Raw genomic sequence first — 144179 nt, 5'->3', positions numbered from 1 at the left:
GTTTTGCGGCGAGGTGTCAGACATCCTGGGACAGGTACGCACAGCTGAACACGGCTCGTATGTTCTGTTAGGGGAAAAGGGGCCTGTGCTATTCTGTCATCAATGGTAAAGACAAGAGACAAGTGCTGCCTGGAGGTGTCTCGCATATGGGGGCTGCGCCTTGGAGTTCCGTGAGGTCGGTATAACCGTGAGTGTATACTCAGAAATCGAGGCAATTTTCACCTGTGTCCGGCAGTGGCTCGTGGCTGCGCTCGCCCCCAATCCGTCAGCACTTGTGTCTAGGTGAACATGTATTTGGATAGGAAAGTCTCTGGTGTCAAGTATGAAAGGGATGTCGCTGCCTCATGTCTGAGGGCACCTGTGTGTAGCTTGACAGCTGACGGCCACGTCACTTTGCCTCAAACCTCCTGTGCACTCTCCTGGACAGGGAACGGTGGACAGAGTCTGTGCACATTGATTCGGTGTGTGTTGCATTATTTTGTGAGCAGGTCTGTGAGCTGCAATGTGCGTTATTTCGATAGTTTACGAGTACTAAGCGTGTCTACACATCTCAGCATTATTTAGGAAGAGTCTGCATGTCTGTACTGAAATTATTTCGGTAAATTAGGAGTTGTTTGCGTGTCTGGGGAGCGTTATTTAAGAGTAGTTTACAGATCTGTGGGCTGTGTGGCGTGGCCCCAGGCATGTCAGAGCATGTGTTTTGTATCAGTGTGATAAATATACTCCATCCCTAAATAAAATGTTCGAAATTAAATATAGTACACTCCTTCCTTACTCTCTTCAGCAGCCCAGCGCAGGCTGAGTCATTTTCGCGCTATTTTCCCTCTACAGACAATCATCTTGGATATCATCACAGGAGGGATGACAGCACCCTTTGCTGGCAATATTGTGTCAGTTGGACTCCAGAACTCGTGGTGGAGAGAATGCCTACAAAATAGGCAGAGTTGTTTTCCCGCCATTTTCGCCCCACCATCTTGGATTACGTCAAAGCAGGGATGACAGCACCCTATGGTGGCATTATTGTGTTCTACGTCAGTTGGAGTCTCGATCTTGTGGTGGAGACACTGACTGCAAAATAAAAACTCATGTTCAGCACAGGCAGAGTTATTTTCACATCATTTACCCTCGCCATATTGAGTTGCATCAAGTAACGGACGACAGCGCTCTCTGGTGGTGGTACTGAGTACTAGGTCCAGACCTTGTGGTGAACACACTGTTTGACATCATCTTCAATAACGGCACTTGCGTCATCACCTGACGTCATGGCCGACATCTGGACGACAGCACCCTCTGGTGGTGGTGCTGTGTACTAGGTCAGTTGGAGTGCAGACCTCATGGCGAACACACTGGATGGTGATGCTGATTCTAATTGTTTAAATAAAGACTGGTGCACGATTTTGACAGTTGACAATCAGCAAGCATGTTTGCAGAGTATTTTAGATTGGTTATTATTTTGACCATTTAACGAGTTGTTTGGCTCTCTGGACGTAAATGTTTTGCATAATTTATGAGTGGTTTGCATGTTTGTAGGCTGTGCAGTGCGTTATTTTTGACAGTTTACAATTAGTAAGCATGTGTGTAGAGCATTATACATGAGTTATGTAGGAGTAGTTTGCAGATCTGTATGCTGTGGGACATGTCAGAGCGTGCGTTCTGTATCACTGTGATAAATATACTCCATCCTTAAATAAATTGCTCCAAAATAAATAAGGTACACTCCTTCCTCTCTTCATCAGCCTAGCACAGGCTGAGTCCTTTTGCCGACGACCCCTAGGAAGAGGTGGCAGCCAAGTGACTTAAGTTAGTGGCGGTGAGCGTTGTTTCCTGCAATTTTCTTATATTGGTGGCGAAACCCCAAGTGACCTTTCTTTACTGCCAAAATTCAAACTTGGCACCGGTTCCTAGGAGGAGGTGGCGGTTGGGTGACTGAGGTTAGTCCAAGTGTCCTTTCTATCGCGCCATTTTCTTAGTAGAGATACGCAAATTGACCATTGTTTACAGCCAAATTTCAAGCTTGGCACCAATTCATAGAAAGAAGTGGCGGTCAGGTGACTTAGGTTAGTGTGGGTAGCCCAAGTGAACTATCTTCCGGTCATTTTCTTTGGTTAGTGTAGATAACTGTAGTGTGATGCATTATCATGTTGGAATTTGAACTTCCCGCCATTTTTCTGAGGGAGGGGGGCGTGGCACTTTCCCACCAAAAGCCGCCTTCTTGGATAACGGTATTTGCATCATCAACTGATGTCATGGCCGCCATCTTGGAAGACGTCATTCGCTGTTGCCAAGTCTGCACACTGCCATCTTGTGCAATATTCCATAGGCATGCAGATTGGTTAGAAAACGCTTGTGAGGATCGGTGTCGAAAGCCTCATGAAGATCTAAAAATGTGGAATCAATCTGACATCCTCTGTCGATAGCATTCATTACTTCATAAGTATAAAGAGCTAGTAGTGTTTCACAAGAAGGATAGTTTCTGAATCTGTGCTGACTGAGTGTCAATAAATCGTTTTCTTTGAGGTAATTCATAGTCTATATCTACATCCATACTCCGCTAGCAACCTTGCGATATGTGGCGGAGGGTACTTTGAGTACCTCTATCGGTTCTCCCTTCTATTCCAGTCTCGTATTGTCCGTCGAAAGAAAGATTGTCGGTATGCCTCTGTGTGGACTCTAATCTCTCTGATTTTATCCTCGTGGTCTCTTCGCGAGATATACGTAGGAGGGAACAACATACTGCTTGAGTCCTCGGTGAAGGTATGGTCTCGAAACTTCAACAAAAGCACGTACCGAGCTACTGAGCGTCTCTCCTGCAGAGTCTTCCACTGGAGTTTATCTATCATCTCCGTAACGCTTTCGCGATTACTAAATGATCCTGTAACGAAGCGCGCTGTTCTCCGTTGGATCTTCTCTATCTCTTCTATCAACCCTATCTGGTACAGATCCCACACCGGTGAGCAGTATTCAAGCAGTGGGCGAACAAGTGTACTGTTACCTACTTCCTTTGTTTTCGGATTGCATTTCCTTAGGATTCTTCCAATGAATCTCAGTCTGGCATCTGCTTTAAAGACGATTAATTTTGTATGGTCATTCCATTTTAAATTACTTCTAATGTCTACTCCCAGATAATTTATGGAATTAACTGCTTCCAGCTGCTGACCTCCTATACTGGAGCTAAATGATGAAGGATCTATCTTTCTATGTATTTTCACCACAGCTATGAGTATTCATTTTGGGTATTAATAACCACTTCAACTGTATTTGGTCTTTATCACTGTACCAACTCTGGTTTCGTGGCGCTAAAAGCCACATCTTCAGGTGGCATATGATTAAAACATTAGAGCGGAAAAGCTCAGAATCTTTTTCCCCAATATTCGTTGTCTCAAAACAAAACACCGCTAAAAGACAGTATGTCATGGATTAAAAACCGCCAGATTCCACTATATTGGATGGGTCCAAAACAAATCGTATCATAGTATCGCTTCTCCGATCCGTGTACAGGGGACGCGTCCGCGTGCTACGATTTATTTTGGATCAATTTTCAATCTTGGAATCTGGCATTTTTTAATCCATGACATGCCGTCTTTTAGCGGTGTTTTGTTTTGCGGACAACTAATGTTGGGAAAAAAGATACCGAGCTTTTCCGTTCTAATGTTTTATCACATGTAGCGTGAAGATGTGCTTTTTGCCACGGACCAATTACAGCTGAAGCGGTTATTAATACCTAAGAAGAGTTCAGGTAGGCTGTGGAAGAGACTGGAATTCGACACCACCATTTTCCAAGCGACTAATCCCGCCTTAAGTGATTTTTTTTTTTTTCATTAGAGTTGGACTCATAGTAGAAACTTCGCGACACTCCTCACATCTGACTGTTATGCCGGCTGATGGGAAAAGAGGATGTGTAGGAAAAGTTGAGTGGGCGGGTTTAACACTGTCCGTGGTCCATAATGAGAACAGATTTTGATGTAAGTTGGAGAACGTTATATCAGATGTATTACTGCCTAACGATTGTTAGCTTTTAACACACTGACATACTTGACACAAGGATTAGGAGTTGCATCTGGAAACTCGTTGTTTGACAAATTATTTGTGAGGCTGTGTTAAAATTTAATAATCCGCCAGTTAAATTATTTAGGAAAATCACGTAAAATGTAGATCTACGTTGCCGGAAGCTTATTTGGACTGTAGTCGTTACAAACACCAGTCGAAGGCCTTAAATAGCGTGCACTCCTTGATCGGTACGCACGTTGAGTATCCCGTGTTCTTACCGCTAAATCACTGTACAAAACTACTGCAAGTAACCCAGCGGTCCTGTAAGCTGCATGCACCAACCGCGCTTAATAACTAATTACATGTTTCGGATTAGGGCATCGGCTTTGTTTCGATGAGGAAAGAAGTGATGCTTTAGTCAACTTGGCAACGGGGTGTCAACGCATTATTTCTAGGAAAAAGAAGGCAAAGGCAACAGCTACAAGGCGTTATTCAACCAATACTCAACTCCTAGGCAACTCTTTCGAATAAAAGTGAGAATAGTGTAACATAAATCGGAGACCTGAACCATGTGAGTTACCTTTCTGCAGACAGCACGACAGTCACAAAGAAAAGCTATTGAACCATTTAGTAAAATCTGCGAAACAGCTACCAACTACTTCACACTATCTGCAGTACGTGAACGACAGAAGGGAGTGTACAATTCCAGCTGAATTATTCTTTCAGTATTTTTTAAACTAAATTACAATACAACAATGAAAATAAAATCTTGTAATATATTCGTATGAAGAAACGTTGTAAAGTTTAGATAGCTGGATCGTCACCGTTACCAAATCGCAAAATAACTAAATACGAAATAAGTGGGCACCATTTTCTGGACGATTTCTCACGTAAAGTAACAGAAATATTGGAAGGAGGCAAAATAAGAGAGCTACAGGCTGTTCCTTCAGTTGTTATAGACGACATTTACCACCAGTAGAGCGGCAAGAAGTTTTGCATACAACATCCGAGGAGTAAGATGCACACAGCTGACTTATATTTGCTGCTAGGAACTGAAGCAAACAGAAAGGCATCGCTGTCCCCACTATTGTCTACTTCTCCTCGCTATCGTTGTCATTGCTCTACTGTTGCCACTGCTCTCTTCAGAATGCAAGAAGCGCTTACATCTACAGTGTACCGTAAGTCAATGGACGACTGTGCACTTTACAAACGTTTCTTAACGCAGGAAAACAATATTGATTTTTAACAAAAAAGTTAATTTCAGTCAATGATGAAAATACTGTTTAATGGTTTCAACGGTTTCAACTGGCTATTAGTTGTCAACGGCTCATTAGCACTTCTTAGCCATTAAACAGTTAATGTGAGAACAGAGTGAAGAAATTTAATAGTTAAAATAATCATCACACTGGTGCTCTTTGCCAATAATGTGGCTAACATGAAGGTATTTGATTTGGTGAGATCCTGTAACATACTAAAAGGCATACCACCGGACGTATCAATGTAGCCTTATTATACACTGTTCAGCCACATTAATTTGAAATGACCGCTCACAGAAGGTAGGTATCAGCCCTAGCAGTGCGGGATATCCAAACTGTGTCTGGGGGACGCGGAAAACACTGCAGTCGTTGTCGTAATGCAGAAACGGAGTGATTTATCTGACGATCAAAAGGACATGATCATTTGCTTTCGAGCCAAGAGTGGAAGAATTTCCGAAACGGCTAAGTGTGTAAAGCGTTCACATGCCGCCATGGTTAAATTATACCGTCACGGCAAAGTGGGGCCATCCACTGGCCATTGTTAAAAGGGGTGAACAACGGCTGCGGGAACGTGAATACGCAAATAGACGTGAAACTTTTGAGCAACTGACCGTCTAGATGCACCAAGGGGCTACGAACACTGTTCACACAATGGACTTTCAGCGAACGTTGCTGCGCATGAACCTCTGTACCCATGCTGACTGCTGTTCATCAGCGACGTGTGCTGAAATTTTCATAACAGAACCACTGTGTGGCAACAAGTGGTCTTTCCAGATGAATCACGTTTTATTCTCCATCGAACAGACAGTCACTGGTGCGTGGGGCATGAAACGTCTGTTAGCAAACACCACGCAAAATCGTCGGAAGGGTACAAGCCGGAAGACGGAGCGTTATTGTCTGGAGAATGCTTTCGTCTCATTCCCTGTGTGAGCTCGTCATTCTGGAAGGCACGTTTGAGCAACACAAGTATTCACGTATCCACACCTACATGCAGTTTGTTTTTCCTCTGCACGACAACGAAACGTGGCACAATGCTCGCCGTTTAAGTTCGTAGTTCTCAGACCACCACAGAAGGTTTACAGCATTCCTCTGACCCCAAAATCTCCGGATTAAACCCAATCGAGAATCTGTGGGACTATCTCGATCGGGATGTACGCGTCGTCGATAGTGAACCGTAAAACCTGGTCACGGCTCTGGACTGGCTTGGCTCCACATCCGTGTCTGTCCGTCAAGATCGAAGTTTCGCAGCGGTCCGCGTCGCAAAACGTGGCTTTTAATGCTTTTGACAAGATCTGGACAGTGTATATTATGTGGTATATCTTCAGATGGACTCGTAGATCTCCAGCTTCTCCATTTAGAACGTTGATTATACAGGTTACTAAAGATGACATAATTGATAATTATATACGCTCTGAAGTAATTCCTTGTGATGGGGTTAACGATGAAGTCTCTGTTAAGTCGCATATATATCTCACCGAAAAGGTATTCGGCGCTGCAACCTGTATCATTTGCAGGATCAAGTTATACAATTAGCATTGTAAGGAAGAACATAAGTTTAGGGTTTCACTTTTCGTCGGCAACGTGGTCATTAGCGACGGAGAACAAGTGCGGATTGTTTCGTGGATGGAGCCTGGAGCGATTTAGGGACATCATGGGAAACCTAAATCTCAATGGCTGGACGGAATTTGGAATGGTGGTCTTTCCGAATGCGAGTTCAGTATGCTAACCACTGCACCACCTCGCTCGGTAATTAGCGTTAGTGCAGAATTTCAATGCACTTTTACCGAAGTTCTATCGAAAGAGTAACAAAATAGTGTCGTGATGCTTATATGTAGCGTAAGATAAGTTATCGATCAACTGACGCCGAACAATGAAAGCGCTGCTATGAACAGTTTCAAACAGAAACAATGACTGAGGTTCAAGTTCATCTTATGAAAGCGAGACAAAAGTGAAGCATTCCAGATGGTGGCCGTGAAAGAGATACATTGTTCAGCCAGAACGTTATGACCATTGAGTGCTGTCGATATGAAACCTTCCAGGGGATAGCAGCATCTCCGGACAAGGAATGGCTGCAAGTCACGCACATGCACGTTGCTTGTAGTGTCAGTGAGCGTGCTGTCCGTGTGTTGAAAGGGAAGGCGCGAGATCTGAGTTTGGCTGAGAGCGGGCTGTGATGGCACGGAGGCTTGGCACGAGCGTTTCGGAAACTGGACGACTTGTCGGGTGTTCGAGGAGTGCTATGGTGAATGCTTTCAACATATAGCGATACCAAGGTGAAACCACGTCCAGACGTCGTGGGCTTGGATGACTACCCCTCATTACAGATGTCGGACGTCATAGGGTGTGAAGACTGGTAAAACAGAACAGGTGGCGAACTGTGGCGGAACTAACATCACATTTTAAAGCTGGGAAGAGTACAAGTGTGAATACACAGTGCACCGAACACTCCTAACGATAGTCCTCCGCAGCCGACGACCCGTGCATGCGTCATTGTTAACACCACGACATCGGCAAGTACGGCTGAAATGAGGACGTGACCATCCGCACTGGACGTTGGCGCAGTGGCAGAGCGTTGCATGGTCTGATGATAAACTGTTCATCATGCCGATGGGAGGGCGCGAATCCGTCGTCTTCCAGTGGAACAGCTCCTTGCACCTCTACTGCAGGACAGAGACAAGGTGGCGGCGGCCACATTATGCTCTGGGGAACATTCACGTGGGCAATCACGAGTCTATTGGAGCTCTTGCAAGGAACCATGATGGCCAAGACGTATCGTACACTGGTTCCAGACCGCGTATACCCCTTCATGACGATCACGGTCCCCGACGGCAGTTCTATTTTTCATCAAGGTAAAGCGCCATGTCACAAGGCCAGGAGAGTGATGGAGTGGTTCGAGGAAGACAGTGGCGAAACCCAATTGATTTGCTGGCCCCCCAACGTGCCAGATCTGAACTCGATCGTACGCATCTGGGCTGTGATTGAATGTGGCGTTAGAGCTCGTCGCCCGCTTCCCGGAATTTACGGTAATTAGGTGTCTTATGAGTGTAGATGTGGTGCCGGTTACCTCCAGCGACCTACCAAGGCTTCATTGCTTCCGTACCACGACGTGTCACGATGTTATCCGGACCAAATATGATCATACCGGCTATTAGTTAGGCGTTCATAATGTTCTGGTTGATCACTGTAAATAAGGCAGAGGAGGGGGGAGGGAGTTACAAAGGTAAAGCTTATAAACCTCTTAGCTCTAGGGCAATAGCTGTGAAGATCATTTTCGTATAGATTATCTGCAGTGTCCCTAAATCGCATTATTTCCTAGATGGCTTATATTTGCTCACAGAACGAAAGATCAGACCTTGACACTACAAAGTAATTTGCATTGAATCTACTACCAAATACGCTACATCTTCAAACGAAATACAACTCACATTAACTGTCTTAAAGAAGTCATACAACTTGGGTTGTAGGGCATGACCGCTATGTTTATTCTGATTTTTCTTGTATTTCTTATTTATGTCAGTCAGCGAAATTAGCGCCCGTGGTCTGTGGGTAGCTTCTCCGAGTAATATTCAAAACGTCATTAGTCCCTGGTTCAAAGCCCGCTATTCCTTAAATTTTGAATAAAAACTGTGAGCAATAGCGTCGACGACTGCCGGGATAAGTCACCCTCGCTCTGCCAACGTCTTTGTCAAAGAGGGCGGAAGAACGAACAGCGGTTCCGAACAGTATCTTATCTTTGAGTGAGAAACTGCCCCTGAAAGGCGGAAGAATCAGCAGTGAGCAACGGCAAGAGGATCTAGAAAGCAATGGAAACCACTGCGTTAAATACAATGTGTCTCTACAGGCCATGTGGCCCGTAATTGAAAAAGTGTCATAATGATCTCTCCACCGGCAAAATATTCCGAACTGTTCCACCATTCGGATCTGCGGAAGGGATGGCCAATGGGGAGGTCACAATGAGAAAAAGATTAAACAACGGATAAAAGGATAACGTTCTACTAGTTGGGGCGTGCAATATCAGAAGATTGATCGCGTTAGGGAAGCTAGAAAATCTGGAAAGGAAAAGGCTAAGGCTCAATCTAGATATAGTGGGGATCAGTGAAGTGAAGTAGAAATAAGACAAGGACTGCTTGCTGGTCACATGATTGTAAAGTGATATCAACAGCAGCAGAAAATGGTAAAAGGGGAGTAAGTTTCGTTAGGACAGGATGGTAGGGTGGAGAATGTGTTGCTGTGAACTTTTCAGTGATAGGGATTTTCTCATCAGCACTGAGAGCAAGCCAACACCGGCAACAATAGTTCAGGTGTACATGTCGACTTCACAAGAACAAGACTGAGACTGAATCGAGTACTGGAAAATAAAACTTACACAAGAATACGAAGGCTGGAAATTTGGGAATAAAAATCGAAATGACAAAATACTTGAAGACTGAAGGTACACCTCATGAGTTGACACGAGGGATATGAAAAATTAACAAAGCTGAAAAATGTAAATATGGCGGAAAGTGTACCTAAACGTGCGAAAAACGTGCACGTCATAATCAACACTTTTTGGCAGCTAATATCTGGAGTCCTTCTTTTGTTAAGGCTGTTTTTTTAATTACTCGTTTCGGATAAGGTAGAAGTGGTTTCTGTCGTAATTTTAATAGGAACCAGATGACACGACACTCTCTTCATAATTTACTTTATTTCAATCCCTTTTTACTTTCAGTACCGCCACTCGGCGCTTCACTAACAAGTTTCGTTCTCACGTCAATCTACTGTGCAGCCCACTCGTATCAGCATATGCGTTGTTTAGAGTGGTGTTCTTTACCACTAATCTATTTTCGCACCACATATTACCATGGTTTATGGATGTATTTTTTCGGTCGTAATCCTGCACTCTCCCAAATTTTATTTCTTACTGAACTTGTAATTCTACGCTTTTAATCAGAGATTTTCACTTGTCATTTCAGGCTTTCCTATGTTTATATCTTTGCCATCATATCAACGATCTTAAATATCGACATAAAAGTTTTCTGTGTTTAGTACCGCGTCATAATGTAAAAACTACTGCTGCTATAGAAAAACCAACGTTTCGTCCACGATTGCAGCGGCCTTCTTCTGGGTTTTTCTATAGCAGCAGTAGTTATTATATTATGACGCGGTACCAAACCCAGAAAACTTTTATGTCGACTGACTCTGCCCGCGGAAGCCTACGCAATGATCTTAAATATGACTAATGCGGTATCAGCTGTTCAAGACAAGCGAATCACTTTACTTCTCACTTTTAGCTTATCTATCTTATTGATAGGTGCCCGACGGGTTCGGAAATAAACTGTTTTGTAACAAGATCGTTATTACAAATTACAGATAATCTGGAGATTCACTAACCACGTGAAAAGCGTAGTTTTTAATAAAGCACTTGCAACAGAGGCTGTTTTTTATTTTCAGAATTATCAGTTTCACTGGAAATCATATACTCAGAAACACAGATGTGTGGGGTCTTTATCAAGATGACGGACACGCTATGGTCATTCATGTGATGTCCCAATTTGTGTGCCTCTAATCAGACACTGTGCAGGTTTCATTTACGTATATATACAGGGAGCAGCGCCCCGTCCTTGCTCAGTGGTGAAGATGCGTCCAACCTCGCTGCTAGTGCTGGCCGTCGTCGTGTCTGCGAGTGCCGTTTCGGCCTCAGTGATCCGGCCCCAGACTCGCCAGGTACAGGCCGCAGTGCGTGCTCTGCACTCTGTACATTAGCCTGTCTGTGACCTGCTCTCTGGTTTTGGTAGCCTTTTCTAATTAAATGTTTATATCCATATCTGTTTTCATGTTTTCATGTAGCCAAAAAATGGTTCAAATGGCTCTGAGCACTATGGGACTCAACTGCTGAGGTCATTAGTCCCCTAGAACTTAGAACTAGTTAAACCTAACTAACCTAAGGACATCACAAACATCCACGCCCGAGGCAGGATTCGAACCTGCGACCGTAGCGGTCCTGCGGTTCCAGACTGCAGCGCCTTTAACCGCACGGCCACTTCGGCCGGCCATGTAGCCAACACGCTACGGTCGCAGATTCGGATCCTGCCTCGGGCATGGATGTGTGTGATGTCCTTAGGTTAGTAAGGTTTAATTAGTTCTAAGTTCTAGGGGACTGATGACCTCAAAAGTTAAGTCGCATAATGCTCAGAGCCATTTGAACCATTTGTAGCCAACATTAGCATTCCTTTGATATAGTGCTCCTTTGTCGCAAAGAGATCTGTTTGGAATCAAAGAAATTTGCCTAGTCAAATTGAAGTACGTGGTATATTTTGAAGAATACTTTTTTGTTCCCAACTGTCTTGTTCGCATTCGATGGACTTCGAATAGTTTACCAGTTTAGACTCTTGTGAGGCATCATCAGAGGCAATAACTAGACATTAAGTGACATAAATGGACGTTAGGTGACTAGTCGCCGTGTTACTTTTTTAACAAAGTACTTGTTATGATGATTACAGACGAGTCGAAACAATGAAATGTTGTTAGTACACATGTCCACCCCACACCACAAAACAAATCTGAATAAAAACCAGCCGGCCGCGGTGGTCTCGCGGTTCTAGGCGCGCAGTCCGGAACCGCGCGACTGCTACGGTCGCAGGTTCGAATCCTGCCTCGGGCATGGATGTGTGTGATGTCCTTAGGTTAGTTAGGTTTAAGTAGTTCTAAGTTCTAGGGGACTGATGACCACAGCTGTTAAGTCCCATAGTGCTCGGAGCCATTTGAGCCATTTTTTTTTGTTGAATAAAAACCTCTTTTCACTCTCAATAATATTAGCGTAACATGAGTAGTCGTCCACCAATTCGCTTTTTATATGATTTTTTGAAACATATATTTTCAGTGTAAATAATCAAAAAACTTCCGAAGGCTACTATTGTTGTGACTCCTAGGGATGGATAGTAACATTTCTGTATCTTTAATGCAGTTAATAACAGCCGTAGTTATTTAATAAATGTATTTTATAACCAACAAACTTAAGCTGCTTACACATAATTTATTGATAATAGATTACATATTGTCTTGAGACATGCTGCAGCTACATAATTTTCAAAATGTATTGGTTTTGTCACAGTTACAATTTGTCACACCTGGTAACTAGTTTGGGGAGCTTCTGTAAAGTTTGGAAGGTAGGAGACGAGGTACTGGCAGAAGTAAAGCTGTGAGGACAGGGCGTGAGTCGTGTTTGGGTAGCTCAGATGGTAGAGCGCTTGCCCGCGAAAGGCAAAGGTCCCGAGTTCGAGTCTCGGTCCGGCACACAGTTTTAATCTGTCAGGAAGTTTCATAGTTTGGATTAGTTTAATCAGAAGTGAAGATGGTCATTAACTGATCGAAAGTAATTATCGTCCATGACAAATTGTAACTGAGCCTATCACAACAAATATTTTAAAAATTATTTGCTACTAGCGAACCCAGTAATGCTTCGTAATTGCTAAAAAATGTATGAGAATTGCATATACGTCCTTAATTTCTTGCCCCTCCTTCTCTCTGCCCACATTTTCTTTCCTCCTCCAAATCCGTACTTCCCCTCCTCCCCCCCCCCCCCCCCCCCACAATCCATCTATTCATCCTTTTCCGTCTGAACGTTCAGTAGCTGCGTACATCTCCTCCTGCCTCCCCCCATCCCCCCACCTTCCCCATAACCTCCTGCCCAGTCTCTCTTCCTCAGCACTCTCTGTGTCCATTTCTATCTGAATGTTCAGTAGAGTATAGCGTAAAAATTTGAAGTAAATGCATCAAGATCTTTTTGAGATTATTGGTAACAATGTTTTCCCTTGATATATTACACATACACTTATAAATGTAATTTGTTACAAAAATATATAGAGTATCTGCCTATGTCCGTCCGAGTAATAGAGTATCGCCTATAAAATTGAAATAAATCGGTCAAGAACTTTTCGAGGTTTGTTGTAACTGCTCTACGTTTATATATTACATGTACAGGTCTACATTACATATTTTAAAAGTATAGCATATATCCGTCCGAGTGTTCATTAGAGTATCGAGTAATAATTTGAAATAATCGGTCAAGAGCTTTACGTGGATTCTGGTAACTGTGCTTCCATTATTATTACATACATATGTATATATTATATATATTACAAAAGTGTATAGCCTATGTCGTTCCGAACGCTCAGTAAAGTGTTGTGTAAAAATTTGTAGCAAATCGGTCAAAATTTATCGAGATTTTCGGTAGCAACGTTTCCGCTTTATATATTTATACACTGAAGAGCCAAACAAAGTGGTACACCTCCCTGCCTCTTCTGAACAGCACGTTGCAAGACTTCCCAGATATACATAATAATGTTCATGCCGGGGAGTTGGGTGGCCATCGGAAGTGGTTAAACTCGGAAGAAAGTTTCTGGAGCCACTCTGTAGCAATTCTAGATGTGTGGAGTGTTGCATTGTCCTGCTGGAATTGCCCAAGTACGTCGGAATGCGCAATGGACATGATTGGATGCAGGTGATCAGACAGGATACTTCGTACGTGTCACCTGTCGGAGTCGTATCTAGGTGTATCAGGGGTCCCACACCATTACAGAGCCTTCACCAGCGTAAACAGTCCCCTGCTGACATGCAGGGTACATGGGTTCATGAGGTTGTCTCCATACCCGTACACGTCCATCCCCCGGATACAATTTGAAACGAGACTCGTCCGACCAGGCAACATGTTTCCAGTCATCAACAGTCTAATGTGGTGTTGACAGGTCCGGGCGAGGCGTAAATCTTTGTGTCGTGCAGTCATCAAGATACACGAGTGGGCCTTCGGCTCCGAAAGCCTATAGGGATGACATTTCGTTGAATGGTTCGTACGCTGGCACTTGGTGATGTCCCAGCATTGAAATCTGCAGCAATTTGCAGAAGGGTTGCACTTATGTTGAACGATTTTCTTCAGTCGTCGTTGGTCCCTTTATTGGAGGATCTTTTCCCGGCCGCAGCGATATCGGAGATTTGATGTTTTACCGGATTCGTGATATTCATGGTACACTCGTGAAATGGTCGTATGAGAAAATCCCCCCTTATCGCTACCTCGGAGATGCTGTGCACTATCACTTGTACGACGACTATAACACGACGTTCAAACATACTTAAATCTTGACAACCTGCGATTGTAGCAGCAACAGCCGATCAAACAACTGCGCCAGACAGTAGTTGACATTAGGCGTTGCCGACCGCTGCGCCATCTTCTGCATGTTTACATATCTCTGTATTAGAATACGCATGCCTATACCAGTTTGTCTTGCGCTTCAGTGTAGACGGAGCACGAGAAAAGGCTGGGATGTTGGTTTTTTACATCTTCTGGTTCGTATTGCAAATGTATTTAGTGGAGGATCCAGTCTCTTGCCGTAAACATACAGCTCCAATCAACTCTAGAATTTGAGTCTTACGAACAGAACGAACATGGAAATATACAAGATTCATTGTTCTACAGAAAAATGAACACGTAAAAAACAAGGTGGCGCAATGTAAGACATGAGTACCATCCCACTTTGTTTAGAAGTTCTATTAGTACTCATTTCTTTAAGTTGTCGTATACCTAATCTGTAGCGGAAGTTCATTTCCATAATATATCTGCTTCTCAGTGCCGCAGTTCCACTGTGTATGCAGTACCATTTCAGTGTAGTGATGCTGTATTCGCGTTGGAGGTGCAGATGAAGCTGCTCTATGCCATCTGTCCGCGGTCTTAGATTCTACTCCATGCTTCTGAAAGAGTTTGCTGTCAATTACAGTCTGGTTTTGGGGCCTGTTTCATTATTTTCCTGTTTGGTTTATCACGTAAGCGTCGAGTAGTGTGATCACCATATTTCTTCCAGATTTTTGAATAGCCCCCACTGGTTTACTCTTCATACATTTTAGTTCCAAGGTGCTGATCATAACTCTTGTTGCAGTTAGAGTATGCGGTCGCTACAACTGAGAACGGAGTCGTGCGAGGTGAGGTAGTGACCTCGCTCAACGGGACGCCCTACAAGCGGTTCCTCGGCATCCCATACGCCACACCGCCGACTGGGGACCTCCGCTTCAAGGTGAGTGCCGCGATGCGGTCTTGCAGCAGACACCAGTGGATAGATCCATAGCGCTTAACTACTTTTATCGTGTTTCAGTGCTTACCAGATTATTTATCCTTTGGCCACATATATATATTACTCCAAATCTCTAATTTTTGATGCACTTTCTTCAGTGGGACTTGCAGTAAATGATTATGAAGTGAATGATTCAATCAGGTATTTGATCACATGCAACGGTTCTACAAAGATTCTCCCCTACTCAGGAATTTAAATTAAAATGTATAAACATATGTCCTACTGCTAAAAATGTTCAGTTGGAATTAAGACTGTCCACAGGAGATTCCTTCTTCCTTTCGTTAGCTCCAACGATGAAACAGGTAACTAATAAAATTTCTACCTGAAAATGACCATGACTACGTAAATATTTCGTTGAAAGAGTCATTCAGATAATACATAACAGGTCAAAAAGACATAGAACTGTCATAATGATGACGAATCCTGATTCACAAGTACTGTAATACGTACAAGAAGCTATTAATGCGCTCTATGGCTGATTCAGTATTCCTTGCTTATTCTACTAATCATCGAGTAGATACTATAGACACTTGACATGTTTCAATATATACACACACTGAAGCATGGGAAAGTATACACATGCATATAAAGGTAGACAGAGATATCAAGAAGCTGAGTGTTATGCTAATACTGCAAGAAATTATCAGGAAGTAAATGGCGTAAGAAAGATAGTATGTTATTAAATGTAATCATTTCTCTTATTTACCATTAGTGTCAAAAACAGTTTTATTACATGCGTAGCTTCTACGGCTGAGAATTTGTTTCAAGTGTTTTAAAGGGTCGTAGAACAAACTACACGTGAATTAGGATATAAAAATGGGAAGTCATACAATTGCTGGAAACGGACAATGCATGAAAGAAATTTGTATCCTAACAAATTAAGAGAGAGAGAGAGAGAGAGAGAGAGAGAGAGAGAGAGAGAGAAGAGACAACCATTTTATAAGTGAGGTTTTAAAAAATAACTGCAACCAGTCGCCTATTGCGTTGGTTAAATTTTTATCGCTCTCCCGGCCCTTGTTACCTTTCGAGGCGGTAGGCGCTACTTCTCAATAAAGTGGCTCCTCAGTTGGCTTCACAAGGGCCGAGTGCAGCCTGCTTGCCAGTAGAGCTCTGCAGACCCAGACGGCTACTCATCCAAATGCTGAGCCAAGCGCGACAGGGCTTAACTTGGTTATCTGACAGGAACCAATGATACCACTGAGACAGGCCGTTGGCCTACCTGTCACAGTGAAATGAAAACTGAATACCTCAAAAGGCGACTGGTCGCGGTTATTTCTGAAAACTATTAATTATCGCACTCACTGTGTTCTACATCCATCACGGATAAAAATTTCAATTTATAACCATGGTAGTGGTATTCAATGTATGTCACGCAACAGTCGTAGCCGCTGTGGCGTTGTTCTAAGCCAACGGTATCCAGTGGCTACCTTTTCACTCTGTACTGTAAACGTAGCTATCTTCTTGAAAGTTTTCGTTTCAAGACGCGGAAATAATGTTTGCAATTTTGGGGTAGGTTACAGATATCACTCTTTACGGTGAGGAACTAATGTGCTCTGTGCGATTCTAAACTGTTTACAAATACCATCTAAAGCTCATGCGCGCCATTAAACTTTTCAGTTTGATGTCTGTGTACCATTCGAAAGCGAAAACACTTCACATAAGAAGGCGTTTATTTTGCAAGTGGCATGTGTTTTTTTTTATACCAAAAATGAGTCCAGCTGCCAGTGGAGAATTTGCAAACAGCGTGTAATAGACACCATGATAAATAGTTCATTTGAAAACCTGTTCTGGTTTGTAATAGGAACCAACATGTAAAACACCTACATGAGCCCGATTCATACTTCGTTGCACAGCAGGACAATTCATACGGAAAAAAGAAAACATTCTTAGAACAGCTTGACTGCCGTACGTGGCTCTTCTTACGTTAATTCAGGGGACGCTTCTAATAAGAGGGCAAATCATAAGTAAACGCTCAAACACCACGGTTCATTGTCCCACGGTAAACCGTCCACTTAAGTAGGGTGCTTGATTTTACAGTTTGTTCATAGAATTTCACGTAATAATTCAAAAAAGATATGTTTATGATAGAACATACTAAAGTAACCGATCCCTTTTCATTCCATGTTTCGTGTACAACTAACAAGACATTCATTACACTGTTACGATTCCTGCGCTGTGCTGTGTTTATTCCCGACAACACTGCAGTACCCAGACTGTTTCGTAACCACCTCAGATAGCGACCTATCGATATGTCACAATGCTGACTATTACGTAAATCATAACTACTTCAATTTTTAACACAGATGTACAGTTTTATGGTCATATAAATATTTTTCACAAAAGTACCAACATGTCATACTCCGCTGCAGAATGAAAATGTCATTCTGGAAACATCCCCCAGGCTGTGGCTAAGCCATGTCTCCGCAATATCCTTTCTTTCAGGAGTGCTAGTTCTGCAAGGTTCGCAGGAGAGCTTCTGTAAAGTTTGGAAGGAGGAGACGAGGTACTGGCAGTAGTAAAGCTGTGAGGACGGGGCGTGAGTCGTGCTTGGTAGCTCAGTTGGTAGAGCACTTACCCGCGAAAGGCAAAGGTCCTGAGTTCGAGTCTCGGTCCGGCACACAGTTTTAATCTGCCAGGAAGTTTCATATCAGCGCACACTCCGCAGCAGAGTGAAAATGTAATTCTGGAAACATCCCCCAGGCTGTGGCTAAGCCATGTCTCCGTAATATCCTTTCTTTCAGGAGTGCTAGTTCTGCAAGGTTCGCAGGAGAGCTTCTGTAAAGTTTGGAAGGAGGAGATGAGGTACTGGCAGTAGTAAAGCTGTGAGGACGGGGCGTGATTCGTGCTTGGGTAGCTCAGTTGGTAGAGCACTTGCCCGCGAAAGGCAAAGGTCCTGAGTTCGAGTCTCGGTCCACACACAGTTTTAATCTGCCAGGAAGTTTCATATCAGTGCACACTCCGCAGCAGAGTGAAAATATCATTCTGAAAACATCCCCCAGGCTGTGGCTAAGCCATGTATCCGCAATATCCTTTCCTTCAGGAGTGCTAGTTCTGCAAGTTTCGCAGGAGAGCTTCTGTAAAATTTGGAAGGTAGGAGACGAGGTACTGGCAGTAGTAAAGCTGTGAGGACGGGGCGTGAGTCGTGCTTGGGTAGCTCAGTTGGTAGAGCACTTGCCCGCGAAAGGCAAAGGTCCTGAGTTCTAGTCTCGGTCCACACATAGTTTTAATCTGCCAGGAAGTTTCATGTCATACGAAGCACACTGCAGCACAAAATGAAAAATAATAATTCCACAAACTGCAGTTAAAACATATCGAAGCCACACAGAAATGAGTGTGAAACGAAATGAAAAAAGAAATAAAAATAAAGAAATTTAAATCGTATTTCGGCACCCGAAAAGCACTGCCTTCAGTTAGTACAAAAATATCGCCAGATCAAGAAAATCTGCAAGTCAGTATACAGTATTTCGAGTTCAAATTTATCTTAATAAGAAACAGGAATTTATTCGAGTGTTTTAGAAATGCAGACAGTACTGATTAACATACCAGAGGAAGAGGTGATGTGCACTTAGGCCCCTGGATTTGTATCGATAAATTTTGTTTCACTCGTTCAGTTGTATTTTTTTCCAAACCGTAAGTGGCGTAATGAAATGAATACAACGTTTTTTTAAAAATGTTTTCGTTGTTTTTATGACAGTTTATGACGATGGCAGTCTGCCAGAACTCGTTGCAACAGTCGGTGTGGAAAAATAAAAAGTCATGTAAACAAGTCGTTCATTACACAATGATTCAGGTCCATCTTCGGAACTAATGGCTATGGGAAGCAGATGATAGACAGCACCATGTCGACAAGGGAGAAGACTAATAGGGAAGAGGAGAAGGAGGCACAGAGCATTGCTGTGTTACCATATGTACAAGGGGTCACCGAACGTATTGGCAAAATTCTACGAAAAGCCGACATCAAACCAATTTTCCGAAGCAGAAACAAAATATCAGACATGCTCGGTTCTACCAAGGATGCAGTTGACAAACTACACACAGCTGGCGTGTATGAAATTGGTTGTGCGTGTGGAATAGTCTACATAGGTGAGACGGGACAAGGCTCTCGGAACATGAAAGATATATCCGCCTGAAACAACACACTAAGTCAGCAGTGGCGGAACACCGAGACCAGTGCGGGAAACCAATATTTTTTCAAGAAGCCCGCGTCCTGGCGAAACAGCCTCTCACTTTCAAAAGAAAGATTAGAGAGGCGATAGAAATAGCCAAAAGACCCGCCAACATGAATAGAGAGGACGGGTACAAGCTTCCGAGGTCTTGGCTGCCTGCAATAGCAGGGCTACGGAGCGGCGGCAGAGCCGTCGCGGCCCATGCAGTCACGCGGAGAGCCGCAGTAGTGGTCGCGAGCACACAGAGCAATGGCACGCCGCAGCCGGCTTCTGGACAGCATGGAAACAGTGTGACGTCACAGCCATCACCTGTTCGCTATTCGTCCGTCTCCTCCAATGGGGTGGATTAATATAAAGACCAATAGAAAACAGCTATTTCAGCCAATGACAGATAATTAAGGAAACACCAATAAAGCATACCTTTCACCCCTCCTCCTCATCCCTTTACAGCCAATCAAGTAACGACACGGTTTTCTCGTGCAGCTATTTAAGGAATCAAGTGTGTTCATTTAGCAGTTAACGTAAGGCCCTGATGAAGGCTAGCTGTAACGCTGGCCGAAACGTTGGCGCATTTTAAATTTTGACGATGCGGTCTGATACCCTGAAGAATTTTATTGAAGAAGACAACGGCCGCGGAAGCCTACGCTTACAAAAAAAATGATTCATTCAGTCACAACAACGAGAATAACTCAGTCACACGCTTTTGGGATAGCCAGGCAAAGTTCCCATGGCGGGCAAAGATACCATTGAAGTCCTGGAGGCTATAAGTTGCTGGCACAGGGCGGGAATTGCTTCAGTGTTTTCTACCTGTAGCGACAAGTCACCCAGTGAAATCTAACGTGTCTGCTGTGCTGCTCCTCAGAGTTTCAATAATTTCCGTGGATTTTAGTTATTCTGATGTAAGGGTAAGTGGTCAGTTAATTTATCTATTATGGAGGGGGAATATTGGTTTCTTCTTTTTAGGTGTCATACTTTGACTACGTAATCCTTCTCTAGTTATTGAAAGTTCGGTCATGTTATTAGAAGGTATACAGCATTTGTACAATGGCGTCACTGCTGCAAATCGTCCATCTGGGCGGCGGCTTCTGGCCACTTTGTGTGGGAGCAAAACGTAAAATCAGTGGCTGATAAAGGACTCGACGGCGTCACAGTAACTTCTTATAAAGAGTACCCAGAAGCGGGAAATATGGAAAGGTAGGAAAAAGGAAAAACTGAAATCAGGCGAAGAAAGGAAAGGCAGTAAATAGAAAATGCGGACGTCCCGAAACCCAAACCTAAAAGAGCTCTTTTTGATGACAATGATGAATTGAGACAATGCCGTGATGAAATATTTTCAAATTCAAGAGCAGAAGAGCAGTGGATTTACTGCTAATTGTGCTGACTCTGGGCCCACGACCTCTGTACAGGAGGAGCACAATTTGACTGTTATTTGTGAAAAATGTAAATAATTTAATTCGAATAATGTTTTACAATAAAAGACATTTAGTTCTTTGTTAAAATAGGTTTTAATCCCTTATTTCTGAGTTTCAAATTAAGGGCCACTTTCCCCACTCAAGTCGATCCTTAGACTATTCGATATTGTCCTTCTATAGTTGCAGATTACAGTTAATTATTTCTATGCGTTTCCGTCTATCGCTCATCACCTTAAAAATAGGAATACCTTAGACTACACAGTTTTCCTGAGTTTTCCCTACAGACAGTCACGCGTGTGGGTCTTTCAACTGAAATGCCCTAATTTGTAGAAATAACAAAAAAAAAAAAGCTGTATGTAGGTTGCTGAGGGCAGCTATCAGTGTTAAAATGTTTCATAAAATGCAAGTAGTCACGCGACTATGTTTAGCTATTTGTGTAACACGCCCCCGTCACCTCCGTTTGCTGCAAGCCGCCGGTGTGTGCAGGCTCCGCTGCCGGCAGCCAACTGGACTGGAGTCAGGGACGCCCTCACCTTCGGCCCCAGGTGCTCACAGTCTGGCCGGGGCTCTGAGGACTGCCTCCACATCAACATCTTCGTACCCCAGACGGACGACGTCTCTCCACTGCCTGTAATGTTCTACATCTACGGCGGAGGCTTCACTGCTGGCACGTCCAACGGAAAGGCACCAGACTACTTCGTGGAGAACGGTATCCTCCTAGTGACTTTCAACTACCGCCTGGGTCCTCAGGGTGAGTACCTAATCACGGCATCGCCCCCATTCTCAATCCCAAACCTCACCAAAACAAACCAGACAAAAAAATGATCTCTTAAAATTTTAAAAAATAATTTCTTAATAATTATTTAGGTCCTGTACATTCAAATGTGGTAAATAGTTTCAGTTAACTAGGCAACCATATTTAGATCTGAGAACAAGTAAACAAGAGAAAATTGCCTGAAGTTAAGTTTTAACAGCTCAACCATGACCTTACAAAAAATTTTGAAATTGAGGAAATAAATCAGATTTATAGCACTCATGATGAAATTGTTTGTTTTCAGATCTGAAGATGATTGCTTAGTCAACTAGAACTAGTCATCACACTTTAATATTTTACATCGTACGTGATCTAGACAATATTATAGACGGTCCACCCTCATTAATGTGATCACCGCCTATTTTAGACATCAACGTGCAGGGGGAGGGGGAGGGGGAGAGGGGGAGGGGGTCGCAGAGAACAGTAAAGGCCTGGGGGTAGCGCAGAAAGGGAGTGATTTGTCTGGCGTCCTAAAGGGCATGATGATTGTTTTCCTTCCAAGACCGGAATCATTTACGAAAAGGCTCTGATTGTAAACTGTTCATGTGCAGTGGTCTGCGGTATAAAAGGTTCTGGCTTCGGACAGGGGGTGACATTAATGTGACTGCTAATGTATAAAGGTGTTACACCAGTTACAGATGTGTAATAATCCGAAAAGTGTCTTGGCTGGTTGCTGTATTTCTTTAAGTTATAAGAAATCCAATGAGAAGTCACGTTTCGTTCCACCAACAAATCAGCCAACTTCGTGTTGTGTTCGTGAGCACGTCCAAACGAAATAGCTCCTTTTTACAGTTCGTCACATCCCCACATCCAGTCATCTTACTGAACCTATTAATATTACTTTTTTGTGAGTCATCAGTGTTTTGACTGGTCTCATGCAGCCCGCCACCAATTCCTCTCCTGCGCCAACCTCTTCATCTAAGAGTAGCTTTTGCACACTGCGTCGTCAATTATTAGGTGGATGTATTCAGATCTCAGTTTTTGCTCTCCACAGCTCCCTCTAGTACCATGGAGCTTATTTCCTGATTTCATGACACATATCCCATTTTGCTGCCCATTCTTCTTGTCCATGTTTTCCATATGTTCCTTTCTTCGCCGATTCTGAGAAAAACCTCCATCACAGAAATTTCTTCCTCAAAATTAATACTTATTTTTGGTACCAGTAGACTTCTCTTGGCCAGGAATGCCCTCTTTTTCTATGCTAGTCTGATTTTTATATTCTCCTTGGTTCGTCCATCATGGGTTATTTGGCTGACTAGGTACCAGAAGTCCTCAACTTCGTTTACTTCGTGTTCAACTTCCATGTTAAGTTAATCGTTATTCTCATTTCTGCTATATCCCGTTACCTTTGATTTGATCCCAATTCATATTCTGTGCTCATTATATTGTTCATTCCATTCAGCAGATCCTGTGATACTCCACACTCAACGGGGAAAGCAATGTTATTAGGGAATCTTATCACTGATATTCTTTCACTTTTAATTTTAATCCCACTCTTGAACCTCTCTTTAATTTCCATCATCGCTTCCTCGGTATACAGATTGAACGGTAGGGGCAAAAGACTACATCCCTTTCTTAAACCATTTTAATCCGAGGCCTTTGTTCTGGACTTCCAATCTTATTGTTCCCTCTTGGTTCTAGCACATACTGTACCCGTCTTTACTTAGAGCTTACTCCTATTTTTCTTAGAATTTCGAACATCTTGCACTATTTAGCACTGCTGAACGCTTCTTGACGAATCCTTTAAGCATGATTTTCTTCAACCTTGCTTCCATTATCAAGCGCAACATGAGAACTACCTGTCTGGTGCCTTTACATTTTTAAAGCAAAACTGATGGTTACCTAACGGAACCACAGTTATGTTTCCCTTTCTTCTGTATTTTATTCTTGTCAGCAGCTTGGGTGCAAGAGTTATTAAACTGATTGCGCGTTAGTTTACGAACTTACCTGACCTCGCTATCTTCAGAATTGTGTGGATGATAGTTTTCCGGAAGTCTGGTGGTACGTTGTCAGTCTTATCGATTCTACACACTAGCTTAAATAGTCGTTTGGTTGCCACTTCACCCAAAGAATTTAGAAATCTCGATAGAATGTTAGCTATCCCTTCTTTCTTACTTAATCTCAAGTTTTCCATGTCGACTCGAATTTCGTCTTCTATCACGTTGTCAGACAAGTCCTAGACGTCATAGAGCTTCTTATCAATTGAGTAATGAAACTCTAATGCTCAAAAAAACGGAGATATACTTACTGCTTTTTCATAACTTGTTTTTGTTGTTATGGTCTTCAGTCCAGAGACTGGTTTGATCCAGCTCTCTATGTTGCTCTATCCTGTGCAAGCTTTCACATTTCCAAGTAACTACTGCTTCCTACATCCTTCTCAATCAGCTTAGTGTATTCATCTCTTGGTCTGCCTCTACGATTTTTACCCTCCTGGCTGCCCTCCAATACTAAAGTGGTGATCGCGAAATACCTCACAACATGTCATACCAATCAATCCCTTCTTCTAGTCAAGTTGTGCCACAAATTCCTCTTCTATTCAGTACCTCCTCATTACTCACGTGATCTAGCCATCTAATTTTCATCATTCTTCTTTAGCACCATATTTCGAAAGCTTCTACTCTCTTCTTATCTAAACTATTTATTGTCCACATTTCACATCGATACATGGCTGTACTCCATACAAATACTTTGAGAAAAGACTTCCTGAACTTAAAGTTAAAGTCGAAGTTAACAAATTTCTCTTCTTCAGAAACGCTTTTCTTGCCATTGCCAGTCTACATTTTATATCCTCCCTACTTCGCCCATCATCAGTTATTTTGATCCCCAAATAGCAAAACTCTTCTACTACTTTAAGTGTCTCATTTCCTAAACTAATTCCCTCAGCATTAACCGATTTAATTCGATTACATTCCATTAGCCTCGTTTTCCTTTTGTTGATATTCATCATATAGTCTCCTTTCTAAACACTGTCCATTCCGTTCAACTGCTCTTCCAGCTATTTCGCTGTCTCTGACAGAATTGCAATGTCATTGGCAAACCTCTTTTCCATGAATTTTAATGACGACTCCAAAATTTTTCTTTGGTTTCGTTTAATTGAATAACGTCGGGGTTAGGTTACAACCCTCACTCCCTCCCAACGACTGCTTCCCTTTCATGCTCCTTGACTCTTATAACTGCCGTATAGTTTCTGTACAAATTCTAAATAGCCTTTAGCTCCCTGTTTTTGACCCCTGACACCGTCAGAATTTGAAAGAGATTATTCCAGTCAACATTGTCAAAAACTTTCTATAGCTTTTCAAATGCTACAAATGTGGGTTTGCCCTTTCTTAATCTATCATCTAATTCGTAGGGTCAGTATTGCTTCACGGGTTTCAACATTTATACGGAAACCAAACTGATCTTCCACAAGATCGGCTTCAACCAGTTTCTCCATTCGTCTGTAAAGAATTGGTATCAGTATTTTGCATCCGCGACTTATTAAACCGATAGTTCGGTAATTTTCACACCTACCTTCACCTCCTTTCTTTGGAATTGGATTTATTATATTGATTTTGAAGTCTGAGGGTATTTCGCCTGTCTCATACATCTTGCTCATCAGATGGTAGATTTTTATCAGGGCTGGCTCTCCCAAGGCTATCAGTAGTTGTAATGGAGTGTTGTCCGCTCCTGGGGCCTTGTTTCGACTTTGGTGTTCCTGTGATCTGTCAAATTCTTCACGCAGTATCATATCTCCCATTTCATCTTCACTTACTTCCTCTTCCATTTCCGTATCATTGAACCCAAGTACATCGCACTTGTATAGACCCTCTACATACTCCTTCCACCTTTCTGCCTTTCCTTCTTTGCTTAGAACTGGGTTTCCTCCTGACCTCTTGATGTTCATGCAAGTGGTTCTCTTTTCTCCAAAGGTGTGTCTAATTTTCCTGTAGGCAGTATCTATCTTAACCCTAGTGATATATGCCTCTACATCCTTATATTTGCCCTCGACACATCCCTGCTTAACCATTTTGCGCTTCATGTTGATCTCATGTATGAGACGTTTGTATTCCTTTTTTCCTGCTTCATTTACTGCATTCTTATATTTTCTCCTTTCATCAATTAAAATCAGTATCTCTTCTGGTACAAAAGGATTTCTACTAGCCGTCGCCTTCTTACCTACTTGATCCTCTGCTGCCTTCACTATTTCGTCTTTCAAAACTACCCATTGTTCTTCTACTGTATTTCTTTTCCCCGTTGTCGCCAATGTTCCCTAATGCTCTCTCTGAAACTCTCTGCAACCTCTGGTTCTTTCAGTTTATCCAGGTCCCATCTCCTTAAATTCCCACCTTTTTACAGTTTCTTCAGTTTTAATCTACAGTTCGTAATCAATAGATTGTGGTCAGAATCCACATCTTCCCCTGGAAATGTGTTACATTTTAAAACCTGGTTCCTAAATCTCTTTTTTACCATTATATAATCTATTTGAAACCTTCCAGTGACTCCATGCCTCTTCCACATACACAACCTTCTTTCATGATTCTTAAACCAGGTGTTTGCTATGATTAAGTTATGCTCTGTGTAAAATTCTATCAGGCGGCTTCCTCCTTCATTCATTACCCCCATTCCATACTCAGCTACTACTGTTCCTTCTCTTCCTTTTTCTACTATCGAATTCCAGTCCCCGATGACTACTAAATTTTCGTCTCCCTTCACTCTCTAAATAATTTCTCTTATCTCATCATACATTTCTTCAATCTCTTCCTTTTATTCATAATTTAAACACGGTCCTTCATGCTCCAGGATAGTCGTAGGCATCTGAGGCGAAGTACAGGTTATTGGTCGGAGCTGAATACACCTTCGCAACTGCAGTTCTGGATTGGAGTCAGGGATCCAGATACTTGATGAACACCTTCGAATAAGAGTGTCTCTTGATGTTCGAATATCTGGCTTTACAGCATGAGGTCCCAGGAAAGTCGAATATTTAGCTGTGCACAATGATGTGCAAAGGCGGTGCAGCGGCGCGGTTCTTTCCGTCCCTTTACGACGAACCTGCACCTACCTGTGAACATTGTCTCAGCATACCATGAATATGGAAGCCGAGCGAAACCTACTGTACTTCGACGTGAACCAGGCTGCAATTAAAGTCACTAATCCACTTTTCGGGAGAAAGTTTTCACACTAAATGAAAGGTTGGAAAGTTTGTCCTCAATTAATATATTCTGAAACGTAGGTGAACAAGTATCACTGCCAAGCCCGTGCTAGTCTTAACACGGTCACTCACAACCCCTTTCATTCACGTTAGCAAGTTTATGGTGTTACGTTTCCCGAAAACATAATAGCTAAAAAAATATTGGTTGTTTTTGATTGAGAATGCTCGCCAAATATTAAGTCTGTCGCTACCAAATGCAGTCACAGTTTTTAGCCACCGACCTGCTAAATACGCCACGCGGAATATATGTCTTCTATCGTCACAAAATTCACTTAAATATTCCAAAATTTCTACATGCCCATCAGAATAATTATGCCGTCACTTTACCACACTTTTGATGTATGAAACACTGCTAGATCCGGCAACTTATCATTTCAATCGGAACTACTACTACATATGTCGGAACTGTTTCATGACTAGCCTCCGACTCCTGTCTAGAATACTCTAAGTCTTCTCTACCAGCAGAGAAAGGCGCGCGAAGAATATTGCTTCACTATTGGTCAGTCTACTCAACAGCCAATAGCAAAGCAACATTCTACCGCGTCAATCCGTGCTTTTCATCAATAACCAATCGCAACATAGTAAACCTAACGAGTGCACTTTTTAGCGACGTAATTATCTAATATGCTGAAGTTTTGCTTATGCATAAAGTTATTTACTATTGTTATTTATACCTGAATTAACTTTCCCTTTACCATAAACTTACTTTACAAATTTATTCTACAAAAATCCCCTTTCTCCATATCCATACTTCTTCGAAAAGTTCCCACACTAAATCGTACTACGTAAATCGTTAAACAATTATCTTCATATTAACGTTACACCACACTCACGCATCATGCATACTGCTAAAACACATTTATAACATTTCTCATCCACAAAAAGACATAATAACACTTTATGAAAATACTAGAGCAGTTTATGAAAAACATTCTATTACTTTAGTGCACTCTAGTGGGCACAATCGAAACTAAAATGACAGTCCCCCCTATCCAATATTGTCCTCTATAGGCTGATACATAAACTACGTGCGCGTCCAGTCTCGCGTCACCATCTGTCACTACCCAGCTCTGAGACACATCTCCCACTTAACTGCCTCCAAGGCAGGATCGGTATACGGCGCTACGCCTCAGTTGGTGGATGTTCAGCACTTGTATTGCACCCGGAATCTACTTTAAACGTCTCTAATGGAGGGGTCTGAACCGCCCTCAGTATTGAATGAGTGCGTAGTATTCAGTTTTGCCACACCAAGCCTTTGTCTGGTAGGCTCATTGTGGACACACTGGGAACCATCTGGAGGGGGGAGGGTAAAGTTCATCGTCGCTTTGAACGACAGGAGATCATTTTGTCCACCTGTCGCAGGGTTCCTGAGCCTGCAGAACGTCGACATCCCGGGGAACGCGGGCCTCAAGGACCAGCTGCTGGCGCTGCAGTGGGTACAGAGGAACATCGCGGCCTTTGGTGGTGACCCCACCGAGGTCACCATTTTCGGAGAGAGCGCTGGCGGTGCCTCATCGTCATTCCTGTTCCTCTCGCGGAAAGCCGAGGGTAAGAATGTTAAGATAAAATGTACAGGTATTTAGGGCTTGAAAACACGTCTCTCGCCTTACGAAACTGCATCTATAAAGGCACATTTGCATGCCGAGCGTGAGTTTCCTCGGAAACGCGAGATATTAATTAAATAAATAATCAGTGACAAATAAATAAAGCCTATGGCACACAACTGCAGCGCTGTGTCGCTGATAAAACAAAAGTACATTTACGTTACTCGTATGTTTGATTAAAAAAAAGGAAGAGCCCTGGTTGAAGTGGTGCGAGAAGCACGTATTTTAGTTTATTGTCTGGCACACCGCCATATTTCATGATATAGAAAATTACTGCGAGTTGCAACCATACTAGGCACTCGATTCTGAAAAGAATTTATATTTATAAAAGTAAGTAGGATTGTGAACTGTAGGCTTATTCATTGAATATATCTGATTTAACTAACTGTGTAATTTTTTTGTTTAGTAGACAGTCACCTCTGTACGACGTATTGACATGGCTGGCAAATTATTCTAATATTGAGATTTAGATTTGAGTCCGCACCTACCGCAGCAGTCTTTGGAAACGATTTAAATACGAAGTCCGATTATTTGAGTCTTATTTCACGGTCAACTACGAATAACATTATATTTACGAAAAAGCCATTGTCAAGCGTCTGATACCGAATAATCAAAACCTGACGACTCATAGGAGAGCCAATCATACAGATAAAAATAATTAATATTTTATTTTATTTTATTTTATTTTATATTGGCGACTGCGTGTCGGACTTGTTATTTTGTCATTTGTTACATTGTTCTCTTTGTTTCATGTGAAAAATTAACTTTCTGGACCTGGACGTGAATGTATGAGAAATAACAAAGATCTGAAGATATTTTCCAATTCTAAAATTTTGCGGGAAGACGCAATGAAGCTTCCAGCAAAATAAGGTAAGACGCAGCATCTTTGCATTGGCAGGCTTGACCAGACGCATAATTCAGTGTATTAGCTCTTCAGTAGATTCTGTAGTATTTCTTTCGCGCGTAGCAGTTTTCAGTGATAAATTTCATTCTCAGTACTTTTCCTTAAACAATAACTTCTGCAACAATACCAATACACGAGTGTACAATATGGCCGACTTCCGTACGATACGTTGTAACATGGACAGCAGCCATTAACAATAATCCCATATTCAGTTTACATTTTTAAATTAACAAATAGCCATTGTTGCTACGAGCGATTCATGCTCAACTGCATTTTATTTTAAAACCAGTGTCAAACATTAATTTCTTGAAATATATATCACGTGTGGCATGGTCATAACTAGAAAACAATACGCAAAGATGGAACAGCAAAGACATACTATTCAGACGCAATCCGACTCGGACGAGAGACAAGTGTTAGAAAATGACTTTACGACAGCAACCGGTAGTGACGATTCATCAAATATTGACGCAAGTGTTAACGGAAGTTTTGACAATAGGCCGTCCACCACAAAAATTTCAAAGTCTCAGTCAGAGCACATGTTAATGCATGACGTCACGTCTAATGACGCGGCGGGGGCAGAGACCTTGCAAACAGTAAACATTGCCAACATGTTACAAATGCTAATGAAGCAAAACGCCGAAAACATGGCAACCTTAAAGACACAAAATGACGAAATTAAATCTGACCTCATAGCAATCAAGGCATGTAATGACACTTTATGTAAACGTGTGGAACTTATAGACGCCACACTGACCAAACAGATGACTGAACTCAGTACGAAATTTTCCAAGCTTAATACGAGACAAGAAAAGACTACAACTGACGTAGCACTTTTACAGACACAATTAAAAAACCTTAATGTCACGTGTGAAGCTCTTAGTGAACAAATTCAAACATATCCTTCAGTACACGACAACCTTGAAAAACGAATTACTGACGTGCAGAATAAATTTGACGATGTTGAACAACACCTGACTGACATCTTACAATCTGATGCCACAGCTCATTTTCAAAATATTAATAAAGAATTTCATGATTGGGTAGAGAACAAAGACAAACATTTTGATAGATGCATACGTGAAAATTTACCAACAATTGTGCACGACTCCGTAGTGGAATACATCACTAATAACAAACAGCTGATTAGTGATGCAGTACAATCCGTCACTGCACCCATGAGACAATTCACCGATCAACCACAGTCTGAATGTAACGAAAATATCAGTCAAAATGTACAGTTCAGAAACCAATATACATACGAGTGTGACGCACACATACCGCACACAACATACACACAAGAACAAAACACACCACGACAACAACACATAACACAACGTGCAAACACAAACACAAGCTATTATCATGGTAAACTACAGCAACATTATCGTAATTACTCGCCAGCTGAGCATTGCAGTAATTACAGTGGTACAAATCCATATCATAATGCAAAGGAAGAAGAAAGCTTAATGAAACACAGGCAATTTCAGATTTTTATCCCAGAAAAACGAACCATTCATCCGGTGATTTTTCTCAAATCTTTTAGTAACGCATTTCCACGCACTTGGAGTGACCGGAAAAAGATTTCATATATTGTCGGTTACATCCAAGGCGATGCAGCTGTCTGGGCATACAGTCAAGCTGACGTATGTACCACGTACAGTGAGTTTGAGCGTGCTTTTCTGAACAAATTCTGGTCGCAATCCGTCCAGGAGCGACTCAGAAGACAAATTTTAGAACCTGAAACTTTTAACAGTAAAAATGGTAACTTACGCAGATATTTTGAAAAATACTTGAACATGAGACATTTTTTAGACGAACCAGTCGCAACACGTGATATACTCCGAGCGTTGAAGGCCAAATTGCCTTTCAACATTAAGGAAAAACTTCTACATATCCCGGATGACGATTCAGATTATTTTTTAACAGCTTTAGATTCGGTTGACATGTTACTTGAAGATCAGCGCTTCGCGCGGCAAAACAGCAGCCACAATGTTTACACTAGTGGTATGCAAAACATGCAGGCTTGCCAACACAATTCTGGCGCGCCCACAGTTGGATACGCGGTACAGCAAAAACAGCAAACTCACATGCAGTCTCAATACGGAAATCAAAATCAACACGCGTATTCCAATACAAACAACAATTACAACAGTAATAACACTTCATGCGGCAATCCATACAAAAGGCACCGCGGTAATAACAACAACGGTAACAACGGATACAAATGTAACAACAAAAACACAAACAGAAATAGAAATAATAATAACTACGAGCCAAGACAGCATCAAGGCTGGACTCGTAGCGATCAATACTTTCATTCAAATACTGCTTTACCACAGCAGCCACCAGGACAAAATTGGAGCATACCTTACGACCGACAGGTAAGTTATAATGCGCAACAGCAACAACAACCGCAAAAGTTTGGAGATCATAATAGGCAATATCCGAATGTGAATATAATAGAAATGACACCTGATGCACAACCCCAATCTGTGTCAGTACCTAGTACAAATGCTAATCCAACAAACTAGAAACAGTCACTACTTTGCCCCAGGTCGTGGCTGAAGAATTCTTGGGGGGCGACTTCAATGTTAATCAGTTATTTGACACCGCAATTGAACAACAAAATATTGATGTGCCTAATAATTCTAAACAAAAGCTACCTGTTTTATTTATAAGATACAACCACAATGACAATATATCAGATGAACTTTTACAAGACAGTACACAATGTCGTTTAAACACAAATGAAATTGTTTTAGCATCTACTACTGGTGTAGTAGGTGGGATTCCAACTACTATTATCTTAGATACAGGTGCAGCTGTGAGCGTTTTGTCTTTTAATTTCTATAAAAAGATGTGTGAATTGGAGCCTGTGCCTGAGTTTCCTGCCCAAAACTGTAAAATAACTACCGCTCTAGGTAATAAGTCATGTAGGGTTACAAAGCAAGTTTTTGTAAACGTTAAAATAGGTAATGGAACCGTACAATGGCCATTCCTGGTTGTACAAAACCTTGTGACAGATTGCATATTAGGAATAGATATTATGAGCGAGAAGGACTGCATTATAGACTTCTCCAAAGGTAAATGTATTTTAAATGATAAAGGCAGTGTAATTATTATTGATTTGGACAGGAGAACTCTAAAGCATGACAAACACTGTATAGGGTACAAGGTTCAGTTAGTACTTGACAAAGACATTCAAGACATGCAAACACACTCATCTGACACAGAGCTAATGGACTTGAAAACATTGCTTGATCATAAGATAAGTGAAGCTACAGCTCTCAGTGTACATGAACGTATAAAACTACAGGAAGTGTTATCCAAATATTTACAAGTTTTTACCAAACGATTAGGTGTTATCAACACGTATGTGTACAAGATTGAAGTTAAGCCTCACAAGATCTTCTACCATAAGACATATAACGTACCGTTATCTCAACGACCTGCTGTGTGGCAAGAACTAAAACAAATTACAACACAGATAATAAGTAGTATAGAAATTTTCATTTCAGCGGTTCCAGTGACGCAGTTGAAGACAGAAGAACTTTTCTTTCAACGCCGCGGCACCACCGAGAAGACTGAATATTAAAGTAAAATTTATGATTACGTAACAGTGAATGATATATAAATTTTTCACGGAACATTTGTGACTGTAGGTACCACTGACTTGGTATGACACCTGACGAACCGACAGACGTCATCTGTGAAGCGATCTTTTACTTCGAGAAATAGATTAGACGCACATCTCTCAGCACGAAAAGCATCTATCAGTAGTCAAGGCCACACAGACACTCTACACACACGCACAAAACGCGAGGAATCGAACATTTTCTCTCTTACTATTTTGAATATTTATTGAGTAGCGAAAACGCCTGGTCTTGCCTACTGATGTAATGAATGTTGTGTCTAACCTATCTTAATTTCAGATGACATCACAAAAAACATCGATAATATCCCAGCAAAACCGCTAAAGAGGATGTAAATATCTGCAATTCATGTAATCAAATGTGACACAATGTAATAACCTATAGCTATGTAATGATGATGTAAACATGTTTATGTGCAACTGTATTATGTTTATGCTAAGAAAATATGTGACGTGTGTATGTATTATTACTTATTTTTTTTAACTGATGTATCATGTAAAAATTTGAACAAAACGAGTGCCAAAAAGACATTGCATAGTGAACCTCTGTTCACGGACATTAACGAACATTTAGGTGAGCTATATTCAGCAAAAAACTGAAAATGTGAAGTGAATAATTCGTGCATCGTCTAGTGACATTACTACAGTACCCAACTTCAAGATCTTAACTGGATTAAATGGACACAAAGTGCCTGTCCAGAAAACAACACGACGGGTGGAAGAATTTTGGTTGGAACTTCAGGGAATGAAATGTTCTCGAAATGTGACGGACACTCTTACCTGGACTGTCCATGGATCGACGCCAGCTATGTGCCGTCCGAGGTTCTGCAACCAAGCTTCCACGGAATGTAAAAAAAAAAACGAACTGCACGTGGACCAATTACTCGACGGGTCACGTCTGATCTGTAATAAACAATGCTTTTTGTCACAACGAACTGCATCACAACGACTATAATGGAAATAGGAAATGGACATGCTTATGTATCAATCACGTTGTTATACAGCGATGTTACTGTGATCAAGAAAACTTTACCACGACGACACTAACCTGTGAAACTGTACTGTGCAGTAGATGAATATAAACTGCAATAACGACGCGATGTGTATAGGTCAACGCACCTGAAACAACAGAACATTTTTCGTTGAAGCATTTCATTGCAATGCTATGTAACTAAAAACATTCAACAATCTAAAGTTGTATTGTGTTATAACAAATATTGTAATTTTAAAACTAAGTTACCTGTCATAGAATGTAGTCTTCATATGTAATCTTGGTGGAATATTTTCTTTGTGCAACGACTAAGAAATGCGCGCGCACACGAACAATATGAACTGCAATACTGTGCCGCGTGATCTAAATTTACGAAATAACGGCAGTGCCGTAGTTACACAGACGCTTCTGCGCATGCGCGCACTCTATCTGCCAACATAAGAACTTTTCGGCGCACGCGCGTCATTCAAATTTTGTATATAATATACAGTATAATGTAAGTCATGTAAATAGTTGTACATAACTTAGATTTTCTTGTGCCTTTAGGTGAATTGCTCGCCTGCAGGTGTGTCCTTTCGCCTCGCAATTCAGGAGGCAATATAAAGGCACATTTGCATGCCGAGCGTGAGTTTCCTCGGAAACGCGAGATATTAATTAAATAAATAATCAGTGACAAATAAATAAAGCCTATGGCACACAACTGCAGCGCTGTGTCGCTGATAAAACAAAAGTACATTTACGTTACTCGTATGTTTGATTAAAAAAAAGGAAGAGCCCTGGTTGAAGTGGTGCGAGAAGCACGTATTTTAGTTTATTGTCTGGCACACCGCCATATTTCATGATATAGAAAATTACTGCGAGTTGCAACCATACTAGGCACTCGATTCTGAAAAGAATTTATATTTATAAAAGTAAGTAGGATTGTGAACTGTAGGCTTATTCATTGAATATATCTGATTTAACTAACTGTGTAATTTTTTTGTTTAGTAGACAGTCACCTCTGTACGACGTATTGACATGGCTGGCAAATTATTCTAATATTGAGATTTAGATTTGAGTCCGCACCTACCGCAGCAGTCTTTGGAAACGATTTAAATACGAAGTCCGATTATTTGAGTCTTATTTCACGGTCAACTACGAATAACATTACATTTACGAAAAAGCCATTGTCAAGCGTCTGATACCGAATAATTAAACGTCACGTAAATATTAATTACAACCAATCACTATCATACAATAATACATAATTAATATTTTATTTTATTTTATTTTATTTATTTTATACATCGCAAGTGAGAGAATAGCGTAGAAACGCGATACTTAGAGTATCGCTGTACTAGGGTATCAGTTTTATAGTGTTAGATCGAGGGGGAAGATTAGAGGGGCGATAGAAATAGCCAACAGAAAAGAGGGGACGTGTACCGACTTGGCTGCCGCCAGTAACAGCACTACGGAACTACAGCTCAACAGAGGCAACACACACACACACACACACACACACACACACACACACACACACACACACACAGTCGCGGGAGACCACAGCGGGCCGGCCGCGGTAGCCGTGCGGTTCTAGGCGCTTCAGTCCCGAACCGCGAGGCTGCTACGGTCGCAGGTTCGAATCCTGCCTTTGGCATGGATGTGTGTGATGTCCTTAGGTTAGTTAGGTTTAAGTAGTTCTAAGTTCTAGGGGATTGATGACCTCAGAAGTTAAGTCCCGTAGTGCTCAGAGCCATTTGAACCAGACCACAGCGGCCCCGGGTACACAGAGTACTGGTACACCTCAGCCAGGCACTAGGCAGCAAGCAAACAGCGCTGACACCTAAACCTTCAAATGTCAGACACAGGGATCGGTACCGAACGTTGCATCTCGATAGAATACAGTTCGTGCAAAGTGCTGCCGTCCAGGAGGATGTGAGAAAGCGGTAAGTAGTAAGTACCACATGACCTACGTAGCACAAATAAAGCGCAGTTGTGAGCGTTTGCTGTGTGGAGCTCATGCGGGGAAGTCGTAAGAGCGTTATTTCGTCGTACGAAGGATCCCTCGCTAGTTTTTGTACTGTAGTAAGCTTGAAACCATTATATGGCACAATATGTTCCTGACACGTAAAAGGACTGTTCGGAATTTGTAGCTTTCGCTTCATTTATTTGAAAGTATCAAACCTATAGGGTACATTTTAGTTTCGCAGAATAAACACTGAGAATCGGAACAGAAGAATGAAGCAACAATTGCATCACACTTGTGAAAGTATTAATAGGAATAAAAATAACAAAGACATCAAGAAGAACAGTAATTGAATGCTAGATGGCAGCACCGCTGTACATCCATAAATTCCGTACAGTCCTTTTACAAGTGAGGAACATGTTGTGCTATATAATAGTTTTACACGTGCTGCAGTTCAAAAACTGGGGTGACCATTGGTTGATCCCAGTACTCTTGGTACGATGAACTAACGCTCTACCGATTTCACCACTCGAGCTCCTCACGACAGACGCTCACAGATATTTTTTCCTGTGCTCTATAGGTCATGTCATTACTTACCGTTGACGCAGCTTCGCCTGGACGACAGCGTATACCACAAACTATATCGGTGTTTTGGTTGATACTCTATCGATGTACCAATGTTTGGTACCGTTATGATTGTCTGACGTCTAGAGGCTTGGGTGTGACTCACTGCTGCCGCCCGTTTACCATTGGCTTAACTCCATCAGTGGCTAGCAATAAAGTAAACTCCAATCAAGAACGTCTATTTCCACCAGTGACAAGAAACAATGAAAACACCAGTAAAGAGAATGCATTAAATGAATTCTTAATTGCGAATGAGGACAGCCATCAGCTGTAGAATGATATGACAACAATGAAAATTTCTGCCGGATCGGACTCGAACCCGGATCTCCCGCTCGTCGCGAGCGATCGCCTTACCATTTTTTTTAAGTATGTCAAGTTGGTTTATTTGTCATCGTAGAGTGCAAAATGATGTCGCGTGTTATAAAAGTTTCAGTACTGCATCGTGGCCAGAAATAAGGAATTACAGTATTAATATTCAATCATTCACATATTACTCATTTTGTCTCTATGAGTAATCATAATCGTGTCATGGCACGTCAAGGCTTCGGGCTCTTCCTTACGATGATGACCGTCGCCCGGGTGAAGATTCAGTCCGGTGAAGGACAACCGTCAGCTCATGTGTCAATTGTCCTTCCGAGCTACAGCTATAAAAATGTTTCCTCCGGGCCGGGTTCCAACCAGCGATCTACGGATTTCTGCTTACAGAACCTCTACTGTCCACGTAAATTCAAGTCCTTAGTTCGAGTTTTAATTTCTCTCTGAGTAGTTTGTCATTTTCGTTCGTAATTTCTTGCAGTAAGATAAATGAAAAGGTAAGTCGAACGCTCCCGATGAGCGGGAAAACCGGGTTCGAGTCGCATTCCGGCACAAATTTTCATTGTCATCATTCCATTCTCAGCTGATGGTTGTCTTTATTCGCAATTGCGAATTTAGTTAGTTTATTTCGTAACGACTGTAGTCGCCGCAGTGCCTTTGCATCGTAATCAGAATAACACAGGCAATGCAATATCGTATCGCATAGTATAATAAAAACAAGCGCCACCTCATCCTCGCCGGCCGCTAGTGCCGAGCGCTTCTAGTGAGAAAGCGCAGGTCGTTCCCATTTTCAAGAAGGGTCATAAATCAGATGCGAATAATTATAGGCCTATTTCGCTTACGTCAATCTGTTGTAGAATAATGGAACATGTTTTGTGTTCTCGTATTATGACGTTCTTAGATAATACAAATCTCCTTCATCATAGCCAACATGGATTCCGCAAACAGAGATCATGTGAAACTCAGCTCGCCCTATTTGCCCAAGAAATTCACAGTGCCGTAGACACTGGCGAGCAGATTGATGCCGTATTCCTGGACTTCAGGAAGGCATTTGATACGGTTCCGCACTTACGTTTAGTGAAAAAAATACGAGCTTACGGAATATCGGACCAGGTTTGCGATTGGATTCAGGATTTCCTAGAAGAAAGAACACAACATGTCATTCTTAACGGTTCAAAATCTGCAGATGTAGAGGTAATTTCGGGAGTACCGCAGGGAAGCGTGATAGGACCTTTATTGTTTACAATATACATAAATGACTTAGTCGACAACATCGGTAGCTCCGTGAGGCTATTTGCAGATGACACGGTTGTCTACAAGAAAGTAGCAACATCAGAAGACTCGTACGTACTCCAGGAGGACCTGCAGAGGATTAATGCATGGTGCGACAGCTGGCAGCTTTCACTAAACGTAGATAAATGTAATATAATGCGCATACATAGGGGCAGAAATCCATTCCAGTACGATTATACCACAGGTGGTAAATCATTGGAAGCGGTAACGACCGTAAAATACTTAGGAGTTACTATCCGGAGCGATCTGAAGTGGAATGATCACATAAAACAAATAGTGGGAAAAGCAGGCGCCAGGTTGAGATTCATAGGAAGAATTCTAAGAAAATGTGACTCATCGACGAAAGAAGTAGCTTACAAAACGCTTGTTCGTCCGATTCTTGAGTATTGCTCATCAGTATGGGACCCTTACCAGGTTGGATTAATAGAAGAGATAGACATGATCCAGCGAAAAGCAGCGCGATCCGTCATGGGGACATTTAGTCAGCGCGAGAGCGTTACGGAGATGCTGAACAAGCTCCAGTGGCGGACACTTCAAGAAAGGCGTTACGCAATACGGAGAGGTTTATTATCGAAATTACGAGAGAGCACATTCCGGGAAGAGATGGGCAACATATTACTACCGCCCACATATATCTCGCGTAATGATCACAACGAAAAGATCCGAGAAATTAGAGCAAATACGGAGACTTACAAGCAGTCGTTCTTCCCACGCACAATTCGTGAATGGAACAGGGAAGGGGGGATCAGATAGTGGTACAATAAGCACCCTCCGCCACACACCGTAAGGTGGCTCGCGGAGTATAGATGTAGATGTAGATGTAGATGTAGGCGCTTCACTCTGGAACCGCGCGACCGCTACGGTCGCAGGTTCGAATCCTGCCTCGGGCATGGATGTGTGTGATGTCCTTAGGTTAGTTAGGTTTAAGTAGTTCTAAGTTGTAGGGGACTGATGACCTCAGATGTTAAGTCCCATAGTGCTCAGAGCCATATGAACCTCATCCTCAATAGCCTACCAGAATTCGATGATAGCTTCTTCCGCCAGCATACGAGTATAAAAACCAAACTTTTCTCATTCAGCAGTTAGAGAAAAAAATACCGTGAGGAAGGCAAGCTGCAATAGTGACGAAAAATTGGAAGTTTTACACAATGACAAATGGGTCACAGACCCAGAAGAATTTTATGGTTTATATCAAGGCGTTCACGGTGCAGCACTTGCCACTAGCGTAATTAATTTGGCAACTAACCGTTTAGAAAGGAAAGAAAGAAAATTCTTCATATTGTTCTAGACGTAGATAAGATTGCGTCGTCTCCCCTTAGAGTCCTCCCGTGTGTAAACAGCCTGGTGGTGTTGAGACTGGGGTGATGACCAGCGGACGCGTCTGTGCCTGCAGGCCTGTTCCGGGCAGCGGTGATGGAGAGCGGCGTCGCCTCCACCCCGTGGGCGCTGCAGCCCAGCCCGCGCGACGTCGCCTACCGGCTGGGCGCCGCCCTGGGCTTCCAGCAGCAGGGGGACAACGCCACACTGGACGACGAACGCCTCGCAGCCTTCCTGAGGGCGGCCGACCCAGAGGACCTGTCGACGGCCCAGATCGTAAGTCTCTGCTCAGAAAGAACCTTGCGGCTTTAACGCAGCCCTAGCTCTCTCAAAATTAATTCGAGCAATTAGTTCACGAGCCCACTCTAATAGCAAACGGTTGTCTAAGCACACTTATACTCTTAGCAGTAATAATCCTGAGAGACAGGACTGTTGTAGCAAGACTGAATACCGTAATCCTCACATACTCCAAACATAAACGAAAAATATATCTGTTCAAAAAAGCAGATGAAAATTCACTTGACGCCTTCCTCAGAGATAGTCTGGATTTCTTCCAAAATAACAATATAAGTGTTGGCCAAATGTACCTTGAATTAAAAGCAATAGTATCGACAGCAACTGAGACATTCATGCCAAATAAATTAACAAACGACAGAGCTGGTCCCCCATGGTACAAAAACAGGTCAGAACACTGTTGAAGAAACAATGAAAAAAAATCACTTCAAATTTTAACCAACGCGAAATCCCCAACATTGGCGATCCCTTACAGTAAATCGAAATTTTGCGCGTACTTCAATGCGAGATGCTTATAATAGTTTTACCAATGAAACTTTGTCTCGAAACCTGGCAGAAAAACCTAGGAGATTCTGATCGTATGTAATCTGCTAGCGGCAAGACAGAATCAATGACGTCACTGCTCGATAACGGCAGAAATACTGTCCATGGCAGTGCTGCTAAAACAGAGTCATTAAACAGTCTTCCGAAATTCCTTCACCGAAGAAGACGAAGTAAATGTTCCAGGATTCTAATCAAAGATAACTGCCAACATGAGTAACGTAGAACTCGATATCCTCAGAAAAGTGGAGCAACTTAAATCATTTAAGCAAGTCTACCTGTTCAGACTGTATACCTATTAGGTTCCTTCCAGAGTATGCTAATGCTATAGCTCCACACTTAACAATCATATACATCCGCGCGCTCGATGAAAGATCCGTACTTTAAAGACTGGAAAGTTGCACACGTCTCACCATTATTCAAGAAAGGCAATAGAAGTAAGCCACTGAATTATAGGCCAATATGATTATAGTCGATATGCAGCAGGATTTCGCAACATACTGTATATTGTATTGGAACATTGTGACTTACTTCGTAGAGGTTTCTTAAAAATCTTCACCCCCTGTTTCACCCCAAAGGGGTTGAATTTCCAGAAACAGTGAAACACGTATTTCTTTCGTTCCTAATTGAAAAACCAAGTACCGATTTTAGCTTTAAAATGCTTTCTTTCACAGTGAAATGTTTTCATGAAACATTTCACTGCCTGTTTCACTATATTACGGATTGAGTTTTCACAATAGTGGAATGTATATTTCTCTATTTCTAACAAAGAAGCCAAATACAAATTTTCATAGACTTCGCTTTAAAAATACTTGCGTAATGAAATATTTCCTCGAAGGTTTTCATCTCTTATTTCACCCCCATAGGGGATGAATTTCCAACAAGTGACACACGTATTTTTTATTTCTAACGGAGAAGCAAATGCAAATTTTCATACATTTAGCTTTGAAAATATGGTCGTAATGAAATATTTCGTAAAACATTTCAACTTTTTTCACCCTCTTAGGGACTGCATTTCCAAAATCACTGAATTGGTAACCGAAAAATAAAACACTAATTTTCATAGATGTAGCTTTAAAAATACTTTAGTAGTCTTCAGTTATGATTTATTTTCAAAAAAAGTTTCACCCCCAATGGGGGTTAAATTTCCAAAAATGCTGAAAAAAAATTTCTTTATTTCTGACAGAGAAACCAAAGACCAATTACCGGAAGTCAGATTTCAAAATTCCTTCATCAGCAACATATTTTTAAAAAACAAAAGAATAGTTCAAATGGATCTGAGCACTACGGGACTTAACATCTGAGGTCATCAGTCAATTAGAACTTAGAACTACTTAAACCTAACTAACCTAAGGATATCACACACATCCATGCCCGATGCAGGATTCGAACCTGCGGCCGTAGCGGTCGCGCGGCTCCAGACTGAAGCGCCTAGAACCGTTCAGCCACAGCAGCCGGCTTTCAAAAAACATTTCATCCCCTATTTCACCCCCTTACGAGTGAACTTTCGAAAAATCCCTTCTTAAACCACACCCTCTCCAAATTTCAACTTTCTGTCCTTAGTAGTTTCGGACTGATGACCACAGTAGTTGAGTCCCATAGTACGCAGAGCCAACCTTAGCAGTTTCGGCTGGGCGAGTCTGGACATTGCCTTTTATATACAGAGATTAAACGGTGAGACGTATCATATATTGTTCAGTGAGTCAAAGCCCTATCAGTATGCTATTTGTTTGCAATTACCTCATGAAGCCTACTGGAAAAGAATATAACAAAAAACACTAATATCACTGAACTTCGACAAATATCCGCCTCTTTTGCGGACGTTCACACATACAAATCTAATGAAACATAACTGGTTGTTAAAACAACTTTAAAAAAGCAAAGTACAGCTACAAATTAAACTTACAAGCACCATCTTTACAGGGGTCTAAAAACATATATTATTTATATAACAGACTATAAATGAGATTAAAACTGACATATATTCATATAAATTAAACATACAATTCAGACATTCTGTCACGATTCCTCTTACATCTATTAGAGTGATATACAGGATGTCCCATTTACGTTGACCACCCTAAATAAGTGTTTGTCCAGAAGCAAATTACAAAATTTTTCAAGGAAATGTTCTTTAGCCGTCAGGGGGACATCAATCAGCATGATTGCCTTCATTGTAGCTTTGTTTTTTACAAAGATATGAACAGCGGTACTACTTTTTTAAATGACACCCTATATTTTTTATTCGGTAATTCATTTTCTCTCTTAAAGACCTATTCAAAAATGTATCACAGTGTACCATTCACTGAAACACAACGTTATTAATTACATAACACAACAGTGACTTTGAGCCTGGGATCAGAAACTCGTCCACTTGCTGGAGTAGTCAGAAAACGAATGAAAACCAAGTAAAAACGTAACACAAATTTGACTTTGACTCTCCTGTACCACTGCCCAGAAGCAGAACTTCAAAGGTGCTCAAAGTGGTGACCTTGGACTCCGAAACACTGGTGCACTCGTTGAATGAAAGAATTATTTACTGCTTTCCGTGTTGCCTGTTGAAGAGAGTTACACGCAAGCACGATACGTTCCTGCATGTCCTCTGGAGTTGTTTGAATATCGCGGTAGACAACGTCTTTAATGCACCCGCAGAGAAAAAGGTCCAGAGGATTTAAAACAAGAGACCCAGTAGGCCAAGAAATTGTTCCTCCTTGACCAATCCATCTGGCAGGATACCTTCGGTTCAGAACACGACGTGCTCGCCAGGCATTATGTGCTGGACATCCATCGTGTTGATACCACATAAGCATTCTGGTTCTTAGCGGCACTACAACCAGAAGAGGAAGAAGAACTCGTTTGATGAAGTTGGCATACGCTGTGCCATTTAGACTACCATTGATGAAATAAGGACCAATAATTGTAGTACCGAGCATCCCACACCAGACGTTAACTCTCCACTGACGCTGTTGTTCCACCTGTCTAAACAGTCGTGGATTGTCGCTGAACCAATAATGCATGTTCCTTGTATTTACCTGTCCTTTGTTTGAGAACGAACATTTATCGGTAAATAGAACATTGGAGGAGAAGTTCGGGTTCGCGATGATTTGCTGCTGTACTCACTGACAGAACTGCAGATTACCCTGGAAGTCATTCCCATGGAATTCTTGATGTAGGTGTACATGGTAAGGATGGAACCAGTGCTGTGTAAGAATACGATGTACACTGGTTTTAGGAATGCAAATCTCGTGTTCAAGCTGTCGTGTGCACACATGTGGATTCATAGCAACAGAAGCGAGAACAGTAACTTCGGCAGTTTCGTCAGTGCGAGTGCTACGAAGATTGCGATGTCGTGGGTTGAAACTTCCCGTGTTCTGAAGCGTCGCAACAAGACGAGAAGACATCCGTCGGGAAGGTGGGTTCTTGTCACGATGTCGCTATGTGTACAATTCCGCTGCCCGCGTAGCATTTCGCCTACCTTCAACAATAATAAAAGAAACGTTATGTCGATGCAGTTTATAGGAAGGACTGTATGCCTCGGTCCCTAAACTTACACACTACTTAAACTAAGTTATGCTGAGAACAACACACACACACCCATGCCCGAGGGAGGACTCGAACCTCCGTGAGTAGCATTTCTACCTTCTCTTTGGTGGTGTACATTCTACTGACACAACTCTTCAACTGACGATGATGGACGCAATGACAGGTGTGCATTCTACTTGTTTGCATTTGTCCTCTGTCAACGTCAGCGCATTGATGTGTTCCATTACCCCGAGTACTTGCAATAAGCGCTGGGAGCGTCAGCGTCAATGTTGTGTTATGTAATTAATAACGTCGTGTTTCATTGAATGGAACACTGTGACACATCTTTAAATAGGTCTTTAGAAGAGGAAATGAATTACCGAATAAAACATACAGGGTGCCGTTTAAAAAAAAGTCATACCGCTGTTCATATCTTTGTAGAAAACAAAGCTACAACGAAAGCAATTATGCGGATTGATGTCCCCCTGACGGCTAAAGAACATTTGCTTGAAAAATTTTGTAGTTTGCTTCTGGACAAACAGTTATTTAGGGTGGTCAAGACAAATGAGACACCCTGTACAGGGAGAGGAGGGTATTTATAACATACATATTTATTTGCAACGCACATATTTTCTAGATATATCTATTTGCGTATACTCACGAAAGTAACAAATTTCAAATTTCATGGAATTTTCGGATTTAAACTATACGGAATCTAAGCAGATCATTCAAACTGACTCTGCTGACGTCATGAACAGGGTAAAGAGTCACCACTTTCACGGTTTTCAGCACATTTCCGAAATTCGTAACTGGTTATAAATACCTTTTAAATGAACATAAAAAGATTAAAATTGCCGTTTTTTCAGACGTTGACATACGTATGTCGTATTTGTAGATGCTCATTATAATCGTTAGGAACCAACTACAACTAAATGTGTACAACTGCATAAGTCTCGTTTAACTGGAGCCCACAGCTGCACTTTAATTATAACCACCCGGCTCAACTAACACAATTTACAACGTCACTGGTTGGCATTTTGTTATTTTGTGCTGCTGTGATATTGCAGGAATATAATTCAATCTACGTCTCAATTACTTTATGTTTTCTCGGTTTATTGGTGTTTTTATGGTTCATCCAGAATTGGCAGAGAGCTTGGTAGATTCTTCACACTCACTAATAGCTCACAAGGGAACCTCCCCATCGCACCCCCCTCAGATTTAGTTATAAGGTGGCACAGTGGACAGGCCTTGAAAAACTGAACACAGATCAGTCGAGAAAACAAGAAGAAGTTGTGTGGAACTATGAAAAAAATAAGCAAAATATACAAACTGAGTAGTCCATCCGCAAGATAGGCAACATCAAGGATAATGTGAGCTCAGGAGCGTCGTGGTTCCGTGGTTAGCGTGAGCAGCTGCGGAACGAGAGGTCCTTGGTTCAAGTCTTCCCTCGAGTGAAAAGATTACTTTCTTTATTTTCGCAAAGTTATGACCTGTCCGTTCGTTCATTGACGTCTGTGTTCACTGCAATAAGTTAGTGTCTGTGTTTTGCGACCGCAACGCAAAACCGTGCGATAAGTAGACGAAAGGCCGTGCCTCTCCGATGGGAACCGAAAACATTTGATCGTAAGGTCATAGGTCAACCGATTCCTCCACAGGAAAACACATCTGATATATTCTATACGACACTGGTGACGGCATGTGCATATGTTGTCGACCCACCTAACTTGCACACTTGGCGAATGGCTAACAAGATTCTTCTACCTTGCCCGATTTAGGTTTTCTTGTGGATGTGATAATCACTCCCAAAAAAGTGATGAAAACGTAAGAGTTTGTCACATAAGCTGCAACAAATGAATGCAACAGTTTCACAGTCGCACAGTTTTCCCTGTGCTATCCAAACATATATTGTGGATGTGCATATGTTGTCGACCCACCTAACTTGCACACTTGGCGAATGGCTAACAAGATTCTTCTACCTTGCCCGATTTAGGTCTTCTTGTGGATGTGGTAATCACTCCCAAAAAAGTGATGAAAACGTAAGAGTTTGTCACATAAACTGCAACAAATGAATGCAACAGTTTCACAGTCGCACAGTTTTCCCTGTGCTGTCCAAACATATATTATTAACGTTTTCAAATTTTTCCGTGTGTAGACCGTCAAATCCTGTACATGTCCAAGAAAATCTGAACATGTCCTGGAATTTTGGAGAGCGAAGTTGATTATGTGTGAGTGCCTGAACTTTGATAATTGTCTGAAAATAAAAAATCCAACTTTTCACTTGAGGGACGACTTGAACCAAGGACCTCTCGTTGCGCAGCTGCTCACGCCAACCACGGGACCAGGGCGCTCCTAAGGTCACACTGTCCTTCATGTTGCCTATCTTGCGCATGGACTACTCAGTTTGTGTATTTTGCTTATTTTTTCATAGTTCCTCACAACTTCTTCCTGTTTTCTCGATTGATCTGTGTTCAGTTTTTCAAGGCCTACCCACTGTGCCAACTTATTACTAAATCTGAGGGGAGTGCGATGGGAAGGTTCCCTTGTCAGTAACACACTGAAAATTCAAATGTGTTAAATTAAAAATTTCGGATTACTAATGGTGCACACTTCGGATCTTCTGCAGGATGGGTCTCCTGGTATAATAGCCTTCGCTCCAGTGGTAGAGGCACCGTCCGACTCTGCGGTGATCACCGAGCTTCCTGAGGTCAGCCTGAGTGAGGGCCGCTACAATAGGGTGCCCTTCATGGTCGGCGTCACATCGGGGGAAGCCAGTTTGTTCGCCTTACGTAAGTATTTCTTGCCTTTTTATTTTCCAGATCTTCCGATATATAGCTGTTCCAGCCACAACTCCAAGTTTGAAGTGTAAGGAGTTCTCAAGTGGGTCTCAGTCCTAAAGAACAAGTAAATATACCTTGATGACTGTATAAATCAAGAAATTTTTTGTATCACAATGTCAACTTGTCCCCATTTACATAATCGGCTTTTGCGAAAATATATTTGACAGTGTTCACGTATGACTGACAGGAAGAAAAATTTGGCAAACCTGTCGGTTCCGAGGTAAAATGTGAAAATGTAACACCGATTAGTGAGGGAAAAGTTTACAACAAGTTATCTCTGAGAACGAATTGTTCTGCCAACTCTACTTCCTGTTAAATGTAGTTTAGTTGTCAAAAACTGTGCAGTCATTCACGTAATGTTCCAACGAAAAGGCGCACCGTGTTACTCGGGACATAAAACAAATACTTTACTAATACTTTTGGAATAAACGAAGAAGACGGTCGGCAGCCTAAGTGGAGCTTGTCTGTTCACTAAATAATTAAAATTGCGGACAGTAATGAGTAAGGAATACTTTGAATACATGCGGCAACGGAAGAATACACACGCGTTTGCAGTACCAAAAGTCACGAAATAATAAGGAGAAAAATTTCAGTTATTACTACAATCTTTATTAAACACACAATGAAATGAATCAGGAATAAATAACTCTCATATTGACTAACTGGAGGCTGTTGCGCAACCTTACAGCAGCGTTCACTCACGTTTGCTGACTTGGGAAGTGGCGATGGAACACGAAGGGAAATTTCAATTGGCTTTAGAATTACTTAAATAAAGGAGCTACCACTGAGTACCAACACAATTGCAACGCCGAAATACGAGCCAGGCCAACCCACAAAAAATATCACACGTTTACGTAAAATTAGCAAGTATGAATAATTGCTTTCTTAAATAACATCTTCAGTTTGAAGTGATAGGAATTAATTTACTTTCACATAAATGAATGTACTTTTCATCTGCAAGAACAAATTTGCTTTTAAACAATATTTATCTCTAGAGTGAAGCGCACTGAAAAACACTTTTACTACTGTTTTCAAAATTATTAAAAATATATGTAAAACAACTGGCACTAAAATTAATTCTGATATATTTGTTTCTTTTCGAACAATCGACGCTCGGGTTGTTTCAATAACAGGAATGAACATGGGACCTAATTGGTGACAATGACTTGGGCTCGGCGGTAAGGCGGGGGAGGGGGGGGGGGCAGGATCTTGATGTGAATGGAGCTGAATGCCGCTGATTTAAACTTCTCCCCACACTGACTAAGCACGCAACTCCCGCTTCTGATGGCGTCAGAGTCCGCAGACAATTGCTTGTGCAGCTCGCGGGTTCTGACGTCACATCACTCGCGTCAAGAAACGCCGGCACAGTGCGTTTTTTACTCCGATGGGTACCCCTAACATTTCCATAACCAGCACTGACACAGTATAAATTGTAGTTATTTGCATTATTATCTACACAGATCAATAAGCTTTCTTTGCACATATGAATATTTTTTAAGGTTTACGAGAAAATCAAATAAAGTATTTATAGTATATGAAGGAAATAGTTTTAAATACATATATGTGTATTATAATGTTACAACCTACAGAAATTTCGACTGGAAATTAAAGTGATTACTTTCGAATATCCTGCGCGCCATGGAGACGAAGACTGAGCCATGAGCTCTAAAACTGCGCATGGCATTGGCGATGTCTGGGACACTCTAGCGTCGGATTCCCTTCCATGTCACACAGCATGCCTTCTTCGAAGTCGAGAAACCGGCACGTCCTTGGAACACCACGGTAAACCGACTCGTTGTGAGAGTGCCAGTTTCTCGCAGCCGTTGTTGTGAACGGAAGAAAGTGGCATGTGATCTCATAATTACAGTCCAGACTGACGACGACACCGTCTTCTCTTCCTTTATAATAAATATCAGCACGTGATATAAATATGGCGCTGAATACAATAAGTCTTCTTTGCACTTGATTTGTTTGTTGTTGCGTTTATTACAGTGGCGGGATTTATGAACGAGTCAGAAGCTTCTGAGACCTTCGTGCAGTCGGTGGCCGACCAAATTCCTCTTCCCACAGAGGAGGAACGGATTGAGGCTGCCAAACGTGTCGAAGAGTTTTACTTCGGATCCGAAGGGTACAGTGTGAACAAGACACAAGCAATCAGTGACGTAAGTGTTCCCTGCAATAATCACATTTTTTTCATAAAACATTCTTATACTATAGGCGTCCTTTAGAATGGTATTTTTTAAATGCCGCTATTAAGGCAGACCTACGAAAATTGGTTTTGGGTTTCTTGGTCGAAAATAAAGAAGTATGTGTTTCAGGATTTTTGCAAATTTAACCTATGGGGGTGAAATAGTGGGTAAAAGCTTTTTTTAAAAAATATCGCTATTAAAGAATTATAAAAGTATTTTTAAAGATGCTTGTTTGAAAGTTAGTATTTTGCTTCTTGCTTACAAACAAAAACTCCGGCTACCAGAATTGCTTTTTCGTCAGAAGTACATTTGGAAAAGAGCATGTTTATATGGCCTTAATTAGCGCCAAAAGCTTAGAAGGTGTTGCAATTTGTGGACATCATAAAAATTCGCTTAAATAAAAACAAAACAAAAAATCTCTGCAGGCCGTACAGTCTACTCGAGCGGCCGATATCCTGTATATCACATTTTGTCTCACTTCTCAGTTATGTTTAAGTTTTGGGCGGTAGTAAGAAAGAAAGGAGAACTGGGTCATTAGAGACGGAGCTCAAGCTAGTATCCGCACGGCATTAGCCGAGCGGTCTTGGGGCGCTGCAGTCAAGGATTGTGCGGCTGGTCGCGGCGGAGGTTCGAGTCCTCCCTCGGGCAAGGATGTGTGTGTTTGTCCTTAGAATAATTTAGGTTAAGTAGTGTTTAAGCTCAGGGACTCGTGACCTTAGCAGTTACGTCCCATAAGATTTCACACATTTCAAGCTAGTACTGCGGGGGAGAGGGAAGGTGGTTGGTCGTCTCTTTAGCGATGAAATTAAATCGCCATTCTCCAGTATATCAATCCGGTTCCACTCCACTACACCACCCCGCCCTGTTTGCATCCCGCCGGACGGGGCGGCCACGCTGTTAGAGGCGCCATGCCCCGGATTGCGCGGCTCCTCCCGCCGAAGGTTAGATCCTCCATCGAGCATGGGTGTGGGCGTTGTTCTTAGCATTAGTTAGTTCAAGTAGTGTGTAAATGTGGGGACTAATGACCTCAGCAGTTTGGTCCCTTAGGAATTCAAACACTTTTGAACATTTGAGTTTGGATCCCATACGGACCATCGTAGCTGTTGAATTCTTCTGCTGAGCACCGATGCACGGTGTGCGTCAGACTTGCATGATGGGATTGGATGAAAGTTCACGGCAGCTTGTCTGAATATTAAGGGAGAGAAAGTATACCTTCTTATTCTTCTGTCTGGTTTGATGCGGCCCACCACATCTTTGCTTCTGTGCCGGCATCTTCATATGAAAGAAGCGCTTGCAGCCGTTGTCCTTAATTATTTGTTTGATATATTCCAGTCTCTGTTTTTCCTTAAATCTACAAACCTACCTAGCTCCCTCTGGTATCATGGAAGTTATTCTGTGATGTCTCAACACCTGTCCCATTATCTCTTTCTTTCTTCTATATCTCTTTCCTTGCCGATTCTGCGGAGAAGCTCCTCTTTCCTTATCTCTAAGGCACCACGTCTCAAACGCTTCGATTATCTTTGATCTGGTTTTTCCACAATACAAGAATCACTTTCATACAATGCATTGCTCGAGATGGATATTCTCTCTTCCTCAAATTAAACCGTTGTTTGATACTCATAGAATTTCTTACGTCAAAAATGCTCTTTTGCCTGACCTAGTTTGCCTTTGATCTATTCCTTGCTCTGTCTGTCTGATTTCGCTTCCTACTTATATGTCACCAATTTCGCTATGTAAATTACCATGCATCCTCATTAGTTTCGTCTTTCATCCGTTTACTCGCAGTCCATATTTTGTGCCTTTTATACCATTCCTCTGAACAGGTCCCGAAAATTCGTCCTCATTTTCAGCGAGGATAGCAAAGTATTATCGAATCTTATCACTCACGTCCCTTGACCTCGAATTTTAATCCCCACTCTTGGACCTTTCTTGTACAAGGGAAGTTCAATAAGTAATTCAACACTTCTTTTCTCGGGAAATATCGGTTGAAAAGTGTTGAATTTACTGTTGGACGTCCTAGAATATTCCCGCTTCAGCCTCTAGAGTTTCCGATAGGTGGCGTCGCTATATGTAGGCTTCAAAATACCTTCCGTAACGCAGGTGCGTTCCAAGCAGAGAGCTGTTACTGTGTTTCTTTCGGTGGAAAACCAGAGCATCGCAAATATTAATAGGCCCATGCAGAATGTCTACGGAGACCTGGCGGTGAACAACATCACAATGAATCGTTGGACGAGGGGTCTGTCATCGCCGCAGCAAGGCCTCTCAAGCCTGTCCGATCTCCTGCACGCCGGTCGGCCACACACAGCTGTGACTGCTTCAACGTTGGAACGTGCGGCCACTCTCATACGACGTGGTGGACGGATCACAACGAAACACCTCGCTGCTCAACTAGACGTCTCTGTTGGCTCCGAGGTTGACGGGTAGAGAGGTACCATGCGGGAATACAGGCCCTCCCAGTTAAGCGGCGTAAAGGCATCGCAGTGATCGGAAATTTGATTCTGTTCAAAAATAGAGGTCCGTAGCCAGTAGAGCTGGGAACAATAAGGTGTATTGAAATCAAGAATAAAACCAATAAGCTTTCAGAAAAAAGTACTGCATCGCTTACTAAGTACCACGTATTTCGATCATTGATTCTTCGATGTATAGACTGTACCACTCTTCGGATCGTACATAATTTCTAACTATCTAGTTACTCCTAGTTCCCCTGGGTTTGATTGTATTTTCACCACTCTCAACAGAGTGGCTCTTGAAATGAGGAAATTTCCTCGTACTACAGCCAATTCATTAGATTCAACGAGGAGAGTGTGGATCAGCAATTCCTTATCTTTCAAACTTAGTATCTTCAATTCTTGCTGTTCGGTTCTCCTTTAGTATCATCCATTCATTCTCGTCTCTTTCGACACCACTCCTGCCCCTTTACAGTTTCCTCAAGGCAGATGAAGCAATAATGCTTGTGTATTACGCAGCTGCTTGTTGTCATTCGCTTTTCAGCTTCATTTTGTTATGTTCTCATTTCCACACTATGTGGTTCTTTATTGAATACAGGAGCGAGGAACAGATGCCGTGCGTGAACAGAGTTTTCAGATATTAAATTAGTCTGCATACAATATCAAGCAGTAAAAATAATACGTAAGTTGGTTGCTGTAATAGCAGCGTCAGTTGCTAGCAGTAGCTTTGAATGTTGAAACATATACAGATACAAAAAAATTATAAATCTGTGACTGTCCAAAACAATGCCTACTCGGATGTAGAGCCCTCGCCACTATGAAAGTATGTAAATGTTATTCAACTGGCAAACACAAAAAATGTGCTCTCTGCACGAGAGTTCGAACTTAAGTAGACCCGCCGCTGGAGCTCCGGAGAGGAGATGCTTACATCTCATTGGCAGCGGCGTAATCGTTCGTGGCGGCCCCCACGTGCCGCGTTGGCGGCTGTAGGAAACGCAGAGGCGTAACTGGCAGCTCGCGAATTTGAAAGTGAGGCCGACTGGATGGCGGCTGACACTGCACATTTTAAGTACCCCCTTGTAGCCAGTTCTTTTTCCCATGATAATTTCTCCTCCCGCTTGGCTTTTCTGGGGGAAGCGTTTAAGCAACAAACTTCAGCACCCAATCTTCGTAGCCCTCACCACGGCAGTTGTCTACCACCGTCCTTCGAACACAGTCACGTATGTTTACCAGTATATTCCACGGTGTCAGTGGATGCGTCCCTGATTTCGTCTGCAGTGCTTTATGGACACCCGCAGTGCTGCCGCGCAACGTCGAGAGGCAGGTACTTTTGTCAGAAATGTCGTCAACACACTGGCAAGTTGACGAGACAAAAAGAAAGAAAATTAATTGGATTGTCACCCCCTGAGAATCTTTACTTGCACGTCCTACTTCATTAACTTCCTAGAATCAATTGTCTTCCAAAACTTCTCTTACTGAAAGTACGTTACGTCTCACGTGGTACTTTGGATACGGTAAATTTCAAAAAAACCTTTTCCTAATCCCACCTGTCCTATTAATAACATCGAGGACTAGTTGAAATTAGGAGTAACTGCTTCATACCTTTCCTACTGAGCAATTAGACATCGTGGTTTTCCTATATTATATTACATGTGTTGAATCTAAAGACCAACTCATAGATACTTTAGAAAACTTACTGAAAACAACTGAAAAGTGTCTGAAATAACCGTAAAGGGCTTTGATTAAATATACGAAATTTAGGAAAATAAAATACTATTTATAGGTGATAATAGCACATGTAGACATATGACACATATTTATACCAAATCAACTAATTACAGAAACCTAAATAAAAGTCAGCTGTCGAGAGAAAAAAGAGCAAACTACCTTCTTTAGCAGCTTGAAAAAAGCTTGCACTATTATCCCGTAAGTTTCTTTTTACTTGGTGGTAGTTTCCTTGATTCGATCACCATTACTTGTCGAGATATCCTCAGAATTTTTGTCTTATTTCTTAGAATCATCCAAGTCTTCCAGCTTCTTCTGAGGTAACTTCTGAATAAGACATTCTCTCCCACTATCCTCCTGCTAGTTCGTATAAATGTCTTTAACATCACCTCTTCCAGATATTAGGCACATGGCGGTGGGCAGTATTATACACATTGCTCAGTTGCTGTAAACACCATAAAAATTTTAATTGAAAGAAACACAGATTTTTCCCGAAATATTATATGGATGTGTGATGTGTGATTTCACTACCTCAGCAAAGAGGCGTCAAAAGAAGGGTTGAAATGTGGGTAACAGGGTGTGTGATGACGTTTGCATCGTGTGACACGTTCACGATGGCTTTGGCCAGAACTGTAGTGAAGTTAGATTTGGTGACAATGTGACACCATTAATCCTATATATATATATATATATATATATATATATATATATATATATATATATATATATATATATATATTGTGTGTTATCTTTTGTTTCGGACGTGTCCGGAAAAACATTTTGATCCAGCAGTGACCATGAATTAAGACACAAGGGAATTAAAGACAGTGGCTCGGAGAGGGAATTTAATTAAATCAATGAGGAAAGTTGAAAATTTGTGCTGGCGCATGATTCGAAGCTGGGTCTCCTCCTTACTAGGCAGACGCTCTGACCACTAAGCCACTCGGACATAGTGGTCATCGACGCTGCACGAACTACCCTACCACGCCTCCCATCGAAACCAAATTCTCAACTTATCCAAGCCCCACATTATTCTCATTACTCGTGCCATTTAGCTGATTCTTACAGGAATCGGCGAAATGCCGTGAATGATGAGAATAATGGACAGGGATACTACATTAGCAGTGTGTGGATGAATTGAGAATTTGAGTCTGACGGAGGCATGCTTGGACAGTCCGTGCAGTTTGCGATGACGACTGTGACCGGATGCTTTAGGGGCAGCCGGCACGTAGCACAGCGTGTTCGGTCAGAGGGATGGTTACCCTCTGTAACTGAAGGAATCAATAATCGACTTGAAAAGATGTCGTGTAACGCCACCACCGACCAAACGCAACGAACAATACCGAACAATATGAAGAGAAAAACCTCACGTGAACTTCTAGCTGCGGCCTCTTTCACATGCAACGACACCTTGCTGTTTGAAACGTCTCCCAGCCGAGGTTTCGGGTCGCAGGGCGGCATACCTTTATCCTATTACAGATGAATACTTCAGGCATCTTTAAACGAAATATCAAACTGATGCGTCACAATGGGTGACAATTACAGGCCTCGAAAAAGTTATACTTTCTTGCGCAGAGTAATTTCAGGAAGCACCACACTCTAGAAATCAGATGAGAACTCTAAGAGACAGATAAATACGTCAAAGAGACTACATGATATCATCATGATGAGACAAAATGAGAGATACAGAAATGAATTCTGATCGTTGCGACTACTGACGAACAGTAAGCCAAAATTGAAAAGATCGTGAGAGTCTTATCTGAAAAATTCAGAAAACATTGGGACAGTGAAATTCTCCAAGAGCGGTTCGTGATAGGAAGGTAGAATAATATGGAAGTAAATAAGAATAAAAAGTCAATCATAAGTGCGACAACGATAGAAGAAAAATAGCCCTAGCCAATAAATAACCATAAACGCCAACCTGCTGTTCGTATAACGGTGTGTAGAAGTAGACAGCATCCAGTGGTTTTGAATTTCATAGTTAAGTACGCATTTCGTCGCACTGTATCTTCTAGAGAGAGAGATTTTATATCTGAAAGCGGGAGTAACGTAGAAGACAGCGGAATTAAAGGGCAGGAATTTACTGTAAAATGAAGATATATATTATAAAGGAAGATAACGGCTTGCTAATCTCTAAATGTTGTCGTACACAGTAAAAATGAAGTAACCCTACTGCCTTCCTAGAACTAATTATCAGCATCTAGAAGGCATCAACAGTATAAGATAGCTGGTCACGAAAAAGGTGTTTGAAATGAACTTTACTTATCTCAGCTATGATACAAGATCGTGGCATGGCTTTGTGTTGAACAGCTTTGTTGATGGTGGAAAAAAAAAATAATAAAAATATAAGCGAGAGAGAGAGAGAGAACGAAGAATCTGGTATATATCAACAACACGCAACATGAGTGAAATGTGGAGTAGTGAGATATTGTTTCTATCTCTGTCAAAATTCAGAACTTGTGGAAAATATTTTCGACAATGTTACGTGTAACTGGTATTTCGGTATTGAAATACGTTTTAGCGCAGTCGACGAAGAAGTGAAGGATGACACCGAATCAGTCGAAATCTGTAGGAATTCATTGAGACTGAAATTCATGGCTGGAGCCTAGCTTTTAAAGTAAACCCCTTCCATCTTCATTTATAAGCGATAATGATACATTGTACTGCTGTTTCACTGTACCTTTTTCCGTGTCATACGTATTAAAGTCTACATGCGAAACATTTATGTAAATACCACTCAATTTTCTGCGAGAAACCACACGCGTCTGTACGTAGTTTCTTCGATATCCATCCCACAGCTTGCGGAACAACAATCATTTTCATTGCTTCTCTCTTGCTTTGTTAATATTTGTTAAATACTTTGGAAAGTTTCTGTTTCTCCTTTACTTTCCGGGTATATTGATAAGCGCTCGTTTCTTCTGTAATTTTCAGGTATACTCGGACATCTTGTTTATACAGCCTGCATATGCGTTTGCTAGATCAGCGGTGAAAACAAGCAGCTTGCCCGTCTATTTCTACTACTTTGACTATGATGGATGGGGCTCATCAGAATATGGTAAGCAACAAAAGTATTTCCAGCTATATGACGTTCTGCCGGCCGTTGGTGGCCGAGCGGTTCTAGGCGCTACAGTCTGGGACCGCGCGACTGCTACGGTCGCAGGTTCGAATCCTGCCTCGGGCATGGATGTGTGTGATGTCCTTAGGTTAGTTAGGTTTAAGTGGTTCTAAGATCTAGGGGACTGCCGGCCGTTGTGGCCGTGCGGTCTAGGCGCTTCAGTCTGGAACCGCGTGACCGCTCCGGTCGCAGGTTCGAATCCTGCCTCGGGCATGGATGTGCGTGATGTCCTTAGGTTAGTACGGTTTAAGTAGTTCTAAGTTCTAGGGGACTAATGACCACAGATGTTAAGTCCCATAGTGCTCAGAGCCATTTGAACCAGCCATCTAGGGGACTGATGACCTCAGAAGTTAAGTCCCATAGTGCCCAGAGCCATTTGAACCATTTGAATTTGAACACCCTGTATAGGGAGAGGAAGGTATTTACAGGTGTCGCTAGCGCAACATTTAGGTCTCACTTAAAATAATTTATGTGATTACATTACAATCTGCTGAATAAAGGTGAACGAAAATAAACCTAAAAATGTTTACAAATATATTACCAATTAATAATTAATGCAGATTCCAAAAAGTTATCCTTATAGCGTTAATTACGAAATGTACCTATGTAGACGCAGAATTTATATTTGGTTCAAATGGCTCTGAGCACTATGGGACTCAACTGCTGTGGTCATAAGTCCCCTAGAACTTAGAACTACTTAAACCTAACTAACCTAAAGACATCACACACATCCATGCCCGAGGCAGGATTCGAACCTGCGACCATAGCGGTCGCGCGGTTCCAGACTGTAGCGCCCGGAACCGTTCGGCCACTCCGGCCGGCAATTTATATTAGGTACCGTTAGTGTAAATTGATATACAATAGACTGCTTAACAAAGGATGTAAAAGTTAACAGATACCACAGATACACGCACAAAGCCATTAAAATATTGTTTTTAAACTTATTAAAAATCATTGATTACCAAAACCGGTTATCGAGAATAAAGGTTATTATTAGCGATCATGCGGAAGAAGTTCTGTGATATGCTTTCGCAGATCGGCCCTTGCTTCTCAAAATGAGTAAACGAGATGTTAAGAAGGTACATAGAAGATTACTATAAGTCTCACGTATGCAAAGAAGCAAACTACACTCCTGGAAATGGAAAAAAGAACACATTGACACCGGTGTGTCAGACCCACCATACTTGCTCCGGACACTGCGAGAGGGCTGTACAAGCAATGATCATACGCACGGCACAGCGGACACACCAGGAACCGCGGTGTTGGCCGTCGAATGGCGCTAGCTGCGCAGCATTTGTGCACCGCCGCCGTCAGTGTCAGCCAGTTTGCCGTGGCATACGGAGCTCCATCGCAGTCTTTAACACTGGTAGCATGCCGCGACAGCGTGGACGTGAACCGTATGTGCAGTTGACGGACTTTGAGCGAGGGCGTATAGTGGGCATGCGGGAGGCCGGGTGGACGTACCGCCGAATTGCTCAACACGTGGGGCGTGAGGTCTCCACAGTACATCGATGTTGTCGCCAGTGGTCGGCGGAAGGTGCACGTGCCCGTCGACCTGGGATCGGACCGTAGCGACGCACGGATGCACGCCAAGACCGTAGGATCCTACGCAGTGCCGTAGGGGACCGCACTGCCACTTCCCAGCAAATTAGGGACACTGTTGCTCCTGGGGTATCGGCGAGGACCATTCGCAACCGTCTCCATGAAGCTGGGCTACGGTCCCGCACACCGTTAGGCCGTCTTCCGCTCACGCCCCAACATCGTGCAGCCCGCCTCCAGTGGTGTCGCGACAGGCGTGAATGGAGAGACGAATGGAGACGTGTCGTCTTCAGCTATGAGAGTCGCTTCTGCCTTGGTGCCAATGATGGTCGTATGCGTGTTTGGTGCCGTGCAGGTGAGCGCCACAATCAGGACTGCATATGACCGAGGCACACAGGGCCAACACCCGGCATCATGGTGTGGGGAGCGATCTCCTACACTGGCCGTACACCACTGGTGATCGTCGAGGGGACACTGAATAGTGCACGGTACATCCAACCCGTCATCGAACCCATCTTCTACCATTCCTAGACCGGCAAGGGAACTTGCTGTTCCAACAGGACAATGCACATCCGCATGTATACCGTGCCACCCAACGTGCTCTAGAAGGTGTAAGTCAACTACCCTGGCCAGCAAGATCTCCGGATCTGTCCCCCATTGAGCATGTTTGGGACTGGATGAAGCGTCGTCTCACGCGGTCTGCACGTCCAGCACGAACGCTGGTCCAACTGAGGGGCCAGGTGGAAATGGCATGGCAAGCCGTTCCGCAGGACTACATCCAGCATCTCTACGATCGTCTCCATGGGAGAATAGCAGCCTGCATTGCTGCGAAAGGTGGATATACACTGTACTAGTGACGACATTGTGCATGCTCTGTTGCCTGTGTCTATGTGCCTGTGGTTCTGTCAGTGTGATCATGTGATGCATCTGACCCCAGGAATGTGTCAATAAAGTTTCCCCTTCCTGGGACAATGAATTCACGGTGTTCTTATTTCAATTTCCAGGAGTGTATAAACAATAGTAAATGACTGTGTGATACAGGGTAGACGGATATTTTTACTACAAAAATAAAAACTAACGTAATCAAGCGTCTTTTAACCAAACTGCGTGCCTACGGACTATCGCCTCAGTTGTGCAACTGGATACGTGACTTCCTGTCAGAAAGGTCACAGTTCGTAGTAATAGACGGAAAGTCATCGAGTAAAACAGAAGTAATATATGGCGTTCCCCAAGGAAGTGTTATAGTCCCTCTGTTGTTCCTGATCTATATTAACAACATAGGAGACAATCTGAGCAGCCGTCTTAGATTGTTTGCAGATGATGCTGTCATTTATCGTCTTGTAAAGTCATCAGATGATCAAAACGACTTGCAAAATGATTTACATAAAATATCTGTATGGTGCGAAAAGTGGCAATTGACCCTGAATAAGAAGAAGTGCGAAGTTATTCACATGAGTGCTAAAAGAAATCAGCTAAATTTCGATTACGCGATAAGTCACACAAATCTGAAGGCTGTAAATTCAACTAAATACAGGGTTATTACAAATGATTGAAGCGATTTCACAGCTCTACAATAACTTTATTATTTGAGATATTTTCACAATGCTTTGCACACACATACAAAAACTCAAAAAAGTTTTTTTAGGCATTCACAAATGTTCGATATATGCCCCTTTAGTGATTCGGAAAACATCAAGCCGATAATCAAGTTCCTCCCACACTCGGCGCAGCATGTCCCCGTCAATGAGTTCGAAAGCATCGTTGATGCGAGCTCGCAGTTCTGGCACGTTTCTTGGTAGAGGAGGTTTAAACACTGAATCTTTCACATAACCCCACAGAAAGAAATCGCATGGGGTTAAGTCGGGAGAGCATGGAGGCCATGACATGAATTGCTGATCATGATCTCCACCACGACCGATCTATCGGTTTTCCAATCTCCTGTTTAAGAAACGCCGAACATCATGATGGAAGTGCGGTGGAGCACCAACCTGTTGAAAGATGAAGTCGGCGCTGTCAGTCTCCAGTTGTGGCATGAGCCAATTTGCCAGCATGTCCAGATACACGTGTCCTGTAATGTTTTTTTTCGCAGAAGAAAAAGGGGCCGTAAACTTTAAACCGTGAGATTGCAGAAAACACGTTAACTTTTGGTGAATTGCGAATTTGCTGCATGAATGCGTGAGGATTCTCTACCGCCCAGATTCGCACATTGTGTCTGTTCACTTCACCATTAAGAAAAAATGTTGCTTCATCACTGAAAACAAGTTTCGCACTGAACGCATCCTCTTCCACGAGCTGTTGCAACCGCGCCGAAAATTCAAAGCGTTTGACTTTGTTATCGGGTGTCAGGGCTTGTAGCAATTGTAAACGGTAAGGCTTCTGCTTTAGCCTTTTCCGTAAGATTTTCCAAACCGTCGGCTGTGGTACGTTTAGCTCCCTGCTTGCTTTATTTGTCGACTTCCGCGGGCTACGCGTGAAACTTGCCCGCACGCGTTCAACCGTTTCTTCGCTCACTGCAGGACGACCCGTTGATTTCCCCTTACAGAGGCATCCAGAAGCTTTAAACTGCGCATACCATCGCCGAATGGAGTTAGCAGTTGGTGGATCTTTGTTGAACTTCGTCCTGAAGTGTCGTTGCACTGTTATGACTGACTGATGTGAGTGCATTTCAAGCACGATATACGCTTTCTCGGCTCCTGTCGCCATTTTGTCTCACTGCGCTCTCGAGCGCTCTGGCGGCAGAAACCTGAAGTGCGGCTTCAGCCGAACAAAACTTTATGAGTTTTTCTACGTATCTGTAGTGTGTCGTGACTATATGTCAATGAATGGAGTTACAGTGAATTTATGAAATCGCTTCAATCATTTGTAATAGCCCTGTACTTAGGGATTCCAATTACAAATAACCTAAATTGGAACGATCACATAGATAATATTGTGAGTAGAGCAAACCAAGGACTGCGATTCGTTGGCAGAACACTTAGAACGAGCATCAGGTCTACTAAAGAGACTGCTTACACCACGCTTGTCCGCCCTATTCTGGAGTATTTTCTTTTTTTTTAAAAAAAAAATCTTTACTTCAACATCTATAATATTTATAGAAAAGGAACCCACTACCTTAATGATTAGTGGGTCATAACAATACTACAATGTTATATATTCAGCAACTATTTTTATTATTGTTATTAAAATGGTACTATGTTTATTATTGTGAGCTACAGACAGGATACAATACAGGGTAATAGGCAGACTACAGCTATTAATCTATACTACTTGCTAATTGTTAGTTTTCTTACCTACTTATTAATTCCTAACTGCCTGCAGCGTAACAGGAGTGTCAGCGTGGATATAAATCTACTATTTTAGGCCCTGCTCATCGAGCTAATCCCGATGAGCGTGCCCCTGACACTGGGCAGGCCAAGATTGTTTGTCGCTGCAGGTTCCTAACTTAATATCTATATCTAAAGCTACATCTACTGTACTAACCTACGTCAATTCCGGTGCCTTGGTCTAGATTGGTGTACCCCGGTCCCCCTAGTCCTGCACGTGGCGGATTGCAACTGAAAAGTCGACCTGTCTACGCACAGGCGCTGTAGGATCAGGGTAATTGGACACGTTCGGTTTTTGTCGTTAGTCGTAAAAGTCCCTCAAGTATGCTGTCGGTACTTTCCGTGATACCTCGTTTGCCAGTCTATTTAAAGTTTCAAAAGTTTCTTCATGTCTTAATAGGTCATATGTATTGTTATATGGAAGCTGTTGTCTTAGTGTCACTGCTACATCATCGGAAAGGGGGCACTCGTAAACCACGTGGTCGGGAGTGCCCTCCGAAACGCCACAGTCACACTCAGGTGTAGCCTTTTTCCCAAACTGACACAAGTATGTCGGGTAGGGCCCATGACCAGTGAGAAAGTGTATTAGACCCCGCGTTGGCTCGAAGTACTTCATCCCTAGCCTTTCTTTTACATTTGGCAGTAACCCAAAGGTTCTTCTGCCAGTTTCTTCCGTTTCCCAAGACTGCTGCCATAAGTCCTCACCCCTTCTGCGTATTTCTCCCTTGTCCCTCACCAGTGCTCCCAGGATATTCTCTATTTTCGTGTTGTTCCCCTTCTTAAACCAATACCATGCTGCTTGCTCCTGTATTTTTGTATCTAAAGGACAGAGCCCCATTATTATTGATAGTACACTTCCTGGGGATGTTCTGTATGCCCCTGTAGATCTTAATAGCATGTTTCTTTGGACTCTTCTCACTGCCATGGCAGACACCACCCTCGTGAGCCTATGTGCCCAGACTCCCGATCCGTAACCCACTATTGACGTTAATATACTATTATGATACAGCTTGATTACGTGTGGTGGAAGGTGAAATCGTTTGTGGCTTATGGAAGTGAGGTTGTTTAGTACTTGTAGTGCTTTTTGGGTTACGAACTCAATGTGCCTTCCAAAGTTCCACCTTTCATCGATGATGACGCCCAAGTAGCGACTCTCTTGTCATAACTGGTGAGCCTCCGATTCTGACTGTAGGGTTCCTTACCAGCTGTCCCTTCAGTAATAAGTACGTCGATTTTGTTGGTGAGATCGTAATCTTAGTATTTGTACACCACAGTTGTAATTTGGTCATTGCTCTGTCTATTTTTGGCTCAATATCCTCCCGGCTCCGGCCGCCGACCAGCAGGAGGAGGTCATCTGCGTAGGCTACCACCTCTAGCACTTCTTCACTCTGCTGCAAACTATCTAAAAGCGGTTCCATATGGATGTCCCAGAACAGGGGACCTAAGACGGAACCCTGGGGACATCCCTTAGTTATAGTTTTTCCTACTCTACCGCTAGGGGATAATAGCCAGACCTCCCGCCCTTCACAATAGCTCCTCAGGCAACCATATAGCGACCCTGGACAGCCCTTCTCCCGCAAGCAGGAGAAGAGCGAAGGCCACCACAGGTTGTCAAAGGCGCCGCTGATGTCAACCATGATGCCAACAACGTACTTGTATGGGGTAGAGCCGCAGACCTCAGCCACCAGAGTGATTGCATCAGTTGCCGATCGACCCAGCCTGAAGCCGAACTGCCTGCCACTCATCCCGCACAGCACTCGGTGTGCAGTCAGTCTGTCAGCTAGCAATTTCTCAAGTAATTTCCCAAAGATGTCCAGTAGGCAGATTGGTCTATAGGACTTGACATCCGTTGGGTCCTTGTCGGGTCCCTTTTTGATGATCACAACGTTTGCCTCTTTCCAGATTTTCGGGAATTTTCCCTGTCTTAGGCACTCATTGTATAGCTGGGTTAGTGGCGCCACCACTTGGGGTGCCAAGAACTGCACCACCCCCGCCACAATGCCGTCTGGGCCAGGGGCTTTCCCTGTTTTTAGTGCTTTGATGTGGCCAGCCACCTCCTCCTCAGAGAAGGGGTAGACTGCCCTGTTGTTAGCTATTCTGTCCAGATCTTGATTTCGCAGCTGGGACTGGCCTTCTGTATCGCTGGCCTCATCGTCATCAGGCAGCAGGGATCGGAGAAGGACCTCGGCAGTCTCCTGCCAGGACTCCGTCATCCCATCCCCGTGCCTGACCGTTAATAGCATCATCGGGGAACGGATCTTTTCCCTTACTAATTTGTAGGGTACTCCCCATGGGTCCAAGGCCAACTGGTCCAGCACAAATATTTCCCAACTGCGTATTCTGACCTCTTTCAGTTCTTTTTGAAATTTCTCTTTTGCCTCCAGGTATTGCAGTAACCATCTTTGCTTTTCTCACCAGACGACACTGCGCTGGTGGTGCCTCCTCAGCCTTCTGACAGACTGACGTATTTCCACAAGTTCAGCTGACCATGGTGACGGGGAGGCCGCCATGGCCCTCTTCCTGGTTGGAACAGCTGCCTTTACCGCTCTGGTAACTGCGCCCACCAGTTCTTCGGCCCGCTTGTCTATGTCCATGTCCTGTTGTGCGTCACCTTCTGGCAATGGAGGAATGTCGCACTCTCTCGCTAGTCTCTTCCAGTCAGATCTCTTGAAGTTCAGTTGCAACTCCCACCCCGTGGCCCAGAGACACCCTCTATTTCCTAGGCTGAACATAATAAGATTATGGTCACTTGTTGTAGCATTCTCTTTAACTTCCCAGTTCTGGATGATGTTGGCAGTATTTGGTGTAACAAGCGTTACATCTATATTGGTGCCGAGGCCCCCTCCCGCCGCATAGGTGGGAGGGTTGCCAGGTCTATTTGCAACCACAAGTTGTAAAGCCATAATCATATCCTCCACTTTTTCGCCATTTTCATCTCTTGTGCCACTGTACCATAGGGGGGGATTTTGCATTTATGTCGGCTGTTATAACCAGTATTTGATGTGCAGTGTGCAGTGTGGGATCCGCACCATGTGGGACTCACGGATGACATCGAAAAAACTACAAAGAAGGGCAGCTCACTTTGTATTATCGCGAAATAGGGGAAATAGTGTCACACACATGATACGTGAATTGGTGTAGCAATCATTAAAACAAAAGCGTTTTCTGTCGCGACGGGATCTTCTCATGAAATTTCAATCACCAGGTTTCTCCTCCGATTTCGAAAACATTCTGTTGGCACCTACCGACATAGGGAGAAATGATCATCACGATAAAATAAGAGAAATCAGGGATAGCACAGAAAAATTGAAGTGCTCGTTTTCCCCGCGTGCCGTTCGAGAGTGGAACGGTAGAGACAGCTTGAAGGTGGTTCATTGAACCCTCTGCCAGGCACTCTATTGTGAATAGCAGAGTAATCACGTAGATGTAGATGAACCACAAAATTTAAAGATTTTTATTTACAATGCGTTTCTGACGCCTTATTCTATTATCAGATGGGATTCCGATGTTTAAGCTCTGGAGGAAACAACGTCTTCGAAATATCTGCAGTCCTGCATCTCTTCCATCTGTACTTTCCTCCAGAGCACGGCATTTGACCTCAACACACGGTTGGTGCTCCCAACGCTGGTTTGTATTTTTGCCTATATTTACTTATTCACCAAAAGGCATCTGTGCCAATAACGCTGCCTCGAATGATTCCGCGTTATGCTCTACGCCGTGGATGTTACTTCAGAAGAGGCGAGAGCATGATATCACTTCACAGACAGGAGCAACATCTTCATTGAAAGAAAACGTGAATGATTCCTTGCATTCGTTACTCAGAACTTCTGCAGCTCGACAATCGATGATGTATACGACTGACTGACCTTATTAGGGTATTGACTGTAGTGCAACTCAACAGTCACAACGAGAATTTGTCGATCATGACGATGCTTCAACACATCACAAACATCACCGAATTCCGTGCTACTAGTGTCAGAGAGAGGCCATTATTTCCTCGTCCCTTCATATAACTAACTACAATAAGATACTAATACAGCACCCTCATCACCGAGTCAACGACCTTACTATCTTCACAGTAAACTACGAGACTGCGTAAATACGATTCCTCTATATTCTTTTAGACTTATAAACTGACGAACGATGTGGTTGCTCATGCAGTAACTGCTATTGTCACTGGCGCTTCTGCTCTTGTTGCAGTGTGATCTGCTGCTGCCATAATTCGAAAATGTTTGTTCATAATTTCTAACTGCGTAGATACTTATTGCTAACTTTTGTATCTCTCCAGATACTGAAACACTGCTCGTAGAGTTCGACGCACTGTGTTCAGATCCCACACATCCGAAGACAGTGGGAGAACATCAAAATCCGAATCTTGTACTTCAATAAAGTGTGCGAAAAGCCAATGTTGCCGTGAGTTAGCGGATACAGTACAAACAGATCTGATGCCAAGTCCAAAATAACATCAAAATCGTGTACTGCAAAGCACCCAACCCGGTCATCACTTAAAAAGACAAAAAAACTAATTTTTGCGTTAGTGGTGAGTATTAATTACTCTTTCTCCGCTGGTCAGCAGCACTGACTAGCAAACAATGTATGAAGTGAAACGATAGAGACACAAACCGCAGCCGTCCGACTTGACCATAATGAGGGCCGCGGCTTAACAACCAATGGCTCCCCTCACTTAACACATTGCTCGCGGCCGCAGCGGAAGCTGCTGTCCAGGCGTAAAATGTGATCCTCCCAAGTCATGCAACCATACAGTGGTGGTATGTGCGTTCATTTCTTCGTCATTGTTGCTATCCAGTAGGGATACAATCGTTAATAGTCTTCAATAAAGCAGAAATTAAGTTTTTTTTTTTTTTTTTTTTTTTTTTTTTTTTTTTTTTTTTTTTTTTTTTTTTTTTTTTTTTTTTTTTTTTTTTTTAAGGGGGTTACTTGCGAAGCCCACACCACTGCAATACGTATCACTGCGGTCAGTAAGCACTGAGTGCGCCACAGACACACTGGACCTAAAATCCGATTCATTTTCCGTTTAAGAGTAGATAAACTCTTATTAAATGTTAGTGGAGTCGGATGGACACAAAATTTAATAAGATCACCCATATCAGCTTTTTACTTTCAGTATTTCGAACACAATACGATTACCGTATGGCAACAAGTGCAGCAAGTGGACCTCTATGAATCCACTCAGTCGCAGTATATAAGAGTGCAATTTAACCTAAAAAGCTGATAACATTCACATAATGATAAAAATTGTTGTGTCAGTAACTTCAGACTGCTGTGTGTGGTGACAATTCTCTTAAATACACCGATGGCCTTCGTTCCGCTTGAATTAATTTTCAGAACTAACAGATGATGACAAAATAGTCAAAACTGGCTGAAGCAAATTAAAGTTTGGTAGCAGTTCTTTGTTGATACACATAAAAAATAATTCTAGAGTGTTGTCCCCGTGTTTGGAGTCTATAACTATTAGTCACGTAAAAAGACATTGAACGTATTCAGAGCCGGCCGCTGTGGCCTGAACCGGGCTGCTGCTATGGTCGCAGGGTCGAATCCTGCCTCAGGCATGGATGTCTGTGATGTCCTCAGAAGTTAAGTCCCATAGTGCTCAGAGCCATTTGAACCACTTGAACCTTCTGGTAAGAAGCTTATGATGTGTCATTTATTAGACAATCTAGCACGAAGATAATAATCTTCAAACACTTTGGAGGTGAGCATTCTTGCACGTGTAGCTTTTACCTGTTACATCACGATTTGTGTCTAACAATGTATCGGGTGTGGTCAGGGACGTCATAAAAGTAATCAAGAATTTTACTGGCAAGTAGTGTGTAAGGTTCATGCAACTTCTAAACGTGGATATAAGAACTTATAAGATACAGATGTATGAAAGAGTCAGATGAACGCCATTGCGTCCGCTGTTAGTATTTTGTGCACGTACTTGCACCTAGATATAGTCTTCTGGATATGTTTCACGCTATAAAAGGAATGTGTCTGATGCGGTTATTTTAGACGCCGTAGAGCCTGAATTTATGAATCACACACTACTTCTATTTTATTTTCACAGGTATGAACCACGCAATGGAAGTAGCGTATTTGTTTCCTGGTATATTTGGACCGGATAAAGATCCAGCTTCCAACGATGGGAAAGTGATCCAACAGCTGACAACATTGTGGACAAACTTTGGCAAATACGGGTGAGTACTTTGGGTTCGTGACTGAAAACGTACACATACTACTGTCTGAAAATGCAGAAAAAATAGTAGAACTCAGTTCGAAAACTATAGGACAAAAGGAAACAAATAACCAAGTCTCATGGTAACGTAAGGGACTTTTCATAAGTAAGCAGCTCTGCTTTGAAAAATTATAATTCTGCACCATTCAGAAAATTTTTACTTCTTTCACTACGCGTTTCGAGCGTTTCACATCATCAGTTGGAAAGGATCATTGTGAGCGTGTGTGTGCTATTCTGTCATTCTGCGCAACAGATTAATCTGAGATGTACCCTTTACCCTGTGGCTCCTGCAAGATGCAATTTCCACCCCCACACTACTACAGAAGTCAGACAGACGCTCCTAACGTTCTAAAGAGAAGTGTCGAAAAACTTTCAGCAATAAATATCTTCTGGAGCCGTCCACTGTATGGAAATGACACAAAAATTTACAAAATTTCTTACGTAACTAGTGGGATACTTGGGTACTGGAGTAGTGCTAGTTAGTGTAAGAAAAACATGAAACTAACGAAAATTATTATTTATTTTGAAAAAATTCTGAGAAATCACAATGGCACTTTTAGTTATGAACTGAATAAATTATTTCCGGGTTCTTTTTGGAATGTGAAGTTACCTATTAAGGATAGGATTCGCTAACGAGATTTCTATACAAAGTTTAAGATTGTTATTGACTTGGCAGAATGGCTCAGAGCCGCACCTACTCAACTTGAATAATTATGTGTTAGGATGTTGGTAGGTACAGTCGACGCTGTCACGTGTGAAATGCAGTGAAGTGTATTATTGTGGAGGAAATATGGGGCTCGCAAGAGCTGTAGCGCACAATACCGTAAGCTGTGATGACTTCTGTGTGCGCCGTTCGCTGCTGACGCAGTAAGTGAGGCGGACAACACAGTGAACAATGCTTAATCGCGAGGACTCAGTATAGAGTCGCACTGTGATTCGCTCTCGACAGAGGTGCTCTCCCAGTGAAGTACTGAGGAGAGACTTGTTCCTCGCTCTTTGAGTACACGTATGATTGCACACACTCTCGTTACGTGTTCTCGCTCCAAGAGCGACAACGGAACAGCCCCTCTCCATGCCAGACGTGAAGGGGTATATCTTTCGGTCTCTTCCATTACTCCTTCAGCTCAAGGCGTCAGGAATATCGTCTGCCAATCAGCATTGCTCTTCTAAAATAGGAGAATGACGTTTCGTTTAAGGCGACCAATCTGGAAATCTGTAGCATCGGCGTTTGACGTTTGCTGTCTCCCTGTGAAAACCTCTGAAACTGCGTGCTATGTTTGTAAAGACCCCAAACACGGGGTCATTCTCCCCTTTCACTCAGGCAAGCACTGTCCGCTCCACGGGCGGTCGCCGTCCGACATAGATAGGCTGAGTTGTCTTCTGCAGGGACCGGCCTCTCGGCGTGCGGTCCGCCTCTCCCAAACTAAAAGCTCTTGTGACCGTCGTGTATTGAATGTGTGTGTGTGTGTGTACACCAGCCTCCCGGTGCGCACTTGCTATTTGCATATCGTTTACATGAATTCATACAACATTGACTTTATCGAGTTTGGGTTCGAATGAAGCGTCTTGATGTGCGGAATATGATTGTGAGGGCGGAATATGTAAGCAATGAAGGTCAGGAGACCACAACATCTTACATCGTTTATACAGCTGTTCTCCGTAGAAAGAATGGACGATTTCTTGCAGCAGCTCTCGGGGCCCCCAAGAGACCAACTTGCAGCCTCTGTTGTTCATTAGCCACAGCACCTACGATGCGACGTAGCAAACTGCTAAAAAGTCGTAAAAGTCATTTCGAGTGAGAGAAGAACAGTATGAGAGCTGCATTCTTAAGAGGATAATCCCACATTCTAATGCAGTAGGAATACATGTGAAGAGAACATACTGTTCATGTCATCAACTTCTGAAACAGACACGTGACGCTGCTGTTTACATTTTGGGATGAGACAGAAATTTTAGAATTACACGTACACTCTAAGACGAGAAAACGGCGCAGCAAGAAGGCGTTAGCAGAATGGGATGAAAAACGTGTAGGTGTGATGTACATGAAAAGACAACACATGATCAGAATTTCATAAAACTCGATGATTTGCTTAAGAGAAAGAGTCCGCAAGTGAGGAAGCCAGTAACGCGTTGGTGCACGTCTGGCCCTTATGCGAGCAGTTGTTCGGCTTGGCACTGATTGACAGAGATACTGGACGTCCTCCTGAGGGATGTCATGCAAAATTACGTGCAGTTGTCATGTTAGATCCTTTAAATCCCAAGATGGTTAGAGGATCCTGCCCATACTGCTCCAGACGTTCTCAGCTGGGGAAAGATTCTCCAGTGTAACGGCTTAATTATGGCATAGAAGGCTGAGGATTATCAGCTGTTTGCCAAAAATGATATTATTAATGAACTTTTGACATAATTACTCAAATTTTTTTAAAAAGTGAGTCATCGTCTCCTCAAAATAATGATCACAATTAGTACAACACCTGTGAAACAATGAAGCACAAAGATGGGGCGGAGGAAACGAAGTGAAACATCACGGAGTGAGATGATGTATAATCTAATTTCAGTGGTTACATACTCGAGTCAAGTTTACAAACAACTTGGCTGTGGGAACTCACTTAACAGTATCAAACCTGCAACCTCAGTGGTCTGGATGCATACACTGATACGGATAGAAGGAAGGTCGTAAAGCCGTTGCATCCTTGACTAACTCACACTGATCCACAACTGTTATAGCTGGTCGTTGATATACTGGATACTGCGACGGGTATGAAGTCGACGTTCGAGATCTGGGGATCTCACTGTTCACAGGAGTAACCCATCACGCAGACAGTTGATAGAGGCGCACGCAATGTCTAGAAGATCATTGTCCTGCTGAAAAGTGACACAGTAATACTATCACATGAGAGGTAACATACGAGGCCGCAGGATATCCGTGACGTACCGTTGCGTCGACAGAATCCACTCAATTACTATCAGCCGTGATCAGAAGACGACCCCTATAGCTACTGAGGCCACGACGCAATGAGAAACTCTGGTATGTATCTACAAAACAATGGAAGAATGTGACATCTCCCCACGTCGGCGTCTTGTCTATAGTCGGCGACAATTATTCTTGATTCATCGCTGAACGTAATGTGAAGCTATTAGTCAGCAGCCCGAGCTTCGCTTTCACGGCACACGTAAAAAACGCAGCTCTTTTGTATTGTAGTGTTAGCGCAGTATGTGCGTGAGACGGTAGTCCCCTAGTCAACCTAAAGCTAGTTTTCCACAAAAGGCGCAAGATGACACGGTGTGTTACGTGGAGTCCATGATTTGTTCTCGGATGGCAGGCACAGATGTGGAGATGTTGCGATGGACTTTGTCCTCAATATGACTATCCTCCCTCGTGGTAGTCAGACGTGGGCGACCCATAGTCCGACAAGTACTCTTGCCCTCACGTTCCCATGCACTCCAGTATCGGGCCACTGCCGCTTCCGACTGCCGCACAGTGGGGAGACTGCACGATCTCACCAGCTGGAGACCCACAATGAGAACGCCTTCAAACTCTGCCAGATGCTGATAACCGTCTCAAACGAGTTCACGCCGTTTCTTCACAGCGATCACTCAACATCTGATGCTGTTCACGCCAATTATATACCCTACCAGGCCTGGTAACAACACTAAAAACGAGTAACACTAAAGCACTTTGATGGACATTCTATCTGTTGTGACGTTCTTTATAAAAACTCAACATTCAAGGGTCAGCACTGTAAAATTCAGCAAAATCCTCATTGCGTTGCTGCACACTTAAAATTAAATATACAGAATTTCATTACCTTTCAAATTTGTTCCAGTTGATTCCCCTTTGAGTTACAGTATCAATTCATTACTCGTCTCTAATTGCTATGGACAATGGTCAATATCTGTTAACGATCAGTATCACTTTCAATTCTTGACAATCTTATAGCCTTACAAATTAACACTTTTATAGAAATAACTACGACCTAACATTAACTGGTTCTATGTGACCACGAACAATATTATTTATCACTTCATTTTATAAAAATTGTATTATGCTGCATTCATAGGTCAGCAACTAAACTCTCACGTCTAGCCACTACCTTTAAGTCTTACATCCTACCTATAACAGAGTGCAACCGCAACTGGAGCTGCGCTCCTAGTTACAACAGATTTTGCCACTCAGGCAACAACTTTGCTTCAGTGGTGTCAAAATACCACTTCTTCTACATAAGATAACAGTTTCGTGTCATTTTTCATGACGTATATTACCCAATCTGGCTGCACATACAAGTGCACTCCTCACACTGTCACAAAGAATTGACACCGTGCTCATTTACACACTCGCAGATGATGTATACGTGTACGTAGTTACTCTAACATCCGATTAGGTTATTCGAGTAACACAGTTTTTCTTACGTATATCCAACCACTATCATTTTACGTATTCAGAATGTTCAGAAACTGATTTTCCGAAACATATATTCAATACGCATTCACTGCACATTAAATGGTAATGCTAAGACAGTCTCCTAAAAATAATTTCTTCGAACTCGTAGATACAAAGGGTACTGAAAACAGCGTATGGAGTGACATATGACGATCTGTTGCAATTTATTTGAATCTATGTGCGAGCATTTGTATCCAGTTTCATGTATGTTAGCTATTAGACTCGTTTCGACTAGTTCTCTTGCGTGTTCCGTGGACCTAATTCGTGACACTCCCCATGTCGTGAATCATGTCAAAAAAGTACATTTCCTCTCTGGAAATATGTCCACATGGTAGCAATTATACATCAAGATTTTTCCAAAAATATGTACATAAAAATTTGACAAATGTATCCCAAACACATACATAATATCGATTTAGAGGGTGATGTATAGACTGGATGCAGCTGCCACGTAGAAATGATTTGAACTTGTTTTTGAAACCATTATCTGCCAGTACCTTTAATTCACGAGGGAGTCGATCAATACTTTTATGGCTGTCTTCTTCTTTTCTTAATGTACAGCAGTAGGTTTAACTTGGGAATAGGGGAGGTTATTTTTCCTGGTGTTACACCTATGAATGTTAGTATTATTTTCAAATTGTACCTGATTTTTTCACAACAAACACCAAAGGAAAGTAAATGTGTCATGAGTCTGTTATGTGTGTGTGTGTGTGTGTGTGTGTGTGTGTGTGTGTGTGTGTGTGTGTGTAACTGCATTTTTTTTACATTTTGAGAAAAACGGGGGGGGGGGGGGGAGGCAATGAAACAGAATTGTTAACAATAATTGATTCTACGTGAAGACTATACAATAACTCGAAATTACTAATGAGTTTTCGTATGGTATTCGTAACAGTAGCAATGTTGTCTAGCCTTCATTGATAGAACACAAAATAATTACAGGTCAATACAAATTAACAAAATGATTATTTTACCTTTAATCTATGAGAATAACATTTTACAAACCAATGGAGACAAATTAAACGGAACATTACTAACACATTGCCTGTAGTAAGGTGCTGGGGACTGCGATTCCATCATATCATACACTTAGCCTGTGTCCGTAAGCAATATTTGGAACGCATTCTGCTCCAAAGTCCATGAATAATACTAAGTACAGAGAAAACTTCATCTATATATGGAAACTGAACTAAGAAGCAGACGTACGCATACGACGAGAAGGATTCATTGTGTTCCTTGTTTATTTACGCAGAGAGCCAACGCCGGAGGGAAGCACGATGTCGTGGGACAGGTTCACAGCGGACACGGACAGCTACATGGACATGAAACTCGAATTCGTGTCGCGTCAGCACTTCCTCCAGGAGCGAATGGCGTTTTGGAGAGATCTACTGCACTTGTAGCACGTTCCATTCAGTCAACTGTTGGTCTCCTACAGTGAAACACAAAACTTTCTACAAACATTGTACATAGCCACACGTAGAAATTTCTCCCGTGTATCTGTATTAAAATATTCGTTTGTTAATAAATTTATTTTTACCTTATAGCTTATTTGGCCCATGTTCTTCTTTTGGTACCCACCGTACTCCAGTATTTCAGCGAAAATGAACATGAAACTGACGTTCTTTCTGTATTCTGTAATTATAACACCTGGAGGTAAGTTTCAGAGGCAGAATTCTTCATCACAACTGGAACCCAAAATATCTTGGTGTCATCCTGGATCGAACACTATGCTTCAAACAACACCTTCTTAACTTAGCTCAAAAGCTGAGGACTCGAAACAACATCCTCCATAAGCTATGCGGAACTACCTGGGGATCTTCAGCAACCACCCTGCGAACTTCAGCTCTGGGCCTGGTGTACTCAAGTGCTGAGTATTGTGCACCTGTTTGGATGAATAGTCATCATACAAGGCTTGTTGATACCCAGCTGAATACGACAATGCGCATAATATCTGGCACAATCAGATCTACTCCAGTTTATTGGCTTCCACTGTTAACCGGTATAATGCCTCCTGATCTACGCAGATGTACTGCCCTTATGAGAGAATTCCACAAGATCTCCAGGAATTCTAACCTACCCGTGCATAGCGACCTGCCACTTTTAAATCGCAAGAGACTGAAATCACGTCATCCAACTCTGTGCGATGCTGCTGACATGGTTGCTAAGAATTTCAAACCTCTTGAAGAATGGAAAGGTCGGTGGGAAGCAATGACAGATGTGCACCTGCATAACATCTTCTCAGGTGCTAAACTTCCAAGTGGATTCGACTTACCACGCAAGACGTGGTCTACTCTCAACAGAATCCGTACCAGCCATGGGCGATGCAGGGATGCTCTCTTTAAGTGGAAGAAGCTGCCTGATCCAGCTTGTGACTGCGGGGCTCCATACCAGACTGTTCACCACATTGTCAGTGAATGCAGGATTCGAGCCTATCACGGCGCCAAAGAGGACTTCCTGCTAGCAACTCCAGATGCAGTGCGCTGGATTGAAGGACTGGATATTCAGTTGTAAAGACGTACTTAAGTTCCTTGTGTGTCAATATGTACATATGTATATGTAATATCATGATATGTCTGTATTAGCCATACGCTAAATAAATAACACCCGTAAATTTATCGCGAGATATGTCCCCTTAAAGTGATTTCATATTGTTCTCCAATGACATTTGTGTAGAGTATTTTTAACTGTGGTTGTGATGGGTAAACTATGGAGAGGAAAGGCAAAAAATTAGAAAGTAATTGAGATGTGCATGTGGAGAAAAGTCACAAAAACATCCTAGACCAAAAGTTAGTTCCTCTGTGCTGAGTTTCACAGTCTTCAAAAATCTTGTGAAACATAAATCCCTTGCTTCTTTCGACTACACTGCTTTTCTCTTGAGCAAGTTGAAAAGAAGAAAAGAGAACTACTAGAATGAATTCGTTTTACCTGATGTAACGTAAAAAGATTTGGTTTTATTTTACTTGGATTTAGAGCTTTCGTCTCTACTGCAGACCTGTTTGGGAGTGGGACGATTTCCTCGGGGACACTATAATACTGGACGCACAGAAATATTGAAAGGCCTACTTCTCATCCCACGACATCATATGGCGACCGGCCGATGGTGGTTGAAATATCATGTACAATGCCACGTAAAGAAAGAGAGCTTCATTAAAAATTTAAGCAGAATGAAAGCCTTGCTGAAGAGAAATGCTGAACGATGTTAAACCGGGCTGCTCGAGAGCAATGTTAGAAGCATTCAATGAATTGGAAAGTACACTTTTGCTCAATGGCCAGATAAAAGATCAAAAGACGTTCTGGTCTCATGTAAGGTAAGCTTAGGGAGCATACCAGCACGGGAAGATCCCTTGAAATCATTGCAACCTACAGGGGGTAGGCAAAATAATGTGAGCACCGGTACTTACTTGGGAATGGTTTGTTAATAAGGAGTTGGACCTCCATTTGCCCGTAATACAGCTGCGATTCTTCTTGGAATTCTGGCATGTAATTACTGTATAGTCTCCATTGGAATGTTATGCCTCTCGATCAGAACCTCTTCCAACTACTGTAGTGACGAGGGAAGTGGAAATCTCCTCCAGAGTCTGCACTCCAATACTTTCCCCTAGGGTACGATAATGTTCAAGTCTGGGGCCTGTGCTGGCGAGGGAAACGCTGCAATTCAGTTGCACGCTCCTCATACCACGGTTGTTCTGTTCTGACTGAATGAATGGGTGCATTATCGTCGTGAAATATGGCATCATTGTTGGAAAACAACATTTGTATAATGAGGTGCACCTGATTACCTAAAATGTTCACATAATCGTTGAGTGTAACACGGCCTTTGAGAGTAATTATGGGACCAGCAGAATACCACGATACAGCTGCCCACACCATCACACTTCCACCTCTATGCTTAACCGTTGGAATCAAGCAATCAGGATTGTAGGCTTCTTTTGGCGTTCTCCAGATGTAAACCTGCTTCGATGTTGGTAATAACGAAAACTTGCTTCGTCAGACCATATGGCATGTTTCCACTGATCAGCCATCTAGGATTTACTCTTCTTTGCGTTGGTTGTCCTCACTAATGGTTTCCTATAGCACCTCGTCCATGAAAATTCGCTTTAGGGAGTTCTCAGCGGACAGTGTCGATAGATGCGGGGTCTCTAAGATGACTATTGAGCATTGCAGTCACTTTAGCCGCCGTAGCTTTGTGTTGTTTTGCTATAATTCGTGTTGGCGTACGATGATCTCTGTCAGTTTTTATTTGCGCCCACTATTACGTTTAGGCGATGATATCTTTCCATGTTTCGTGTAGGATAACATGACTGTTGAAACAGTTGCTCTTGAAACATTCAATACGTCGGCTGTCTTGGTTACTGATGCTCCAGCTAATCGAGCCCCCACAATCTGCCCTCTTTCGAACTGTGTTAGATCTTTCATTGCACGTCACTATGGCCTCTGGATGTAAATACGAATTGTGCGCTATCCATAAGCAACCTGCCCTCATGCCTAGTCCGTACTGAAGACGCACAGTCCAGTGCGACATGTGTCTTACCTGCGTTGTTGACTGTCAAACATAACCATCCCATTACTACCACTGTTCACATTATTTTGCCTATCCCCTGTATGTCGCTCATAATTTTGGGCTCATAAAATACTGCGTCACTATCATGCACATCTACAAACTGTATCTAGCATTCTTGAAACGAGCAAACACCAGTTTTTCTAACAAGCGCACCTTGTCCTCCCTTTAACAACCGTAGTTTTCTTTTATGCACTACGCGTCCATATTGCTACTGACTTATTCGACATATGTTCATAATCGTTTTTTTACTATGTTGCTGATGATCATCCACGTACGTGATTATATTTACTACCTGCTCCTTGAACAATGATTGTTATTTACTTCATCTCACTAAAGACGGCATTCATGACTTTTTGTCTGACAAGGATGATGAACTATGTGGCTCGACACCTGTTTCAGCATCAGTTGCACTTGTGAAACATGTATCGTCATCATTGTACTCTTGTGTGCCCCTGGTAGCTGAGTGGTTGCCGGCACGGTAGCTCAACCAGTTCCGTTTCAGCCGCGCTCGCAAGTGGCCGCTGTTAACTGTTGCGCTGCACTTCAGTGTTTACATCGCTGTACTTGTGCTTCGCCGAGTGCCGTCCGTCCGTTAATATCCGTGTTCTTTCCTGTTCCTTGAGATCTGATCGCTCTTTCTGGTCTTGCTGCTGTTACTTGGAATTTCGGTTGTTTAACCGAAATTGCTTCGCTGGATTAACCATGGCTACAAACCTCAGGAAGAATACTCTGATATTTGCTTTTGACAAGGAATCCCGTCCTGTTCAGCCGACATCCCTGGAAATAGATGACTGAATCACACAGGTAATTGGTCTAAATTCTGAAACCGTTCATACCTGGCAACTGGATCAGGAACAATACTGTGTTTTTGTCAAGTTAATCAGTGCTTCGACTGTTGATGAAGTGTTACGAAATTGGGGCTATGAAGTAGATTTTGTGCATAGAACTGGTTATAAAAGTAAGGTTTCCATCTATAGAGCGGACATTCATTACAAAACCGTTCGTGTCTTGAATCTTCCCATTGAAACTGAAAATGATAAGATTAAGGAAGCTCTTTCAAACTACGGAGACGTTAAATCAATTGCAAATGAAAGGTGGTCGCCTCGCTTTAAACTGCAGTGTTTTAACGGGGTCCGCTGTGTAGAGATGGACGTTAAGACGAATATTCCGTCTCACATAACTGTTTGTGGGTATAAGGCACAAATTGTTTATACAGGTCAGGAAGCTACATGTCATATATGTAACGAAACCGGCCACTTCAGACAGGAATGTCCGCGGCGAACTGTTGTTCTTAAAAGTAATTTGATACAGCGTCAGAAGCTTACCTTAAATGATCTGTTACCAAAGAATAGCCCGGAACAACTGGTTGAGGATGTTAACGCAGCGGGTCAAGCTGATGTTTCCCTTCACGATAACAGTCAATTTACCCCGTTAACAACAAAAGGAAACCCTGCTGCCACTACTCGTGAAACTGAAACGCAACCGAATAAACGACCTCTGGAGATAACTGATAGTTGTTCAGAGGACGAGCTGTCTTGTCCCACTCCCTCACTTCGCAAGCAAAAACATTGCGATGAGAAGGCAGAGGAACCTGAAGGCAAAATGCGATTGGAAACTAATGAACAGAAAGATAATACACATATGGTACCAGAAAATGAAGGGGGTTTAAGCAGCATTAATTTGCAAGAAACAACAGGTGTAGTAGCCGATTGCAAAGATCAGAATCTATCTGTTAATAAACAAATTCAGGGAGAGGTTGCAAAACTGCAGTCTCCATTTGTTTCCCTCGATCAGAAAGTGAGTGAAATTAATAAAGATCGAGGAAGTGGTGGCCAAACTGAAATCACGGTCAACACCTCAGGGCAGGCGCCGGCAACCGAAATTGCTAAAGCGTCTGCTGCTGCTCCAGATAAGCCGCGAAGTAAACTACCGACGCAACCAAATGAGAATGTAGCTCGTAACCAAGGGAAGGGAAAATCCGGTAGGGGCGACCCAAGCCCAAAGAATGTTCAGTTTGAAACGGTCGTACACGAATCACTGGAGGAAAAATCAGAAAGTTGACCAGGAAATCAGTCTGCTTGCGGTACAAGAGAAAACATCAGAAGTAGAATAAAACGGGAGAGTAACTAAGAAACTGATTGAAGTGTTATTCCATGTTCAGCTTTCCGAGAAAACTGTTACAGCTTAACTGAACCCTGAACCACAGTAAACTAAATTAGTTCAACAAAACAACTACACAGTGACAGCACAATGACGCAATCTTATTCTGTCACCACTATAAACATAAATAAAATCACGACCGGTTTGAAATTATCGGCCCTTAAGGAATTTTTGTACGAATCCGCGACTGATATTTCCCTGTTACAAGAAGTTCTAATTTCGGATTTGGTAATTCCCGGTTTTGTCAGTTACATAAATGTGTCTCCCGAAACAAGTGTTGGAACAGCTATTTTGGTAAGGGAAGGGATTACAGTAAGCGAGGTGGAACGACTGGAATCCGGAAGGGGAATAGGACTAAATATCTATGATGTGACTATCATCAACTTGTACGCCCCTTCAGGAAGTTCTCATCGAGCTGACAGGGCACGTTTCTTCAAAGATGACTTGATATACTTGTTAAGGAAATCGCCAAGACAGTTATTACTTGGAGGTGATTTTAATTGTGTTTTAAATCGAAAAAATCAGTTACCTAATTTTAATTTCTCAAGTGAACTAAAACAATTAGTTACTGGTTTAGCATTAAAGGATATATGGGAAATCAAATACCCCTCCATTGTTGAGTTCACCTATGTCACGGCAACATCACGTAGCAGGATTGATAGACTATATATTTCTAAAAATCTTGTAACTTCCGTGACAAAAGTAGAAACCATTCCTACGTACTTCTCAGACCATTCAAGTGTCTTAGCTTGCATAAATCTAACAAGACAGCCGGTTCGCCGATTCAAGAATCAGTGGAATTTGAACATTTCCTTGTTAGTAAATCAAGATTTAGAAGATCTGATTAAAGAAACATGGGCAATATGCCTGCGAGCCCGTAGTAGATATGCCACTGCTATTGACTGGTGGGTTAAAATGGCAAAGCCAAAGTTGAGGAAAGTTCTTATTCAATACAGTGCCCAGAGCGCAAGGGAAATGAAATGCACTATAGAGTATTACTATTCCGTTTTGAGAGATCTATATGATCAAGTCTCAGTAGGTTCCTCACTTCGGATAGCAGACATCAAAAAAGTCAAAGCCAAGTTACTTAATATCAAGAGAAGTCAAATGGAAGGGTTGAAAATAAAATCGAAGGCAAATTCGGTGTCAGCAGATGAAACTACTTCCCTATATCATTTAGTGAAGCATACGAAAAACGGGAGAAGGACTTTTATTGAAGAAATTCGAACAAAACTCGGTACGATTCTCAGAACCCAGCAGGATATCATGGACGAGATTAATCGCTATTATTGCGAGCTATATTCTGTACATGAAAGTAGTAATGCTTCCTTGGAAGAATTCCTTGACATCCTAACCCCACAGCTGACAGAAGATGACAATGAAAATTTTCTCGAGGTTGTCAGCGAAGAAGACGTGTATGAGACTCTGTGCGCCTCACCACCAAAGAAATCCCCAGGACCGGATGGTCTGCCAGCAGAGTTTTACATCCGTTACTGGCCAATAGTAGGTGCGAATATCACGGACATTGTAAATGAGGTTATTCAGGGTAAAATGATTCCGGCTGAGTTTAAGGAGAGTAAAATTGTTCTGGTGCCAAAAAATAATGGAAACAAAGATTTAAATAATTTTTCGTCCAATTTCACTGCTGAATTCTGATTATAAATTAATAGCTAGAATAATAAGAGAATTTCATGCCTTACAGATAAAATTATTAGTCGACATCAGAACTGTGCGCAAGGCAGAACCATTTTTCAAAATCTAGGGGAATTCAGGGATATCATTGCAATAACTTCCGTAACAAACATAAAGTGTGCTTTATTGTTTTTAGATTTTTGTAAGGCGTTCGATGTAGTAAACCATGAGTATCTTCTACAGACATTGAAGAAAATAGGTTTCAACGATAGGGTTGTACAGTTGATTAAGAACATAGCAACTGGAATAAATGCTAAAATAGCGGTGAATTGTCAACAATCCAGGCCGATGCAAATACAACGAGGTGTTCCTCAAGGAAGTCCTCTGTCCATGTCGCTCTTCGCAATTTCACTGGAACCTTTCCTCCGACATGTCCATGCTACATTAAAAGGCTTAACATTATCAGGAAATAAAACAGTTATAAGAGCCTATGCTGACGATATAGGGGTCATTATAAGGAATAATGACGAGGTAACCACGCTAGCAACAGTGATTGATTCGTACTGTAGAGCATCTGGAGCCAATGCAAATGGAAAAAAAGTAAGATGTTAAATCTGAGAGGTTTTGATAATATCAACGTCGAGTGGGCAAAATTAGTCCGACAACATAAAACACTTGGGATCACCCTGACAGCATGCCCTATGAAAATGACGGCTTTAATTGGCAAGTTGCAGCAGATAAAGTGCAAGGAACCATTGTAGAGAATTTAACTCGATATATGAACCAAGTTCAAAGAACACAGTATATCAACTCATGCATCGTTGCTAAGGCTTATTATACTGCCCAGCTGTTTCCAATACCGAGAATGATAGCAAGGAGAATAATGACCAACATCACAAAATTTTTGTGGAGAGGTGAAGTGTTCAGAGTACCTGCTAAAGTAGCCACTTTAGATCCTAAAAATGGTGGACTAGGATTAACTGATATAACGGATAAAGCCTCTGCTCTTTTTATCAAAAGGCAAGTTAATTTAATAAGAGACTCGCGAGAAAGCATAACCAGCCAACTTTTCGAGATCATTAAACCTCCAAGCCTGCTTCCCCCGATTGACGTGCAGAATATCAACAGTCGCTTACAGCACGTGAGGATTTTCTATGTTGAGTTTAGTTATGTCAGTGTCGAACTCAGGCAGTCCCGACACTTAACATCGAGAGCCATAATGCGGCAACGAAAGAAAAGCGAAGGAAGAAACAAAATAGAACGACAGTTTCCAAACATTGAGTGGACTGAGATTTGGAAAAACATTAGTTATAAGGTGCTCACGTCTAATATAAAAACGTCATGGTACAAGACAGTTAACAACATAGTTAGCACCAATGAAAGACTGCACGCAATCGGACCCTGTGAAACAAATTTATGTCAACAATGCCATCTAGTTGACACAGTAATTCATAGATATACTTGCAGTGGTCACATGAATAGTTGGAAGTGGATCCGGGAGCAAATAGCTCTGATTACAAGAACATCCCCTGAGTATATATCGCTGTCATTGATACACAGGCCTGAAGCAAACCATTAAAGGTGCATTATTGGCTTATACTAGAAATTTGGAGATAGACAGTTTTTATAGAAATGTCCTTATCGATTGGTTAAAGTCATAAGATTCTATCTGATAAATGTAACATTCAATGGCTGGCACATTGCCCTGTTCATTTTTGCAGTGAAAGACTGATTATATAGATCTAACCACCTCAGATACATAGATTCAATTAATGTCCAGAAAGTGTAGTTGGAAGGCTAGTCAATTTTATTATATATCTCCTTTCCGCCATTCTCAAGTATTTCAGAAATTGTCTAATATGATTATTAAACTGCTTTATATTTAAAATTATCCCACCACCTTCCTGATATCCATCATAAAGAACTAATTATGCTTCTGTAAAGATTGCAGCTCATTATTCAAAGTGCAGATTTTACTTCTTCAGGTTGAAGTTTGAATGTCTTTAAACATTTTTTTTCTTGATGTTTAATTTAATTCTTTCTGATAATTTAGTCAGTAACGCAATCTTCTGTTGTCTTTCCTTAACATCAGCGTAATTGAAATGATCAAACCGTTTTGTTTAAATAACTTCATTTATGTATAACTTAGTATGTATTTGGAATGTGTAACATTGTTTTTTTTAATAAAGGTTTATGTAAAAAAAACGTGTTCGGTCAGAGGGTTAGCTGCCCTCTGCAACAAAAAAAAACTGAGTGAATCGATCAATAACGAACTTCAAAGGGCGTCAGGTGACGTCCGCCATGAACAATTGCAACGTACTGTAACGAACAAAATGAGATTAAAAAAAAAAAAAAGTGGTCAGCGTGACAGATCGTCCTACGGGCCCGTGTTCGATTCCCGGCTGGGTTGAAGATTTTCTCTGCTTAGGGACTAGGTGTTGTGTTGTCATTATCATCGTCATTTCATCCCCATCAACACGCAAGTCGCCGCAGTGGCGTCAACTCGAAAGATTTGGACCAGGCGAACGGTCTACCCGACTGGAGGCCCTCGCCACATGGCATTTCCATTTCCATTTTACTCCTCACGTATTAGCCATCGAGTAAGGTGCCTTATCACACCACGTCAATTTTGAGCCACATATATATGACTGATGTCTTAGTAATACGGTGCAGTTAAAAGAAGTGTGAACTTGCAGATTAATGTTGCATTGCAGTTAATGGGAAGATATTTGGGGTATTTATGACCATGGATACTCCCGGTTACCAAATGGTTTTGCATACATTTGGGGGTATAAGGGGTCATCGTACCCAAAGGAATTCTTGATTCGGGTATGTGTTATCGTATCCATAAATCTGTGGCCCGCCTCATTGATTAGTAATGTAGTCAGCGAAGCTACTGCTGGCATTATTGCTGATATTATTGTCATTACATCTACAAATACACTCACTACCAAAGGAAATGCTTGATGCTGGTTGAGGCATAAACTACCTCAAGTAGCGGGGTTGTTCTGTCTGGCCGACCTGCGTTCAAATGTTGGACAGTTGTTGTGGTGATGGCATCAACCATGAGCAATCAGACTGTGGTGACGGTGTGCCGACGGACGTGGGCTCTGGCATCCACAAGTAACAACCAGGTTACGGTGATGAAATGTCAGGCGATGGTATCAGCTATGACCAGCTGGGCACTGCAGCAGGAGGGTGCTGTGGCAGCTGCGACCAGATGGACGATGAGGCAGGAGGAGCAGGTGTAGACCAACTCGAGCACCTGGGCAAACACTGCACCTACTGCGATGAAGAGGCAGATAAAGGTGGCACCCTCTGCGGGCGTTGTGGTGGTTTCAGTTGTGAAGCAGGCATAGGCTGTGGTGGTGAAAAGCCTGGTGCTACAACAAGTAAACAAACACTTGCACATAAGTACCATATTAAACAAAACAATTATCACACGCACTGCTATTTGCTCATATACTCGGTGTTGGATAGCGCAAATGCTTGCACGTTGTCTGGAGTCCACAGGGGTCATGTACTCTCTTTCTCCAAAGTATGTAAGAATTCACCATTCGTATTTAGTCGTGATTGCTCCTCCTCTGGGATAGGATCATCTACAAAACTTTGTATCGTGTTAGAATATATATAAATAATATTTTAACACATGTTTAGGATGATGTACCAGCACTTGCTGAACAATGAATCACTAATCTATTTCGCATTACACTGCTGATGGTATTCTCAAGCAGTAACCACCTGTTTCGGACGTAATCAAATATATTTTTCGATTCCATTTGTTAGACTATCGTCATCGTCAGTCATTTCTAGAATTACAAAGAAAATACAGCTAATATCACTGTATCAAATGTAGCACCATACAGACGTGTTTGGGATGGACAAGTGTCCAGTTGACTTTAGGTGTCTCATCTATAATACATAACACAGCAAGTGTTGAAACCGAAAAACAATTGCTTTGTAGTTATTAGTACATCGGCGCTGACACTCGCCGCCTTCGATTCGTGGTGTGCCGAGTTCCCAACCGTCTTACATACAGACAGAACCCCTAATGACGAAAGCGCTTTAAAAACAACTGCGCTGTAAGTTTGTAGTTTATCTAGTGACTGCATGGGGAAGCTTTTATATAGAAGGCTCAAAATAAGACACGCAATTAAGAGAGGTTGTACAACTAGGTAAATGTATCTATACTAAAAAAATAATTTCAGTGAATGGGATGTGTACTAGATGGTTATTCAGAGACTTTTTTATTTGGATCCATTGAGAAACTATTGCCATTGCCAAGTCCTGTAACATAAAATCTTTATGAGAAAACATTTTCACATGTGATTAGATTGTATAGAAAATAGAGTTATGTGTATCATATAACTGCTGACTGTCTTCGGAGAATGACTTATTCTCACATACGTTTACAAGAGTGTTCACCAGCACGGTTTTAGGAAACAGCGATCGTGCGAGACACAGCTCGCCCTCTTTGTACATGATATACAACAGGCTCTAGGTTCTGGCTCCCAGGTTGATGCCATATTTCTAGACTTTCGAAAGGCATTCGACTCAGTTCCGCACTGTCGCTTGCTGAAAAAAGTGCGCGCTTACGGTCTATCCGATGGCATATGCGGTTGGATACGTTTTCTAACAGACAGAGAGCAGTATGTCGTTCTGAATGGATTGACTTCAACAGAAACAAGCGTAACTTCAGGTGTGCCCCAGGGCAGCGTAATAGGTCCGCTGCTTTTGACGATTTACATAAACGATCTGGTTGATGGTATTGACAGCGGCATTAGACTGTTTGCCGATGATGCTGTACCCTACAGGAAAGTAGTATCACACGTGAGTTGTGAAAAAATCAATGAGGATTTGCAGAAAATAAAAGCGTGGTGTAATGACTGGCAGTTATCTCTCAATATTAGCAGGTGCAACCTACTGCGTATAACAAGGCGAAAATCCTCATTAACGTACGAGTACAAAATAAGTGCCCCGTCTTTGGAAGCGATAACGTTCGTCAAGTATCTGGATGTAACTATTCGAAATGATCTCCAATGGAATGATCGGATTACACAAGTGACGGGCAAGGCGAACTTTAGATTGCGGTTTATTGGTAGAATCCTGAAGCGATGCAGTTCTTCAACAAAGGAAATAGCTTACAATACGTTAGTTCGTCCAACCTTAGAGTATTTTTCGTCTGTATGGGACCCTTACCAATTGGGTCTCATTCAAAAGATTGAAAAGGTCCAAAGATGAGCGGCAAGATTCGTGACTGGTATATTTAGCCATCGCGAGAGCGTTACAAATCTCATAGAAAGTTTGAAGTGGGGCACACTTGCAGATAGACGACCCGCTTAACGGAAGGGGCTGCTCACTAAATTCCGAAATCTGATCTTCGTCGAGCATGTAGAGCATGAGCATATATTATTACCACCAACTTTCAAATCGCGCAATGATCACCATTCAGAGATAAGGGAAATTAGAGCTCATACTGGGCGTTCAGACAGTCGTTTTTCCCTCGTACGATCCGCGAGTGGAACAGAGGGGAAGGGGGGGGGGATTATGACTTTGGCGGGAATTGTGCCCTCCGCCACACACGGATTGGTAGCTAGCGGAGTATATATGTAGATGTAGATATCATTGGTTGCTCAGCTACAGAATGAGTAACAGTACATGATTACGAGACAGTTTATACAGCTAGATGAGAACATCTGTAGTAGACTCCCTTAAAATAATATGCTAAATTAGACAAAGCTGTTACCGTACGCTTATGTTATCAAATCTAAGAAAATGCCATTGATTTTGCAGATGTATGGTATCATAACAGCTTTCTCTGAGGTTCTGCAACATATAAGGAGCGCTCAAATGAAAAGGTACGAAATGTCGTAATAACCAGAATGGTTGAAATTTGCGTATGCCGCTTTGGGTTAACCTAGTGAGAGATCTGGGGACGCAAATCTAATGTTCAGCGTGGTTGGGTCGCCTCCTCTCCTAAAAAATTAGAAGCTGTGCCCTCAGCAGGCAAAGTGATGCTCACCGTCATCTTCGAATTACTCGAGCACAGAAAAATCATTAACAGTTATGTGTACTGCGAGTCACTCCATAGCCTACGCAAGTCCATCAGGAGCAGACGGCCGGGTCTGCTCGGTCAGAGAGTGATTCCGTTCCACGGTAACACATGTCCATACGTCTCCAAAGTCACACAAAGTGTGATGGCCAAGTTCAGTTGGGAGCAGCCCGGTCCTCACCCTGCGACTTCCATGTGTTTCGCTCGCGAAGAGAACATCTCAAAAGGAAGCGCTTCTACTCTGACGACGAAATGGAGGACACAGTGGGGGACTGACTCCTGTCATAGCCACAGGAATTCTGGGAACTGAGAATCCTTTGGCTCGTGAAACAGTACGATAGTTGTGATTACTTTTGAATAAAGTCTTTATTTATGCCCACAGTGTTGTTTCGTGCTTCTGCTTTTGAACACCCCTCATAATACCTTTACGAGAAAATAATCATATGATTACACATGTAATGAGTAAAAAAGTGTGTGGTGCATAACTATTTTTTCACCCATCCTACTCATCATCATCATCCTCCTCCTCACTCAACGGTAAGTGTACTAAACTCTCGAATAGTGGTGAACTGTCACTTATTTCACACCAGTGTTTGTATTTATAGATCATGTTCGGTGCAAAACATTCCCTTTTCACGTAGTTAGTCATGGAAGTACACACAGAATTCAGGCTTTTATACCCCTGAAAGAATCAAAAGAGCACGAATCTTTAGAGAAGAAAATTAGAAAAGAACACGAATTAATTCAATCTTTGCAGCAAAAATTAGATCACTTAATTGAACATTTTAAAGTGGAATTGCATAAATTATTTACGATCAGTCAAAATTGTTTTAATTTTAAAGGTAGACGTTTAGTATACATAAATGAACCTGTAAATGACTATGTTGCAGTTACAAAAAAAGTATCTGAAATCTGCCCTCAGTAAATACTATAGCAAAAAAGAGCTAGAGAAACTTTTCGTGAGCAAAACTGAATATACAAGCATTCTCACGCAATTTAATAATTATTATAGCAATAAAGAGCTAGAGAACCTTTTCGCTGATTATTACACGAAGCATGATCTAGCTTCGAATATCAATCAAGCAGAAACAACCCTGAAAAAAATAAATGATAAAGAAACGGCTGGATTCATGTTCATGACAGGCGAAGAACAGTCAATTTATACTTTCAAGTACCAATTTGTACGGAAAAAAATTATTGTCATTGCAGAGAATACAAAAGGAGAGCTGAAATTCGAGGATTTTGATATCGCAGTAGCCGTAGGTGATAAAGTATGTGAAATTAATTACAGTTATCAGTCAATAGTAGTGAATAAGCCAAATTTTCTAACTGTCAAATTGAAAAATTCTCTTAAAACTGTGCCAGTAAATCCGAATTAATTTTATTTAGTGAAATAAACTAATAATGGGTGAAAAAATAATGCAAGAAATTCACAGCTACAATGAACCTGCAAAAATTTTCTACAAAAGATGCACTTACAAGAGTCGGCGGCAATTGTGCAGAATCTAAGAGCAAGAAGAGCAAGTTTGTAAAAAAGGTGGTCGACAGTGAATATTGGTGAAGAAATTGTTAATGAACTACACAAACCTGTGAGGAAAAATTTCCCAAGAAGACCAGTAAAGACCTTTTGCATAGACGACTTGTGGCAAGCAGATTTGGTTGAAATGGGTTCTAGGAACCTAAAGAACCTATCCAAAATAAATAAAAATACGCGGTATTTGTTGACTGTGATAGAGGTTTTTTCAAAATTTGCTTAGGCGATTCCTGTTGAAGATAAATCTGGTGAAAACGTTACTAGCGCTTTCAAACATAAATTGGCAGAAAGAAAGCCGAAAAATTTGCAGACAGATAACGGTAAAGAATTCTACAACAAACATTTTAGAGAGGCTATGAAGCTTGAAAACATAAATCACTACTCTACTTTTTCAGATATTAAGGCGTCAGTCGTCGAACGGATTAACAGAACAGTCAAGGAAAAATGTGGAAACAGTTTGCACTTCAAGGTAATTAGAGGTGGGTCGACCTACTGCCAAAGTTGATACACAGTCACAACTGTACATAGCTCAGTAGGTATGAGCCCTGTAAATGTAATGGATTCGCTACGGCTAAAAGCTGTGGAACTCAGAGGCGGATCTCCCAAGTACGTGTCAGGTGATAAAGTGCGAAAGAGCAAAATGAAGGGTTTGTGCGAGAAAGGTTATACAGCAAATTGGTCTACTGAATTATTTGAAGTCCTTAATGTCAGCTACACAAATCCGCGTACATATAAGCTGAAGGATAAGAGTGGTAACGAAATTAAAGGATGCTTCTATGAGCAGGAATTACGGAAGACGAAATACCCAGATGTTTATCTCGTGGAAAAGTGTTGAAAAATAAAGGTGATAAAGTTTATGTGAAGTGACTAGGTTTTGTAGCTCACACAGTAGCTGGGTGAATAAAAGCAGTGTAATTTTAATGGATCTTGATCCATTAAAATCTGATAAAGATTTTAATTTTATCTCTATATTTGCGTGAATTCGCTTTCCGAGTCATATCTGTAGTTATAAAGCCAAAATCCTCGTGCCAAATTCTCTAAAATCGTTCCACTTCAAATCTCCACCCACAAATTCGTCGTGGATGTGCTTTAAATTTGTGTCATCTTGCCCAAAAATGTTCAGAAAATTAAGGTTATCTCTCACCAACTGCTTGGGAATTTTTGAGTATGTTTGTGGTAAATAGCAACAGTCAGTGTTCTTACGTCGTCCTCTGGTAAAGTATTCTTTGACTATATCTTGATTTTCAAGAATGAAGTCTTCAAAAACAACAACGGAGTTATCTTTACTTTCATGTAGTGGAATAATTTCATCAGTGTTGCTGATAAAAGTAGTATTTTTTCTTTGTGTGTATCTTCACTCTTTTTGCATGCTTTTATAAATTCTTGACATTTCGGCTGATCTAAACTTCAAAAGTAAACATACAGGTGGTTAATTTTTTTACAGTTCAACCATGATGTCGCTAAGATATAATTATCAATCATTAACGTTGTTTTCCCACAGCCCTTTGAGCCTATTCTGTCGAATAGAATTAGGTAAAGTTCACCATGTTTCTTTTTCTGTTTCTTTTCACGAATTCTGATTTTTGTCTCCCAATCTGTTGCCACTTACATTACTATAAATGAACAGAATTTGTGAACTCAGCGGAAATACGTCAACTTTAGGAAAAAGACTTAACGTGCCAATACGAAACTCTTTTACGAAAGTAGGGTTGGTTGGTTTTTACACGAGATTCTTGACGGCAAATGTTCCAACTGAAAACAATATGCTACATTATGACAAAAATGACGTCATCACCACATTGACTATTCCTATAGGCCAGTACAGTCTAGAAGATTTAGAAAACTAAATTCAACATCAGCACTCGTTCATTGCCAACACTTTAACTATAAAATCAAACATATATAGAGTGGAAATTGAGAGCACAAACAACAAACTACTTTTTGATAAAGAAAATAGTATTGGCTTGTCGTTAGATTGTAAGAATCAGATTGTTGAGCCAGGCATCAAAACCGCAGCAGCAGAATTGCTAAAAATTATTCTGTTCGAAAAAGTTAAAGTGCATGTTCGTCAAGAATTCTGGATATTTTCATAGCGAAACAAACACTACCGCATCACTGAAACCAAAAATGGAGCAACTAGCTGGCCACTTATTGTTTGCTTGCCCTATTGTATATGAGGCAAAATTTTCATTATTTTTTTCAATTCACGATAAAGTACAAAATCTGAAAGTCATTATCACCGATGAAAACGACCATGTGATAGATTTCGGTGGTGCAAATGTTACTGTGCTTTTGGAAATATTGTGATAAAAAATCTTCTTCTGCATTGATAATAAAGAATGAATAAAATATAAAGTTATCAATGGCAGCCTTTTCCTGAAAACGAAAAAACCGAAAATAATTTACATTCAGCAAATAAAAATGTGGAAATAGACGTAAAAGTTGGCGATGGTTGGTTTGAAAATAATGCTTACTTGTACGTGACATTTAATGCTACACATGCAAATGGCAGAGACTATGCAGTATATGAAGGAAAAAGGAATGTGAAATTGGTTGACAATTTTCCAAGTCAGTTGTGAAGTGCAATAATTGTTAAAAAAAAGAGGGCCATATAATCTAAAGACTAGAAAATCCTGGCATTTCCTCAACAGTTTTATATCATCTAACGTCATCTCTTACTGATGACATAAAATATGAAGGCAATTTCATTAACAACGGAAACTTACAAAAGAAAGAAGACGAAGTGTTATATCCACTTAAAATGCTGGGTGCCTTTTTTAAAGTCAACCAAGAAATAATGTGGGAAGGCGATTCAACGTTCAAATTTGTTGGCAGCGCAAATTCGAGTGATGCATTGTATAGATGGTTTCCAAAAAATGGTATGACGCTGACAATCAAGGTAGTCGTCCATCTGACGGTAAATTTGCAATTACAGATATGTGCCAATATTTGTGCCATTTTAAGAGAGCCTAAAATTGCAATTTCGTTTTTTGATATTCAAGCACAAGAAATAGCAGGAATCACTAGTAAAAGAAATTTTGAAGTAGACACAAACTACTACAATACTATGGAATTTGATATGCCTTATTTTGTTTTTGTAATGTTTCAGACCAATAGAAAAGGCAACCAATACCCTGCTTAATCATTGAATGATCTTGTTAATCTGCAAAATATTTATCTCAAGAATGGCCGAAACGAAATATTTCCTGAAGAACTGTAGAACATTGAACCACCTATCACATATTGGAAAGCATCCAGTGTTTTTACATATTTCAAAAGAGCAACTGAAGTAAAAGATGCCACAAAAATTAATGCATATAGTTTCATTAATGCATACCCAACTTACGTTATCAATATGAACAGGTGAAAAATGTTGTTACTGCACAAAAAACTGCTATGAAACTGTCGGCGACTTTTAATACGCCTATTCCTCATCACACTTTGGCGTACATAATTATATATGGCAGGAGAAATTTAACATACGATGTTAAGCATGATATAATTAGGGAGAATTTTTAAATGATTTTAACGGAATTTTTTCCATTAAAAAGTGACTGAAAAGCGATTGCAAAAACGCAGTTTCAAAAAAGTGGGTGCAAAAAAGTCGTTGCAGAAGCATGGTCGCCAAGAAGGGCTTGCCAAAAAGTAGCCGCCAAAAAGCGTGTGTGTGTGTGTGTGTGTGTGTGTGTGTGTGTGTGTGTGAGAGAGAGAGAGAGAGAGAGAGAGAGAGAGAGAGAGAGAGAGAGAGAGATTGGTTAGGGTTGTCTGAGGGAAGAGACCAAACAGCGAGGTCATCGGTCTCATTGGAGTAGGGAAGGATGGGGAAGGAAGTCGTCCGTGCCCTTTCAAAGGAACCATCCCAGCATTTGCCTAGAGCGATTTAGGGAAATCACGGAAAACCTAAATCAGGATGCCTGGACGTGGGATTGAACCGCCAAAAAGTGCCTGCCAAAAAGATGTTGCAATTTTTCAAAAATCGCTAACATTTGGGCAAACAAGTCGCTGTCAAAAAAGTTGCCAACATTGGGCCAAAAAGTTAAAGGCTTTCTTAAGTGAAAATGATCAGGAAATTATTTCCGATGTTTTTCACTTGTTAATTTTTTCTGATATTTTCCATTTGCTCTTTTTTTCTGATGTTTTTCTCTTGATAATTTTTTCTGATGTTTTTCTCTTACTAATTTTTTCTGATGTTTTTCACTTGTTAGTTTTTTCTGACGTTTTCACTTGTTACTGTTCCGATGTTTTTCATTTGCTAATTTTTTTCTGGTGTTTTCCATTTGCAGATTTTTTCTGACGTTTTTCTCTTGCTAATTTTTTATGATTTTTTCACTTGTTAATTTTTTCTGATGTTCTTCATTGTTAATTTCTTCTGATGTTTTTCACATGCTAATTTTTCCTGATATTTTTCAGTTGTTAGTTTTTTCTGATGTTTTTCATTTGCTAATTTTGAACAGAAAATTATGTGGAAGCATTAAGCGAAAACTAAGAGGAAAATTTTCATTTTGCTTTCACATGTGTCCCAGACCTACGATACCACTAGCCACGTAGATGTCGAACAGAGGCGGTGGTCAGATTAGTGTGATTGGCATGTGTAGTTTCCTAGTGATCATTGCGAAGAGAACCTCAAGAATCGGTTATTTTCAGTACCTCGGAACATGGTCCTTGCCATTTGTGGGGAGGTTTGCGTGCCTCAGTGATGGACTACAGGTATCTGCACAGTAGGTCCAACCATGAGGGAGAGGCCAGACAAACGTGTGGCTTCTGAAGAGGGGCAGCAGCCTTTTCAGTAGTTGCAGGGGCAACGTCATTGACTGGTCTGGCCTGGCACTGATCTGGCCCTTCGGTTAATGAACCGAAACGGTCTTACTGTGCTGGTACTATGAACAGCTGAAAGCAAGGGGAACCTACAGCCATAATTTTTGCCCAGGGCATGCAGCTTTACTGTACTGTTAAATGATGATGGCGTCCTCTTGGGTGAAATATTCTGGATGTAAAATAGTCCCCCATTCGGATCTCCGGGCGTGGACTACTCAGGACGAAGTCGTTATCAGGAGAAAGAAAACTGGCGTTGTAAGAATCGGAGGGTGGGATGTCAGATCCGTTAATCTGTCAGGTAGGTTAGAAAATTTACAAAGGGAAATGGACAGGTTAAAGTTAGATATAGTTGGAATTAGTGAAGTTCGGTGGCAAGAGGAACAAGACTTCTGGTCAGGTGAATGCAGGCTTATAAACACAAAATCAAATAGGGATAATGCACGATTAGGTTTAATAATGAATAAAAAAATAGGAGCGTCGATAAGCTACTTCGAATAGCATAGTGAATCCATTATTGTAGAGAAGGTAGTCACGAAGCACACGCCTACCACAGAGTACAAGTTTATATGCCAACTAGCTCCTCAGATAAAGAACAGATTGAGGAAATGCATGATGCTACAAAATAAATTATTAAAATAATGAAGGCAGACGAAAATATAATAGTCATGGGGCACTGGAATTCGACAGTAGGAAAAGGAAGAGAAGGAAACATAGTAGGTGAACATGGAATGGGGTTAAGGAATGAAAGAGGAAGCTGTCTGGTAGAATTTTGTACAGAGCATAAATTAATCATAGCTAACACTTTATTTGAGGATCGTGAATGAAGGTTGTATACATGGAAGAGGACTGGAGATACTGAAAGGTTTCAGATAGATTATATAATGGTAAGACAGAGATTTAGGAACCAGGTTTTAAATTTCAAGACATTTCCAGGGGCATATGTGGACCCTGACCACAATTTATTGGTTATGAACTGCAGATTAAAACTAAAGAAACTGCAAAAAGGTGGAAATTTAAGGAGATTGGACCTGGATAAACTGAAAGAACCAGCGTTTGTACAGAGTTTCAGACAGAGATTAGAGAACGAATGACAAGAATGGCGAAAAGAAATACAGCAGAAGAAGAATGGATAGCTTTGAGAGACGAAAAGTGAAGGCAGCAGAGGATCAAGTAGGTAAAAAGACGAGGGCTAGTAGAAATTCTCAGGTAACAGAAGAGATATTGTATTTATCTGATGAAAGGAGAAAATATAAAACCGCAGTAACTGAATCAGGCAAAAAGGAATACAAACGTCTTAAAAATGAGATCGACAGAAAGTACAAAATGGCTAAGCAGGGATGATTAAAGGACAAATGTAAGAATGTATGGGGGTAAGATAGATGATGCGTACAGGAAAATTAAACAGACCTTTGGAGAAAAGAGAACCACCTATATGAATATCAATAGCTAAATGTAAAACCATTTCTAAGCAAAGAAGGAAAAGCAGAAAGGTGGAAGCAGTAATTACAGGGTGGTCCATCTGAAGTTTCGGATGAGAGTATCTCGAAAACTATACATCGGGTAAAAATAGTGGGTAAGACAAGTTCACAAGCTCAAAGGAGGACATCAATTAAATCTTAAATGGAAACATCCATTTTTTATCGCTGATTCGGATTCTCCACAAAAGAGTAATCAAGTTTTGTCTGAAACATCTTTTTAAACCATTGACAGATGGCACTGAATTCGAGAAAAGTTAAAATTGGGGATTTATTTAGAATGATCCGCGAAGGACGCATCAAATCGATACAGAATGTGCACCAATTCTTTCATTACTCCAAATTAAGCTATTTTTTTTTTTTACAAAATATATTCTACCCGGCACAGTTTTTGATGGAGGGAGGCGGAATGGTATTAAAATCTGGTTAGGGAACTCGTCACAACTGCTTAACTCACCCAACTGTGGTGTTACCGTGGCCAAACTGCGAACTATGGCTCATTATAAAGGTCGGTGCAACGCGATCAGACGGGCTCCTGTATGAACTGATGCCCTTCCCCCACCTCCTCATGTTCCTCCAACATCTCTGCATCCTTTACGTTGTCCGCAGGCTTGATCCCCCCCACCCTCTGGTTTCCTCCTTCCTCTCCACCCCCCGCCCATTGCCGCGCCTCTATCACTGTGTCCCTCCCTCTCTCCACCTCCACACCCTCCATCTCCTTCATCAGGGCAATTTCCAACAACTCCCCCTCCCGGATGACGAACTTTGCCGTAACATCTACCCTTCCTTCCAACTATAACCTGGCCTTGTTCCTCCCCCCCCTCTCCCTAGGGCCCCCTTTTTCCTCTTCCCTCCTTCTCCCAGAGCGGGTTTTTCCTCCATTCACCCCCCCCCTCCCCTGAGACCCTGCACCTCATACTTGCCTCTTTCCTTCCCACATCCCTCCCTCCCTGGCCCTCCTCAGCGCGCCCCCCGCTTTTCTCCCCCATCTCTTCCCCTCCCTCCCTTCTTCTGGTCTCCCTCATCTCCTAGTGCCTGGCAGATCCTCTGTTTTGATCATCGTCAGTGTGCCACATTAGTGTTGTGTTTAGTGCCGTTTCTCCTGTGTGTCAAGAGGTGTGATTTTCATTGTGTACTGCCTTGAGGATCGCCGTCAGTGTTTGTTATGTGCTACGCCATCCGTCGATACCTTTTATGCTCCAGTCATACTGTGCCTTATGTTCTTTTAATTGTCGCAGGGTGTGGCTTTTGTGTGTGCTACTTTTAAACAGTTTTTTATCTCCATTTTACAGTCACCCCGTTTTTTGTCTATTGCCTTCCATGATGTTCCCCCCTTTTTTATATCTATGTTCACCATATTCTCCCCTTTGTTATTTTTAAATGTCTTCTATTGTTTTTTCTACGTCTTTCGGCTGAAGAGCAGCGCATATGCTGCTGCCAGCCCACCCTGATGGGGAATTGAAATACAATAAAAAAAAAAGTGATCAGACGTCACTTCACTTTCAGAGTGTGAACCGTAAACATCAACTGACGAAAGTAAATTATTATTTAGCGAAACACGGCTCACCATCATCCTACAGAGATTGTTGATATTATGTTAATTTTAGGTAAATACCATAACAATTACGCTGCAGCTGCGCCATTGTATGCGGATCGTTTCCCAAACAGACGAAATTCACGCAAAAACATTATTCGAATTTGCACTCAACGAGCTAGAAATGGATACATGCACTGACCACCTCGTCATCGTGAATACAATGAAAATGACGCTCGTACCCTTACCGTTCTCGTCTGTGTTCAACTGGATCCCGAAATTAGTAGTCGTGTGATTCAGAGTCAAACTGGAATACCGAAAACAACTGTTTTGAGGATTTTGAGGGCACATAAATATCATGCCTATAATATCACACTCACACAGGCATTAACGGCGAAATATATGCAAATACGCATGCATGTCTGCCAATGGGCCTAGGACATGATAAGAGGTGACAATGATTTTTTAGATGCGTTACGTTCACGGATGAAGCAACATTCAAAAACAATGGCGAATGAAATCGTCATGATTGTCATTATTGGTCCCCAGTCAATCTTCACTGGCACAGACCCTGTTGACAATCAACAAAAATGGTCGTTAATGGTCTGATGTGGAATTTTAAACGGTTACTTGATAGGACCGTATTTTTTTGACCGAAATGATACTGGGGAATCTTATTTAAAACTTCTCCGCGGTGATTTTTTGGAGCTAATGGAAGATATTGATTTAGAAACTAGGCAACGAATGTGGTTCCAACAGGACGGAGCAGCTCCCCATTATGCTAAAAATGTGCGGAACGTTTTAAATTCACGGTACCCTGGACGGCGGATAGGAAGCGGCGGACCAATTCAGTGGCCTCCACGTTCATCAGACTTAACATCTGATTTTTTTATTGTGAGGTTATTTAAAAAATATTGTTTATCGAAGACAGCCCACAACCAGGAACGATATGGAGCAACGCATTCGAAGAGCATGTGCAACCATACCACGGGATGTGCTGCTCAAAACTGTGGACAATTTTCGCAAACGATTGACTTTATGCATTGAAGCAAATGGGAATAGTTTTGAACAATTTCTTCGTGGCCAATTTCATTAATTAAGCACCCCAGATTGTGAGAGGTAAGGGGACACTAATGAAGCACCCCATGGGAACGTAACATTAAAAGTAGAATACAGTACATTTTGTACAAAAATAGCTTAATTTGGCGTAATGAAAGAATTGGCGCACATTTTTTACCGATTTGATGCGTCTTTCTCGGATAATTCTAAATAAATCAGAGTTCTTCCCCAATTTTACTTTTTTCTCGATTTCAGCGCCATCTCTAAACGGTTTAAAAAATGTTTCAGACAAAACTTGATTACTTTTTTTATGGAGAATCCGAATCTGCAATAAAAATGGCTGTTTGTATTTAATATTTAAAAGTTGCCACCCGCCCCACCCAAGGGCGTATACCCGTGGCTTTACATATATTCCGAGCAAGTCAGCGTAGTGAAGTGGTAAAGGTTCACAGCTACCTCGCCGGAGGTACCGTGTTCGAATCCAGCCCCCTTTTTTTTATTTATCCAAGAACCATCCGGAAAATTTGGTCCTAACGTTAAAAAACGAGTAGACGAATTAACTCAGAAATACAGAAATGTAGTCGTGTCCTTCACGAAATCCGGGAAGTTCACGAAACTGGTGTATGAAGAATTTTTGCGTTCTGTAATTCCTCCGTACGAGGGATGAAAAATTTTTTGTACATTATCGATTCGTGGGGAGGGCAAACCGTTACCACTTTATAATATCATCTATTCACTGATGAAAGGAAAGCGAGCACCTGCACCCTAAAAGTGGTCCCACCAAAGTGCACTCCTTATTGCCAATCCTGCGATGTTTATTATTACCGAAAGGTGAAAATCTTCAAGAAAATTATTCTAAATGCTCCCGACTTGATGTAAGACAAAATTTTTGAGAAAGTAATGTATTCAAGAGTAGCTTCACATATCTGTAAAAATGAAGTACTAACAAAATGTCAGTTTGGTTTCCAGAAAGGTTTTTCAACAGAAAATGCCATATATGCTTTCACCAGTCAAATTTTGAATGATCTGAATAACCGAACACCACCCATTGGGATTTTTTGTGACCTCTCAAAGGCTTTTGATTGTGTAAATCATGAAATTCTGCTAGACAAGCTCAAGTATTGTGGCATGAGTGGGACAGTGCACAAATGGTTTAATTCGTACCTAACTGGAAGAGTGCAGAAAGTTGAAATAAGTAGTTCTCGTAACATGCAAAGATCAGCACATTCCTCAAACTGGGGAACTATCAAGAATGGGGTTCCACAAGGGTCAGTCTTGGGTCCTTTGTTGTTCTTATTATATATTAATGACTTGCCATTCTATATTCATGAAGAGGCAAAGTTAGTTCTCTTTGCTGATGATACAAGTATAGTAATCACACCTGAGAAACAAGAATTAACTGATGAAATTGTCAATACTGTCTTTCAGAAAATTACTAAGTGGTTCCTTGTAAACGGACTCTCACTGAATTTTGATAAGACACAGTACATACAGTTCCGTACAGTGAATGGTATGACGCCATTAATAAATATAGACCTTAATCAGAAGCATATAGCTAAGGTAGAATATTCCAAATTTTTAGGTATGTCCATTGATGAGAGATTAAATTGGAAGAAACACATTGATGATCTGCTGAAACGTTTGAGTTCAGCTACTTATGCAATAAGGGTCATTGCAAATTTTGGTGATAAACATCTTAGTAAATTAGCTTACTACGCCTATTTTCACTCACTGCTTTCATATGGCATCATATTTTGGGGTAATTCATCACTGAGGAATAAAGTATTTATTGCACAAAAGCGTGTAATCAGAATAATAGCTGGAGTCCACCCAAGATCATCCTGCAGACATTTATTTAAGGATCTAGGGATATTCACAGTAGCTTCTCAGTATATATACTTTCTTATGAAATTTGTTATTAACAACCAAACCCAATTCAAAAGTAATAGCAGTGTGCATAACTACAATACTAGGAGAAAAGACGATCTTCGCTATTCAAGATTAAATCTAACTTTGGCACAGAAAGGGGTGAATTATACTGGCTTTAAAGTCTTTGGTCACTTACCAAATAGTATCAAAAGTCTGACAGATAACCAACAAGTATTTAAGAAGAAATTAAAAGAATTTCTGAATGACAACTCCTTCTACTCCATAGAGGAATTTTTAGATATAAATTAAGAAAAAAAATTTAAAAAAATAAAAATAAATAAATAAAATAAAAAATAAAGAAAACCAAAAAAACACAAAAAAAGTTGTTATATTAACTTAAGTATGTTGTTAAATTAACCTAATTATGTCATGTATTGGAAAATTCGACTCGTTCCACATCATTACGAAATATCGTATTCATGATCCATGGAACTAGTATTAATCTAATCTAATCTAATCTAATCTAATCTAATCTAATAGAGAGATCGCTTCTAGAGAAGCTCGATGAAATTACATCCGCTAATCCTACATCAATTCAGCGCACCTAATTTCGAAAGCGTGATTAGATACGCACGGTTCGCATCGAAATTAGCGGATGAAAGAGAAATCTTTTTGAATGCAAAAGAATTTTGTTTCCCGGTATCGCTGATGAAGAAACCATGCGCCTGGAAGACAGTTGCTTTCATAATATGCGCGTGAGGCTGCGAAAATTTGTACTTCGGTTGTTTCTAATCACCCACAATATTGTTCTGGCACATCAAGCAATGTGGACGATGAAAAATAAGATTTTGTTATATTGCATGACAGAAAAAAATTAATAACTGAATATATCTTTATAATTTCGCACAGCTTAAAATGTGTTGATATTCTTTGAAATAAAATTGAAAAATTCGGTCTTTTTTTTTAAAAAAAAAAGTACACGAGCAGGATTAAAACGCGGTACCTCCAGCGAGGTAGCCGTGAACATTCACCACTATGCTCCGCTGACTTGTCCGGAATACGTCTAATGTTACGTATATACAAATCGCGCAATGAATTTCAAAATCAATTTCCTCAGAACCCAAGGCCCGTCGCTAACAAACCGGATAGCCAGGTACTCGGGGTATGTGCCTCTACAACATATTTGAAGCGCATCAAAATCCGTGATTTACAGTATGGAGGGTCCGCTTGTTAGAGAAAGCTTTTGACTATGTTGACTGGAATACTCTCTTTCAAATTATGAAGGTGACAGGGGTCACATACAGGGAACGAAAGGCTATTTACAATTTGTACAGAAACCAGATGGCAGTTATAAGAGTGAGGGGCATGAAGGGGAACAGTGGTTGGGAAGGGGACGTGATAGGAATGCAGCCTATCCCAGATCTTATTCAATCTGTATATTGAGCAAGCAGTGAAGGAAACAAAAGAAAAATTGAATTAAGAATTAAAATCCATGGTGAAGAAATAAAAACTTGAGGTGTGCCGATGCCATTGTAATTCTGTCAGAGACTGCAAAGGACCTGCAAGAGCAGTTGCACGGAATGGACAGTGTCTTGAAAGGAGGATAGAAGATGAACACCAACAAAAGCAAAACGAGGATAATGGAATGTAGTCGAACTAAATCAGATGATGCTGGGGAAATTAGATTACGAAATGAGACACTTAAAGTAGTAGATGAGTTTTGCTATTTGGGGAGCAAAATAACTGATGTTGGTCGAAGTAGAGAGGATATAAAATGTAGACTGGCTATGGCAAGGAAAGCGTTTCTGAAGAAGAGAAATTTGTTAATATCGAGTATAGATTTAAATGTCAGGAAGTCGTTTCTGAAAGTATTTGTACAGAGTGTAGCCATGTATGTAAGTGAAACATGGATGATAAATAGTTTAGACAAGAAGAGAATAGAAGCTTTCGAAATGTAGTGCTACAGAAGAATGCTGAAGATTAGATGGGTCGATCTCGTAACTAATGAGGAGGAATTTAATAGAATTGGGGAGAAGAGGAATTTTTGGCACAACTTGACTAGAAGAAGCGATCGGTTGGTAGGACACGTTCTGAGGCATCAAGAGATTACCAGTTTAGTATTGGAGGAAAGCGCCGGGGAAGGGGGGGGGGGGGGGAATCGTGGAGGGAGACCAAGGAATGAAAATGAATACACTAAGCAGATTCAGAAGGATGTAGATTGCAGTAGTTACTCGGAGATGAAGAAGCTGGCACAGGGTAGAGCAGAATGGAGAGTTGCATGAAACCAGTCTTTGGACTGAGGACAACAACAACAACGAGCTCGGGAAAGGCCGTTATTCACAGTGCCATTTAAAGATATAGTCTTCAGTGATCCAAACGTCACTCACAACAGGCTGTCCGTAACTACAATCACATTTTTTTTAATGATGCAAAGCGTCAAGTACATATATAGCCCAATGAGACGTAGTGTATGGATGGTGTATCTCATAGCGTAATTGGTTTGTGATTTTCTGACGGCCTCTCGTTCAGGCTACCGTGAACACGACGCAGGATTTTTGTTTCAGAACTGTCGGTGATTAAGAGTTACCCTTTCTTTTACTCCTTTATAACGAATATTCTGTGGACATTTCTGTCTTCCAAGACGGCAAGTACCATGTTCACAGTGCTGTGCGCATTCGTTTCTGATTTGATGGACCCTCAGGCATTGTGGTTTAATGTTGTACGTATCACCAGGTACTCTTCGTTATTATATGTCGCAACGTCTTCTTGTACTGACGATAAGATAAAAAATTATTTATGACGCAATGTATTTCTACGAACCAGTTGTAGGATACTTGAACTACAGCTAATTATCGTCTTTCTCTTATTGTAAATAATATGAGAGACAGTTGCGCTGCGATCTGTGGGTATATAGACTGCCAGCGCAGTTGCGTCCTCTCAGAGGCAAACATGCACTGTCTCGCGCTGCTGTTCATTGCTGCCACCTTTTCGACGAAGGTGGAGGCTGCCCCACGCCGTCCAAAGATTCTAGAGGTACGATAATCAGCAAAATTGGTAGCAAAACTAAAATTTTTTCTATATTTAGATACAGAATTCATAAGAGACATAGCAGTAGCTCACTACTTTCTCTCCGAGTCCAAAGATCACTAAATCTTAGTTTCCATATACCTCGCAGCATTTATGGAATTGTCGCTTGATGAAATGAATCTTTCTGGCTCACACGTTCGTCTAGATATGTGCAGACGACATGATGTTTAGAAACCTGCATTTGTACGAAATCGCATTTCTCATAATCCCTTTCCACAACGTTGCTCTTAAAGTTCTCAGCCGACGGTACATTCAATAGGCTTATGGTAAAAGCTATAAATCTGCCATTTTTTTCCCTTGAGTGACAATTTCTGTATCTTAGCAGTTTTGAGTACGTATCAAAGATGAATATCTGTGGGGATGGTTGCCTGCATGAAACCCTTCCTAGGTCTGAGATGTGGAGCTTTGATGAGGTAGCTGGACATGGGATCGTTGATGTTGGTCATCTCCTTCTTCCTGTCCTCCCCAGTGGCACCTGTTCTTGCATTTGGATGATAGATGTTCGTAATGCGATAGTCAGAATGGTGAAGAGGACTTTAAACAGGTTGTCACCATTCTTCTAGTTCTCACTGAGTGCGACTTTGACATGCTTTTTGTGGGCTAATGCTTTCGGCAACGGCACTTCATTCATCTGCCGCAAAAATTAGACTGACGGCTGCTGTCCACAAACGATCTGGAATGGCTTCCCACTTAATAGCTAAGTTGACATGAAAACCTCATTAAATGGCTAAGGAAACCGTCCTATACATTTCTGAAGTGGTTAGTGAAACCAAAAAATGCCATGTTTTCGATTAGGTAGACTACCAAGTGAAGTCAGCTCCTGTCTACAAGCCGAGCCTAGTTCTCATACTCTGTATCCATGGTTAGACTTTCTTCTTTGCTGTGAGTCATAAGTAAATGTTTCTTCGCTTGTAGTTTTCTAACATGTCATTAAATAAAAGTAACGTTCCCTTACTCGGGGACTTTTTTATAGTTATCGTACGCAGTAAGGGAAGCATCTCATTGAAACCAATCGGGGAAGTATCTCACTGAAACACCCAGGGAATTTGAGAGCGATGAAGACACTATCAGGAAGATACTGATTAATTCCTGTCCACCTAGCCTGATTATATGTCATTTTCCTGGGTTAAGTCACTAACCTCTTCGTATACCTGATGCAGTTACACTCTTAATGGTGATCGGTTTGCACATGGGGTTTTGGTATAGAATAGCCATTCAATACAAAAAAAGTGCTATAAGTTAGTCTCGTTGATAATTTATTCACATACGTCAACAACTTTTCTTATTTAGGGCTAGCAGCATAGTATATGTCTGATAACGACATGATTATTAGAGTATATGCACCAAATTGCTGCTTAGAATAAGTAATCTTTATTTATGACAGACTGTTGCGGCTTTATCGCCATTTTCAAGTACCTGCGATTACAGTATTGGTGAGAACAGGAATGAATGTCAACGTCATTTATATTAAAGTAGCTGTATTGTACTCACGTCTAGATTAATGTAACGTCCACATTACGTCGTTAGTAGACTGTCTTATAACTGTAAGCGTTTTAGTAAGATGGGAAATGATGTCAAGATGTTGAAAATACACTGTTAGTTACGATGTGACAGTAGCTTGACAGTTCCACTCTTACGACGGCACATGTTTGCAAATACTGAGCAGATGAACAGCGATATTATTTTATTAACTAAATTTGTTATGATTATCTTTGGTTGTTGTATATGTTATTTCCGATTTATCCGTTTTCGTGTTCCGTAAGTTCAATAAAGTTTTTGAGGTAGTACTTGTGTCTAAATTGCTTTGAGCAATGACTTCATGCCTAAGGCAAAGACTCTACATATAGGCAGTCCAAGCAGCGGATCATACTCGTAAACAAACGAATGCAGCATGCGATAAAATTACAATAACATTTCACGCAGTTATTTATAATGAGTTATATCGAATGGAATTGCAGATAACGAAAATAAAGAAGAACAAGAGTTAAAAACAAATTTTCATGTCTGATAAGAATTATTCTCGTGGTTTATGCGAGTAGAAAAGTACAGGCAGCCTTTAAATTGCATTACAGTAAAGCGATGGTGAAGTCATACTGTTATAAAATAGGGTTAATTTTAGTCTTATTTATTGACTCTAGCGGTAGAAGCGCTGGAAAGTTGGTGTTTTGGACGGGAACAAACTAAAATGTAAAAGAAAAACGGGAAAATGAAGTGAATAACAACAGATACGAAACAGCAGCATGAAATGTGGAGGAACAGATACACTAAAGTCTAGAAGGAAAGCCAGTACACAACTAACGAAAATACACAAAAAGTAACAAATATCAGAATTGATAACTAGAATTAACCTTATACGTAGACTCCAGTTACCGATTCCAACCGTTCCATGATTCATATGTAAATTATATTTGCAGGAGTTGTATACTCTGTATCGTAATAGCATTTCTACATTTTTATTACTCTCTAAAACAACTGCGGTGAAATAACAAAAATTGGAATCAGTAGCCAGTTACCGATTCGAATATTAGGAACTTTTTCGCAGTAGTTCCGAGAGCAATTACAAGTGCATAAATCCTATTACACCACATTTTAGTGCACACACCTGCTGAAAAAACAATCTAATTCATGGACGATCGAATGGTATGAACTGGTAACTAGAATTGACCTATAAAGGAGGTCAATTCTAGTTAACGATTCCAACTATTCGATGGTTCATAATTTTGGACATTTTGCAGTAAATCTGTAGACTAGGTTTTTGTAGGATTTCTACATTTCTTATTGATCTCAGAAGTACTACGAACAAGTAACAAATATTATATGTACAGTTTCCATTTTTTTCCTTTTTCGTAATAGTTAACAGAGTAATACCAAATGTAGAAATCCTGTAACACTATAGTGCACGCGCTTGTTGTTAAAACGGTCCAAATGACGAAACGTGGAATGGTTGGAAACGGTAACTAGAATTGGCTTATGTAGCTTAATTCTAGTTACCGATTCCAATATTCTTTAGGCCCTACTTTTTGTGATTTTTCGTTACTTGTGTACTAGTCCCGTTAGATTCAATAATTATTATCAAAGCTTAACGCTATCTCACAACGTTACGACTTCATCATATGCTATATTGTAATGGTTTGAAGGTTCTCTGTGATTTTCTTATTTGCATAAATTACGATAATAATTTATTCAGATATGTATACTTCTCCATCTCTGTTCATATACATTTTCGATACCGTCAGTTCTTTCCGATGTAATTTATGGCTAAGTAATTAATCACGTGATCTGTTATTGTAACTTTATCGTATGCTACATTCGTTTGTTTACAAATACGATTGGCTGCTTTCAAAGATTGCCTCCATGTAGCGTCTCTGCCTTAGGGATGACGCCATTGCTCAAATCCAAGGAGTGGAATCGGACAGTAGAATTGACCTGGTTTTGCAATAAACATACTTGAAGAATCAGAAATCTATCTGTACATGAGAAAACACCCACAAGAAATATTAAACATAAATACAGGTTTATACAAAAGCACTACCTCAAAATTTTTATTGGACTTATAAAACACGAAAATGGATAAATCGGAAGTAACATACGCAACAACCAAAGACAATAGTAACAAATTTTAGTTAGTAATATAACATCGCTGCCGCGCGGGATTAGCCGAGTGGTCTGAGGCGCTGCAGTCATGGACTGTGCGGCTGGTCCCGGCGGAGGTTTGAGTCCTCCCTCGAGCATGGATGTGTGTGTTTGTCCTTAGGATAATTTAGGTTAAGTAGTGTGTAAGCTTAGGGACTGATGACCTTAGCAGTTAAGTCCCATAAGATTTGACACACATTTGAACGTAACATCACTGTTCATCTGCACAGTCTTTGAAAACATGTAGCGTCGTAAGAGTGGAACTGTCTAACTACTGTCACATTGAAACTTCCTGGCAGATTAAAACCGTGTGCCGAACGGAGACTCGAACTCGGGATCTTTGCCTTTCGCGGACAAGAGCTCTACCAGCACTTGAGAGCAGAAGAGCTTCTGTGAAGCTTGGAAGGTAACAGACGAGATACTGGCAGAAGTAAAGCTGTAAGGAGAGGCCGTGAGTCGTGCATGGGCAGCTCAGTTGGTACACCACTTGCCCGCGAAAGGTGGTGGTCCCGAGTTCGAGTCTCTGTCCGGCATAGAGTTTTAATCTGCCAGGAAGTTTCGTATCATCGCACACTCCGCTGCAGAGTGAAAAACTCATTCTGCTGTCAAATTGTAACTAACATTTTATTTTCAACATCTTGAAATTATTTCCCATCTTTCTAAAACAGTGTCAGTAATAAGACAGTCCGCTAACGACATAATATGGAAGTCACGTCAATCTAAAAGTAAGTACAATACAACTACTTTATATGAATGACGTTGACATCCATACCTGTTCTCACAAAAACTGTAATCGCATGTACTTGAAAATGGCGATAAAGTGGAAACAGTCTGTTATAAATATTACTTATTGTAAGCAGCTGTTAGTTGCATTTAATCTATAATTATTCACATGTCTCTGTGCCTAGGTTTGTGTGTGTGTGTGTGTGTGTGTGTGTGTGTGTGTGTGTGTGTGTGTGTGTGTATGTGTGAGTGAGTGAGTGAGAGAGAGAGAGCGTTTGTGTGTAATAGAGAGATTAGGATGGTGACCAGAGAACTTGTTACAGGGAGACGACGTATTCGTGACTGTAGAGAATGGTACCTTGAGGGGAGTGGTGACCACATCACTGAACGGTGCCTGGGCATAGCTTATGCCACACCACCTCTGGGAGATCTCCGATTCCGTGTGAGTGATACAGCTGAAAGTTTCAAACCCCATGGTCACCCTGTATAATATATTTACACACAGAGCAAACACTCATGATCACTTTATTTAACTGATAACGCAAGTCACTCTTTTCTTGACCTGTTCTAACCCCATATGAGAATGCTTCACAGTAAACTGAAAATTCGGTCAAGAAATCCACTCAGATTTATTAGCAGTAGCTCCACTTTCTAACGATGCAGCTGAGAGAAAGTGTTTCTTTGAAGTTAGCTCGCAGAGTTACTAAATGCAACGATTGAAGAATGAATTATCACGACGTCTTTCCAATAGACATGGCGGTTGCAACTGCTTAGCGCCATTCTCTGCAGTACGTCCTTTTTTATCTTAAGTTTCCAATTCAAAAATATCTATTTTCAGTATTTTGAATCCTCTGACAAGGGAGCCCCGTAACGTTACAAAATGTTTACGTTCGTCACAGGCTGCTATAGATTCGGCATCTGTTTTCGTAAATATTATTTTGCGAAGTTTATGTGGAGAAACGAACAGCTACCGGCCACTCTCCGCAACAGCTGAAAGCCTAGGCGATCACGGCTGGTAGTGCATGTGATCTTCACAATTTTAGCACTACATCTACCACAAGAATTCGGACTAGCTTAAATTGTATCGGACCTCTTGTCCAGAAAATCAAATGGACGGTAGAATATGCAATGATAAACATGTCCACTCTATTTATGTCTCGGTAGTCATAGTAGAACAAAAGTTGAACATTGCTAAATCCTAAGCGTGTCTTTATGTATTGCAAGCCCTTTAACTCATGTCTCCTTTCGTTCTTTCTCATACTTTTATTTTAATTTTCTTGTTTCTCTCTCTGTAAAATTTAATTGTATTATCGTTGTTTCAGTATAAGTAAAATAGTCATCACTCATATTGATGAGCCATAACATTATGACCACTGTCCACCGGGTGAAAGAATGCGACCTGGTGGCAACATGGACACGTGACGAAGTGAGAACGCAGAGCAGAGACTGAAGGGGAATTATTCTAGCCGGAAATAGAGAGGCCCACTGACATAATTGACTTTGGAAAAGGGCACATAGTTACGGCGCAGCGCCTAGGAATGCGCATATCAGAGACGGCAAAGCTAGTCAGTTGATCACAAGCTACTGTCGTTGCCACCTGTGAAAAATACACTGACGAAATAAAATCCCAACACCGAGAATAAATTGTGCGAGAGAAACGGAAGTTGTTAGGCGTGTTTCTACAACTGAAACATGAGGTCTATTCGAATTTCGCGTCAGTTGCGTAAGAGTGGCGCTAGAAGCACCGCTATGAGGATGAAAATCAGGTTTGCTTCAAATACGTGCTGTAACGGTCGTGAGTGTTAGTTGCCTTTGCAATTGGACGTAGTGAGTTATATTAGTCAACAATGGGACCAAAGTAGCTATTATCAATATCTCACTGAGTTTAAACGAGGTCGTGTAATGAGGCTACATTATACTGCAGAAAGATTTGGTTGGAATGTAACCACCGTGTACGATTAGCTCTTTACAAGAATGTACGGGCCACGTGGCACTACTGAGAGGGAAGACCCTCGTTTTTCATACATGACTATGGTTCATCACATTGCGGCTGCAGCAACAATTCGAGCAGCAGCTGGCACCACAGTGACACAACGAACTGTTATCGGCAGCTCATTAGAGGGCGAATTGGAGATCTATTGTGTTTTCTGATAAAAGTCTGTTCCGCCTAGGTGCTGTACTGACCTTATGTTGGTTGCAAGTATGCGAATTAAGGGCCTCTGGAGTGCGATTTCGCATGATAGATGGAGCACTCTCGTTGTTGTCCCACGAAACCTGACTGCAAATTTGTTCACCAGTCTGATGATTCGACCGGTTGTGCTGCCATTCAAGAAACAGCATACCACAAGCAACTTAAATCACTTAATAAAAGCACGTCTTCTGATCCAGACTGTATACCAATTACGTTCCTTTCGGAGTATGCTGATGCATTAGCTCCATACTTAACAATCATATACAACCGTTCGCTCGACGAAAGACCCGTACCCAAAGACTGGAAAGTTGCACAGGTCACACCAATATTCAAGAAAGGTAGTAGGAGTAGTCCACTAAGTTACAGGCCCATATCGTTAACGTCGATATGCAGCAGAATTTTGGAACATATATTGTGTTCGAACATTATGAATTAAGACTCACGCTCCGTCCTCAGGAAGGTAGGAGACGAGGTACTGGCGGAATTAAAGCTGTGAGGACGGGGCGTGAGTCGTGCTTTGGTAGCTCGCAAAAGGCAAAGGTCCCGAGTTCGAGTCTGGCCCGGCACACAGTTTTAATCTCCCAGAAAGTTTCATGTCGGTGCACACTCCGTTCCAGAGTGAAAATTTCATTCTGGATTATGAATCACCTCGAAGAAAACTCTCAATTGACACACAGTCAACATGGGTTTAGAAAACATCGTTCCTGTGAAACGCAACGAGCTCTTTATTAACATGAAATGTTGATTGCTATTTACAAGGGATTTCAGGTGGATTCCGTATTTCTGTAGTTCCGGGAGGCTTTTGACACTGTACCACACAAGCGGCTTGTAGTGAAATTGCGTGCTTATGGAATATCGTCTCAGTTATGTGATTGGATTTGTGATTTCCTGTCAGAGAGGTCACAGTTCGTAGTAATTGACGGAAAGTCATTGAGTAAAACAAGTGATTTCTGGCGTTCCCCAAGGTAGTGATATAGGCCCTTTGCTGTTCCTCATCTATATAAACGATTTTGGTGAGAATCTGAGCAGCCGTCTTCGGTTGTTTGCAGATAACGCTGTCTTTTGTCGATTAATAAAGTCACCAGAAGAGCAAAACAAACTGCAAAACGATTTAGAAAAGATATCTGAATGGTGCGAAAAGTGACAGTTGACCTCAAATAACGAAAAGTGTGAGGTCATCTACATGAGTGCTAAAAGGAATTCGTTAAACTTCGGTTGCACGATAAATCAGTGTAATGTAAAAGCCGTAAATTCAACTAAATGCCTTGATATTTCAATTACGGACAACTTAAATTGGAAGGACCGCATAGAAGATGTTGTGGGGAAGGTTAACCAAAGACTTCGTTTTATTGGCAGGACACTTAGAAAATGTAACAGATCTACTAAGGAGACTGCATGCACTAAGGTTCTCCATCCTCTTTTAGGATACTGCTGCGCGGTGTGGGATCCTTACCAGAGAGGACCGACGGAGTACATCGAAAAAGTTCAAAGAAAGGCAGCACGTTTTGTATTATCGCGAAATATCGGAGAGAGTGTCACAGAAATGATACAGGATTTGGGCTGGACATCATTAAAAGAAAGGCGTTTCTCGTTGTAACGCAATCTTCGCACGAAATTCCGATCACCAACTTTCTCCTCTGAATGTGAAAACATTTTGTTGACACCGACCCGCATAGGGAGGAACGATCACCAAGATAAAATAAGGGAAGTGAGAGCTCGTACGGAAAGATATCCCCCCATGAACCATGGACTTTGCCGTTGGTGGGGAGGCTTGTATGCCTCACCTACACAAGTAGCCGTACCGTAGGTGCAACCACAACGGAGGGGTATCTGTTGAGATACCAGACAAACGTGTGTTTCCTGAAGAGGGGAAGCAGCCTTTTCAGTAGTTGCAGGTGCAACAGTCTGGATGATTGACTGATCTGGCCTTGTAACACTAGCCAAAACGGCTTTGCTGTGCTGGTACTGCCAACGGCTGAAAGCAAGGGGAAACTACAGCCGTAATTTTACCCAAGGGCATGCAGCTTTACTGTGTGGTTAAATGATGATGGCTTCCTCTTGGGTAAAATATTCCGGAGGTAAAAAAGTCCCCCATTCGAATCTCCGGGCTGGGACTACTCAAGCGGATGTCGATATCAGGAGAAAGAAAACTTGCGTTCTACGGATCGGAGCGTGGAATGTCAGATCCCTTAATTGGGCAGGTAGGTTAGAAAATTTAAAAAGGGAAATGGATAGGTTAAAGTTAGATATAGTGGGAATTAGTGAAGTACGGTGGCAGGAGGAACAGGACTTCTGGTCAGGTGACTACAGGGTTATAAACACAAAATCAAATAGGGGTAATGCAGAAGTAGGTTTAATAATGAATAGGAAAATAGGAATGCGGGTAAGCTGCTAAAACAGCATAGTGAACGCATTATTGCAGCGAAGATAGATACGAAGCCCACGCCTACCATAGAAGTACAAGTTTATATGCCAACTACTTCTGCAGATGACGAAGAAATTGAAGAAATGTATGATGAAATAAAAGGGAGACGAAAATTTAATAGTCATGGTTGACTGATGACCTCAGAAGTTAAGTCGCATAGTGCTCAGAGCCATTTTAGCCAATAGACAACATTCCATTAGAGCTGCTGACAGCCTTGGGAGAGCCAGTCCTGACAAAACTCTACCATCTGGCGAGCAAAATGTATGAGACAGGCGAAATACCCTCAGACTTCAAGAAGAATATAATAATTCCAATCCCAAAGAAAGCAGGTGTTGACAGATGTGAAAATTACCGAACTATCAGTTTAATAAGTCACGGCTACAAAATACTAACTCGAATTCTTTATAGACGAATGGAAAAACTAGTAGATGCCGACCTCGGGGAAGATCAGTTTGGATTCCGTAGAAATATCGGAACACGTGAGGCAATACTGACCCTACGACTTATCTTAGAAGCTAGATTAAGGAAAGGCAAACCTACGTTTCTAGCATATGTAGACTTAGAGACAGCTTTTGACAATGTTGACTGGAATACTCTCTTTCAAATTCTGAAGGTGGCAGGGGTGAAATACGGGGAGCGAAAGGCTATTTACAATTTGTACAGAAACCAGATGGCAGTTATAAGAGTCGAGGGACATGAAAGGGAAGCAGTGGTTGGGAAGGGAGTGAGACATGGTTGTAGCCTCTCCGTGATGTTATTCAATCTGTATATTGAGCAAGCAGCGAAGGAAACAAAAGAAAAATTCGGTGTAGGTATTAAAATCCATGGAGAATAAATAAAAACTTTGACGTTCGCCGATGACGTAATTCTATCAGAGACTGCAAAGGACTTGGAAGAGCAGTTGAACGGAATGGATAGTGTCTTGAAAGGAGGATATAAGATGAACGTCAACAAAAGCAAAACGAGGATAATGGATTGTAGTCGAATTAAGTCTGGTGATGCTGGGGGAATTAGATTAGGAAATGAGACACTTAAAGTAGTAAAGGAGTTTTGCTATTTGGGGAGCAAAATAACTGATGATGGTCGAAGTAGAGAGGATATAAAATGTAGACTGGCAATGGCAAGGAAAGCGTTTCTGAAGAAGAGAAATTTGTTAACATCGAACATAGATTTAAGTGTCAGGAAGTCGTTTCTGAAAGTATTTGTACGGAGTGTAGCCATGTATGGAAGTGAAACATGGACGATAAATAGTTTGGAGAAGAAGAGAATAGAAGCTTTTGAAATGTGGTGCTACAGAAGAATGCTGGAGATTAGATGGGTAGATCACATAACTGATGAGCAGGTATTGAATTGGATTGGTGAGAAGAGGAGTTTGTGGCACAACTTGACTAGAAGAAGGGATCGGTTGGTAGGACATGTTATGAGGCATCAAGGGATCACCGATTTAGTATTGGAAGTCAGCATAGAGGGTGAAAATCGTAGAGGGAGACCAAAAGATGAATACACTAAACAGATTCAGAAGGATGTAGGTTGCAGTAGGTACTGGGAGATGAAGAAGCTTGCACAGGATAGAGTAGCATGGAGAGCTGCATCAAACCAGTCTCAGGACTGAAGACCACAACAACAACAAAACAACGGAAAGATATAGGTGTTCGTTCTTTCCGCGTGCTACAAGAGATTGGAATAATAGAAAATTGTGAAGATGTTTCGATGAACCCTTTGCCAGGCACTTAAATGTAATTTGCAGAGTATCCATGTAGATGAAGAATGTTAATCACTGTTCTCTCGAGAAATGTATTATCGAAATTTCATTATTATACATCAATTATTTCTTGATGGTGGCTATTTTTTCCGTCGGTGTAGTTGCAGGTTGGTGAAGCCACGAAGAGGCAACAAGGTGTTGGATGATCACGCCTCGTTACGGAATTTGGAAGTACGACTATAGCCCACTCTGTAAAGCAGGATAGGTGACAAATAGTGACAAAGTCGACAATGCTGGTGCAGGCACAAGTGTTTCGGAGCACATTGTTCATTACAAATTATTGAATGTAGGCCTCTCAGTAAATGACCCCAATGTGCTCCTATGTTGACTCAACGACATCGCTAGTTAAGACTATAATGGGGACGGGATCATCGAGATTTGATAGTGGATCAGCGGAAACTTCTGACCTGGTTGGATGAATTACGTTTGTTCTTACACTGGTTCGGTGGGGACAGTAAAGTGTTAGGGGGACATTCAATTGAGCTTTCCTCGTACCTGTAGTAGTAAACGAAAGCACCATGATACCAGTGTACTATGTGGACTTTCCTGTGGGCCGCCTGCATCCCTTCACGTTTGATGTCTTCCTCGACGGCGGATATCTGTGAGCTACAAGGCAGAATCGTTCTACAGTAGCTTGAGGAGCATGATAGTACGCTCACACTGATGTGCGAGCCACCAAATTTTTCTGATTTGAACCGCATGTAACATATCTGTAATTTACGGGAATCGCGTGATCTCTGCGCAGACGTCTTGTTCCATACAATTACGGAACTCTGCCAAAGATTTGCAGAACCGAAGCCATGCACAAACGCTGTTGTAATACGTTCCAAAGATGCACCAACATGGTGCTAAGCATTTGCTCATAATTAGGGTTCCGTACCTCACTCAGATAAAACGGAATCCTTACAGGATCACTTTGTTGTCTATCCATCTCTATGTCTGCCTGTCCGACTGTTCAGAACCCTTTTTCACAGGAATGAGTAGAGTTATCAAGTTGGAATTTATGTCACACATCGAAGTCTACGGTCCTTTGGTGATGAAAAAAATTGAAGGTTCGAAGTCAATGCAATTAAAAGATACGTCCGTTTAAGTCACAGTTTTGATACTGGCAATCTCAGACATCAAAACCTAGATGGTACTTCCCGTTGACCTACAATCATGTAATATGGCAAGTAGCTGGGTTTCAAACTACAACCAAATGAAAAAATCCGGAAATTGTTAATTTGAAATTATATCACACGAAAAAAAACTGTCATTTGTTATCAGAATGTCTGCCTGCCTGTCCGTCTGTTAAGGCCGCTTTCTCTTAGGAACCAGTGGCCGTATCAAGTTGAAATTTATGTCGCAAGCTAAGATATAAGTCCCCTTGCCGCTGTAATAGACGTTAACTTTAAAGTCAATGCAGTCAAATGGTTCAAATGGCTCTAAGCACTATGGGACATAACATCTGAGGTCATCAGTCCCCTAGAACTTAGAACTACTTAAACCTAACTAACCTAAGGACATCACACACATCCATGCCCGAGGCAGGATTCGAATCCACTTTCCGTTGACCTATAATCGTGAAATGTGGCAAGGAGCCAACCCGAAGGAAAAAAATCAAAAATTGTTAATTTATAATTTCTCACACGAAAAAAAATATTTCTTTTGCCTTTTTTCCGACTTCGAACTTGAAATTAAAACATTCTCGAAAGTCTTGGAATCCCTGAGACCGATATCTTGGCAGTATCAGTGTCGACAACAGGCAAAAAATGAACTGTCTTTGTACCTAATTAAATTTGTACAGAACGCTCTGTGAGCGTGTCGTACTCGCACCTGATCTTTCTATCTTATTTTGTCTGTATCATCTAAAAATTGACACATGTTCACCCAGACTTCAAGGAGACTGATCTCACCTTTGGTGGAGGCCTCGATCTGACCTGGGAAAACATTCGAATAAATAACCGTCCGTTCTTACTTGACAATTTGCAAAGGGAATAATGATATTTAAAATACTAATGTCTTGATAGGACGGATTTATTAAAAACTAAAAATCACACGTCAAAATGGTAACTGGTTTCGATTTTATCAAAAATCATATTCAGACAATGTCTCATCAGGTGGTGAGCAGAGACGACTGGTAACGTGTGGTTTTTAATTGTTAATAAATCTGTACGAACACGACTGATTAGTATTTTAATTATCTATCAGATCGCTGTTATTTCCAGTAACGTTTTCAAAAGTGAATAGTGACATCTTTTTAATGATATGCTGCTAATGAAATATTTTTTAATGTTTGCAGAAATACCTCGTGCACTGATGCGTAAGTAAGTGTAGCATTATTGGCTGGACATCCGAACTTCTCCTTGACAGGCCCCGCAGCCTGCGACCTCCTGGTCCGGAGTTCGAGACGCGCTGTCCCTCGCGGACGACTGTGCCCAGCCAAAGCTTCAAGGCGCGCAGCCCTCTACTGGCTCCGAGGATTGCCTCTACCTCAACGTGTTCGTGCCGACTGCGGCGAGTGGTTCTTTGCCCGTCATGGTTCACATCCACGGAGGTTCATTCAGGACTGGTTCTCCTTCCAGTGGCGCACCTGACTATTTTGTGGAGAAAGGCGTCGTGATGGTTTCAGTCGCTTATCGTCTCGGTGCCCTCGGTAAGTCAATCCTTTTGCTTATAGTTTTACTTGATGTATTCACTATTCCGGTACTATTTCGACACATTTCAGATAAATCCTGAAGTTTCTGCCACTAAAAGAAAGCCACTAGTGGTTTATAATTTTCAGTGAGGGTTTAATGTCAAAATACAACATATCACTATCAAAATGTAAATATTGCCACACACATTTAGAGAAGGACTACTGTTGCAAAGAAGGCCGATCCAGAATGGTGGAATGTTACTGAGCCATCAGCTTGAAATTTTATGGTTCAAAAATACTGATACAAATTAGTTACAAAAGACAGGAAGAGTGTTAGAATGTGATCTCAAGGAAGACCAGTTTGGATTACGGTGAAAAGTAGGAAGAGGCGAGGCAATACTGACGCTACGACTTCACTTAGAACTGACGAAAGATAGTCCTGCGTTTCCAGAAGATTCAGAGAAGGATCTGGAAATTTTTGATTGTAATAGACTCATTGATATTGTGAGGGTAGCAGGGATAAAATACCGAGACTGAAAATCTGTCTACAAATTATATAGAAACCAGACAGCAATTATGAGAGTCGGATGACAAGAAATGGAAGCTGTAATTGAAAACGGAGAGAAATAGTCTTATAACTTATTCTCGATGTTATTCAGTTGGCACATCGACTAAGCAATAAAGGAAACGATGAAGAGATTTCTAAAGGATTTAAAGTCCAGGAAAAAGAATTTAAATATTTGTGGTTCACCAATTACTTTGTAATTCTGCAACACAAACGGCAGCATACCCGAAAAAAAAATAAACAGAATGCGCTCTTGAAAAGAAATTGTAAGATGAAAGTTTAAAAAATAGAAAAAGACAGGGTTGTGGAATGCACCCGAATTAAATGATATATTGCTGTGCGAATCACATTAGGAAATCAGACTCTAAATGCAGTCGATGAGTTTTGGTATTTGGGCAACAAAGTAACCAAGAAATTGCAGAAGTAGTTCAAATGGCTCTGAGGTCATCAGCCCCCTTGAGCTTAGAACTCCTTAAACCTAACTAACCTAAGGACATCACACACATCCATGCCAAAGGCAGGATTCGAACCTGCGACCGTAGCGGTCGCGTGGTTCCAGACTACAGAAGTAGAGATGATACAAAATGGAAATACGAAGATACGGATTCCATCTTCGCTTCTGTTTGCACACATAGAACCAGCACTGTTTCTAGCTACAGTATGAGTGACAGATGGTCAAATACATGGCATACAAAGTTACCATGGTTCCTTCAGATCCAAAGGCCTACTGGTTTGATGACACATCTTCGCCGGCCGCAGTGGCCGAGCGGTTCTAGGCGCTTCAGAGCCATTTGAACCATTTTGAACACATCTTCAATTTTTCGACATAATTGAAAGAGTTCTCACAAGTGCACCTCACGGACTGCTCTACCCTCTTATATTTTCCTCATACTTTCAGGATTTGAATATTAATACTTTAAGCTCGTTTTCCTAATCTAGTACGACACAATTTTTAAAAAAAGTCTCTGAAAAGTAGATTTATGGAAATTTGTGGTAAGGTATGGGACCAAACTGCCGAGGTCATCGGTCCCTAAGCTTACACACTACTTAAAGTAACTTACGCTAAGGAAAACACACCCATGCCCGAGGGAGGACTCGAACCTCCGACGGGGCGAGGCGCGCGAACCTTGACGAGGCGCCCTAGACCGCTCGGCTAACCCACGCTGCGAAAAGTAGATTTCCGAGCGCTGTTAAGCATAAAATATTTCGGTCTCATTACCACAGTCGCCGGTGGTTGACCACATACTCATTCTACTCATCATTCCTACCCCCTCCCCTCCCCTCACGTTACACCCTCCACACATGTATGCCATCGCAATATCCCAATAAAAAGACAACTGCCTGAGCGTGTCTCGTAATCGTAAAGCCATTGATTAGATTCTCATCAGCAACAGGGTTGTTTTTCGTTTAACTAATTTCCATACATAGTAACAAACGGAAATATTATTTAAGAAATACTGAATCACAATTTTTAAAAAAAATAACAGCCTTTATTCTGAAATACCAAATGCACGAAAATGTGAGTGTTGATGATAAATTAGAATTTTATACAAAAATTCAACTCAGCAAACACAAAACATACTTTTTTATTTTCTAAGGTTGAACAGTATTATTGACGTAGAGAATTGTTTCCATTTAAGAGAGAATTGTTTCCAATTAAGACACTTGAGATGTCATATACAGGGTGTTACAAAAAGGTACGGCCAAACTTTCAGCAAACATACCTCACACACAAAGAAAGAAAATATGTTATGTGGACATGTGTCCAGAAACGCTTACTTTCCATGTTAGAGCTCATTTTATTACTTCTCTTCAAATCACATTAATATGGAATGGAAACACACAGCAACAGAACGTACCAGCGTGACTTCAAACACTTTGTTACAGGAAATGTTCAAAATGTCCTCCGTTAGCGAGGATACGTGCATACACCCCTCCGTCGCATGGAATCCCTGATGCGCTGATGCAGCCCTGGAGAATGGCGTATTGTATCACAGCCGTCCACAATACGAGCACGAAGAGTCTCTACATTTGGTACCGGGGTTGCGTAGACAAGAGCTTTCAAATGCCCCCATAAATGAAAGTTAAGAGGGTTGAGGTCAGGAGAGCGTGGAGGCCATCGACTTGGTCCGCCTCTACCAATTCATCGGTCACCGAATCTGTTGTTGAGAGGCGTCCGAACACTTCGGCTAAAATGTGCAGGAGCTCCAGCGTGCATGAACCACATGTTGTGTCGTACTTGTAAAGGCACATGTTCTAGCAGCACAGGTAGAGAATCCCGTATGAAATCATGATAACGTGCTCCATTGAGCGTAGGTGGAAGAACATGGGGCCCAATCAAGACATCACCAACAATGCTAGTACTGTAGAGCAAAGAGTCGCATGTCAACACAAGCACCGAAGTCAACATTACCTTCCTTCAATTGGGCCAACTGACGGTGAATCGAGGAAGTACAGTACACACTGGCGAAACTAAAATGAGCTCTAACATGGAAATTAAGCGTTTCCGGACACATGTCCACATAACATCTTTTCTTTATTTGTGTGTGAGGAATGTTTCCTTAAAGTTTGGCCGTACCTTTTTGTAACACCCTGTATATAGCCTGAGTCACGTAAGACGTAACACTCCTTTTATTTCACGAATGGTTACGCATATCGAAACTCAGTTATCGGAAAATGTTAGAGAGTCGGGGGCCACGCATGTTTTTGTTTGGTTAACGTTTTTAGCGCTGGTATCAACTGAGATATTCAAGTAAGTTCGTTTTTTTATATGGAACTGTATACTTTTTATAACTTCGTTCGATAGTTCTTGAGAAGACAAATACAATATATAGCGCATGTTATTGTTGGCATTGAAATCTGTCGTAAAAACGTTGGAGAAATGCCCTAGAACTTGAGAGCACGGCGGCCGGAAACAGCATGAGCAGTGCAAACACTGGCAAGCAGGCGTCTCGGACCCGGCTGCGTAGTTTTATACCGTAAGGTAGGCGTGCGTTTTCCGCTTGAACCAACGTACAACCTAGATGCAGGTTCATCGACGAGTGTTGCAAATGGAAATACGTCATATGCTAGAAACTAGGACTTAGGAAAACTATCTCACATTTGTGCTTCCTCCCAGATACACGTGAGCTGAAACAGAGAAATCAGCCGTTCATTCTTCAAAAATGAAGAATTCTTACATGCTGCAAAAAGCCACTACCGTATTAAATATCTAAATATTAGAAAGAAGATTTGACCTATCTTTTCCGGTACGTGGTCAGAGATGAAACACGTGCTGCCGGATAACTGTCTCTACCTATACTGATCTAAATTATAGCATATGGGACACATTCGTTGAACTAAATATTTTATTAAAAATGCATTGGTGACCATCTGTGCACCTCAAAACAAATATTGTTCTTAACGAAACGTCATTTCATACTGAACGTAAGAGCGTAATGATAGTGTTAATAGATGCGTGCAATACACACTGACGACTTATTTGAGACTGCAATGCAATTTAGTACACACATAAATGAAATAAACAATTCACTAACAATGATTTGGTAACCACCTAAGTCACATAATAAAATTTTATCTTCCAAAAAGCGTCTCATCTTTTGTTTAAACATGTGCTCAAACTGTTGACCATGGACTGAAAGGCCATTTGCATTCGCCGTTAGAAAGAACGGTGAACAGTGGATGATATGGTAGGGCATGCACTGGCGATTCGGTAACACATATCGTTGGGGCTTCGTCATAGACTGCGTCTTTGAGTGCTCCCCAAAGATAGAAATCAAAAGGACTCAAATCGGGGGACTTTGCAGGTCATTTGACAGCAGAATTTCGTCCTGTCCCACACTGTAATTTCCTACGACGCCGCACCGTACGTTTACGCTCCACAGCTGTTGACGAAGCCAGTGTGGATTTTCCGCTGCCCAGTAGTGCATCTTATGTAAATTTAAGTTAGCGTGGTTAGTAAACGTTGCTTCATCGGTAAAGAGCGCACCTTAGAAAAATCTAGGGTCGTCCCTCAGTTGGTAAAGAGCAAACCGACAAAATTCTGTACGACGTTTGAGATCATCGTCGGTGAGTGCCTGATATAGTTGCAGATGATAGAGATGGAAGTTCTGTCGATGCAAGATGCGAATGATACTCGTCTCGTTGATTCCACTTTCCTTGGCAACATGTCTCCAACCACGGTGCGGTTTCATTAGCGTTGTAGTCAGAATAGCTACTTCGTGTTCTCTGTCGGTTGCAGTCTTCATTCTAGTCCGGTTTTTGACATTCAAGCAGCCTGTCCGCACTGCCTTCTTAATAATTCGTGCAACTGGCTGGAGTGTCGGAAAATGGTTATCCGGATAGATAGCCCAATATCACTGTACTGTTCTTACGGCGTTTATTTTACATCAACTATATAACAGTAGTATATCCTATTTCCCCTCATTGGCGTACACGTCTGCACGCAACGAATGTTGAAGCAGAAATGAGCGGCCTGCAGTGAAACAGTAAACAAAATAACACGAGAGCTCTGCTTGGCGGTGTTTGCACCGCTATGCCGTTTCGGCCATGGTGCTCTCAAATTCTAGGACATTTCTCTAATTTAACTAACGACGGGTTTCAAAGTCAACATTAACAAACGCTGTATCACTGAAATTGTCTTCACAAGAGCTATAGAATGCAGTTATAAAAAGTACACGGTTCCCTTTAAGAAAACGTACCTTCTTCAATGTCTCCGCTGCTATCAGCACTAAAAACATTAACCAAACAAAAAATACGGGCCCCTCGACGCTCTAACATTTGCCGGAAAGCGCGTTTCGATAAGTGTAACGATTCACGAAACAAAAGGTCATTAATCCGCCAGGAGGATTCGATCTGGGGCCGGCGCTCCTACCCGAGTCCAGGAAGTAGCTCCCTGGCGGGTCGTCATAGTTCAAGAGATATGATGTCATAAACAATGGGATGCGTGAAAGGCTGCCGCATTGTGTATGATGTTTAAAATTTATTCGCAACACATTTCGTAGACAGTATCCACAAATGTCGCTGAATGTTGCTACACAAATATATCAATGTACTCACATAGACAGAGACATATGACCCCATAAACACTGAGATGTGTGGAAAGATGTCGCATCATGCGTGAATTCTTAATACATTTATTCTTTACGACCAAGACATTCCTACGGTTGAACCAACTTAACGAAATCCCTGCCACCTGGCAGCCCTTTTGACAGCTATCAACTGTGAAGTGCAAAAGGCTGTAGGCGAAAACAACAGCCGTTTATAGAGCTATGAAGAGGAGTTAAAATAGACACGTATAGAAAATCGCGTTGCAGACACACGAAGCAACTGCGCCCAGGATATTGGAACTAGGTGATAATTTCAAAGGTGTTTTCACGAATGTATGGAAATGAAATTTTATCGGTATTACATTAAAAATACTGTTAATTTTTTTGTTTTCGTTTCTAATAGAAATTTGGTAAAATGAATACCTGGGCAATGTCGGGTTTGGCAGCTAGTATGAAAATAAAGTATACGGCCAGCGGGAGGTGAAAGTTCCCCTGAAACTCATGCATTTATATATAAGATCATTATATTCAAGCCACTTAGCACAGTAAATAACGTCAAATACCATGTTATGTGACATACAAGCATTGTATTTGTTAGTTAAAAAAAACAGGAATTCTTGCAGACCACAAACAAACCCCGCCTTTTACCGTAGCTCGTTTGTATGAAAAATGATCCCGGAGGAATGAAAGAAAATCTTGAAATTATTGCCAGCTTTCCTTACGCACGGCTTGTTCCAATATGTCTACTACCTGCCTAAGGGTGTCTGTCTCACAAGCTCCCCGCGTTTTTATTCTGCCCAGAGTCCTACCGCATCACTAAGGACCAGCGATGATGCCGTAAAAAGCGCTTTCAAGTTACAGGGTTCTAATTTTGTGTTCTTCGTATGAAATATGACGCAGATACTTTAGAAAAATAGAAACTGTGGCAAGTACATCAACACTGACTGCTTTCATCCTGAGGAATGTGAGTCAGATGTAGGAATCAGTGTCATCTAGCAGCAGTTAACGCAGAACAGGGAATCAGCGATCATAAAGCGGTTACGGCATCGATGATTTCAGCCGTAAATAGAAATATTAAAAAAGGTAGGAAGATTTTTCTGTTTAGCAAAAGTGACAAAAAGCAGATTACAGAGTACCTGACGGCTCAACACAAAAGTTTTGTCTCAAGTACAGATAGTGTTGAGGATCAGTGGACAAAGTTCACAACCATCGTACAATACGCGTTAGATGAGTATGTGCCAAGAGATGGAAAAGAGCCACCGTGGTACAACAACCGAGTTAGAAAACTGCTGCGGAAGCAAAGGGAACTTCACAGCAAACATAAACATAGCCAAAGCCTTGCAGACAAACAAAAATTACGCGAAGCGAAATGTAGTGTGAGGAGGGCTATGCGAGAGGCGTTCAATGAATTCGAAAGTAAAGTTCTATGTACTGACTTGGCAGAAAATCCTAAGAAATTTTGGAGTTATGTCAAAGTGGTATGTGGATCAAAACAAAATGTCCAGACACTCTGTGACCAAAACGGTACTGAAACAGAGGATGACAGACTAAAGGCCGAAATTCTAAATGTCTTTTTCCAAAGCTGTTTCACAGAGAAAGACTGCACTTTAGTTCCTTCTCTAGATTGTCGCACAGGTGACAAACTGGTAGATATCGAAATAGACGACAGAGGGATAGAGAAACCATTAAAATCGCTCAAAAGAGAAAAGGCCGCTGGACCTGATGGAATACCAGTTCGATTTTACACAGAGTACGCGAAGGAACTTGCCCCCCTTCTTGCAGCGGTGTATCGTAGGTCTCTAGAAGAGCGTAGCGTTCCAAAGTATTGGAAAAGGTCATAGGTCATCTCCGTTTTCAAGAAGGGACGTCGAACAGATGTACAGAACTATAGACCTATATCTCCAACGTCGATCAGTTGTAGAATTTTGGAACACGTATTATGTTCGAGTATAATGACTTTTCTGGAGACTAGGAATCTACTCTGTAGGAATCAGCATGGGTTTCGACAAAGACGGTCGTGTGAAACCCAGCTCGCAGGTAGATGCCGTGTTTCTTGACTTCCGCAAAGCGTTCTATACAGTTCCCCACAGTCGTTTAATGAACAAAGTAAGAGCATATGCACTATCAGACCTATTGTGTGATTGGATTGAAGAGTTCCTAGATAACAGAACGCATCATGTCATTCTCAATGGAGAGAAGTCTTCCGAAGTAAGAGTGATTTCCGGTGTGCCACAGGGGAGTGCCATAGCACCGTTGCTATTCACAATACACATAAATGACCTTGTGGATGACATCGGAAGTTCACTGAGACTTTTTTCAGATGATGCTGTGGTGTATCGAGAGGTTGCAACAATGGAAAATTGTACTGAAATACAGGAGGATCTGCAGCGAATTGACCCATGGTAAAGGGAATGGCAATTGAATCTCAATGTAGACAAGTGTAATGTGCTGCGAATACATAGAAAGATAGATCCCTTATCATTTAGCTACAAAATAGCAGGTCAGCAACTGGAAGCAGTTAATTCCATAAATTACCTGGGAGTACGCATTAGGAGTGATTTAAAATGGAATGACGATATAAAATTAATCGTCGGTAAAGCAGATGTCAGACTGAGATTCATTGGAAGAATCCTAAGGAAATGCAATCCGAAAACAAAGGAAGTAGGTTACAGTACGCTTGTTCGCCCACTGCTTGAATACTGCTCAGCAGTGTGGAGTCCGTACCAGATAGGGTTGATAGAAGAGATAGAGAAGATCCAACGGAGAGCAGCGCGCTTCGTTACAGGAACATTTAGTAATCGCGAAAGCGTTACGGAGATGATAGATAAACTCCAGTGGAAAACTCTGCAGGAGAGACGCTCAGTAGCTCGGTACGGGCTTTTGTTAAAGTTTCGAGAACATGCCTTCAAACGGTTCAAATGGCTCTGAGCACTATGCGACTTAACTTCTGAGGTCATCAGTCGCCCAGAACTTAGAACTAATTAAACCTAACTAACCTAAGGACATCACACACATCCATGCCCGATGCAGGATTCGAACCTGCGACCGTAGCTGTCCTGCGGATCCGGACTGAGCGCCTAGATCCGCTAGACCACCGCGGCCGGCAGAACATGCCTTCGCTGAAGAGTCAAGCAGTATATTGCTCCCTCCTACGTATATCTCGCGTAGAGACCATGAGGATAAAATCAGAGAGATTAGAGCCCACCCAGAAGCATACCGACAATCCTTCTTTCCCCGAACAATACGAGACTGGAATAGAAGGGAGAACCGATAGAGGTACTCAAGGTACCCTCCGCCACACACCGTCAGGTGGCTTGCGGAGTATGGATGTAGATGTAGATCTGAGAATTGATCTGGATGAGCATAGGACAGGTAATCTAAGGATAATCTAATTTATTTATATAAATGATATGCCTCTGGTATTACGGGTAAATCTAAAATATTTCTGTTTGCTGATGACGCTAACTTGGTAGTAAAGGATGTAGTGTGCATCATTGGCTCGGTTTCAAATAGTGCAGTTCATGACCTAAGTTCATGGCTTGTAGAAAATAAACTAACGTTGAATTACAGTAAGACTCAGTTTTTACAGTTTCTAAGACACAATTCAACAAAACCTGACGTTTTTATTTCACAGAATGGGCATATGATTAGTGAAACTGAACAGTTCAATTTTCTGGGTCTTCAGATACATGAAAAACTGTCGTGAAAAGCCCACTTTCAGGATATTGTTCAAAGACTTAATGCTGCAATTTTTATTATTCGAAAGGTATCTGAGGTGAGTCATCGTTCGACACGAAAATTTGTCTACTTTGCTTATTTTCATTCACTTATGTCGTATGGTATTATATTTTGGGGTAACTCTTCCATTCTAAAATGATATTTTTGGCTCAGTAACGGGCGGTTCGGGCAATAAGTGGTGTAAGTTCACGAACCTCTTATCGACCACTGTTCATGAGTCTGGTTATTTTGACATTGGCCTCTCTCTCTCTCTCTATATATATATGTTCCTTACTGTCATTTCTTGTTAACAATATTAGCTTATTCCCAAGAATAAGCAACTTTCATTCAGTTAACACTCGGCAGAAATCAAACCTGCATTTGGATCGGAATTCCTTAACTCTTGTGCAGAAAGGTATGCAGTATACTGCTGCATCCATTTTAAATAAACTACCACTCTTATTCAAAAATTTTAGCAGTAATCCACGCTCGTTCAAACTGAAATTGAAGAGTTTCCTCATGGGTTACTCCTATTCTGTCGAGGAGTTCCTTGAAAAGTTAAGCGGATTCATGTTGTATTGCTGATTGTCTTTACTTAAACTTGTGGATTGACTTCCTTCTTCTTCGGGTTCATTAACATTTTATTTTTATCTGTTGTTACTTTTATGTTATAATTTCATGTACTGACACGTTCTATGATCTTGGAGATTTGCTTCTCAATTTGGTCCTATGGAAACTGATGTGTAAGAAATATATATATATATCCCTGCGATATGCACTTATCTGCAGCAACTGACATTTCTATTGTGAAGATACGTTTGAAGCATATTTGCTTCATTTTTATCTACTACCAGAGATAATATACCCATATACCACATACAGGCCCCATGCTTATCTAGCTGCTTCTGAACATCAATACGTCACTTTGAGCTTCAGGGAGCCACTTACTCTGTTGATACATCCACAATCTGCAAAAACATAATTAATAAACTGATACCAAGAGATCAGTCCATTAGGCAAGCAAACTGTGACTAGTCATCTCTCAGATACGTCGGAAAACACTATATTGCTTAGCTTGCTGTAGAGTCCTACTGTGTCGGATATCAAAAACTACATCTACATCAACATCTGCAGGAGTACTCTGCAATACACAATCAAGTACCTGGCAGAAGGTTCATCAAACCACCTTCAAGCTATTTCTTTATCGTTCCACTCTCGAACGGCGAGCGGAGAAAACGAACATTTAAATCTCTCCGTGCGGATGCGGATCCCATACGGCGGGGCTATGCTCCATAAGAGGACGGGAAAGCGTAGTGTAGGCAGTGTCTTTAGTGGACCTGTTACATTTTCTACAAGCAAATCGCAGTCTTTGGCTCGATTTTCGCACAACATTACCTATGCGATCGATCCAATTACGAATAATAGTAGCCGAAATATTAGTTGATTTCACAGCCTTTAGATTTGTATGATTTATCGTGTTACCGAAATTTAGTGGATTCCTTTTAGTACTCATGTGGATGACTTCACACATATCATTATTTAGAGTGAATTGCCACTTTTCGCATCATACAGGTATCTTGAATAAATAATTTTGTAACTGTTTTTAATCATGTGATGATTTTACAAGACAGTAAATGACAGCATCGTCCCCAAACAGTGTAGATCAGAAACAGCAGAAGGTCTATAATGTTTGCTTGCGGAATGCGAGATATTACTTCTGTTTTACTAGATGACTTTAGTACTACGTACTGTGACCTTTCTGACAGTAAATTATGAATCCAATCGCACAGTTGAGATGGTAGTCGTAGAGACATAATTTGATTAGAAGTTCCTTGTGAGGAAAGGTGTTAAAAGCCGTCTAGAAGTCTAAAATTATGGAATCAGTTTGACATGCCCTGTTGATAGCATTCATCACTTCGTGAGAATAAATAGGTAGTTGTATTTCATAAGAAGGATATTTTTTGAAACTGTGTTGGCTATCTGTCAATAAATCGATTTCTTCGAGGTATTTGATAACGTTTGAACATAATATATGTTTTAAAATCCTGCTGCAAGTCGACGTCTGATCCGTAATTTAGTGGATTGCACTTATTTTTTTCGGGGTTTTTGGAATGACCTGAGCTACTTTCAAGTCTTTAGATACGTCTCTCTCGGTGAGCGAGCCGTTGTGTATGATTGCTACGTATGGAGCTATTATTTCAGCGTACTCTGAAAGAAACGTAACTGGTATACAATCTGGACTGGAGCCGTTGCCATTATTAAGCGATTTAAGCTGCTTCGCTCCACCGAAGATACCTAGTTTTAAGTTACTGATGTTAGCAGTTGTTCTTGATTCAAATTCTGTACTACTTACGTCGTCTTCTTTGGTGAAGGAATTTCGGAAAACTGTATTTGGTAACTCTACTTTGGTGGCACTGTCTTCAGTAGCATCGGAAAGTGAAGGTATTGATTGTATCTAGCCACTGGTGTACTTTAGATACGACCAGACTCTCCTTGGGTTTTATGACAGATTTCGAGAGAGAGATGTAAAGCAACTTTTAGGTAGCATAAACATTGTTGTTGTCGTTTGATAGTCTATGTTTTGAAGGAAAATATATCTGGTGATGCTGTTGGCTTGCGGCAGGCTTCCTGAGCCTTCAGAACGACGACATCCCGGGCAACGCGGGCCTTAAGGACCAGGTGCTGGCGCTACAATGGATACAAAGGAACATCGCAGCCTTCGGGGGAGATCCGAGCAGGGTCGTCGTCTTCGGGGAAAGCGCAGGTGGCTCCTCCGTATCACACCTCCTTCTCTCACCGGCGACCAAGGGTGAGCATCTCTCAAGCAGTCAAGAGCATAAACCACGTGCATTTATTCAAGAACTGGAAGACTCCTAAACAAGATACGAAAAGCAAATGTATCAGTACAGTTGACAAAGTTACATAAATATTTCAGTTTCTTTCTTGTTTTTGTTACAGCCTCTTTCGACTATCTCATTAAAATTCTTCTGTGTGTACTGACACAGCGTCTTCTAAAGCACATAAAATGTTAAAATACTACAGTAGTCGTTTTGGCCTATTATAGCAAGTTCCTTCAGGGAAAGACTAGATTGGTGGGTAACGTGTGCTTCAATGTCCCGCCCTGTTCACCTGTTCGTTGACGATGAGTCCGCGGTCGGATCCGTGGTCTACGTCCGTTGGTTCGATCAACGGACCTCTACCCACTTGCCTCGACCGCTAGGAGCCAACCCACACTTCCGTCAGTGCAACCAGGTAGGGTTTGGCAAACAGTCGCCGGTATCCACTCACAGTCGCACAGGTCGGCGAGCGGGTCGGTGGACCAGTCGCGCTGTGAATGAATGCCCATTACGAATCAGCTTCTGGGGAACATGAGGAGAAATGATGCCAGTTGTACATGCAGGTTGCAGCAGTGTGCGGTTAGACTGGTGCACTTCTGCCACACGTGGTGCGTCATATCATGATCGTTGGCAGAAAGATCTCCTAGCGTCTGTAGTTGTCTCCTCTATTGATGTTGTGAAGCTGTTTCAGGATCCAAAATGAGATTTTCACTCTGCAGCGGAGTGTGCGCTGATATGAAACTGCCTAGCAGATTAAAAATGTGTGCCGTACCGAGACTCGAACTCGCGACCTTTGCCTTTCGCGGGCAACTGCTCTACCACTGAGCTACCCAACCACTTGCCCGCGAAAGGCAAAGGTCCCGAGTTCGAGTCTCGGTCCGGCACACAGTTTTAATCTACCAGGAAGCTTCATATCAGCGCACACTCCGCTGCAGAGTGAAAATCTCATTCTGGAAACACCCCGCAGGCTGTGGCTAAGCCATGTCTCCGCAATATATTTTCTTTCAGGAGTGCTAGTTCTGCAATGTTCGCAGGAGAGCTTCTGTAAAGTTTGGAAGGTGGGAGACGAGGTACTGGCAGAAAGTAAAGCTGTGAGGACGGGGCGTGAGTCGTGCATGGGTAGCTCAGTTGGTAGAGCACTTGCCCGCGAGAGGCAAAGATCCCCTGTTTCAGGATGTCAATCGCTGCTGTTATTTTGCGGGTGTGCATCCACATCTCTTTCTCAAGTAAGCAATCACGGTGGTGTTCCGTTAGTGCTGATCTGTTGTGCCGCCTCAACCGAACATAGTGCTCATGCTCTGCTACGTGAGTGCCGACAGGCCTCCCGGTTTCCTCAGTGTAGGTGTCAACGCTCTCGCAATTTATTTCACCTGCGGCGTTGAAGCCTTTTAGCGCACCCTCAGCCGACCTTACCAAATACTGGATCCAGTAGTCAGTCTGGAAAACTGACTTGGTGCCCCCTCTGTGAAGCACCTTGCCCACTCGATAACTGACGCCCTGAAGGTGAGGTAAATGTACCATGGGACCTGTTCTTTTATTTCATTTTCTGTACCTGGTTTCTCCTTATTGGTTTACTGTCCTAATTAATTGCTCGGAGCAGAAGTTTTTCCGAATTAAACTATCTACTGAATTAAAAAGACGATATCAGTTCTGCAACTACCTCCGCATAAGCCACCAGTACAAGCCACGCGACAATTCAGTGCTACTGTCTTGCAGAAGTACTTTCAGTAATTTAAACAGACTGATGAAAAGAGCGAAATAGCAGCAAAGAACTGAAATTTGCTATTCAGAGTTATTATTTGATACCAAAAAAGATGAGGGATTCCACACAGAATAATCAGATTGATATTGCATTATTTACGTTGTTCTCTTGGCACAATCATACTAAGACCTGCTCAACAACGGGGCCAAAAAAAGAAAAATATTTAAACTGCAAAACCTTTTCGTGTATGAGATGCCGGCTTGCTAAACGCGATCAAGAATCAGAAACAACAATTAAATAAAAGGTGATCTGCCTCAGGTTGATCATAACCACGGGTGCCAGCTGCTCGTTCGATTGCCAAAGAAATCACAGTATTGCAGTATAGCTCGCCAGGTTGTAAACTAAAGAAACAGATTACCTCGTATTCTGGAGTCTACGTATAGATAATACGTTCTGTTCCTAGCACCACTGCATGAGTACTAACCATAGGCTACTTTTAGGTATCGCTCTGCATCTTTCGCAGTGTAATACAATGCACCCTCGATAAAAATCACACTTTATCACACGTAAACAGTACAACTTGACTCCAGAGAAGCCTAAACGGAATAGATTGGAGTAGAACGCCTTGTTCAAAAATGTTCAAATGTGTGTGAAATCTTATGGGACTTAACTGCTAAGGTCATCAGTCCCTAAGCTTACACACTACTTAACCTAAATTATGCTAAGGACAAACACACACACCCATGCCCGAGGGAGGACTCGAACGTCCGCCAGGACCAGCCGCACAGTCCATAACTGCAGCGCCTCAGACCGCTTGGCTAATCCCGCGCGGCAAAACGCCTTGTCTTCCTTCAAATATGCAAGACTATATGGCGTAATGGCTTTCTCATTTCTTTGGTAGAATATTACTCCTTTCATAATAATAAAATATAGCATACTCAAGAAGGGCTCAGCCTTTACATGACCGATTTACATCCCTAAGTATTTGACAATGAAGAATTATTAAGCACAATATACTTTTACATTCGTTTGATGAAATCTCTCTCCCCACAATCATCTTTAATTAATCATAATAGAGATCAACAACACACGCAAATGTAAATGTAGCGCTGTTCTGTTACAATTCTAGCTTCTCCTTCCCCAGCTTGTGCTTCGTCTCTTAGTTAATCGTACGCCTACGGACTTAAGAATGTAATCTTATTTTCCGATGATCGCAAATCTGAGGGTGTATTGTTTGTGAAAGTTGTACTGAAAGAATGACATGACACTGCTTATTTTCTTTTTATGAATGCACAATATATAATCAATACACCACACTAGGATACCAACTTAATTCGTAACTCCTTCATTGTGGGAATGATTCGTGTTTAATTTTAGGGAGAAATTTCTTGGCAGGGCTCTTCAGCGGAGTAATCATGGAAAGTGGGGTAGCGACGACCCCTTGGGCGCTGACGGACAAACCCCGCGAGAGGGCGTACCGCATGGCGGAGGCGCTAGGGTTCCAGGCGCAGGGCGGCAACCACACTGACGACGACGACGCGCGGCTGGCCGCCTTCCTTCGCTCTGTGAACTACTCCGACCTCGCCACTGACGATTCTGTGGCACTTTCGCATTTCGTAAGTGCGCCAATTGACTATGTTTTATCTACTATTTCAACAGCGAGCTGCGGTTGAAATACCTGCTCAAGCAAATACAAAGTTCCTGAACATGTTACGCAGGACGTCCGAAAGAATGGCATCATGGATGAGGAGAAAATATTAGTAGCAGTTTAATAATAACAGGTATACTATTCACTGAAATGCCTTACAGACCTCCTGTGTGTCTGCCCCTAAGTAATCTTGGAGGAGGTTCCCTTTCTTTTTGTTTCTCTCTTGTGTACATTCTAACCCATATTCTGTGGGAGACCTCTTTTTCCATATATCATGGAGTTTTGAAGAGAGTTATGACTCTTAGAAATTGGAAGAGGTAGCCTTTCTAAGTTTTAGAACCACAGTGTGCGTTATGTCAGACGAAATCCCTCTGAGATTTATTTCATGACCCTGTACGTTAATTAAGCACGCAAGGGAACTAATGCGAAGACTTCGACACAATCACACAGCGACGATGTTTTTTATATCATTGCCAACCAATTCCTAACGAAATAATCCAGTCATCGTTGGTTTAACAAGGAATGCAGCGAGACGGCCGACCATCAGCGCGTAAAAGTGATTCGCATTCTTTAATACGAACATTTATTACGAAGAAAACCCTTTGCACCTATAGTGTTCTGTGTAATTCTGAGTGCATTGTGCATTCGAACATGGGCAAATCGTTGGTGGTCGTATGGTGGTTGCTTCCGTATCCAAGACATCCAAAGTGGTTGGCATTTCAAAAGGCACCGCATCGAAGATTTCTATACCATACAGGGAAAGCACAAACCGGACGAGAGTGTGTGTTGAATGAGAGTGACGGGTGGTCATTGAAGAGGACTGTAACGAGAAACAGAAGACGACAGCTGCAAAAGTCACTACAGAACTGAATGTCACCCTGTCAGCACAAAAGCAACACGAATGGAGCGCCGTAAGCACAGACTTGCAGGGAAAGCTAGACTTCCAAAACCACTCATCTGTAGTGCAAATACCTGTAAAAAGAAACGTGCTGCCAAAGCCATAAATTCTAGGTTATGAAGAAATGGAAGAATGTCATCTGTTCGGATGAGTCTTGTTTCACAGTGTGTCCAACTTCTGGCCGAGTTAACGTCCTAAGAATGAAATGGGGGTCCATAAGAAGAATGGAAGCAAGATAGTCGCAAACTAATGAGGCTCGATGGCTTAATGTGAATCAATTTGTTGTTTCTTGGATGTGGCAACATTATTTATAGAGACCGAAACAGCATCCCAAAGACCAGGTCAGGGCCGACGACGTGTGATATCAGAGAGAGAGGACCGCTATTTGGATTTAAGTGCACGAGGATACCGCGTTAGAACTGCACGGCAACTGGAATATGACCTCGCAGTATCCACTGCACGTGTTGTATCGAGACAAACGTTGTCCAGAAGGCTTCAGCAGAGTAGCCTTTATTGTCGTAGATCTGCTGCAGGTTTACCTCTGATGCTTCTTCACACAAGTAAACGCCTAGAGTGGAGACGACAACACGCCACCTGGGCGGTCGAAAGTAAGCCAATGTTCTTTTCACAGATGAGTCCCGATTTGATCTGGAGAGTGATTTTCGACGCATTCGCATGTGGAGGGGACGTGGAACACGATTTCGGGACCCAAATATTATCGAAAGAGATCGATATCGAGGAGGGTCCCTAATGTTGTGGGCAGGGATTATGTTGATCACATAAACACCTCTTTATGAAATTGTATGGGTGAATCGGTAAACTTTAACTGTTGTCAGGTATCGCGACGTGACCCTGGGACCTCATGTGAGGTTGTTGCCATGTGGCGCGGGCCCAGACTTCGTATTGATGGACAATAATGATCGACCTCATAAAGCAAGAGCGGTTGATGTTTTCTTGAAAACGGAAGATACTGAACGCGTGGCGTGGCCTGATAGCTGTCCCAATTTCGTTTCCATAGAGCATGTCTGCGGAGCACTAAGAAGACGGGTTGCATCACTTTAACATCCACCAACTATTCTCCAAGACTTGCGGACAGCTCTCCAGGAAGAATTGGCGTTATTGCCTCAACATGAGGTTAATGATCTCATTCACAGCATGCCCCGTCGTTGTCAGGCCTGTATTTCTGCCAGAGGGGGTCACACCCCATACTGAGCACATTAACCGGTTGTCGGAATGTGTGTGCAAATCTGTTAAGTTGGATAAAATGAAGAACATTATTGTCTACCATTATGCATATTGCAGTTGTTCACGTTGTGTATTCATTACATTTTTTCAACTTTACTATCACCTGTTTTCCTGAATGCACATCAGGCACTTATAAGGAACAAAAGGCGCACAAAAGAGAAAAATTATCCTCTAAAATACTCTGAGATCTATTGATATCAACGGGATAATCCGCAGTTATTTTGGGAGTGTACTTATATGTCGATGGCTATGTATGTGTTACTATCCTGCTAGGAATTGATTGGTATTAATTATCTTTATTCACTATAAAAATTGCATTTGAATACAGTATTAGTAATCAGTATAAAATTACAGTATTAGATATGTCAGTTACGGTTTGTAATTAAAGTAATTCGTAACTGATTTTATTTCAAAAATTTTTATTTATTTTCTAAATTTATTTCCGTGTTTAGAAAACCTATTCTCAATCAGTTAATGTCTTTCCATTAGACACTAAGATTGATCAGAAAACAATAATAAAATAACTGTTTTAATATCTAACTCGGAGCACATAACCTGGGTAATAGTTGTTGTTTTGAAACAGACAAAACAGACGCAGAGGGCACTGTTGTTCACAGCTTAGTAAATTTCATTACCTGATGGTGTCCATTTGGTGTGTAGTCAGATTAGGCTGAAACTTTATATCCTCGCACACTCCGCTGTAGAGTGATAGTCTGATTCCAGATTGGGCTGTAGGGTGACATCCAAACTGCTCGTGGGGAAAAGCAGTCTTTGTAAGTGTCGGCTGCACGTGTCGCAGTGACCAGGTCAGACTCCACCAGGCATCCACCGGCAACGACTACACTTGACTTCCACACCAATTTTCTCTGCTTTTGAACAACTGCAACTGCTTATAGAATACATTATCCAAAATGTCGCCTCAGTTGTATATGTTTTATTACACCACATCCGACTTCAGATACAAACGTCCCTTTTCGAGTTGTATCTGAAGAAAGTTCTGAAATTAGATGGGGTACAATAAAAGTTATGCTGTTAAGGCGAAATTTTTTATAATATGAAGACTGTCATTGCTTACGCCTAGATAGATACTTCCCAGCTAATGTTCATATGCCTCAGATTATACATATTAGCCAAGCGTCTCCGGCAGAAGTTATTACCTGCTTCTATTTTCCTTTACATGTTACTGGGACGCCCAGATCCTTCGACCTACCGATCAAATTATTATTACATGCCAAAAGATACACTTACTCATCAAAAACGGTGATTTCTAAAAGTCTTCATGTCGCGAGTAATTCATACTTACTCTGATATCTGTTAACTCCATGTATAATGCTAGTAAAAGGGCATATATTATCTTGTCCTCAGGCTGTATGTTGCTACTATAAACCCATTATATGTCGTCCTTTCCACTATAAATTGGTGCTGAGGGGGAGATAATCCTGAAATATCACTGTCTGGAGACTAGCTTCCTCTCCTTCAGGATCGTCTCATGCAACCAACGTTTAACTTGTAACCTAATTCTTGTAGTGCCGAACTACTATGCATGTACTTTTCTCTTTTCATTTTAACTTAGAAAACTTGTGGTCCAAGTGATAATTTGTGTATAGTTGTGATGAAACATTCTTATTTAGAGGTACGACATGCTAACACCTCTTGCACCATTAACGCAATGTTCCCTTTGCAGGAAAAGCGCTGCCCGGTGCACCTGGCTTTCGTCCCCGTCGTGGAGCCACCATCGGACTCTGCAGTGATCATCGATCCTCCAGCAGACGTCCTCAGAGCTGGCAGCTACAACCAGGTCCCCATCATTCTTGGCGTCACTTCTGGAGAAGGTTCCGTGGTATATCTCTGTACGTAACAAAATCTTTGAATTCCCTTGCTTCACAGCCAACGCTTGCAATCACATGTGACTGACTATAAATTTTTTAGTACACTGCCGTTTGTGAAAAGTGCAACACCGAGAAGGAATTACCGATTAGCGCCACGCTTGGTGGAAGTGCCGACGGGTGTGAAAGCAGAACGTGATACTTTTTGCACCGAGATAGGGTACACGTAGGCCGAGCAGAGCCATCTCGTGTCGGTCCGACAGGGTCAGTGTTGCGCCTAGTGTAGTCGGTGCAGAGCTGTCACACAAGGTGGAAACAATACAATGAGTGCCAGTATGCCTCGTCCACTTCGAAGGGAGCTATGTCGGCATGTGAGCGAGTTCGAACGGGGCAGAATGACTGGTCTCCGGGAAACGGGGTTGTCATACCGTGACATTTCGGCTCGCACAGGGCAGGCTGCTACGACAGCGATGCGTGTGTGGAAACAGTGGATAGAGAAAGGTCGTACGCAGCGACGAGCGGGAACTGGACCACGGAACATGACCACAGCACGGGATGACCATCATCTTGTCCGCATGGCCATTACGGACCGTACAGCGTCATCCACAGTGTTGGTTCGTCGCTGGAGCACTACAACAGGTGTGAACTTGTCTGCATCGACTGTCCGTCGTCTTCTGCTGCAGGCTGGACTGGTTGCTTGCATGCCAGTACGTCGGCATCCATTGTCCAGAAACCACAAGCTCCTCCGACTGCAATAGACACGTGAACACCGTCACTGGATTGCTGAGTGGTAACATGTACTCTTTTCGGATGCGTCCCGCTTCAACGTATCCTACAGCGATGGCCGCATACGTGTCCGGCGGTACCGTGGTGAGCGCAACCTGGAGGGTTGAATTGTGGGGTGGCATAGCAGACAAACACCAAGTGTGATGGTTTGGGGAGCCATGGCTACAACAACCGATCTCGCTTCGTACGTATTGCTGGCGCTTTGAACAGCAACCGGTACCTAATGGAGGTTGTGGAGCCTAAGGTACTCCCCCTGCTTCAGGCATCTCCGTAGGCCACATTTCAAGAGGACAATGCCCGGTCACATATTGCGAGGAATGTACGGGCCTTCTTCGAGGAGCGACGGTTACCATTGCTTCCCTGGCCTGCACGTTCGCCAGACATGTCGACCATCGAACATGTCTGGGATATGGTTGGTCGGCACCTAGTGCGTCACGGTCCTCCAGTAACTGGGGTTGTGGGCTCGGATACAAACTGCGTGGAGGGAAATCCCTCAGGAACGTACTCAGAACCTTATTGATTCAATGCCACGGCGTATAGCAGTTGTAATTGCACCGCATGGTGGCCACGCGACATAGTGAATAGTAGGGCTCAAACGACATGTACAGATTTGAAAAGGTAGTCATTCGTTACTTGTCATGTACGTAACTTGTGGTATTAAATTAAGTGAATTCATGTGTTTCCTTCTTGGTGTTACAATTTCCACAAACGGTAATGTATTTGTATTCATTGTAGTTCCACGTGTCCTCACGGGTACTCAGATAACTAGTTCTGCGTATTTGGTTGAAACACTCCATTCACAAGATCGTGGGCGCACAGTACATTCCAGAAAATATCTTAGACGCTGTTTCATTTGAAATAAAGAAAATATGCAGTCTAAGTCTGAAACTGCGCTGTAGCTCGAATAAATTAACTTCCTGATTCACAGATGACAGTGGACGTGGTCCCTGTCGCTGGCTGGGGCACAGCATGGTACTTGCCCATGCAATGTCGATGACAGCTCGCACTGCAAGTGAAACAGAACACGCACTTCGAAATTGTTGTCTCCGTAATCATCAGTATTCGGGAGGGCATTGAAGGTTTTAGCAGTAGGGGCAACTGATTTAGTCACTTTGATGGATAAATCAACACCATAACTACACGCTTAAGGACGAATTACACCCATTAGATCAGTGCTCATCCTCGTATATTAAATTCAATTAAGTAACAAATTTCATAACAAAGAATGAAAAGAACTGAATGTAGAGGCTAAAACTCAAATTTTTAATGAGGAGGATCCACTACTAATGTAGTTATCCACATACTTTCATCTGTGGGCCAGTAAAACTGTTGTCAGAATTTTACTAAACAATAAGTTGCTCGGAGTGTTTTCCACAACATTTTCATTATCGCTTCCTTTGTGGGTTCCATATCATCATGCCGCTCTCATCGTGAACTTCTGTTTACAGCATGTCTTTGTAACAGTACTACTTCTGCCAGAGTACATTTTTATTGTTCTTTATTTCGTATCACTAATTTGAGTTTATTGCATTTCAAATTTTAATAACGCTTCCTGTGTTTTGGAGGTAACTGTAAGCCTCTTACGAAGGATAATAGAACGTTGAGAGGCATTGGCTATTGCCAATACTAAAAGTGGGCAACCTGTTCAAAACATAGCCTGCAAGCCATTGTTCTGTGGCTGCCGATTTTCATTTATTTGAACTATACATTATTTTCCACGAAAACCATCAGGGAGAGCCATCAGTTTCTTGCCTTCTCAACGAAGCGATTTGGTGCCAGTAACTACTTTATTTTGTGGAAGATTTTGGCGTCTGTTATGTAACTGTAATCACCAGTTCACGAGTTATCAAATACCGTCAGAAACATTATGTATGTCGTTAAGAATAAAAATTACTGTCTAGGTAAATGAAAGCAAAATATCTAATATTAACTCTGCAACAAAATGCACCCACTTTGGCGCGGCGTAGTTTACCAACAACCTCATTGCGCTATCTAAAACCGATTGTGAAATTATGGGAGCTTTGTGACTTCTAGAATGACTAGGAATGATTTCACAAATGGGAAATGGGAGCGGGAGGGGGGGGGGGGGGGTGGACAAAAGTGAAACACAAAACAAATCGAGCTTGTTTTTTCTTTCTTTTTCTTCTTCTTCTCTCTCAAGCATTAGACCAGTTGGTCCTTTGCGACTTCTTGCTCTACCCATTTTCTCTTGGATCTGCCAATGTCCACTCTTCCTTAAAGGATGTACTGTAGAAGTCCTTTTGGTGTACGTTCATTGTGCAGCCTTTCTATATATTCTTTCCATCCTTTTCTGTATTCATTAATCTGTTCATTTAAGTCGTAAGTCCCTACATCCTTTCCAATTATGTCTTTATTTCATTTGTCTCTTCTTATCAATCCCTGTACTGTTGCCAAAAATCAAATCTCAGCTGCTTTGAGTCTACTATTTCTAGGGTTCATACTCTTACTCTCACACTTGCTTCTTCAATGTAGTCCACGTGGAACTGCTACAACTTTGAACAATTATAGCATGGTGTCCTTTCGAACTTTTCGCCTGAGCGATTGCTTGACGGTGTCACACACTATATTGAATCTCCCAACCTTTTTTTCAACATCGACTTCGCCTTTATATGTCACAGCCCAAGATACTGAAGTTGTTAGCTTGTCTAATTGTCTTGTTTCTAATATGAATTTAAGTCTTAAGGGTTGTGAGCCACGGTATGCCATGGACTTCATTTTATCTATCGACATGCTTAATTTATGTTGCATTGCTATTTTACATAGTTTATACACCGCTCTCTCAAGTTGTCTTCGTTGTTCGCAGCAAGAATCTGGTCATCAGCAAACATAATAGTTTTGATAAAATCTCTTCCTTTGAAGCTCTCCTCTATATTAACTTTCATAATCCGTTGTTTCTGTTCCCTCATAACGTCGTCTAAACACAAATTATGAATAAAAAGTATCAGCGAAATACATAACCATTGTCCAATCCCTTTATTAATATTTCTACGGGCGATGTTTCCAGATTCTAGCTTTACAGTTATTTGTGTTCCTCTGCATATACTTCGCGTAACTTCGGTCAATTGTAGTGGTATTTCACCTTTTTCCGTATTATTCTCTAGTATCTCGATCCTACAATTTTGACTGCCTGCCAGAAGGCGTGGACGTTGACGACAGCCGATTTGGTTTTTCTCTCTGGTCTGGGAGTGGTATTTCGCCGTGTGGTCTGCGTTGTCAGTCATCCCTGTTGTGTGTGTGTGTGTGTGTGTGTGTGTGTGTGTGTGCGTGCGTGTGTGTGCCTTGTACCGGCGATTTCCGGTTGACGCCGGTCTCGACCCATTCCGGTCACAAGATAATCCATATTTTTCCTCTGTGCACATTAGCAAAAGCTTTACTGTAGTCTATAAAGACTATGAGGGTTTTTAAAATGTATTCTATTTTTTTTCTGTTATTTTATTAAGGAAAAGATGATAGCAAAATTTTCCTTTCGAAAACGTGATATTTCTTCAAGTAACATGCCGTCTACGATTTTTCTAATTCTATTTACTATTATCTTCACATATTTCTTGTATACCGTATTTAAGAGATTTATACCTTTATAATTTCCATAGTCTGTCCTCCATCGCCCTTTTAAAAATGGGTATTGCCATAGCTTTTTCTAGTACATTATTATTTTTTTTCACTACTAGCATTTGTTTAAAAAGTCAAGTAGCTTATCCTAATGGTAGGTACTCATAAAGTTCCATGTCTAAATAGTCCGTTCCAGGAGCCTTTCAGTTTTTACAGTTTTGTAAGGCCATCTTGAGGTTCCTTAAATTCTGTGTTATCAATTTTCGAAAGACATCTGCTCTTTTCTTCTACTGTCTCATTTTGTTGTTCTTCCTCACACACATATTTTTACAGAACTTCATCCACTCATTTACATGTGCGCTCTTTTACAGATTCCCCTACACGCTTTACATTTCCTTCACTATTAGTGCTACGTCTCTGAGTAATTATTGCACGTTGACGTCGAACGTAGGCTGTGGTCTCATTAATGTAACTGGAATATGTATTAGGAAGTCTTCGTCCGGGGGTATTTGTCTGGAATGCAGCCACGTTGACGTTACAGCTTGTATAGACCACGGTCGGGAAGTCCGCGTCACCAGCCAACCTTGCGTCCACTGTTGTCGTTGGACGTACCACACTCGGAGGGCCTAACTTTAATACTTTCGCACCTTGGGGATCAGCAACGATGGGCACTGTGCTGACAATCCTTGTGCTCCAGATGTCAGTGGACTTTTAAGTGTGGTTACTTGTCCTGCTGCAAGTAATCTTAATCCCTCTGTCAGTGTACGTGACGTCGATGTGTAACCCTGACGGCCTAGCAAACAAAATGTCTGCCATCCCGGGCGCTAGTCGGGAGGCCGTTGAACTACCCCTGAATCCAACGAATCAATAGATGCATGAAAGTCGTATGATTCCGACACGTTGTTATAGATGTTTCTCCTTCTTTCACGAGGCATAACATGACCTTTTTACAAAGAACCAACATTTAAATGGGACCGTGACCGCTTAATTTTCCCTTAATGCAGAATGTAAATGACGAAACTAAACCTATTTTTGGCATTTGCAGTGAAATAGTAATCTTATGCATACCCAAGCTCGAAGTAAACTTGTTCCCAGATTTACCTTTGCTGCATGCCGGCTTTTTGGTGTTCCAATTGCAATGACCAGTACTACACTGAATTACCAAACAAACATGGACCTAAAAAAATTAAGCATAGACAGTTTTAGCACAGCATTATACAATACTAAAGAACCTTACAGAGCTTAACAACTGCTAAATATCTATGGGTACTGGATATATATCACAAAAATCCGCCTCGCGGGGTAGCCGCGCGGTCTAGGGCGCCTTGTCACGTTAGTTAGATTAAGTAGTGTAAGCATAGGGACACTCAGCAGTTTGTTCCCATAGGAACGTATTAACATAAAACACCTTCTCCCCTTATCTCTCCCCACTCTTGCCCCCGTCTGTTTGTCCATCTTCTCCTCCACCTTCTCTCTCTCTCTGTTCATCATCTACTACCTCCTCTCTCTATCCACCTCCTTCTCCCCCTCTCTATTTCCAATACCTCACCCCCCCCCCCCTCCCTCTGTCCTCTTGTTCCACTCTATGACCTTTACCCTTGTTGATTGTTATTGCAAACGAAATCTTGATTTAGTGTTAAGCTCGCTTAAAATCAGTGGTAAATCGGTTGGGGTCATTGATATACCGGGTATGAGAGACTTCTCCTGGTGCTGGGTCTACGAGGATAGTAGCCTCAATGGCAGTATTTCACATAGTTGTAGTCTACGAAGGGGTGAATTACAATGGTGGTGGCGGTTAGCGTTTAACGTCCCGTCGACAACGAGGTCATTAGAGACGGAGCGCAAGCTCGGGTTAGGGAAGGATTGGGAAGGAAATCGGCCTTGCCCTTTCAAAGGAACCATCCCGGCATTTGCCTGAAACGATTTAGGGAAATCACGGAAAACCTAAATCAGGATGCCGGAGACGGGATTGAACCGTCGTCCTCCCGAATGCGAGTCCAGTGTGCTAACCACTGCGCCACCTCGCTCGGTGAATTACAATACATCGGACGATTCAGATTCCGTAATAGTATTTTAGTAATAGGCAGATAAGCTAAAAATACAGTTTTCCTATTTTCCGTGTAACCGACGGCAAGGAAGAAAACATAACAGCACATTGTTGTGTATATAATTTTTGTTTGAAAATATGTGCAAGGAGAAATAATGTCAACATGGGAGAAAAAGTTTGTGTAATGGTTTACATGTTCTTCTATCGTGGTTAAAAATCACTGCGAAAAAGAAATCGGAACCGCGTTATTTTTACAGCACAGCGTTTTCTATGTCTCAGTCGGTTATAACAGAGAACTTGTACATTACTGCTTAAAAACTATATGGCCTACGTCCGTCTTAATGTTTAGAACAGTATAGTGTAAAAATCTGAAGTAATTCGGTCAATACCTTCTTGAGGTATTTGTTAACGAAGTTTCCCCTTTACACACTGAGAGCCAAAGGAACAGGTACAGGAATGCGTATTCAATACAGAGGCAAGTAAACAAGCAGAACTCGGCGCTGCGATCGGCAACGCCTATATAAGACAACAAGTGTCTGGCGTAGTTGTTATTATGCTCCAGTCATACTGTGCCTTGTGTTCTTTTAATTGTCGCAGTGTGTGGCTTTTGTGTGTGCTACTTTTAAACAGTTTTTTATCTCCATTTTACAGTCGCCCCTTTTTTTGCCTATTGCCTTCCATGATGTTCCCTTTTTTTAATATCTATGTTCACCATATTCTCTCCTTTGTTATTTTTAAATGTCTTCTATTGTTTTTTCTATGTCTTTCGGCTGAAGAGCAGCGCATATGCTGCTGCCAGCCCGCCCCGATGGGGAATTGAAATACAATAAAGAAAAAATAATGGCGCAGTTGTCAGATCGGTCATTGCTGCTATAATGGCAGGTTATCACGATTTAAGTGTGTTTGAACGTGGTGTTATAGTTGGTGCACGAGCGACGGGACACAGCATCTCCGAGGTAGCGACGAAGTGGGGATTTTCTCGAACGACTATTTCACGAGTGTAACGTGAACATCAGGAATCCGGTGAAACTTCAAATCTCCGACATCGCTGCGGCCGGAAAAAGATCCTGCAAGAAAGAAACCAACGACGACTAAAGAGAATCGTTCAACGCGACAGAAGTGCAACACTTCCGCAAATTGCTGCAGATTTCAGTGCTGGACCATCGACAAGTGTCAGCATGCTGTGGGCGAGTGGTTCTCGACGATTCAGTCTGCGCTACTGCTGCAGTCCCAGGTTCGAATCCTGCCTCGGGCATGGATGTGTGTGATGTCCTTAGGTTCGTTAGGTTTAAGTAGTTCTAAGTCTAGGGGACTGATGATCTCAGATGTTAAGTCCCATAGAGCTCAGAGCCATTTGAACCGTTTTGTCAGCGTGCTAACCTTACAAATTCATGGATATGGCTTTCGGAGCCGAAGACCCACTGGTGAATGCTTGATGACTGTACGGGACAAAGCTTTACGCCTCGCTTGGGCCCGTCAACACCGGAATTGGACTGTTGATGACTGGAAACATGTTGCCTGGACGGACGAGTCTAGTTTCAAATTGTATCGAGCGGATGGACGTGTACGGCTATGGAGACAAACTCATCAATCCACGGACCCTGCACGGCAGCAGGGGACTGTTCAAGCTGTTGGAGGCTCTGCAATGATGTGGGGCGTGTGCAGTTGAAGTGATATGGGACTCCTGATACTTCTAGATACGACTCTGACAGGTGCCACGTGCGTAAGCATCCTTTCTGATCATCTGCATCCATCTATGTCCATTGTGCATTTCCACGGACTTGCGCAATTCCAGCAGGACAATGCGTCACCCCACACGTCCAGAATTGCTACAGAGTTGCTCCAGGAACACTCTTCTGAGTTTAAACACTTCCACTGGCCACCAAACTCCCCAGACATGAAGATTATTGAGCATGTCTGGGATGCCTCGCAACGTGCTGTTCAGAACAAATCTCCACCTCCTCGTACTCTTGCGGATTTATGGACAGCACTGCAGGATTCATGGTGTCTGTTCCCTCCAGCACTGCCTCAGACATTAGTCCAGTCCATGCCACGTCGTGTTGCGGCTCTTCTGCGTGCTCGCGGGGGCCCTATACGATATTAGGTAGGTATACTAGTTTCTTTGGCTCTTTAGTGTACATTATATATATGGTTATATCTTGGTGTACTGACACATACGTAGTCTATTTCGGACGGAATGTGATTAGAGTATCGTGTAAAAATCTAAAGTAAATCTTTCAAGTACATTTCGAGACTTTTGGTGACAACACTAAACAACGAGCTGGCTTTATGGAGAAGTATACATAAGTATAGCCTCTAGCTGGGATATTACTCAATATGTGTGCCTACCCGCTGTATGCAGACCAGAAACCTGCTGTGAACATCGACTTATAAATACTGCATACCAGGACGTTCTACTAAATGACTGAAATCTTGGTGTAAATTTCATTAGCCTCTGCTAGAAACTTTAATCTGGACATGCAGCGCTATCGTTCATGGAATGTCTGGCTGTTGCTGGAGAGCTGTGCGTGTGTTGCAGCGGCGGGACTGCTGACGGAAGTGGGGATCGCCGACATGAAGGAGAACTTCACGGCGCTGGTCGGCTCCCAGCTGCCGCTCCCCACGGAGGAACAGCGAACTCGTGCGGCGCAACAGCTGGAGCAATTCTACTTTGGGGACGACGGCTTCTCCACAGACGACATGCAAGCCGTTGTTGATGTAAGCATAAGTAAGGCATTCTGCTGTGCCAAAGAATACTAGCTAAATCATATCGAGTTGGCTCCACATTGGGTTCCCTATAATACTCCAAAGCTGAATTGGGAGCCACACCCGGTTTGCCTAAAAGCAAGTATCCATGATCGAGTCTCTGTTAGTGTCTCAGTTATGACGCAAATATTGGTGGTTCAGTCGTGAGGCTTTAGGTCTCCTGAAATGAAGATACTGTAGATTTCTCGTTGAGTATTAATTAATTCGTTTGTGGTGAAGTATAACAGGGGTGGGCGGGGGGTGTTGATGAGACACCTTTCATATCATTCCTCTTTAACTCCGATGTATTGACGGAGTCTCATGACACTAGAATACTTCTACTTTCTTTATTTCGCACTATTTAAAATGTGATGTGAGGCAATGCTATGGGAAATTTCCTACACGTGTATTCTTGTTTAGGAGTCTACACGACTTTTATTACCAAAGGGTTATGATACTTCTAGGTTTACTTGACTGTCTAGCACCAAATTTTCTCATACTTTCGGCGTTTTCTTGCTTGCAATTTTTTTCAAAACAAAAATTCTAGCTATTCTAGAGACAATAATCCTTCCCTATCGTAGTTAGTCACGTGCTGGTAGTAGAAGACAAGCGTCAGGGACGTCAAAACATATAACGTACTGAGT

At 41.8% G+C, this 144179-nt stretch overlaps 2 protein-coding genes across 2 annotated transcripts; both read left to right on the top strand.

Moving 5' to 3' along the window:
• The first annotated feature begins 10859 nt into the window (after positions 1-10859).
• On the top strand, positions 10860-53207 carry LOC124623045 (putative inactive carboxylesterase 4). Its single transcript, XM_047148837.1, has 8 exons — positions 10860-10946; positions 15149-15283; positions 21405-21669; positions 28283-28468; positions 39645-39844; positions 46548-46710; positions 48754-48923; positions 53181-53207. Exons 1-8 carry the CDS (start codon positions 10860-10862, stop codon positions 53205-53207), a joined length of 1233 nt encoding a protein of 410 aa, XP_047004793.1.
• Positions 53208-83273: 30066 nt separating this feature from the next.
• LOC124623044 (acetylcholinesterase-like) lies at positions 83274-143550 on the top strand. Its single transcript, XM_047148836.1, has 6 exons — positions 83274-83663; positions 114637-114919; positions 126855-127040; positions 130166-130386; positions 134246-134411; positions 143330-143550. The coding sequence occupies exons 1-6, from the start codon at positions 83274-83276 to the stop codon at positions 143548-143550; spliced, it is 1467 nt and encodes a 488-aa protein (XP_047004792.1).
• The last annotated feature ends 629 nt before the right edge of the window (positions 143551-144179 follow it).

Source organism: Schistocerca americana, chromosome 7 (assembly GCF_021461395.2).
Source record: "Schistocerca americana isolate TAMUIC-IGC-003095 chromosome 7, iqSchAmer2.1, whole genome shotgun sequence".
NCBI lineage: Eukaryota > Metazoa > Arthropoda > Insecta > Orthoptera > Acrididae > Schistocerca > Schistocerca americana.
Note: the sequence above shows the minus strand (reverse complement) of the source record. Positions and strands in the feature narration are given on the sequence as shown.

Coding starts and splice junctions, on each gene's coding strand:
- LOC124623045 (XM_047148837.1), top strand. CDS start 10,860: ATGCGTCCAACCTCGCTGCTAGTGCTGGCCGTCGTCGTGTCTGCGAGT. Junction 10,947..15,148: donor TCCGGCCCCAGACTCGCCAG/GTACAGGCCGCA, acceptor CTCTTGTTGCAG/TTAGAGTATGCGGTCGCTAC. Junction 46,711..48,753: donor AGCCAGTTTGTTCGCCTTAC/GTAAGTATTTCT, acceptor CGTTTATTACAG/TGGCGGGATTTATGAACGAG.
- LOC124623044 (XM_047148836.1), top strand. CDS start 83,274: ATGTCAGGCGATGGTATCAGCTATGACCAGCTGGGCACTGCAGCAGGA. Junction 127,041..130,165: donor TCTCTCACCGGCGACCAAGG/GTGAGCATCTCT, acceptor ATTTCTTGGCAG/GGCTCTTCAGCGGAGTAATC. Junction 134,412..143,329: donor AGGTTCCGTGGTATATCTCT/GTACGTAACAAA, acceptor CGTGTGTTGCAG/CGGCGGGACTGCTGACGGAA.